This window comes from Bos taurus, chromosome X, assembly GCF_002263795.3.
Source record: "Bos taurus isolate L1 Dominette 01449 registration number 42190680 breed Hereford chromosome X, ARS-UCD2.0, whole genome shotgun sequence".
NCBI classification, from domain to species: Eukaryota; Metazoa; Chordata; class Mammalia; order Artiodactyla; family Bovidae; genus Bos; species Bos taurus.
In genome coordinates this window covers 105,728,130-105,872,308 of record NC_037357.1, presented here as the reverse complement: position 1 = coordinate 105,872,308, position 144,179 = coordinate 105,728,130, and the positions used below count along the sequence as shown (strand labels likewise).

General features: G+C 42.1%; 1 protein-coding gene across 1 annotated transcript; it reads left to right on the top strand.

Moving 5' to 3' along the window:
• The first annotated feature begins 24,522 nt into the window (after positions 1-24,522).
• Positions 24,523-137,518, top strand: LANCL3 (LanC like family member 3). The gene is made up of 5 exons (NM_001206408.1): positions 24,523-25,413; positions 121,279-121,402; positions 122,032-122,229; positions 130,904-131,111; positions 136,913-137,518. Exons 1-5 carry the CDS (start codon positions 24,841-24,843, stop codon positions 137,070-137,072), a joined length of 1,263 nt encoding a protein of 420 aa, NP_001193337.1. The 5' UTR covers positions 24,523-24,840; the 3' UTR covers positions 137,073-137,518.
• The last annotated feature ends 6,661 nt before the right edge of the window (positions 137,519-144,179 follow it).

Sequence of the window (144,179 nt, the reverse complement as noted above, 5' to 3'; positions counted from 1 at the left end):
CTAGAGTTGGACACAACTGAGCGACTTCACTTTCACTTTTCACTTTCCTGCATTGGAGAAGGAAATGGCAACCCACTCTAGTGTTCTTGCCTGGAGAATCCCAAGGATGGAGGAGCCTGGTGGGCTTCCGTCTATGAGGTTGCACAGAGTCGGACACGACTGAAGCGACTTAGCAGCAACAGCAGCAGCAACACCTTAAATAAAGAGACCCTCCTGTGTGTGGCCTGTGATTATAATCTGCAGTGAGGCTGTAGCTCCTGCTACTCTGTGTGCTCCTTCAGGGGAGGGAGCAGATGTCCTTGAACTCCTAAGGCTCCCAGACCCTCCAAAAATATGCATGTAATGAATCAATAATTAAAAGAAAGAACCATTCTCCTCAGGGAGATTTGCCAAGTACCTGGTGAGGTTCTATTCAGGCAGGAAAGAAAACCACTAGAAAGCATCCAGTTTTGAAAATGATAGGGTTATGAGATGTATTTTTCATGAGGTATTTATTGTTTAAGGCGAAAAAAATTAAGATTGCATTCCTTAAGTCTTGAACTATAGTCTCTTATTTCATGTGCAGGGTTTCCAAGAAAAATTTTACATTATGAAAATTGGATTTTATCTGCTCTTTGTCCAGTAATTAATTCATTGCCTCATTGATTCAACAGGAAGTCATTTTAAATATCTACTCCAAGGCGTTATATATTTTAACTGCCTACAGAAGGGTGCAGAGAAAGAGACGGTTGGATGGCATCACCAACTCGATGGACATGAGTTTGAGTAAGCTCTGGGAGTTAGTGATGGAGAGGGAAGCCTGGCATGCTGCAGTCCATGGGGTCACAAAGAGTCAGACACAACTGAGCAACTGAATTGAACTGAGAAGGGTGCAACAATTAGAATGTATCACCTCTTAGCAGGATTAAGTAGAAATAGTATCATCATATCATAAGTGTTATGATCAGAGATGATGTATAGTTTACTATCAGGCAAAACGGGCCACACTTGCTATAGAAGGCATAATGATCCCTTTTTATGGGTTTGTGTGTGTCCCTGCCTCAACTTTGGTGGGCTTTCAACAGCCAGGCCAATACCTGCAGCTCTTCTTCTGGAAGGAGACTTCCCTGAGGCTACTGGCACTGCTTGGTACTCACTGTGGATATGGAAGTATGAAACACATCAGGCGGGGATGACTGAAGTGTAACTTAAACTCCAGAGTTCCCTCATGAAAATACATTAAAGCTACACTTCATGAAATGTGGCCTAAAATGGAACTTGGCTTTCTCCCTTTTCTCTTTCTGCTCCTTCTACTCCCAGTATTAGAGCCTTCCCCCAGCTCCCCTACTTCATCCACCACTTTATCATGGTCAGGTCAGATCAGATCAGATCATGGTAATGTGTCCTTAATAAATCACTTGCATGCAAAGCCTCCTCTCAGGGTCTGCCTCTGAGATTCATGACCTAAGGCAGTTTTTAACACTGTATTTCTATATAAACACATACACACAGAGCTTTAGTTGGGCACTCTTTAGCATGTATTTTATTCTGCCTTTATCAATTAGTAATTTATATTATTTATATACCTGTACTTCTCTCTGTCCTAAAGGAAATCAACCCTGAATATTCACTGGAAGGATTGTTGCTGAAGTTCTAATACTTTGGCCACCTGATGCGAAGACCCAACTCACTGGAAAACACCCTAAGGCTGGGAAAGATTGAAGGCCAAAGGAGAAGGGGGCGGCAGAGGATAAGATGGTTAGATAGCATACTGATTCAATGGACATGAGTTTGAGCAAACTCCGAGAGATATTAGAAGACAGAGGAGCCTGGTGTGCTGCAGTCCAAGGGTTCACAGAATCTGACATGACTTGGCAACTGAACAACAACAAACTTTCTCTGGGTTCTTGAGAATGTGAAAGCTTTATTCCCTCTGTGTCCCCTTATCTCTTCCCTCCTTACCACCCACAACACCCCACAGACCACCCATACAGAATATGTGCTCAATAATGTTGTGTTTTTTCAAACCTGAGAGGATACACATACACTTTATAGACGTGTACATTAATTAAAAAGAGTCAAAGAACTTAAACCATATGTTATTAAAAGACCATTTTTCTAGGCAGGCAGAACATATTTTTAAAAGTCTTATGACTTGAAAATAGCCAAGTGAGGGACTTTCCCTGGTGGCCCAGTGGATAAGAATCTACCTGCCAATGCAGGGGACATGGGTTTGATCCCTGGTCCAGGAAGACCCCACATGCCCTGGAGCAATTAAGCCTGTGCACCTCAACTACTGAGCCTGTGCTCTAGAGCCTAGATGCTGCAACTACTGAGCCACACACCTAGAGCCCGTGCTCCACAACAAGAGAAGCCACCACAATGAGAAGGCCACGCACCACCACTAAGAGTAGCCCCCACTTGCCACAACTAGAGAGTCCACGCACAGCAGCAAGGACCCAGCACGGCCAAAAATAAATAAATATGTAAATAAGCAAGTGACGTTTTCCTTAAAATAAATTCATCAAAAGGGTTTTTAAGTAAGAAATGGTGAAAATATAATAATAATTACACCACGGCTACTGCTGCTGCTAAGTCTCTTCAGTCGTGTCTGACTCTGTGCGACCCCATAGACGGAAGCCCACCAGGCTCTGCCGTCCCTGGGATTCTCCAGGCAAGAACACTGGAGTGGGTTGCCATTTCCTTCTCCAGTGCATGAAAGTGAAAGGTGAAAGTGAAGTCGCTCAGTTGTGTCTGACTCTTAGCGACCCCATGGACTGCAGCCTACCAGGCTCCTCCCTCCATGGGATTTTCCAGGCAAGAATACTGGAGTGGATCTTCCTGACCCAGGAACTGAACCCAGGTCTCCTGCATTGCAGGCAGATTCTTAACCATCAGAGCCACCAGAGAGGCCCATTAGGGTGTTAACGCTTAAGGCTGTCTCCACTGTCTAATGCTGGCTATTTTGTCAGTATAAGAGGAAGAAATTAACAAGGAATCCAACATATGCAGAAGAGACAGGGAGAGAAGAAGAGAGGTTTAACTATCTCCCTGTTTTGTGAACCAATAAATTGCTGAATTGATTGTCCAAACTTGTTTGATTTGGGTTTCTGTCACTTGCAACCAAAAGAATTCTAGTAAGTATAACCAGGATTGTAAAGCCTCTCCCTTGTTTAAAAAATATATATTTAGTTATTTGGTTACACCAGATCTAAGGGAGAGGGATGGGGAGGGAGGGAGAGAAAGAAAGGAGATATATTAACATCATTATTTTAGCACTTGATTCCAGCCAAGGCAGGATATTTTGGTTATGAGCCTGTAAGTTCCCTTTTGGCAAAACCCAGGTAGAGAAATTGAGTTGAATTCTGCCTAATTTAGGCATCTAAAGGATCTAATGTAGTTGCATAGGGTATTTGCTGAGCAACAAAGATTTCAGAAAGACAAAGGCAAGACAGTGCAACTAACCAAATAGGAGGAGGAGTAGTATGAAGATCTAGGGGAAGCATTAAGAAGACAGAGTTTAAGCCATTAAGTGTGCAAAAATAAGATACAGTCTTCTTTAAAAAACTATTTTCTCAGCAAGAAGATATAGGAAACTATAGGAGTATTTGTTGGGTCATAACAGAGGATAGAAGCAAAGTCAAAATGATTGCTCTTCTGTTTCTATTGCTTTTCCACTGAGGGAAATTATTTTCAAATTGAAAGTGTCGGAACAAGGAAGATCAGGAGAAAACAGAACCCAGGAACACTTACAGAGATTGGAGGTTATTTCAGTCTGAAAACAACTTTGGCTGATTTGAACACAAAAGTGATTTAGTTACAGGAAATTGGGTAGCTCATAGCAACTCTGAGAGAAGTGGAGAGCTAAGCTCAGAGATTATTAAAGCAGGGACAGTGACCTAAATGACCCAGCAGAACAGCCTATTGAGAAATCAGCTACCACCATCTCTGGGCAGTGGATACTATAGTTTGTGCCATAGCTACCACAGTGTCAGACATTACACACTGCCACTAGAATTCTGTCTCTGCTGCCCTGGGAACTCTATCTTGACACAACCATACTTTCCACCCAAGATGAATCGCCACAGCTATGGATTTTATGCAAAGTTGGCTCCAGCCCAAAGTCTGAATGGAATGACAAGTGTATCTGAGTACCAAAACAGACTTATGTACTTACGTCCTAGCTACAGGGAGGCTGGGAAAAATCAGTGTGGTATTTCCCTATTCTCTAAGAGGAGGTAGACTCTGCTTCTCACTAAAACTTACAAAGTGTGAACTCCTCAATTTTTTCATATATACTTATTGATGTGTTAACATCCTTTCTATATGTAGCTTTTTCAGAGTCTTTACCATGAAAGGGCGTTGTAGTTTGTAAAATGCTTTTTGTGCATATATTGAGATAATAATGTGATTTATATCCTTAACTCTGTTAATATGCTGTATCACATTTATGAATTTGGGTATGTTCCATCCCAGGGATTAAATCCCACCTGATCATAGTGTGCGATCCTTTTAATGTGCTGTTGAATTCAGTTTGCTAGTACTTCTTTGAGAATTTTTTTTAATCTATGCTTATCAGGGATATCAATCTGTAGTTTTCTTGAAGTATTTTCTTCTACCTTTGTTATCAGGGTAATACTGGTCTCATAAAGAGAGTTTGGAAGTCTTCCCTCTGGTTCAATTGTTTTGGAAGAGTTGAAAAGGATTGGCATTATTTATTCTTTAAATTGTTTGGCAGAATTCATTCATGAAGCCACCTGATCCTGGGCTTTTATTTATTGGGAAGTTTTTGATTATGGATTTAATATTCTTACTAGTTGCACTAAGAATTTTTTTCAGATTTATTTCTTTATAATTCAGCTTTTGGTAAATTATGTTTCTAGGAATTTATCCATTGCTTCTAGGTTATCCAATTTCTTAGTGTATACTTGCTATTAGTCTCATAAACCATTATTTTACTGTGGCATTGTTGTAATGTCTCCTCTTTAATTTCTGATTTCAAGTCCTCTGTTTCTTAGTCTAGCTAAAGTTTTGTTAATTTTGTTGTTCTCTTCAAAAAACAAAATCTTACTTTTGTGGTTTTTAGTTCCTGTTCTCCATTCCATTTATTTTCACTTTAATCTTTATAATATCCTCCCTTTTGTTATTTTTGGGTTTAATTTTGTAACTGAGGACTCCATGGGGCCTTCCTGGGAAAGAACACCCCCCGACCATGTTCTCTGCCTGCCTCTTGTTTGTAGAAGAACTTTAGCCCCCTAAGTCTTCCCCAAATGCCAACAAATTTAATCAGAGAAGAAAATACAGTAACACAGGAAAACAAGAGAAAATAATATTTTAGCCATTAAACAAAGTCAAGGACCTTTAGCTCCTCCTCAAGAGCTCAGGTAATATTCTGAGCCAAATCCTTTGAGCTGTTTTGAAGTTACTGAAATCCCCAAGAGGTGGAAGAAGGAGCATAAGCATAGAGACTTCAGACCAGTTGGAACCAGAAGGCTTATGATGTTGACTCCTTATTACTTCATCACCAACCAATCAAAAGACTGTCCATGAACTGATTACACACTCTGCAACCTTCCCTCTCTCGCTTTTAAAACCTTTCCCTGAAATACTTTGGGGAGTTCAAGTCTTTTAAGCATGACTTGCCCTTACTCCTTGCTTGGTGCCCTACAGTAAATGCTGTGCTTTTCTTTACCATAACCTGGTGTAAGTATATTGGCTTTACTGTGGGCAGGCAAACTAATATTTGTTATTTGTAGATTTTTTGATGATAGCCACTCTGATAGGTATGAGGTGATATATGATTGTGGTTTTGATTTGCATTTCTCTAAATAGTGATCTTGGGCATCTTTTCATGTGCCTGTCAACCACCTGTATGTTCATGAATACTTTTCCTGAAATCCTTGAGCATCTTTATGGTAGTTATTTTGAATTCTTTGCCAGGTAATTCACATACTCCTGTTTCTTTATTGTCAGTTTCTTGAGATTTATTTTATTGCTTTGACTGGGCCATTCTTCCTTGCTTCTTTGTGTTCCTTGTAACTTTGTGTTGGTATCTCCACAGTTGAAAAAGGAGTCAACTCTTCCAGTCTTTATGGACCATCTGAATACAGGGAAATACCTTTACCAATAAACCCAGTTAAAGATTCTGGGGGCCTCTCAAACCTTTTCTGTGGATGTGTCTTCTCTGAACTTGTGCATGTAAATTGTTAATTAGAGGGACTTGCTGGGTTTTTTCCCAGTGGTTTGTAATCTCTTGCTCCCTCTGTTGTCTGTCTCCTGTACTGCAGGCCCTCTGAAGCAGCAGCATGCTGCTGCTGCTGCTGCTAAGTCGCTTCAGTCGTGTCCGACCCTGTGCGACCCCATAGACAGCAGCCCACCAGGCTCCCCCGTCCCTGGGATTCTCCAGGCAAGAACACTGGAGTGGGTTGCCATTTCCTTCTCCAATGCATGAAAGTGAAAAAATAAAGTGAAGTCGCTCAGTTGTGTCCGACTCTTTGTGACCCCACGGACTGTAGCCTACCAGGTTCCTCCATCCAAGGGATTTTCCAGGCAAGAATACTGGAGTGGGTTGCCATTTCCTTCTTCAGGAGATCTTCCCGATCCAGGGATTGAACCCGGGTCTCCTGCATTGTAGGCAGAGCCACCAGGGAAGTCAAACTACCACACAATTGCCGTCATCTCACATGCTAGCAAAGTAATGCTCAAGATTCTCCAAGCTAGGCTTCAACAGTACGTGAACTGAGAACTTCCAGATGTTCAAGCTGGATTTAGAAAAGGCAGAAAAACCAGAGATGAAATTGCCAACATCTGTTGCATCATAGAAAAAGCAAAAGAGTTCCAGAAAAACATCTATTTCTGCTTTATTGACTATGCCAAAGCCTTTGACTGTGTGGATCACAAAAAACTGTGAAAAATTCTGAAAGAGATGAGAATAAGACCACCTCATCTGCCTCCTGAGAAATCTGTATGCAAGTCAAGCAGCAACAGTTAGAACCGGACATGGAATAACAGACTAGTTCCAAATTGGGAAAGGAGTACGTCAAGGCTATATACTGTCACCCTGTTTATTTAACTTATATGCGGAGTACATCATGTGAAATGTCATGCTGGATGAAGCACAAGCTGGAATCAAGACTGCTGGGAGAAATATCAATAACCTCAGATATGCAGATGACACCACCCTTACGGCCGAAAGCAAAGAAGAACTAAACAGCCTCTTGATGAAAGTGAAAGAGTAGAGTGAAAAATCTGGCTTAAAACTCAACATTCAAAAAAACAAAGATCATGGCATTCTGTCCCATCACTGCATGACAAATAAATGGGGAAACAATGGAAACGGTGACAGACTTTATTTTCTTGAGCTCCAAAATCACTGAAGATGGTGACTGCAGCCATGCAATTAAATGATGCTTGCTCCTTGGAAGAAAAGCTATAACCAACTTAGACAGCATTATTAAAAAGCAGAGACATTACTTTGCCAACAAAGGTCCATCTAGTCAAAGCTGTGGTTTTTCCAGTAGTCATGTATGGATGTGAGAGCTGGACCATAAAGAAAGCTGAGCATCAGAGAATCGATGCTTTCAAACTGTGGTGTCGGAGAAGACTCTTGAGAGTCTCTTGGACAGCAAAGAGATCCAACCAGTCCATCCTAAAGGAGATCAGTCCTGAATATTCATTGGAAGGACTGATGCTGAAGCTGAAACTCCAATACTTTGGCCACCTGATGCGAATAACTGACTCATTCGAAAAGACCCCGATGCTGGGAATGATTGAAGGCAGGAGGAGAAGGGGATGGCAGAGTATGAGATGGTTGGATGGCATCACTGACTCAATGGACATGAGTTTGAACAAGCTCTAGGAGTTGGTGATGGACAGGGAAGCCTGGCATGCTGCAATCCATGAGGTCGCAAAGAGTTGGACACAACTGAGCAACTGAAGTGAACTGATCCCCAGGCAAAAGAAATAAAAATGAAAATAAACAAAAGGGGCCTAATAAAACTCGCAAGCTTTTGCACAGCAAAGATAACCATCAACAAAATGAAAAGACAATCTACAGAATGGGAGAAAATATTTACAAATAATGTGACCAACAAGGGCTTAATTTCCAAAATATACAAACAGCTCTTACAACTTGACAAACCCAATTAAAAAATAGGCAGAAGACCTAAATAGATATTTCTCCAAAAAAGAAATACAGATGGCCAATAGGTCCATGAAAAGATGCTCAACATTGTTAATTATTTGAAAAATGCCAATCAAAACTACAATGAAATTTCACATCACACCAATCAGAAGGGCCATCATTAAGTAGTCTACAAATAAATGCTGGAGAGGGTGTGGAGAAAAGGGAACACTCCTACACTGTTGATGGCAATGTAAGTTGGTGTGGTTACTGTGGAAAACAGTATGAATGTTTCTCAGAAACTAAAAATGGAATTACCATATGATCCATCAATCCTACTCTTGGGCAAAGAGTAGGATTGCTGGATCCTACATCCAGACACAACTGTAATTCAAAAGATACATGCACCGCTATGTTCACAGCAGCGGTCTTCACAATAGCCAAGTCATGGAAACAATCTAAATGTCCATCAATATATACAATGGAATACTATTCAGCCACAAACAAGGAATAATGCCATTTGCAGCAACATGGATATAACTAGAGATTATCATACTAAGTGAAATCAGTCAGAAAGAGAAAGACAAACACCATAAATCACTTATATGTGGGATCTAAAATATGACACAAATGAATCTATCTATGAAACAGAATCAGGGACATAGATATTAGGCTGCTGGTTGCAAAGAGGGAGGGGGTGTGAGAGGGTTGGATTGGGAGTTTGGGATTAGTAGATGCAAATTGGTACATATAGAATGGATAAATAACAAGGTCTTACTATAGAGCAAAGGGAACTATATTCAATATCCTGTGATAAACCGTAAGGGAAATAAATATGAAAAAGAATGTGTGCGTGTGTGTGTGTATATATATATAACTGCATCACTTTGCTGTACAATAGTAATTAATGCAACATTGTAATTCAACCATAGTTCAATAAAAAATAAAGAAACGATTAAAATGCATAAACTTATAGTTCCCAGTAAAGCAAGTCCTCCTCTTTTATTTATTTCTATTTTACCCATAGGAAAACAATGACTTTCATGCTGTTTTGGTTAATTAGAAAGACCAGAACAGACATCCAGATGTTAACCCCTTAGCTAGTCTCTTTTACACATCTTTCTTTGGTCTGGATATGAAGTCTGCATCAGAAACCCACGTCAGCTTGTATTAAATAAATGGTCTCATTTTATTTATATTTAACCATTTGGTAAATGAAATAAAGCCATTAGGAGAGATAATAGACCTCAGATTTTAAAATAAATGTTAGGATGAGATAAATATCTCTGCTTTTCCATGACATTTATCTGGCAGCAGGAACCTATTAGACTGTCATGATGTTCTATTCCTTTGACTTATTGCCAGGCTCCCTTTTATAGAAGGCCAATCTTTCAGATGCTTTTATACTCATCATTTATACGTACTTACCTATTTATCTTTTCTGCATTCACTAGTATTCTATATCTGAGTTCCATTTTTGTATGTCTAATATGAAACTCAAAGTCCAAATGCACAAAGTTCTTGACAGGAAAAAAGGCTTAATGTCCCCATCTGAATAAAAACCAACTTTACTGAAGATTCAGTTATGTGGAGGTTCTAACTGTGAATTTCAAGTGATCACATGTGAGCCACTTACCTGCACGTTCAATAGAAAGATAATATTGATGATTTTATAGACATCTTAATTGAAAAAAAAAAAAAAAAAAAAAACAGGACTTCCCTGGTGGATGACTGGCAAAGAATTGGCCTGCAAATGCAAGAGACACAGGTTTGATCCCTGATCCAGGAAGATCCCACATGCCTCAGAGTAGCTAGGCCTGTGTGCCACAACTATAGAGAATGTGGTCTACTGCCCAAGAGCAGCAACTATGGAAGCCTGCACACACTATAGCCCATGCTCCACAACAAGAGAAGCCACTGCAATGAGAAGCTGTGCACAGCAATGAGAGAGTAGCCCTGCTTGCCACAACTAGAGAAACCCCACACAGAGCAACATCCAGCAAAAAATGAATAGATCTATAGAAAATTTATATAACTAAATTTAATTTAAAGCTTACATAAATAAAATTTATATAAATACATTTAATATAACCTCTGAGCCACCAGGGAAGCCCATAATACATTTATAGATAAAAGAAAGAAAAGACTGAATATACTGATTTCTTAAGTTTGTCTTGTACAACTTCCAGCCACTAATAAAACTAGATTTCTCTATCAATCTTTCCAGAAGCAGCTCAAATAACCAACACGCCAAAGATATCTTGCAGGTTTTCTCTTCAAAATTGTGAGACAGTGATAGAGGATAGAGAAATTATGGAAAGCTTCCATTGTGTTTAAGAAACTGAAAACCAGAGTCAAATATCCACCTCATGTAGTACATGCCTATGCTGTCTTTGCAGACATGCTCACCTGTATGGCTTTATGTCGCATGCTTTTACTTTCCTGCCTACTCTTACCACTGTAGAACCAGAAAAACCTAGAAAAAGATTGCTTTTATTCTGTATCATGCATTAACAACAAATTTTGTCAACTTGAATCTTTATTATCGGTGATCACATTAAAGCTGAAAAACACAGCATGATTTCTCTTTTCACCTTAGAAGTTGAATTTGTCACACTAAAAAAAGAAAATTATTTAGGCTTGTAAATGGAACACATTTGATTTAGGAATCATTGAGAAAGAATAAGCAAACCCTCTCCCCTGCCCCATCCATGACTCCTCTGTAAGGAGAACCAGTTTAGAAAAAGAGAAAGGGAAGGTGGTAAGCAGGCAATGGGAATTCATTGCTTGAAACAACTACATGCAGAAAAATGATGATTTTAGACAAAGGCTAACATTTATTCAGTGTTAGACAACAAGTTATACCCTTTATAATTATCACCCTAAACATTCTGTGAGAAAGATTCTATTATCATTACCAACTTACAGATGAGAAAATTGACGTTCAGAGAGGTTAAATAACTTCCCCAAGGCCACACGGTTAGATCTGGTGAAGAATTTGACATTAGGTCTCAATTAAACACCTCCACTAAATCACTGCTCGAGAGCTGTTCTCAGTCAATTCTTGTTCTCAATGATTCCCTCAAACATGCCTCCACAACTGTTTCAAACATTTTCCTTGCTCCTCTCCCTGTATACCCAGCTTTTCTAAACAATCATGGCAAAGTACTTCAAATGATCAAAAACACAAATCAGTCCGGCCATCTTTCTTTTGCAAATGACAGTCACCACCTTGAGCAAAAGCAGAAAAGTACTGAGCCTTATAACTGAAGAGTTCTTCAGCAAAGGCCATGTGCAGGCATGCCAACAATGTTATCAGGTCACACTTTTCATCTGTTACTCAGTTCTGCTTTCCACTGTATGGCCTGATCCTCAGCTTGCCTTCTCCTTGCCATCACAGGATGGCCACCAGAAACTGTATGTTTAATCCTTTCAGTTTAGCAACCCCAGCTTTCCCAATGTTTCTAGCCAAGAAAGCTCAGAATTACTTCTCCTAGGGCAGGCCTGGGATATATGCTTCCCCTTGGGAACATGGAAATGGTTTAGCTCCTCTCAGATCACATGTTATGGTAATGGGGGATGGTTGTCTTTTAAAGGAAACTCAAGATGTTATTGATAGGATGTAATGGAAGCTGGGTTAGCAAGCACAACAGACCTCATTCTGAAGTCTAGCCACACGCCTCATTCTGTATCATCACTATATCGCATTTTCAAAGCTGACCTCCATCAGCCTCCTTTAGCCAGTCTTCCTGAAATTTGAGTGCATTTTCAGGACTTGAGTACTGAAATTTTGTACACACACACACTCCCATAATGACTATAGAGTCATACGTGGCAGCTTCAAAACTGTATTAGCCACTCTCCTTTGCCTCCTACTCCATACCTATTCTACTGCCTGTATCCTTTGGCTTGGTGTACAGCATCCCCACTGGCCCGACTGTCCAGAGCAGAAAACAGCCATAATCTTTGACTCTTATCCTATATTACTCCCATTTCTAGTCTTAATCAAACCCTGTAAATCCCATCTGCTTAATATCTCGAGTCCTTCTAAGTCTGTCCATCTTTCCTGCTATAGACCTAGATCAGATTTCCTCACTTCTTGATTATTTTACTTATCATCCCAATACATCTTACTCCTTTCAAGCGTATTTTCCAGTTTTCCAGAAAAATAAGCTTTCTAAATCACAGATATGATTCCATCTCTCTCCTCTTTAAAACTATTCAGTAACTTCCTATTTTATGACTGCCAGAGGTCTCAGTTTCCTCATTGTTAAGCAACGGATTACATTAATTATCTCTTGGATTCTTCCAGCACCATAATTCTTTTCATCTCTGCTAACCTAAAGCAGTTATCTTTCTTTGGCCATCTGGTAATGGGTTTTTCTGCCTTGTGGATTATGGGCTAAGATCCAGGTTCTTTCTGCATATCACTCCTTATTGTACCTCATAGGAACACAGGGTCAAGCTATCTTCAGAAGTAATCTCACACTGAGAACAGTTGGAAAAGTGTGAGCATTGACATTTCAAAGTCATAATCAATTATCAATTATTTGAGACATATCTGATCCTTTAACTATGTCTTGCTGCCGCTGCTGCTGCTAAGTCGCTTCAGTCGTGTCCAACTCTGTGTGACCCCATAGACAGCAGCCCACCAGGCTCCCCCATCCCTGGGATTCTCCAGGCAAGAACACTGGAGTGGGTTGCCATTTCCTTCTCCAATGCATGAAAGTGAAAAGTGAAAGGGAAGTCACTCAGTCATGTCCGACTCTTCACGACCCCATGGACTGCAGCCTACCAGGCTCCTCCATCCATGGGATTTTCCAGGCAAGAGTACTGGAGTGGGGTGCCATCGCCTTCTCATTCATGCAAATATCTAGAGAGTGACCGTATTAGAGAATAAACTGTATTTTTGATATTGAAACTTCTTCCAACAATGAGAACTATAGATGTAGAAGTAGAAATATTGCTTTACCATAAGATGAAAAGCAGGAGTATTAGTGCATTATTCATTACTACATTATTATTTGACAGCTGTTGAGCTATAGTACCATAGAGATCCTTAACCACTCCTTTCCTCTTAATATCCTGAATACTGGAGAAAACCTTGGAAATGACTACATGTAGGAAACTGTTATAATATTCAAGCTAAAGGATTTACTCTAACCAAATGAACACTTCCATCTGCACTTGTTGACTTAAGGTAATGACACAGATTCATCAATTTAAAATAGAGGCAAATATTTACTGTACACCTGGGACCAACACAACACTGTAAATCAACTATACTCCCATATAAAATAAAAATAAACAAAATAGAGGCATATCGGTTTTAGCACTGTCATACAACAATGATTTACTATAGTACATTCAAATCCTATATCCATACACACACATTATAGTACCCATAGAAAAATAGTAAATATATCTTTCTCACATCCAATACAGTAGGGTGTGCATTATTATCTGCTCTTGGTCAATGTGACTGATCAAACTGGGCTGCCCCTCCTTCAGATGGAGTGAAGGGCACCAGTTCATTTACTTACTGCACCCGGTGTCTGATTCTGCCATGATTATGTTTGGCTTATAATGGCTAAAAAAAGCTTCACATTGATAATACTGGAAGTAGAGATTAATACTGGAGGTATAGAAAGAGAGACAAGAATCAAATCGTATGTCAAAAATGCACATTTTTATGGCTGCCTGTGCAGAGGAGCACAACCAGGAAACTGGTCATCAAAGCACACAGCAAAGATCAGCCATCAGTTAGGGACTGGTGGAAGTTTTCAATATTCTGAAGGGTATTACAGACATCAATAAATATCTGTTAAGCAAATACTGTGTGTCACACCATTAATCCAGATGCTGGGGATAAAACAGGCAACAAGAGAGACAAAAATTCCTGTCCTCATGGGGATTACATTCTAGTGCAGGCAGACAGAAAAGAAAAGAAAGTATATAGTTTCTAGACACTAATGATTGGGGGAAGGGTTGTAACTTAAAATAACAAGTCAGGGAGAGACCTATTCATTGAGAGAGATGTGAAGGGGCAAATCCATGAGCATTTCATTTGAAGAGTATACCAGGAAGGGGAAACTTCAAAGGAAACTTTCTAAGTTAAGGCTATAACTAATATGTTTGAGGAACATCAAGGCAGCCAGTGTAGCTGGAACTGAAGGAGCAAGAAAAGGAAAAAGAGGAGAAGTCAGGGAAATGATGTGGGTGAGATGCCTGTGAGCCTTTTAGGCCGTCCAATGCACAATTTTACTTTCAAGGACCTTGTGAAACACTGACATCATCAGTTAGATGATATGGCCTACATCGTTCTAGCTGCTATTTTGAGAACAGCCTATAGAGGACAGAAAGAGTAGAAGCAGGAGAAATTTCCAATAAGGTTTCTGAGCTTAAAAAAAAAAAAAAAAAAAAACAGAGATGTGGTATCTGGTTTCAACTTGTGGAGGCAGCCTTGAGGTCCCAACTGAGCTGTCCTAGGCGGCTACTGTTGGTGCATTATGGGAGAACGGAGAACCAGTAAGGCAGCCACATCATGCTGCTTGGCTCTTGGAGGCCAGAAGATGCATATCTGAACAAACCACTTGACCTGATGGTGGAGACAAGATCGCAGAGTAGAAGGATGTGAGCTCAGTCTGTCTCATGGAAACATCATCAAAATCACTAACTGCTGAACAACCATCAATTAAAAAGAAATGCTGAAACCTACCAAAAAAAGACATCCTCCAAAGACAAAGAAGAAACCACAATGAGAAGGTAGGAGGGGTGCAGCTGTGATAAAATCATGTGGAAACTAAACAATATGCTAAGAAACCACCAATGGATCACTGAAGAAATAAAAAACATCTAGAGACAAATGAAAAGGAAAGCATGACAATCTAAATACTAAGGGTTGCAGTAAAAGCACTTCTAAGAGGCAAGTTTATATAGCAACATGATCTGATCTGAATCTTACCTCAGGAAATAAGAAAAATATAAAATAAACAACCTAACCTTACACTTGAGGCAACTAGAAAAAGAACAAACAAAATCCAAAGTTAGAAGAGATCATAAAGATTAGAGCAGAAATACATGAAAGAGAGACATAGAAAAAAGAAAAGCTCAGTGAAACTGAAAGCCTTTTCTGCATCTTTGAAAAGATAAACAAAATGGATAAACCTTAGCCAGATTCATTAAGGGAAAAAAGGAAAAGGGCTCAAATCAATAAATTTAGAAATGAAAATGGAGAAGTTATGATGGATACGAGAGAAATACAATGGATCATAAGATGCTACAAGCAACCATATGCCAATAAAATGGACAACCTAGAAGAAATGAACAAATTCTTAAAAAGGTACAATCTCCCAAGACTGAACCAAGAAGAAATAAAAAATATGAACATACCAATCACAAGTACTGAAATTGAAACCATGGTTTAAAAACTTCCAATGAATCAAAGAATTTGAAAAAGAATGGATACACATGTATGTATAACTGAATCACTTTCTGTACACTTGAAATTAATACAATATTGTTAATCAACTATACACAGATATAAAATCTGTCTTTCCTATAACCAAAATAAATAAATACATATATAGATATTAAAAAAAAAAAAACTTCCAATGAACCAAAGTCCAAGACCAGATGGCTTCACAGGCAAATTCTATCAAACATTTAGAAAAGAGTGAATACATATCCTTCTGAAACTATTCCAAAAAATTGAAGAGGAAGGAACACTCCCAAACTCATTCTATAAGGCCACCATCACCCTGATATCAAAACCAGACAAATATACAAATATACAACTGAAAAAAAAGTACAGGCTGATGAACGTAGACTCTGCTGCTGCTGCTGCTAAGTCGCTTCAGTTGTGTCCGACTCTGCGACCCCTTAGACGGCAGCCCACCAGGCTCCCCCGTCCCTGGGATTTTCCAGGCAAGAACAATGGAGTGGGTTGCCATTTCCTTCTCCAATGCATGAAAGTGAAAAGTGAAAGTGAAGTCGCTCAGTCGTGTCCGACTCTTAGCAACCCCATGGACTGCAGCCTACCAGGCTCCTCCGTCCACGGGATTATCCAGGCAAGAGTACTGGAGTGGGGTGCCACTGCCTTCTCCAACGTAGACTCAAAAATCCTCAACAAAAGACTAGCAAACTGGATTTCCCTGATGGTCCAGTGGTTAAGAATTCTCCTGCCAGTACAGAGGACACAAGTTTGATCCCTGCTATGGGAAGATTCCACATGCTAGGGGGCAACTAAGCTCATGTGCCACAACTACCAGAGCCCACACACCACAATTACTGAGCCTGCATGTGCCCTAGAGCCTGTGCTCTGCAGCAAGAGAAGCCACTGCAATGAGAAGCCCACGTACCACAATGAACAGTAGCCCCTGCTCACTGCAACTAGAGAAAGCCTGCAGGCAGCAACTAAGACCCAGTACAGCCAAAAACAAATAAAATTTAAAAGCAAAAGCAAAAAAAAAGACTAGCAAACCAAATCCAACAATACATTAAAGGGATCATACACCACGAACAAGTGGGATTTATCCCAGAGATGCAAGGATTTTTTAATATATGCAAATCAATCAGTGATATACCACATTAACAAACTGAAGAATAAAAACCATATGATCATCTAAATAGATGCATAAAGAGCTTTTGACAAAATTCAACCCTCATTTATGATAAAAACTCTCCAGAAAATCAGCATAGAGGGAATACACCTCAACATAATACAGGCCTACAGCTAACATCATACTCAACAATGAAAATCTGAAAACAATTCTTCTAAAATCATGAGCAGGCCAAGAATGTCCACTCTTGCCACTTCTATTCAACATAGTTTTGGAAGTCCTAGCCATGGCAATCAGAGAAGAAATAAGGGGAATCCAAAATGTAAAATAGGTAAAACTGTCACTGTAGATTGCAAGGATACTATACATTGAAAATCCTAAAGATGCTACTAGAAAACTATTAGAGCTCGTCAATGAATTCAGTAAAGTTGAAGGATACAAAGTTAATACACAGAAAGCTGCTGCATTTCTATATACTAACGAGAGATCAGAAGGAGAAATTAAAGCAACAATCTCATTTACCATTGCATCAAATAGAATAAAATACCTAGGAATAAACCTAACCAGGGAGGCAAAAGACCTCTACTCTGAAAATAAGATGCTGATGAAAGAAATTGAAGATGACACAAACAGATGAAAAGATATACCACATTCTTGGATTGCAAGAATCAGTCTTGTCAAAATGAATATACTCATAAGACAATCTACAGAGTCAATGCAATCTTTATCAAATTACCAATGACATTTTTCACAGGACTGGAACAAAAAGTTTACCATCTGTATGGGAACACAAAAGACCCCTAATAGCCAAAGCAATCTTGAGAAAGAAAAACGGAGCTGGAGAAATCAGGCTCTATGACTTCTGTCTATACTACAAAGTTACACTCATCAAAACAGTATGGTACTGGCAGAAAAAAGAAATATAGAACAATAGAACAGAATAGAAAGCCCAGAAATAAACCCATGCAACTTTGGTCAGTTAATCTATGACAAAAGAGGCAAGGCTATACAATGGAGAAAAGACAATCTCTTCAATAAATGGTGTTAGGAAAATGGTACAGCTACATGTAAAAAATGAAATTAGAACATTTTTTCATACCATATTCAAAAATAAACTCAAAATGTATTAAAGACCTAAATGTAAGACCAGATACTATAAAACTCTGAGGAAAACATAGGCAGAACACTGACATAAATTGCATCAACATTTTTCAATCTCCTAGAGCAACATACATTAAAACAAAACAAAAAACAAATGGCATCTAATTAAACTCAAAAGCTTTTGCACAGCAAAGGAAACTGTAAACACAATGAAAAGACAACCCACAGAATGGGAAAAAATATTTGCCAGTGATGTGACTGACAGGGGATTCATGTTCAAAATTTACAAACAGCTCATGCAGCTCAACATAAACACACACACACACACACACAAACAACCCAATCAAAAAATGGGCAGAAGACCTAAATACACATTTCTCCAAAGACATAAAGATAGCCAAAAAGCACATGAAAAGATGCTCAACATCACTGATTATCAGAGAAATGCAAATCAAAACTATAGTGAGATATTATCTCACACCAATCAGAATGGCCATCATCAAAAAGTCTGTGAACAAATTCTGGAGAGGGTGTGGAGAAAGGGGGACCCTCCTACACTGTTGGCAGGAATGTAAATTGGTTAAGCCACTGTGAAGAAGAGCATGGAGGTTCCTTAAAAAACTATAAGCAGAGCTACCATATGATCCAGCAATCTCACTCCTGGGCATATATCCAGGAAAAAACATGATTTGAAAGGATACAGTAACTCCTATGTTAACTATAGTGTAGTTTATAATAGCCAACACATAAAAGCAATCTAAATGTCCACTGACAGATGAATGGATAAAGAAGATGTTGTATGTATTTGCCATAGAATATTACTCAGCCATAAAAATGAATGAAATAATGCCATTTGCAGCAACATGGATGGACCTGGAGATTACCATATATGGCTTCCCAGGTGGCGTGGGAGTCATAAGAGACATGGGTTTGATCCCTGGGTTGGGAAGATCCCCTGGAGAAGAGCATGGCAACCCATTCCAGTATTCTTGCTTAGAGAATCCCATGGACAGATAAGCCTGGCGAGCAACAGTCCATGGGGTCTCAAAGAGTCAGACATGACTGAAGCAACTTGGTGAGCATACATGCGCGCGCACTCTCTCTCTCTCTCTCTCTCTCTCTATATATATATATATATATCTGAATCACTTTGCTGTACACCTGAAACCAATACATTGTAAATCATATTCAAATACAGTGCAAAATTTTTTTAAAAAATCAGAGATGCATCTCCAAAGAAAATGTGCTATAAGAACTGGACATTGCACTGATTCAATTATCAAAACCATTTCCAGGATGCACACTTTGAGCAAAACTTTGGAAAACTCTGAAAGTATTTTTCAGATGGTTTATCCCATAAAATGTACTAAACTTATGTGTTGAGGCTTGACAGTTATACAATGACTGTTTTTATTTTCATGGTCACCCTTAGAAAGCAAGGATTTGTATTAGAGGAACCCTTTAACATTTTTCCTGATAGCTTTGCATAATTTTTACGTGAGTTCCTTGATAAACCCACTAAAACTATTTTCTGTCCATAGTTTTGCATAATCTGCCTACTAAGGAAATACTGAGGAAGAGCTCAGAACTGAGCAATTCAGCAAGATCACAGAAACCACGTGTAGGGAGCTGCCTGTCAGCAAATGCTACTAGAGATTCTATAAGTATCAGGAAAAATCTTGCAGGTAAGGGTGAAATAAATGGCTTTGGCTGGTTTGTATAGGCTGCATATTTCTTGCAGAGTCATTGATACTTCTAAAGAGTTCAAGTAGAATAATTATTTTGGAATACTGTCTTTTCTGAGTGCCTAGGATTCTGATGGAGCTGTGGTCATCTGAAGGCTCAACTAGGCTGTATATCCAAGGTGGTTCATTCACATAACTGTCAGTTGATGCGCTCAGTTGGGGTGTTGATCCAAGCACCTACAAATGGCCTCTCCATGTTGTCTTGCACTTACTTACAAAATGGCAGCTTCACTTAGATTCTTACAAGGCGGCTCAATGCTCCAAATAGGAGCGTGCCAGCATGTAACATGGAAGCTGAATCTTTTTTATTACCTAGCCTAGTATGGCATGCTGTGTCATTTTGATCACATTCCATTGGTTACAAGTAAATCATAAGCCCACTCAGATTCAAGAGGAGGGGTACATACCTTACCTCCTGATGAGAAGAGTGTCAAGGTCATGTTGCAGGGAAGCATGTGGCAGAGCAGATATTGCTGGGGCCATATTTGGAAAATATAACCTGCTACACAGGGCTAGTTATTAAAAATAGCATGTGTGAAGTCACTGAATTCAAGGTAAAGTATAGAGGTCACCAGACTTGGTGGAGAAACAAAGTATGGAGGCAGAAACTGCAAAATGTTTACATTCACACATTCACAAGAACAGAAGGATCCAGGAAAACAGTGGGAGTTTAATCAAGTCAAGATTCAATACAGGCTTCACTCTGCCTGCTACACCCCAGCTGACTTTGTCAGTGGTGCTCTTATGGCAATTCATTCATCCTTTCACAAACTTCTGGTGAGTGCCTACTACATGTGCCAGGGAGTAGTCCAGGTTCTTTGCACAGATGAGTAAGCAAATATAGCAACAAGCCGTACCCTTGTGGATGGTGTATTCTAATGGATGCATATTAATAAAAAATAAACAACACTATTTGCAAATTAACTAAATCACCATTAGAGGCAAAACTGCACATGGTCTAACTAGCTAACTCTGCCCTAAAGAATATTCTAGGCTAAGTTTTGCCAGGTAATTGTCCAACAGCCACAAGTGGTGAGGTCTTTGGGAAAGAGGTTTACAGGTAAAAGGGTTCATCTGTCCTGTGAGTTTAAGAGGGCTACTGGATACCACCCATCTCTTGCTTCTCCCAAACTGTTAGGGGAAGCACACTGACTGAAACCACCCACTCTGGCCAGGCACCATAGAAACCATTTGCATGCATTATTTTATGACAGGAGGTCCTGGTAAGGAACACGGAACTAATAAGCCACCATCAACTGGGAGAGTTCAGGAAAGGTCAAAAAGTGACACCACATGTCCAACCACCTCCCAGAATCCTTCTCGCTGGTATCCCTCTGGGCTAAACAAGGTGTGCACCACCAAGAAGGACTCTGAGTCAGAATGACTGGCTAAAGATAACCCGGAAACTAATCCCATCGCCATAAAACCTGAGACTGGGAGCCACATGCCAGAGGAGTTCTCCTTGTTTCCCTTACCCTACTGCTCTCTGCCCGGGCGACTCTTCCCAGTAGTCTCTTGCTTTGTCAGCACATGTGTCTCCTCGAACAATTCATATCCGAGTGTAAGACAAGAGCCCACTTTTGGGCCCTGGAAGGGGTTCTCCCTTCCTGCATTAAAACCAGACTGTTTCTCAATCATCTGATGACCTTTGTTCTACTTGGGGGTATCACTGTCCAAAAGAAACTCCTTGGAACCCTAATACTTCACCCTACCCTGTACACATGTACTCATGTAGCTGTGGAGTTCCATAAAGACACCATGTATTTCCTGGTGTGATTTTCCAGTTGAATAAGGCAGACAACAATGTGTCAGCTCTGAGACCAGCCCTACAGAAGTCCTGCCTGTTCCCCCTCGAATCTTGTTTCTCTGCCATCACAAGGCAGGCATGCTGGGGCTGAAGCACTGAGGATGAGAGACATGGACCAGAGCCTAGTCGACCCAGTCTCCCCAAGCAACAGTCAGCCCACTCCCAGAACCTCGCCACGATCCCAGGCCCATGAGCAATCCACTTATTGTCCTATGCCACAAGATTTTGTGGTTGCTTGAAATGCAGCATTTGGGGGCAAGGCAGGGCACAAGGGTGGCAGGGGGACACAACTGGTAAAAAAGCAGAGCTCCTTCTCTTGGATACCTGCTTCCAGTATTATTTTGAAAGCAATCAGCCCATGTCCCTGTCATTGCTCTTGGCACTACCTTGGTGCTGGGCAGTGTGGAAGGATAATCAGTCAGAATTAACAGAGTTGCCTGGAGATTCATGACAAGGGTGAGGGGGGGATAAAGTGGAATATGGCTTCCTTTCTGCCTATGAAGGTTTCCATTTGATGTTGTTACCGAGTCCAAGCTTGCTCTGCTTGTCACATGATACACCAATGAATCCAAGAGACGAGGTGTTGGGGTGAGGAAGAGACTTTAATTGGGGAGTCGGCAGCCCGAGAAGATGGCAGGCAAGTGCCTCAAAATAACCATCTTATGGGGTCTGGATGTCAGGTTCTTTTATAGGTCAGAGGTGAGGGAAAGTGAGGAAGCAAAGTAAAAAGGCCATTAATCTGGCAAACACCTCCTAGCATGGCAAGTTTCAGGCAGGGGATGTGTTAATTTCTTTCTTACTGCCATCCACAGGTGGACAGGGTTCTGAACAAAGGCACTTTAAGAGTCAGGCAAAGGGGCAGGATCCTCTGAGGCAAACCATTCTGTATGATTATAATAACAAAAGCAACTAAAAGCAAGTCAAAGGAACAGTTCCAACATGGAGTCAGAATTGGCTTCCTCCCTGCAACAATGTCACAGAAGGCAATGGCACCCCACTCCAGTACTCTTGCCTGGAAAATCCCATAGACAGAGGAGCCTGGTGGGCTGCAGTCCATGGGGTCGCTAAGAGTCTGACAGGACTGAGCAACTTCACTTTCACTTATCGGAGAAGGAAATGGCAACCCACTCCAGTGTTCTTGCCTGGAGAATCCCAGGGACGGGGAAGCCTGGTGGGCTGGTGTCTATGGGGTCGCATAGAGTCGGACACGACTGAAGCAACTTAGCAGCTACAACAATGTCTCTGCACCTAAAGGGGTAGAAATCACTCCTAAGGCCTACTACAGCTGATGGAGGAGGAAGAAGCCAGAACAAATCAAACATTCCAGTTGCTCCTTTGACACCCTTAGCTCAACAATGAACTCCCTGCCTACAAGTGGACTTAGCTTTTTATTATTATAATGAAAAATGAACCTGTTCTGGCACTCACAGGAGAATGGAGGCCATACCATCCATTCTTTGGATGTCAGTCCTGGCAATCATCATGGCCAACTGAACTCCCTCCCCAGAGCATATCAAGCAAGGACAGAGCAGCAGGCTATTTAATCTCTGCTTCCAAAATCACTGTGACTATTAACACTTTTGAGGAAAAAAATTACCTCCAAGCAAAACTGGCCTTTCAAGTCAGTGAAGCAGTTGCTCTCCCCAGAGTGTCAGAAACTTTTCCATGAGTCACTTATTCTTTCGTGGCTTGCTCGGTCCCTATAAAAATGCAAATACCCCTGGAAAAGATGACCTCTTTGGCCTTCACTGGCCAACACTTTGGGAAAGGAAGAGTCATTTCAAAACAGCTGAGCAAAAGAAAGGCAATTCATTTGTGTCATTGTTCACTTTCTGTGTTTGCCACTGGACTGTAACCTCCCCAACATCTAGGACCATGTCTATTTTGTTTATCCATCTATTTTCAGGGTTTGAGACCCACAGGAGACACTGAAAATGTTGCAGAAACGACTTCTCAAGAAACCAAGCACCACACTCGGAGAGTTGGAGCTCAGGTTTATTACGCCAGTGGGCTCAGAGGAGTTAACACTCCAAGCTCTGAGCCCCGAACAAAGGGGTTACAGAGTTTTTATAGACCTACCATAGTGGGCAACACTAGCTGCTAACAGGCTGGTTTAAACTAAGGGGTTTCCCGCAACTGGGAACAGTAGTCAAGATGGGGAGGGGGATCCCTGACCTTTACACGGACAAGCATGATTAAGCAGGTTTGTAGGGGCTGGGCAATTGCAAAGAGCAGGACAAGGGTGAGTGAGATAAACCCCAGTTCCTAGTATTATAAGTCCCCACTTTCTGACACTACATGACCTACGTGATCCAGACTTTGCAAGGAGCAAGCTGAGTTAGACAGAAGGAGCAGGAGGTTATGTAAAATTTTAACTTTTCCTCTTCAAACATGCCTGAGGTGGGACGAGTTGGGGGTAGGGCGACAGAAGGAAAAAAACATGGGAAAGAAAGAAAAGAGTGAAGGAAATAACTAAGGACACACAGAAAATGGTTCAAAATGCCGAATTAAAATTCTCAGCAGCATTTACCCTTAACTTCACTGGTTAATGACCTCAGGTCATTTATGGGGTCCACAAGGTGCCTGAATAGGTTTGGGGGGCTGGTCTCTAGAAGACAGAATCTCCATTCCTTACCTTATCCTGGTGTGGTTCTCTGAACTTCTACTCCTGGGGATTCCGAAAAAAACAACCCGACAGCCAAGGCTGAGGAAAAGTTTCCCTATGGGGCACTTCATTGTTTTACTGCATTCAAATCCCTCAGCCTTTGGGATGAAACACTCAGAAGACTGAGAACGCCAAAGTGACCGAGACGAAAACACAACTTTCAGGAGGGCGCTTAGCTTTTTTTCCCAGAAGCCTCTACAAGTTCGGCGGCTTCTCAACCTTTTCTGTGCATGCGAATCACCTGGGGCTCTTGCTAAATATGCTGACTGTGATTCATTAGGTCGGAGGCGAAGTAGGAGCCTCTGCATTTTTAACGCGCTCCAGGTGATGCTGATCTGCTGACCCTCGGAGTACACGAGGGACTCGAGGTCTTCACCTCCCGGCCAGGTGTGCATATGCCCAGCCTCGGCTTTCCGGCTCGCTGTCCCGCGCGTCCCTGGCCTTCCGCCGAGAGGGGAGGAGTCGGGGGCGGAGCGGGAGGAGTGGCGCGGCCCCCGCGTGGGTCCTGCCGGAGATCACCTCGGCCCCTTGGCGAGGAAGCCAAGCTGCGGCGGCGCAGGAGGGGGCGGGTTCGGCGAGGGCGCGGCCTCTGGGAGGGGGGCGCACGACGCACATCCCCCGCGCTCGCCCGGGCCACTAGGGAGCCTCGCGGCAGTCCGGTGCCCCACTTGGCAATCCGCTCCGCGCTGCTTCCTCGCGCCCGCCTCCTCTTGTCACCTCCCGTCTCAGCCTCCTCGCTCCATCCCGGCTGTATCCACCGCCATCCGAGTGCCTCAAAGAGCGAGAGGTGGTGCGCGGGACCGCAAGGCGCGTCCTCCAGCGGACCCCGGCTCGGCCTTGGTGGGGGCACGGGCGGTAGCATGGACACCAAACGCTGCTTTGCCAATCGCTTCGATGACTACCAGGGCAGCCTGCTGGCGGGCCAGTGCGAGGAGGCGGTGGCGCCCTTGGTCACCGCCACCATCGAGCGCATCCTCCAGGAGCTGCCCCCGCTCGGGGGCGGCCCGGAGGGCCGGGGGGCGGCAGCCGCGGCCAGCAGCTGCCAGTGGGGACTGTACGGCGGCGTGGCCGGGGTGGCCTACATGCTCTACCACGTCTCTCAGAGCCCGCTCTTCGCCGGGGCTCGGGAGCGCTACCTGCGCTTGGCCAAGCGCCTCATCGACGCGTGCGCCCGCGCTGAGGAGTGGGGCGAGCCGGACGCCGACACCCGCGCCGCCTTCCTGCTCGGGGGCGCGGGCGTGTACGCCGTGGCCACGCTAGTGTACCACGCCCTGGGCCGGCCCGACTACGTGCAGCCGCTGGGCAAGTTCCGGGCTCTGTGCGCCGTCTGCGCGCCCGTCTCCTTCCTCGAGTGCGGCTCCGACGAGCTATTCGTGGGCCGCGCGGGCTACTTGTGCGCCGCACTCGTTCTCAAGCAGAAACTCGCCCAGGAGGTAAGAGGCCACCCCGGCCGCAAGGGGGCGCGTGCCACCCTACCACCCGGCTCCCGGCTCCGGGAGCGGCGCCCGGGCTGTTCTCCATCTCTCTTTGTTACTCTTTTGACTCTGGTTTCTTGAGGCTCTTGAGGTTTATCCCCTGCTTTTGTCCGTCTCCCCCCGCCCCACCCTCCCCCCACTGCTTTCAGTCTCTCAGTTGGGATTATGCGCCTTTGCTCTTTGTTCGTGTTTTACTGAGACATGGCATCTCCCCAAATGCCTCTTTGCCCAGGTGTTGTCTGGAGGTCCTTTCAAGTGAGATTTTTTAATATCCCAAATGAAAGAGATTTCCCTTCCTTTAAACCCTCCTGTCAAAAGCTGAAGTACCCTCGCATGTCAGAGTACTAGAAACTCATAGAAGTTTGGGAATGGGCTGATCTATGCTAGTACTGTTTCCATCATTAAGGTGAAGGTAAATTGTTTCTGCGACCCCCGGGTCTGTATGTGCTTCCTGTGTTGCTTTCTATTCAGTAAATTGCACGGGTCTTATAAAATGCATCTCTGAGGGGAGTGTCCTCTTTTAAATACATAAATGTAGACAGAATTCTACACTATTGTAATCGAAAGTGCCCCCCCCCCCCATTTTAAAATGAATCGTTAGGATTGTCAAGACGACAGCATACTTGACAGGGCAGGTTTTCTTAATGAATAGCTTTCCAGGGGCTCCTTGAAGTGAATCGGATTTCACAACTATATGTGTTTGCTTTTTTTTGTTGTTGTTTATTTATTTTTTTTTTTTCCTGGATTCACTTTGAATACAGCGCGTGGATATTAGAAGAGAGAGTGCCAGTTTCTGTGGTGTAGGGAAAAAAAAAAAAAGTCCTCCAAAGGATCATAGTAACTAGAACTGAAAGAGAAGCACTTCATTCATAATCCACTGGAGCCAAATACTGTTTAGGGAGGAAGTGACACATTTAACTTGGCTCCATTTGGGTGAGAGAAGCGTTTGAAGACAAATTAAAGGTACACAGTGTTTTTAAAGTGTAATTAACTTAGATAACCTCTACATAGGCAGTCTTGATTTTTTTTTTTTAATTTATAGCAGATGAGGTTAATTCAAGTGAGAAAGATTACCAAAGACTGTGCACTGTGCTAGCAGGGAAGCAAAGGGTTGTGTGACAAAGTTGTCTTGAAATAGTTCACTCTGCTTTGGAGTCACTGTTACCAGCTAGCAGTTTCCCAAGGGCCTTTCCAGTTGTAGAAAACCTCTGAGAAGGCCACCAGGCTATTTACATATCATTTGCATTATATTTGCATCTGCTCCTCAGACCTTGCAGTCTGGTAGCAGGCGATTTTCAGGTTTGTGGGGATTTCTCCCCCTAGTTGTTTTCCTTACACATGGTGCTTTCCCTTTCTATGCTTTTCTCCAGAATGGAATGGCAGAGTGGGAGAACTATCAGGTCATGCGCAGGTGGCAACCGATCAGAAGGACTCCTTGCCTGAAGACTGGTGGCCCAGGGCCAGTCTGCAGTGCTGATGCACAAAGACATTTCTTAAGACCTCTCTTGTGCCCTGCTGCCAAACTGGATCTATCTTTTTATACTAATCAAGTTGAGGTGCTCTAGCCCCTGCTCCCAGGAGACAGAACAAATTCGAAGGCTGTTTTTTTTTTTTTTTTTTTTTTTAAAGCAAAGAAAAGCTCTTAACCTGAGTAAATCAGCTAGTCTCAGTGGCAGCCTCAGCTGTGGTCATCCAAAAAGTTCAGGCATGAAAGGACAGATGCTAAGCATGCCAGGATTGAAGCCCTTTGAGGGGAAAATACAAGTCTTCTGCACCATCCCCACCCCCATGTCCTAGCCTGCATATGGCTTTGCCCTCGGTAGATGATCCATAAACCTTGATTAAATTGAATTGCAAACTTCTGTCATTTCTCTATGAATAATCTGTCATTCTGCCCTGGGTTTCTTTCTCTCCAATGTCATTTATATTCACTTTCCTCTTGGCAGTGCCCTCGGTTATCACCCTGGTCTAACTCCTCCCCACCCTACTTGACACATCTCTGCTACCTAATAAATAGTTGAATGAGTGAATCACCCTGTACTGGGATTAGTACTCTCAGCTAGTTTCTCTCACTCCAGCCATTCCATGTACCTCTGAGAAACCAGGCTGCTTATAAACACTTTTCATTATGTCACTACCCTGCTCAACGTCCTGCAATGGCTCCCTATTTCCTTTTCTCCAGTGGCTGCTCATCTCACAGTGAAAGCCAAGATCCTTAAAATGGCTGACAAAGCGCCATGTGATCTGACCCCAGCTTACCTACTCTACTTTTTGCTCACTCTGCTTCAACCACACGGGCCTTCTTGCTGTTTCAGGCATTTATTGTCTCAGGGTGTTTGTACTCGCTCTTCCCTCTGCTTGGAATACTCTCCCCCTATCTCTTTTTATAGTTAGCTCTCTGACCTTGTCTGGGTTATCTCCTAAATGAGTCCTTCCCTATCCACCCGATTTAAGACTGCCACCTGTCCCCTGACTTAGGCCCTTTTCTTGCTTCATTTAACTTATTTTCTTTACGTCTTCTTAACTTAGAATGTAGCTCCATAAAAAAGGGTTTCCATTTCATTGATGGACTTAAGCATTAAGATTGTACCTGGTACATATGTGGGTTCTCAACTTTCCTTGTTTTGGTTGTGGTGGAAATATTTTCGATGCTTTGCTTCATCTCTCAGTTCTAATAGCATCCCATTTACCAGTATTTTCCTTTATGGTGGTGCCTTTGATATTATGTTTAAAATAATCCTTTCCTGTTTCCGTAAGAGCTTAAAAAATCCTTTCCTACTGCCAAGGTATCAGTAAGTATTTGTTGAATGTGTGAATGAACACTACTTTCTTACAAATTTGACCTCAAAGCAAGCTTAACCACTAGACCAGTGTTTGTTAAACTTTAACATTATAGGCATCACCTACAGATCATGTTAATAAAATGCAGATTTTCTTTCAGCAGACCTGATATTAGGCTTGAGACTCTGAATTTCTGTCAAGGTGCTGCTGACAGTCCAGGGATCATGCTCTGAATAGCAAGGCAGTAATACATTACTACATGGATTTTGGCATTATACCAGCCCCGTCTATTAAGATGTTATTTTGTGAGGCTTGTATATTTATTTATAAAGTTGTAGTTTAGAATACTGATTACTGTATCCTACCATACTTTTGTTTTAACAACCTGCAAGAGGAATTTCTGTCAGGGCTTTGAAACAGGAAGAGTTGTGCTCCTCCTGGAAATGAATTGAATCTTTTTAAATCTCCAGGATGAGTTGTATAACTGATCATGTTGCTCACTTTATGTTGACTCCTAGGAAGCATATGGTCAGAACTATGGTCCACATAGCTTGTGTACAATACTGTATCACCTGTATTCTTATATACTAAAATTTACATTCTGTTTATCTGTATTTTTTTTCTTCCTTCATTTACCCTTTTCTGAACTTTCTTCCTTACATCTGATTTTATTGTTTGTATTTGTTTAGAAGATTCAGAGATGGAAAAAAGTGTGTGTATGTAGACAGACATAGAGACAGAACCATTCTCTCCAGGTAATATATTTTTTATTAATTTGGCCTTCCTGGAAATACTCCAGGGAAATAGCTTAGAGCAGGGGTCCCCAACCTCCAGGATCTAATGCCTGATGATCTGAGGTAGAGCTGATGTGATGATAATAAAAATATTAAGTGCACAGTGAATGTAATGTGCTTGAATCCTCCTGAAGCCATCCCCACCCCCCATCCATGGGAAAATTGTCTTCCAGGAAACTGGTCCCTGGTGCCAGAAAGGTTGGGGACTGCTGCCTTAGAGGGTTTGGTAGGCAGATATCCTTAAGAAATGGAGCACTGAAGTCTTAAGAAATCACACTGTAAACACTTGCATTGGTTTGTTCTGCTTTCCAGATTGGTGGAAATGTAGCAGGGAAAAGGAAGTGAGAATGGTGGTGGGGTAAAGGGGAGGCCTGGGGAACCACAGTTAAAATAATAACTTTTGCTCCTTGGTGACCTTGGACAAATAATTTTAACACCTTGGAGCCTAAATTTCCTCACTTGTAAAATGGACAAATGACAGCTTCCTCCTTCGCTTATTCTGTCATTCACTCACTCAGTGAATGTCAGGTTTCTCTGTATGCCCGGAACCTTGCTAGATGCCAGGGTTGAGCAGTGAACAAAAATCAATACAGTTATGTTGTCAGAAGTGCTCTCAGAAGGAAGTAAACAGGAAGTGCTGGCGGGGTGGGAGCGGGCAGGGTGCTGCCTGGCATACATTAGCGGGGAAGGATTCTCGGTGGAGGTGACGTCCTGGCTCATCACTGAAGCATGAGAATGAAGCAGCTGCCTTAAAAGCAGGCATTCCAGGCTGAGGGGATGGCAAGGACAAAGCCCCCAAGGCAGGAAACTGCTTGGAGATTTCCAAGAAAAGGAAGGTGGTGGCCCGGATGAAGAAGAGTGAGCAAAGGCTAGAGAGCTAGAGGCCAGGGAGGAGCTGTGAGCAGGGGAAAGGCAGGTCTGGCCGGGTAAAGTTAGGAGTTGGGCATTTGTTTCAGTTGGAAATAGGGCAATGTCTTCATCTGATTCACCTTATAAAACAATGATACAGATTGGTATTCTGTATAGACAGTGGATTGAACAGTATTAAGAAAGGTCACAGGAGGACTTTTTAGAGGGAATCTAAAAACCCCTTTCGTGCCAAGGACTCCTTTGTAAATCTGGTAAAACCTCCAGTACTTCTTTCGAGAAGAACGTTTTAAGATGCAGAAAATAAAACACGCAGGATTACAAAGGAAGCCAATTATCTTAACATTCAGTTACCAAAACATTTTCAAAACGTGTGATGCACTAGCATATGTGCTGCTTGATTAACACATTCAACGCGGTTTTGCAGTGGGACCTAAGGAGTATGGTACTTCTGCAGCAGTGATGAGGGGCAGTGATATTTCGAGATGTCTTCAACAACTGCAGTGTGACATGATCGTATCTGTGATTTCTATAGGTGGCAAAGTCACGAGTACTCCTGGTGTTTCGTGGTCTGCGTTTGTAATAAAAGGAAATGCCAAGCTGTTTAAATAAGGTTGGAGAAAATAGAGATGTGATTTTCTTTTCTTGGCCAAAGGGGACTGGTCTGGAGGTGGCTGCGATGACTCACCCAAGATAAAGTGCCTAGTGTAGTGCTTGGCACAGGGTAGCTGCTTAATGAAATCCATGTTATGCCCCTACTAACAAAAAATCAAAAGTGATTCTGAGCATCACATAGACAATTATGCCCAAGGAATCTATCTTCCTGCCATGATTAAAGGAAAAAGCCTTTTGCTAGATTGTTCACTGGGTCCTTAACTCATTCCTAAGCATGTGGTTGGCAGCTAAATGGGGATGCCCTTAGCTGGATATAATAGAATGTCTGATAGAAAGTGATTTATAAATAACGGGAACACTTATGACCTCACTTGACAAGGATTGTAGAGCTAGGTCATTCCAGGATTGGTTAAGTAACTCAGGAAAATCATCAGAACCCAAGCCCTCTCCAACCTTTTTCTCTGCTGTTCTGGGTGTGTGAGCTGTGCATGCTAAGCTGATTTAATCATGTCCAACTCTCTTCGACCCTAAGGACAGGCTCCTCTGTCCATGGGATTCTCCAGGCAAGAATACTGGAGTGGGTTGTCATGCCCTCTTCCAGGGGATCTTCGTGACCCAGGGATCGAACTGGTGGCTCCTGCGCCTCCTGCATTGCAGGCGCATTCTGTACCACTGAGCCACCAGGGAAGCCTTGGTGAGCTGTAGCACTCTTCAGGATTGCAAGATGGCTACTGCCTTTCCAAGCATTGTGTTCTCATATAACTGAGGCTGGGTTTTTTTTTTTTTTTTTTTCCTTGAATTTTTTTCTTATCATATGGAACAGTCTGTCCTTAAAGAATTTCCATTCTGCCTCATTGCCCAGCACTTGGTCAGCAACCCAGCTCTGACCACTCCTGGTTTCTGGGGAGGCCAGAACGGCTCGTATTCTTTATTTCCAGCCTCTTATCAGCGGATGCAGATTCTTTCAAGAAAGGAAGAGGGAATGGCTGTTGGGTGGTTACCAAAGTGTCTGCCTTTTGGCTCACTTACCAAGGTCTGTCTCATGACTTCCCACTTCCTTGACTTGTCAACAATATTACACCTCCTCCAGATCCTGTTTTGATTTTGTTTGGATAAATACCCAGAAGTGGGAATGATGGATCATATGCTAGTTCTCTTTTTTACTTTTTTGAGGAATATCCATACTGCTGTCGGTAGTTGTTATACCAATTTAGGTTACTACCAACAGTGTACAGGGTTCTCTTTTCTCTGCATCCTTGCTAACACTTTTTGATGATAGCCATTCTGAGAGATGGAGAAGGCAGTGGCACCCCACTCCAGTACTCTTGCCTGGAAAATCCCATGGACGGAGGAGCCTGGTAGGCTGCAGACCATGGGGTCTCGAAGAATCAGACACGACTGAGTGACTTCACTTTCACTTTTCACTTTCATGCATTGGAGAAGGAAATGGCAACCCACTCCAGTGTTCTTGCCTGGAGAATCCCAGGGACGGGGGAGCCTGGTGGGCCGCTGTCTATGGGGTCGCACAGAGTCGGACACGATTGAAGCGACTTAGCAGCAGCAGCAGCAGCATTCTGAGAGATGTGAGAATATACCTCATTGTGCTTTTGATTTGCATTTCTCTAATGGTTAGTGATACAGAATACCTTTTCATCCAACTGTTGGCTGTTTGTATTTCATCTTCAGAGAGATGTCTATGCAGTTCCTCTGCCCATTTTTTTTTTTTGGCATTTTTTTTTTAAATTCTTAAATTTAATAATTTTAAAACATGTGTTCCCCATCCTGAACCCTCCTCCCTCCTCCCTCCCCATACCATCCCTCTGGGTCGTCCCAGTGCACCAGCCCCAAGCATCCAGCATCGTGCATTGAACCTGGACTGGCATCTCGTTTCATACATGACATTTCACATGTTTCAATGCCATTCTCCCAAATCTTCCCACCCTCTCCCTCTCCCACAGAGTCCATAAGCCTGTTCTATACATCAGTGTCTCTTTTGCTGTCTCGTATACAGGGTTATCGTTACCTCTGCCCATTTTTAAAAATGAGTTGTTTGCTTTATATTTGTATGAGTTCTTTATATATTTTGAATTTTAACCTCTTATCAAAATGTGGTTTACAGGTATTTTCTCCTACAGTGTAGGTTGCTTGTTCTTTTTGTTAATTGTTTCCTTTGGCTGTGCAGAAGCATTTTAGTTTGATGTAGTTCCACTTATTTTTTGCTTGTGTTGCTTGTGCTACTGGTGTTATATCTAGAAAATCATTGCCAAGACCAATGTAAAGGAACTTTTCCCCTATGCTTTCTTCTAGGAGTTTTACATTTTCAGATCTTGTGTTTGTCTTTAATCCATTTCAAGCTCATTTTTGTGAGTTGTGTAAGATGGGGTCCAGTTTCATTTTTCTGCATGTAGTTATCCAGTTTTCTCAATACTGCTTATTATTGAGAATATTCTTTCCCCATTAAGTATTCTTGGCTCTCATATCAGATTTTAGTTGACCATATATGTGGGACTATATTTATGGGCTCTTGATTCTGTTCCATTGAACTGTTTTTATGTCAGTACCATACTGTTTTGATAATATAACTTTGTAATACAGTTTGAAATCAGGAAGTATGGTACCTCTAGCTCTGATCTCTTTCTCAAGATTTATTTGGCTCTTTGGGATCTTTTTTGGTTCTGTATGAATTTTAGGACTCTGTTTTTCTTTCTGTGAAAAATGACATTACAAATTTCAGAGCAATTGCATTGAATCCATAGATAGCTTTGAGTAGTGGTGGTGGTTAGTCACTAAGTCGTGTCCAACTCTTGCCATCCCATGCACTGTAGCCTGCCAGGCTCCTCTGTCCATGGGATTTCCCAAGCAAGAATACTGGAGTGGGTTGCCATTTCCTTCTCCAGGGGATCTTCAGGTATCCAACCCTGGCCTCTTGCACTGCAGGTGGTCTCTTGCATTGCAGGCAGATTCTTACTGACTGAGCCACCAGGAAAGCCCAGTATGATTACTACAGTCATGTTATGGTAAAGGATCAATTGTGTCTGATTCTTTGAGACCCATGGACTGTAGCCCACCAGGCTCCTCTGTTCATGGAATTCTCCAGGCAAGAACACTGGAGTGGGTTGCCATTCCTTCCTTCAGGGGATCTTCCCAACCCAGGGATCAAACCCAGGTCTCCTGCATTGCAGGCAGATTCTGTGGCTCAGATGGTAAAGCGTCTGTCTGCAGTGCAAGAGACCCAGGTTCAATTCCTGGGTTGGGAAGATCCCCTGGAGAAGGAAATGGCAGCCCACTCCAGTATTCTTGCCTGGAAAATCCCATGGACTGCAGAGCCTGGTAGGCTACCGTTCATGGGGTTATAAAGAGTCAGACACGACTGAGCGACTTCACGATTCTCTACCATCTGAGCCACCAAGGAAGCCCTTAGTAGTACGAACATCTTAATAATATCAGTCCTTCTGATCCATGAACACAGAATGTCTTTCCACTTATTTATCTTTAATTTCTTTCATCAAAGTCTTACAGTTTTCAGTGTACAAAATTTTCACCTCCTTTGTTAAACTTACTCTTCAAGTATTTTATTTTTGATATTATAGTGGGATTTCTTTATTTTTCAGATAGTTTGTTGTTTTTTTAGCATATAGAATCATAACTGATTTTTGTATGTTGATGCTATAACTGCAACTTTACTGAATTACTAGTTCCATCAATTTTTTGGTAGAGTCTTGAGAATTTTCTGTATGTAAGATTATATCAGCAAAGTTTTACTTCTTCCTTTCTGATCTGGACATCTTTTATTTCTTTGTATTGCCTGATTGCTTTGGCTAAAACTTCAGTAGTATGTTGAATAAGAGTGAGAGTGGGCAGCCTTATCTTGTTCCTGATCTTGGAGTAAAAGTTTTCAACCTTTTACCACTGAGTATGATGTTAGCTGTGGGCTTGTCATATATGGCATTTATTACGTTGAGGTATATCCCTTTTATACCCAATTTGTTCACTTTTTATCATGAAAGGATGTTGAATTTTGTCAAATTCTTTGTCTGCATCTATTGAGACAGTAATGATTTTTATCTTTCATTATATTAATGTGAGGGATTCCCTGGTAACTCAGATGGTAAAGAATCTTCCTGCAGTGAAGGAGACCCGGTTTCGAACTCTGGGTCAGAAAGATCCCCTGGAGAAGGGAATGGCAACCCACTCTAGTATTCTTGCTGGAGAATTCCCTGGACAGAAGAACCTGGAAGGCAATAGTCCATGGGGTCTCAAAGAGTTGGACAAGACTGACCAACTAACACTTCCACTTCCATATTAATGTGATGTATCACATTTTTAAAGGAAAACATTTTTTTTTATTCCTTCCATCACTTATTGAACAGACTATGTGGCATGCAGTGTCCTTTGTACTATGTATACATTTTTATTTTCATTTTTTCAACTGTACTGAGGTATAATTGACAAAATTGTAAGATATTTAAAGTGTGCATTGTGGTGGTTTGATGTATGTATACTTTGTAAAAGAATTCTCACCATATAGTTAATTAACACATCCATTGCCTCACATATTTGCATATGTTGAACCATCCTTATATCCCAAGGATTAAGTCCTTGGGTATGATCCCATTAATGTGCTCTTGAATTCAGTTTGCTAGTATTTTGTTAAAATTTTACATTTATGTTCATCAGGAATATTGGCCTATAGTATTCTTTTCTTGTGGTGTCCTTTTCTGACTTTTTAGTATGAGAGTAATTCTGGCCTCATAAAATGAAGTTGGAAGTGGCCCCTCCTCTTCTTTTGGAAGAGTTTGGGAAGGATTGACACTAATTTTTCTTTCAATGTTTGGTAGTATTCTCTAGTGAAACCATCTGGTCCTGGACTTTCCTTTGTTGGGAGATGTTTTATTAGTGATTCAGCATCCTTACTCATTATTGGTTTGTTTAGATTTCTGTTTCATCATAATTAACTCTTGGTAAGTTGCATGTTTTTAGGAATTTATCAATTTCTTCTGGTTTTCCAACTTGTTGGCATATAATTACTTGTTCACAGTAGTCTCTTATGATATTTTGTATTTCTGTGGTATCATTTTTAATGTCCCCTCTTTAGTTTCTGATTTTGAATTTTCTTTTTGTCTTAGTCTAGCTAAAGTTGGTGTTTTGTCATTTCAGAGAACCAATTCTTAATTTCATTGATTCTTTTCTCCTGTTTTCCTGTTCTCCATTTCATTTACTTTGGCTCTAATGTTTGTTTATAATTTCCTTTCTTCTGCCAACTTTAGGCTTAGGTTCCCCCTGCCCTGGACCCCAGTTCCTGAAGGTATAAATGTTAGATTGTTTTGAGAGTTTCTTTTCCCCAAGTTTTTCTTTAAAATTATTACTGTCATACAGGGTAAACACAAACAGTAAGAGGATCCAGGAAGATATAGAGGCATATTTCAAAGATACTGTGGATTCGGTTCCAGACCACTAGAATAAAGTGAATATCTCAATAAAGCAACCCACATGAATATTTTGATTTCCCAGTGCAGATAAGTTACATTTACACTTATACTTTAGTCTGTTAAGTGTGTAATCATTATGTCTAAAAAAACAAAGTGCACACCTTAATTAAAAAATACTTTATTGCTAAAAAATGCTAACCCTCTCAGCTTACCATTAGTCATGGTGCTAACATCAAAGATCACTGATACAGACCATCATAACAAATATAATAATAATGAAAAAGTCTGAAATGTTGGGAGAATTACCAAAATGTGACTCAAAGACAGAGTGAACAAATGCTGCTGGAAAAATGACTCTGATTTGCTCGACAGAGTGTTGCCACAAACCTTCAATTTGTAAAATAATAAATAAAAATAAAAATGGAATGTCTACAAAACACAATAAAGCAGAGAGCATAAAACAAGGTATGCTTGTTTTAAAAGTCCTCTTTGAACATAAAACATTTTCTTTTTAAGAAATATTCTGGTTATGTAAACTACCTGTATTTTTGCCCATTTATGTCATACTTGTGTGTGTGTATGTGTGTGTGCATATAAATGTGACACACCTTGTTTTCATATGTGCCTTCCCTATGCTATGCTATGCTAAGTCGCTTCAGTTGTGTCCAACTCTGTGCGACCCCATAGATGGCAGCCCCCCAGGCTCCGTCGTCCTTGGGATTCTCCAGGCAAGAATACTGGAGTGGGTTGCCATTTCCTTCTCCACTGCATGAAAGAGAAAAGTGAAAGTGAAGTCGCTCAGTCGTGTCCGACTCTTAGCGACCCCATGGACTACAGCCTACCAGGCTCCTCCGTCCATGGGATTTTCCAGGCAAGAGTACTGGAGTGGGGTGCCATTGCCTTCTCCACTGGTAGATGGTAAAGAATCTGCCTGCAATGCATGAGACCCCAGTTCGATTCCTGGGTCAGGAAGTTCCCCTGGAGAAGGGATAGGCTACCCACTCCAGTATTCTTGTGCTTCCCTGGTGGCTCAGACAGTAAAGAATCCTCATGCAATGCAGGAGACCTGGGTCCAATCCCTGGGTTGGGAAGATCCCCTGGAGAAGGGCATGGCAACCCACTCCAGTATTCTTGCCTGGAGAATCCCTATGGACAGAGGAGCCTGGTGGGCTATAGTACCTGTAGTCTCAAAAAGTTGGACACAACAGAGCGACTAAGCACAGCACAGCATAGAGAGGTCTCATTCTTTATACTGGTTTGATTTAATGGCTATACCACAATTTAACCATTATAGACATTCAATTTTTTTCCTTTTTTGCTGTCAGAATTAATGCTGTCAAGTATACACAGTAATACATATAATGTACATATATACGTATATGACATTTACATGTAATATATACATATATGTGTCTGTATCTTTGCCTTCTGTTACAAGTATATATGTAGGATAAATTTTTAAAACCCAATTGCTGAGTCAAAGTTTATAGCTGTTTTTCACTTGATGGAGATTATCAAGCTGCTATCCAGAAAGGTTACATCAATTTCCATTCCCTCCAGGAGCATTCGGGGGTGCCTGCATTCCCACATTATTGTCAATACTTGGTTTCATCAGACTTTTTAACATACGACAGACTGACAGGTTAAAAAAAAAATGAAGATGGAGATTTCTCGGATAGAAAATGTGTCCCCTTATCTTTTCATTCAATACTCACTGAACAAAATGCATATACAGGATTTTACCCAGTCTAAATCTGAGTGGTCCCTGGTTTGTAAGCAGCAGTGTGTTGTGCATTGCGCAAGTAAACCCGGAAGTTTGGCTTGAAATGACAGCAGGTTGGGGAAGCTAGATTTTTGTAAGCTGAGTCCAGTTCATAATTGCTTGATTATAGACATATCAGGAAATGGGGCACTTCCATGGGCTGTAGCTTAGATCCTTTGTTACTCTTGATCCGGAACCCTGTGATGGCTAAAAGGACATAAGAACTAGCACTACTTGATCACTTAGTGTCCACCCTGTCATGAACCCTTTCCATATATTATGTCATTTAGTACCAATACTTAAGACTAGGCACCATATCATCCTCCTCCTCCCCAGTGAGGGAACTGAGGCACAGAGAGGCTGTGGGACTTGTTCCAGGTTCCACCGCTAGTCAGCGGCAGAGGTGGGGTTCCATTCAACACAGGCTGGTCGCCAAATCTGTGCTTTCAATGAGCACTCTTCACACTTCAATGTGCACTCAGATCTCCTGGCGATCCTGTTAAAAATCAGGTTTTGATTCAGCAGATCTGGGGTGAGGCCCAAGATACTGTATCTCAACAAGCTCCCAGATGCTGCTGCTGCTGGTTCATTGAGCAGATTTGAGTAAAAACCTTGAAATCATTAATTTTTTGTCAATTTTATGGGATTGCCTGTCGACAGATTTCACTGATCCCTGCCCTGCCCCCCGCCCACCACCCGCCACTTCATGATGTTCATCAGTTGGCCTTTTTACTGAAAGTGACTTCTTCCACAAATGCCAGAATATCAGCTCTCCAATTCATAGGTGCTGCTGAAGGACTTTTTGCAGGTTTAAGAACTCTGTTAACATCTATGAGTGAATGTGTGGATTTCCTTTTTTTCTGATAAATGTAATTTTACACTCTATATACAAATATGTTTTCTTTTTTTAGAATTCCTTTAAAGGCCCAAATAGACCATGTTCCAGCATTTTTAAATTATTTCATAATAAGAGACACTTTATCATTCCCACATCAGATTGAAAACATGATGCTCTGATCATTTTTCAGGGCATGAATGGAACCACTCCTGTTTTAGAATCATTCAGTTAAATTTACCAATCTGACATAAAGGAGTGTTGCCCCAACTCTAAATTAAATGGAAGATGCTTAGACATTTCATGGGGTTTTTTTTTCTGATATAATGATTTAACACTCAGAATAAACTTGATTTCCTTAGAGATAACTTATCCTTTTTAATTAGTCCACTAATATACATTCCACTAAAAACTAAACTTATTACTTGTAATTATTTGGAGAGCATGGTTCATAATTTTCTTATTACTGAATAAATTGGGGAAATGTGGATAATAAAAGTTCCTTTAAATGTTCTGAATTATTTGTTTTGCTAGTGACCTGACCTCCCAGTGTTCCATGAGAAGGTGGTTTTAATGGAACTGCACTGTATTTATGACTTCTGAATGTGAAAATGACAGATTGTATTAATTTCTTATTAATTTGGCTAATTTCCTTTTCACTGGTTAATGAAAGATGTTTGTCTCTTGACTGGCTCCTACACAATGCACAGATTTCCTCTGTGTAGCAGAGGAAGAGCGTCCTTTAATATCCCCATGTGGAGATGGTCTCTTGGTAAACTGGCCAGCAGTCCATGATGTGTCCAAATTTTACTGATTACTCTCTGACCTACATTCACTAATTAAGTACAGTGCCTTGGATGTTGGTTTGAGTCACAGAAAAACATGTTTTTCTCATGCATTATTTACATATATCAAAGTACCTCTTATCTTTTCCTAGTTATTTTCTGTATGGATTTAGTTACTAAGGAAACTTACCAAGTTAACAGCCTTATTATTCCTGGGGTGCTAGCCACTTGAACAAATGGAATTTTCAAGAAGTCATTTGATCCATTCTTTCTTTTAGAAAGCTGAACAAAGAAGTGTTTTGTGTAAGGTCACATTTCCTTTTCTGAACAGCTTTACCCATTCAACAACCCAAACAAATGAACGCCTTTGACACATTGAAGTGTGAGTGTTGCTACCTGGGCCATAAAGAAGCTGGTTCTCAGATGAGAGGCAGTCATAAAAGCTTCATGGCTGAGAACATCATCTAAATGAGAGGTGGCAAAACAAATATTGGTCATAGCATTATGTGCAGCTAGCTGTTACTGTGCCCATCTGCTGGTTCCATTGCTTTGCATGGAATGGATTCCTTATGCTCAGTGGTATATTGAAATCTGGTGTCCATGGCAACCAAAGCATCACCAATCCAAAGCAAGCACTGTGGGGACCAGCTGAATCTCCACTCCTACAATGACTTTAGAAGGGAGCCACATCCCTAACAGACTTTACAACTATCTAAGGCTGAAGAGTTCCAGTGATCCACCAGAAAGGAAGTATTGTTCTCGTGCACATTTCAGTAACATAATTTTGCTATTTAAAATGTTTCTTCTTTCTTTGTGAGGCAAAGAGAATTGCATGAGTTATCACCCATTGCAGCTATTGAAATAGTTTAGCATCTCAATGAAGGCATTAAAAGATGATGGTTAAGAACAGGGCTTTCAGAGTCCCATAGCCCTGGTGTTGAATCGTGGCTCCATCCTGGTTGACCTTAGCCATAATTACTTTATCATCTTTAAAGTTTGATTTCCTCATCTGCAAAAGGTAAGGTGAGCACCCCCTTCTTAGGTGTGGTAGGAAGATCCACTGAGAATATGTGTGTAACACACTTAGCAGAGGGGTCTGCTAGGCACATAGTAAAGACTCTGTGTAAGTCAGTCCTTGTTTTATTAGTATTTTGAATATTGTCATTAATGTGAAGTGAGATCCTCTGTGGACTAAATGATACAGGTGTGTTTTAGGGGGAAGTTTAGCCCATGTAATATTCCCTGTGATGGTATTCAGAGCTGCTATGCCCCTGATCACAACAGCAAAGCTTTGAGATCTTCAGAGAGGCCATAAAGTGCTGGACAGAAATATTCTTTTCTCTGCCACATGGGAGATTAAGCTGAGCTGCTCAGAGAGATTATGTGTCAAAGTAAATTGAGTGGCTGGTCATCACCCCTGGAACCCGAACCTGTTCAAGTTGCCCTCTGCACTTTGGTTCCTCCAGGAAGAGGGTGTTCTTTTCTCTTTTTGCTAAGTTCAAGCTCTTTGAAGACTTAATCTAGGAAGTGGTTTTCCTGTGTCTGATTTGTGCTTCTCAGAGTAAATCACCTAATTGGCTTTATCAGCAGAGATTTGCTATGCAGGTTATGTTGGAATGTTTGTTTTTTTGCTCTCTTCCCCCCAGAATCTGAGGGGGAGATTCAAGGAGCTCTTTCCTGCTCTTAAATCCTCATCTGTGCTTCTAAAGATCATTTGCTTATATGGCACTAATTCAGAATTTCAGGCAAATTTCAGTAGTTGCCTCTCTGGTGAAGTGACAGTTTCAAATGAGTTTTCCTCAGCAAATGTTCCAGATCATGTACAGTCAGTAGCTTGTCTCAGCAAAGGATTAATACAATTAAGGATTCTTCCAAGTGTTTCTTCAGCTTCTGGGCCCAGAAATTATGTTTTTTCTTGCATTAGTGAACTTTTCTATTTGCATTTCAAGGCTGTGTCATACGTATAGACTCACTGTCAGTTTTACAAACTTAAATCTACTCTTTAGCTTCTATTCATATTCATTTATGACATGATCTTGACATTTACAACTACACTACTCTAATAGTAATGGAGTAGCAAATGGCAACCCACTCCAGTATTCTTGCCTGGACAACCCCATGAACAGAGGAGCCTGACAGGCTACAGTCCATGGGGTCACAAAGAGTCAGGTATGACTGAGTAACTGAACACATACTCTAATAGTAAAGGCATCATTATGATTTCTTCTTATCCCTAATAACTGAGTTGTTGTGTATACCCATTTAGTCATTTCAGTCGCTCAGTCATGTCTGACTCTTTGCAACCCCATAGACTGAAGCATGCCAGGCTTCCCTGTCCATCACTGACTCCCGGAACTTACTCAGACTCATGTCCATTGATTTGGTGATGCCATCCAACCATCTTATCCTCTGTCGTCCCCTTCTTCTGCCTTCAATCTTTCCCAACATCAGAGTCTTTTCCAATGAGTCAGTTCATCGCATCAGGGGCCCAAAGTATTGGAGTTTCAGCTTCAGCATCAGTCCTTCCAATGAATATTCAGGACTGATTTCCTTTAGGATTGACTGATTTGATCTCCTTGCAGCCCAGGGGACTCTCAAGAGTCTTCTCCAACACCACAGTTCAAAAGCATCAATTCTTCAGCACTCAGCTTTCTTTATAGTCTAACTCTCACATTCATACATGACTACAGGAAAAACCATAGCTTTGACTAGACGGACCTTTGTCAGCAAAGTAATGTCTCTGCTTTTTAATACGTTGTCTAGGTTGGTCATAACTTTTCTTGCAAGGAGCAAGCGTCTTTTAATTTCATGGCTGCAGTCACCATCTGCAGTGATTTTGGAACCCAAGAAAATAAAGTATAGCCATTAGTTCTGCCTAAAATCTCCAATACCCCAACAGCTGTCTCTAGGTCTGTGGCCTTTGTCTCCATGGGGGTCCATAATATCTTTCCCAGATCTGTGGACATAGGTCAGTGTTTCTCACACTTGAAAGTTTATGAGAATTCCTTGGAGGACTTGTTCCAGCCCCAAAGTTTCTGATTCATTGGATCTGGAGTCAGACTTGAGACTTTGCACTATGAACAAGTTTCCACTGATGCTGCTGCTTGTCTGGAGACTACATTTTTAGAACCACTGCCTTATACTATACCCTTAACCTTGGCCAGACATCTCTGAAATGTGGGAACTGAGTGAAGGCTGTACAGTGGTAGTACCACAAACTTACCACCACCAGAAAATAACTCAAAAGATAGGACTGACTATGACAGGTACTGTGATAAACATATTATATCCATTTCAGGGGAGAATACTGGAACTTAGGTTCAGGAACTTGCCTGGCATACACAGCTGGGCAAGTAGTTGAACCCACATCTTCCTGATTACAGAGCTGCTTCTGGAGATTTAAGTCAGATAAGACTTCTGCATGTTTTTCTACTGAGGTATTCATGGCCAAGAGGAGAGCGAGTTGTACCCCAAGACACCTGGAATGATAGTTTGAACTTGACTCTCTGAACTTCAAGGTGTTTTTGAAGTTTAACTTAAGAGTGAATAAAAATGGTGGTACAGGAAAGTGCTCTGCATGGATTCTGAAGTTCCAGAAGCCAGTTAGTCTCAGCTCAACTTTGTCAGTTGCAACTTTGATAGGTCTTTTCGCAGACCTGAGCAACTCGGTGATACTCTTAGGCTAGGCTCTCCAGTGAGGTGTGGATATACTTCATTCAGGAAGGACTCTCAGAGAAACCAGTATAGGAGTAGGGCAAACAGTGAAGAGTGGGAAGCCAAGCAAAGGTGTGATTTTTAGGCTGAGTTACAGCTTCCATCTCATTCTTTAAAGAACCCCAGAGGGGAGATAGCATCTCATAGTTTGTCCTGACTTGAGTCAAGCACTCCCACCAGCATTTCACTACTAGATGGAGGTGTAATCTTCCTGGTACTTCCAGACTTCTGGAATTGTGGGGCAAATGTGAAAAACAGAACTTTCTAGATTTAAGGGACCCCCTCCCCAGCAATGTTAGATAGAAAAAGAATAAAGAAAAGATTCTAAAGGCTTCTAAGAAGAAAAATAAAACTGCTTCCTTAAAAGGATTTGCATTGGACTTTCAGTAGCAACTTAAGCTACCCAACAGTGGAGCAAGGCCTCCTAAGTTCACAGAGAAAATTATCAACTAGAATTCTGTAGCAGCTAAAATTATCAATCAACTGTGAGAATAGAAAAAAAATCTTTGCAAGTTCTCAAAAAAAAAAAAAAACACACTTTTTTTTTTTTCTTTCAAAAGTGTAAGGCATAGGTAATTTTGCTTCACAGAATGTATTTAAAGAACTTACAGACCAGACGTTCCAAATGAAGCAACCACTGTCTGGAACACTGCAGGAGCTGGTAAAACATTTTTGAGGGAGGTCCATGGTGTTGGTGGAATGAACCAAGAAATAGGGAAGTATGAGATTTCAAAACCTGGAGCTCCAGTGCAGATGAGATCAGAAAACTTCAAGAGTGATGGTAAAGGACAGCCCAGAGTGAAGCTGGGTATCAAATCTTGAAGGAAGCCTAAGTACTGAAGCAGAGCTATAGCCAGGATGATGCTAAGAGAAAAATAATAAAATAGAATGGGTGAATTACCTGATATGCTTGGCTGTACCTAGAGGAGTTATGCAAGTTTGTCGGAAAGTTAAGGTGTGAATTTGGTATAGACAAAATAGAAAACCAAACAATATAGAAAGAAAAGGAAGTTATCTTGCAGGGGGAAGTAGAGGGAGAAAGGAAATACTAATCATTGAACATGGTTTTGCTTAATGAATATTGATTTAACCTGATACTGTTTTGGTAAAAAAAAATGATACAATTATCTTGGGTGTTTGGGAAAGGAAACATATGTGTGGAGAGATTATAAGAGAGCTAAGTCTTCATCTTCCATGTTAGGAGATGAATAGATAACACCTTTAATGGAAAAGTCAAGAAATAGCTGTAAAAGTGTGTCATCTAATATTAAGATGAATAGCTTAAAAAAAGGCAAAAAAATATTTTCAGCTTTTTCTGTGGATGAGGAGGGGTGGGACCGGAGCTTGATGTTATTTTAAGGAACTCCACTTTTTAAGTTATATACATGTATTGGGTTGACCAGAAAGCTCATTTGGGTTTTCCCGTAATGTGTTATGGAAATGCCTGAACAAATTTTTTGACCAACCTAATATTTCTTTGAGAAATATAAATACCAAGAACATAAGAGCTATTTTTCTTAATCTCACCTGTGCTTTTTAGCTGTGATTTCACCATATTCTCTTCTTCATAGTCTTATTCCTGCTTAGTGATTAACAAATGTTCTTAGAGAACATCTATGGAATATTACCTAATGATAGAAATAATGTCATTTATAGATAAATTTTGTCAGCATATTTCCTCATCAAAAGTGTGGCTTGATACATTCCTTATATTCTAATAAGTAATACTAAATTAGGATTTAATGACATTAGTTTGGCCGAATAGCTCTGTGTCATTTAAAATCTTCATATGGTGTAATTTAAATAGTTGTGCCTTTAAAAATATTCAGTAAAATAATGAATATCAGAGCTATATTTATTAAACTTCTACCCAGAAAGGAGGGGAGATTCCAGTTAAAATAATTAAAAGTAAAAAGATAGATGGTTAGAATACAGTGAAGATTGGTGGAATCACATATATAAAGCAGAATAAGAATATAGTTTTGTTTGTTTTTCATGACAGTGGCTCTAAGATGCTCCAAGATTCTATAATGCTTCCAAGTCATTGCAACCAGTGGTAACTAATAATTATATAGAACATTAAGTAGACTAACTACTTGTTACATAAGCTGTCTCGTTTAATTATCACAATCTCTCTTCAAGTTAGATACTATTACTAATACTACATTTTCAGAACAGAAAATAGAAAACATTGCAGAGAGGTTGAGTAACTTCCCCAAGGATGTAGGGTTGAGAAGTAGGATAATGATAACATTTATTGCCCAAGCAGGATACTTTCGGTGGGAACCAGCCAGTTAAGATTCTAAGACAAGAGAGAGAAACCAAGACTTACCTGTGGGATTTATGATCCCCAGTTGATAAGGGATTGAATCTTGTCCAGAACTCAGGTTTTTCTGCAAATTTGTGCTCTTTCTGCTACCTTGGGCTAGTGGTACCCTTTGTTGTTCAGTTGCTCAGTTGTATCTGACTCTGCAACCCCATGGACTGTGGCACACCAGGCTTCCCTGTCCTTCACCATCTCCTGGAGTTTGCTCAAACTCATGTCCATAGTCGGTGATGCCATCCAACCAGCTCATTCTTTTTCACCCCTTTCTCCTCCTGCCCTCAATCTTTCACAGCATTAGGGTCTTTTCAATGAGTCAGCTCTTTGCATCAGGTGAAAGTGAAAAGTGAAGTATTAGGTGCTCAGTCATGTCTGACTCTTTGCGATCCCATGGATTGTAGCCTGCCAGGCTCCTCTGTCCTTGAAATTCTCCAGGCAAGAACTCTGGAATGGGTTGCCATTTCCTTCTCCAGGGCATCTTCCCAACTGAGGGATTGAACCTGGGTCTCCTGCATTGCAGGCAAATTTTTTTTTATGGCCAAAGTGTTGGAGCTTTAGCTTCAGCATCAGTCCTTCCAATGAATGTTCAATCCTTTAGGATTGACGGGCTTTGATCTCTTGGCTGTACAAGGGTGGTACCCTTCCTGTTAAATGAAATTCCCCATTCCCTAAATATACCAATAAATGTTAACTGATGAGTGGCAAATAGTTGTTTCTGTTCATTGAGAGAACCCTCGAGGCAGTGGGTAGACTGTCTGCATATCCATTCTGGAGTTTCAGGACCGAATCTGTTGCTGATTCCCACCCAAGATGCCACTCAGTAGCCCGAAAACTCAAAGAGAGGAAGTGTCTGGAAGGCATTCAGACACAGTTGACAAGTTCCCAAATAGAATATGATAGAGAATTGGAGACAAGCATGGACAATTAAGCATGAGGATGGAAGTGGATGGCCAACTGTGAGAAGGATCCTTAGCAGGAAGTGCCTAATACCACCTTTGTTCCCTGAGTTTCTTTTGTTACTTTTCTCACAAGCCTTTTTTCTCAAGGGATCCCTTTCCTCAGCACTTCTGGCTGCCCTTTTGGGTGTACTGTTCACTGCACATTTCATGTTTGTTTCCATCCTACACATTTCCCAGAGAGCCTTGCTTGCAGCAAGACTGCAGCAGCTCTAAGCTCTTCATCTCCACTCCCTTTTCACTAATACTGATCTGAATAATAGGCAGACCTGGCAAACAGAAGATTCCTAATACATATTTACAGAAGAGAGGAAGGGATGCACATGAACTGTTTTTAATTTCACAAAACTAAATAATCCCCTTTATTGGAGTCTCAAGAAGGGACAGCCCATGTTTTAAAAGGAGCTCCTATCAAAATGTGTTTTAGCTTTTCTGGGTCTGACAGCAGAGCTACTTAGGATCTTGGGATGAAATATTTGGTCGACAGGTTACTTGGTTGGTCATGAATTCTGTCACATTTTCATTCACCATCAGCCTCATGACAGCCAGTGGATGGTAAAATTCTACCACTTTTATGTTACAAAGTGAAAAATGTGCCCAGCTGATGACAGGTCAAAATGATCTGCTTGTGCATTTCTGTGCTGACACACAGAACTCTCTCATTGTTAACATTTAAGAGACCCTTTAGGAAACTCTATGTTTGGACTTGTATAGTTTCAGACATCTGAAATGATTTTTGTTTTTAAAGTAATCTGTTACTTTTATATTCATGCAGCTGATAAAGTCTTGTGTATGTTTCTCAATCTTTATCTCCATCTGTTGAAAACTTATATTCACTTTTGATAAATTAAACACTGACAGATATAGATAATCAGTTGTTAAGAATTCCTTTTTTGTTTGGAAGGAATTACGCTGTCCTACAAATAAGAACTTAATGTAGAAAACCGCTCCTTTAATTACATATTAAAATACTATTCCTCAAAAAACTGTTAAATATTTATGAATAAAAATATGTAGAGGAATAGAAGAATCAAAGCCAGTTTACAGTAAGTATGCTTTTACTACAGCTAAGAAATGAGTACCTCATCACGTCCTTCCTAGAGTGAATAAACAGATACCTGAAGAGATAATTAAATCAGAAATTAGAAGGAAGATGTACCCTCAGAATTTGTTTACAGCGTACAATGATTTAATATTTCTTTTCATTTTAGATAGCATGAGCTCTTAATTAGGTGGTACACAGTATGGGACAGCTGTTTCTGACTCATACTATTGAATATTGACCAACATATAAACAACTCCCTATCAGTTTTTTTAGCAGTCAGAGGAAAGCCCCCAGTTCTTGGTGCAGGTAACTTATTAGAGATTCTAACTAAAACTACTATGTAAATGGCTTTTGACATTTAGCTTTCAAGCTTGAGGCATTTTTTTCATCAGGCAAGCTGTGTTCTACAAACCATTCAATATGACGGTAATCCAAGTCTATGCCCCAACCAGTAATGCTGAAGAAGCTGAAGTTGAACGGTTCTGTGAAGACCTACAAGACCTTTTAGAACTAAAACCCAAAAAAAGATGCCCTTTTAATTATAGGGGACTGGAATGCAAAAGTAGGAGGTCAAGAAACACCTGGAGTAACGGGCAAATTTGGCCTTGGAGTACAGAATGAAGCAGGGCAAAGGCTAATAGAGCTTTGCAGAGAATGCATTGGTCATAGCAAACACCCTCTTCCAACAACACAAGAGAGGACTCTACACATGGACATCACCAGATGGTCAGTACTGAAATCAGACTGATTATATTCTTTGCAACCAAAGATGGAAAAGCAGTATACAGTCAGCAAAAACAAGACCAGGAGCTGACTGTGGCTCAGATCATGAACTCCTTATTGCCAAATTCAGACTTAAATTGAAGAAAGTAGGGGAAACCACTAGACCATTCAGGTATGACCTAAATCAAATCCCTTACGATTATACAGTGGAAGTGACAAATAGATTCAAGGGATTAGATCTGATAGACACAGTGCCTGATGAACTATGGAGGGAAGTTCATGACATTGTACAGGAGACAGGGATCAAGATCATCCCCATGGAAAAGAAATGCAAAAAAGCAAAATGGGTGTCTGAGGAGGCCTGACAAATAGCTATGAAAAGAAGAAAACCAAAAAGCAAAGGAGAAAAGGAAATATATACCCATTTGAATGCAGAGTTCCACAGAATATCAAGGAGAGATAAGAAAGCCTTCTTCAGTGATCAATGCAAAGAAATAGAGGAAAATAATAGAATGGGAAAGAGTAGACATCTCTTCAAGAAAATCAGAGATACCAAGGGGATATTTCATGCAAAGATGGGCTCAATAAAGGACAGAAGTGGTATGGACCTAACAAAAGCAGAAGACATTAAGAAGAGGTGGCAAAAATACACAGGAGACCAATACAAAAAAGATCTTCATGACCCAGATAATCATGATGGTATGATCACTCACCTAGAGCCAGACATCCTGGAATATGAAGTCAAGTGGGCCTTAGGAATCATCACTACAAACAAAGCTAGTGGAGGTGATCGAGTTCCAGTTGAGCTGTTTCAAATCCTAAAAGATGATGCTGTGAAAGTGCTGCACTCAATATGCCAGCAAATTTGGAAAACTCAGCAGTGGCCACAGGACTGGAAAAGGTCAGTTATCATTCCAATGCCAAAGAAAGGCAATGCCAAAGAATGCTCAAACTACCACATAATTGCACTCATCTCACACGCTAGTAAAGTAATCCTCAAAATTCTCCAAGCCAGGCTTCAACAGTATGTGAACCATGAACTTTCAGATGATCAAGCTGGTTTTAGAAAAGGCAGAGGAACCAGAGATCAAATTGGCAACATCTATTAGATTATTGAAAAAGCAAGAGAATTCCATAAAAACATCTATTTCTGCTTTATTGACTATGCCAAAGCCTTTGACTGTGTGGATCACCACAAACTGGAAAATTCTTCAAGAGATGTTAATGCCAGACCACCTGACCTGGCTCTTGAGAAATCTGTGTGCAAGTCAGGAAGCAACAGTTAGAACTTGACATGGAACAACAGACTGGTTCCAAATAGGAAAAGGAGTACGTCAAGGCTGTATATTGTCATCCTGCTTATTTAACTTATATGCAGAGTGCATCATGAGAAACACTGGGCTGGAAGAAGCACAAGCTGGAATCAAGATTGCCGGGAGAAATCTCAATTACCTCAGATATGTAGATGACACCACCCTAATGGCAGAAAGAGAAGAACTAAAGAGCCTCTTGATGAAAGTGAAAGAGAAGAGTGAAAAATTTGGCTTAAAGCTTCCTATTCAGAAAACTAAGATCATGGCATCTGGTCCTGTCACTTCATGGCAAATAGATGGGGAAACAATGGAAACCATGAGAGACTTTATTTTTGGGGGGCTCCAAAATCACTATGGATGGTGACTGCAGAAATTAAAGATACTTACTCCTTGAAAGGAAAGTTATGACCAACCTAGACAGCATATTGAAAAGCAGAGACATTACTTTGCCAACAGAGGTCCGTCTAGTCAAGGCTATGGTTTTTCCAGTAGTCATGTATGGATGTGAGACGGAGTATAAAGAAGGCTGAGTGCCAAAGAATTGATGCTTTTGAACTGTGGTATTGGAGAAGACTTTTGAGAGTTCCTTGGACTGCAAAGAGATCCAACCAGTCCATCCTAAAGGAAATCAGTCCTGAATGTTCATTGGAAGGACTGATGTTGAAGCTGAAACTCCAATACTTTGGCCACCTGATGCGAAGAGCTGACTCATTTGAAAAGACCCTGCTGGCTAGGAAAGTTTGAAGGTGGGAGGAGAAGGGGACAACAGAGGATGAGATGGTTGGATGGCATCACCGACTCAATGGAGATGAGTTTGAGTAAACTCCGAGAGTTGGTGATGGACAGGGAGGCCTGGGGTGCTGCAGTCTATGGGATTGCAGAGTCGGACATGACTAAGTGATTGAACTGAACTGAAATTTAGCTTCCAGCGGAATCACCTTGGAAACCTTATTAAAACATGGGTCATTGTGCTTTACGTGGGTCTGGGGTAGAGTGAGAGAATTTGCACTTCTAAAAAGTTCCCAGATGATGCTGATGCTGCCATTCTAGGGACCACAATTCCAGAACCATTGCTCTAGACCACCATATTGCTGGAAGCAGAAAACTTGTCACCAAGGATTTTCAGCTTGGTCTGTAGGATGAAAAATCCTGATGGTCTTTTGGAAAGTTCCTGCTTCCAGTGATAACTTTTAAGATTTGTCTCTCTCTCTCTCCCTCTTTTTTTTCTTTTTTGTATCCAAAACGTGTTTTTTTTTTTTTTTTTTTTGTATCCAAAACGTGTTTATTGGGATAGTTCCGCATTCTTCTTGATACAGAGTACTTTTAGTGCTGCTTCTGTCTGAAGGAGTATCCTTTGTAGCCTTGCTTTTCCTCCTGTAGGCTGGCAGAGGACAGCAGAGCAGCCAACACACAAAACTGCTGTTTGTGCATGGCTGGGCATTTCACATCCATGAAACAGGAATTGGGGCTCTGCAACAGGCTCTTCTTATGTTTCCTGTTCTCTTTTGGAGAGGGATACAGGAGATCCTTTGGGAGAGGCATGTTCTCATGGGGAGGTTGTCATTGCCGGAAAGCTTTTTTTCATTTCTTTTTTTTTTTTTTTTGGATGGGGACCAGTTTTGAAGCCTTTATTGAATTAGTTACAGTATTGCTTCTGCTCTTTTATGTTGGGCCCTAAGGTATGTGGGATCTTAGCTTCCCCATCAGGAATCAAACCTGCACCCACTGCATTGAAAGGTGAATTCTTAACTGCTGGTTTTCCAGGGAAGTCCCACTTTTTTTTTTTTTTTTTTTTGAAGATTGTATTTGTTTAGAGAAGTTTTAGTTTCACTGGAAAATTGAGAGGAAAATACAGATTTCTGCACATACTCCCTGCCCTCACATGCATAGCCTCCCGCATTATCAACATTCCTCACTTGAATGGTGCATTTGTTACAACTGATGAAACAACATTGCCACATCATAATCACCCAAAGTCCGTAGTTTACATTTTGGTCACTCTTAGTTCACAATATCTTTCATGATTTCACTTTGTAAGTCGTATTCTGTTATTTCTGCAGTATCTCATTGATATTCAGTGTGGGAGGGAATTACACTTTTGTTTTAAGTGAATTCTGTGTAACTTGTCTAAACTTCATTTGTTTAATCTCCATTCCGTGGTGCACTGTTCAGAACATCACTGGCTTTCAGGGCTGTCACATTCAGTGTAGATGGCAAGATACTGATATATGTAATCATGTTTGATATTCACCCTCTCCTTACAAGAGCAAATGGACATTTTCTTTTTTAAGTAAATTGGTGCTATGATTAGGTGTAAATAAGCTCCCAGTTCTTTGGATAATGCCATTGACAATCCATTGACAGCATTCTTGGGTCTGATCAAATAGCACCAATGCCCAGAATAACCCTTTCCAGTGATATAAACCAGACCACACACCAGACTTCTGAGTTATTTGTGTTGCCTTGTTGAGGTGACAGAGGGAAGCATCTTTATGAAAAATCGCTATCGTATATCCATTGTGTAGTCACAGCAACAACTCTTGTTATCACTGTCATCTTGAAGAATATATATTAACCTCAGAGACCTTGATAAATGACCCTTTAGGGGGAAATTAATATCTTTAGGCGAGTCAAATATATTAATCATTGGTGCCACGGACAGAGTTAAATTTCCTTCTTGCTGCTGTGGCAAATACTGTAAATCCTTGCAAGGTCCACAGGCAACATTTATGGCCTTCTAAATACTGAGCAATGCCTGCCATTCACTGGAATGGGAGTAAGTAACATCTCCTGACCTCAGGTGTTCTAACATGTTAGGAAAATTGTCAAAATCAGTGCTTCTCAAGTTGTAATGTACCTGAATCACCTGGAGAACCTATTGAAGATCTGGGGCTTTCCCTGGTGGTCCTGCAGTTAAGAATCCACCTGCCAGTGCAGGGGACGTGGTTCAATCCCTGGTCGAGGAAGATCCCACTGAGCCCATGATCCACAACAAGAGAAGCCCACGCACCCACAGTGAAGATTAGCCCACACTCGCTGCCACTAGAGAAAGCCTGCATGCAGCAGCAAAGACCCAGCACGGCCAAAAATAATATGTGGGATGAGACCTAAGATTCTGCATTTCTTAGAAATTGTAGATGGTGCCAGTGTTCCACTGAGTGGTCCTTTGCTCAACACTTTTGAACCACCTGCTTTCATAGAGCATTCCTTTCTTATAGCCTAGCAAGTCCGGTCGGAGAAGGCAATGGCAACCCACTCCAGTACTCTTGCCTGGAAAATCCCATGGTTAGAGGAGCCTGGTAGGCTCCAGTCCATGGGGTCACTAAGAGTCAGACACGACTGAGTGACTTCACTTTCACTCTTCACTTTCATGCATTGGAGAAGGTAATGGCAACCCACTCCAGTGTTCTTGCCTGGAGAATCCCAGGGATGGGGGAGCCTGGTGGGCTGCATAGAGTCGGACGTGACTGAAGTGACTTAGCAGCAGCAGCAGCAAGTCCAGTACTGGTATAGCTCTTCACCCAGAAGCTCAGTCTGGTCACCTAAACACATTTCCCTCTTCTTGATGTTCTTTTAGTAAAAACATTTCTGCTTACTCTGTGGACAAGATTCATATCGGCAACTATTGCTTTTATGTCTGTGTCCTTTAAGAACTTTTTACCTTGGTGTTAGAAAGGTCAACTTCATTTTCATCAGAAAATGCTGTTGGGGGAATTCCTTGATTTTCCAGTGGTTAGGAGCACAGATTTCATCTCTGGTCAAGGAACTAAGATCCTGCAAGCCTCACAGTGCTGCCAAAAAAAAAAAAAAATTGCTGTTGGGGGAAGAGTTGTCATGAATGTCCGATTAAAGGTAATTCCATAACACTGTGTTGTTGTTTAGTTGTTAAGGTGTGTCCAACTCTTCTGTGGCAACCCCATGGACTTTAGCCCACCAGGCTCTTCTGTCCATGGGATTTCCCAGGCAAGAGTAGTAGAGTGGGTTGCCATTCCCCTCTCCAGGGGATCTTCCCGACCCAGGGATCAAACTCAGGTCTCCTGCATTTCAGGCAGATTCTTTACCACTGAGCCACCAGGGAGGCCGCATAGGATTGTATGAGAGAGGCAAACCCCAAGTTCCAAGGAGAGACTTATGATGCAAACTCTGTGCTATGCCATTTAATGATGTTCTCAGAAGACCATAGCTTTCCTTTGTAAACTTCAGCTTGTGATCAGTGATCACTGGTGCATGACGCCAAGTACAGCTTTAATAAAATGGTTTCATTGCTGGCTTTGGTCTTGGGCGAAACAGGAGTGATGAAAGATACTGTTAGAGCCTGTATGGAGCCATCACTCAAATGGTTCTATTCCCAAGGAACAGACAAATTACCGTAACCTAACAGAGATTATTTTAAACAATGAAATCTGCTCAGATCTGAGGGTGGAAGCTGGATTCCTTTCCTGGCTTAATATATCTGTTACCAGTGCTGTTAGCTGTAGCTGATTGAAAACCTGACTATGGTGGTTTCAACAGATTGTTGTTGTTGTTCTGTCATTCAGTCATGTCCAACTCTTTGTGATGCCATAGACTGCAGCATGCCAGTCTTCCCTGACCTTCGCCGTCTCCCAGAGTTTGCTCAAACACATGTCCATTGAGTCGGTGATGGCGTCCAGCCATCGCATCCTCTGTCACCCGCTTCTCTTCCTGCCTTCAATCTTTCCCAGCCTCAGGGTCTTTTCCAGTGAGTCGGCGTTGATTTCCTTTAGGATTGACTAGTTGGATCTCCTTGCAGTCCAAGGGACTCTCAGGAGTCTTCTCCAACACCACAGTTTGAAAGCATCATTTCTTCAGTGCTCAGCCTTCTTTATGGTCCAACTCTCACATCTGTACATGACTACTAGAAAAACCGTAGATTTGACTATATGGACCTTTGTTGGCAAAATGATGTCTGTGCTTTTTAATACACTGTATTCTAACATAACATATTCTAACATATAGCCATCTAACATCAGATGGCTGCTGGTATTGGTACAGTGAGTTGGTGATGTCAGGGACTTTCCCAGGTCATGGTTACAGAATCCGTGGGTAAGGTCCAGATACCATGTTTACATTCAAGATAGGAAGCAGAGAAAAGGCTGTGCTGAGTATGTCTCCACTGATCAGGGAAGCAAAAGCTGTCCAAGACATTTCCAAATTTCTCCTTGTATCTGTTGACCAGGACTGTTGTATGGCCACACATGGGAGACTAGGAAAGCTTGCCTTTATCTAGGCCACCTTGAAAACTGCTGGGGTTCTGAAGGGAGAAATGGATATTGGGTAGGCAACTAACTAAATTTCCCTGCCTCAATTATTCAACTTTGCTCTTTTTTTTCCCCCTGCAGAATCCAATATTCAGTACTAGGAAAGAGAGCGAGTGTCTGCTGCCAGTAGGGGATGGGTTTGGCAGAGGGAAGAAGCAAAGGTCAGCCTTTCAATGTCCAAACTCCATTTCCCCCCAGTGAGATAAGTATACAGATTGGGTTTTGAAGGCACAAACTGCACCTAAAATCAAAAGGAAAGGTAAACGGACATCACACTGTGCACGCAGAGTAGTTTGGAAATGCAACAACGGAATTTCCAAAGTCATAAATATGGTGGTACCCCTTATCCTGCAATGTCATTAGACAGTTCAAGTGTTAAACAGCTTGTGTTGTCAGCTTAGTGAATCCCTAATGATTTTGAAAGAAGACCTTGTAGTATTAATTATCATTAGTCTGCCTCTCTGGATACCCAGATTCTTGATAAGGAGCAGTTGATAAGGTCTTTTGATAAAGAATGAAGCAACATGGAACGTGAACATCTTGGGGGTATTACATTCCTTTTAAAAATGCCCTTTAGACATTGATTCTTAAATAATGAGGGTCTTTCCAATGTTATTACTATATACTTCCTGTTGATTTTTAGATGACGTTTTGCATCAATTAGAGTTAATTAGACCTGCATTAGATTAGGGTTTTGCCCACTGTGGAGCTGGGTAACTGCTTTTTGCTGCTGCTTCTTCATTTAACCTTATTAAAATAATTTAGTTGCTAGGAGTTCATTCTTCTTTTAAAGAGGAAAGAAAATACAGTTTGGTAGGTGACAGAATGATGTATTTCTCTTTCTTGATTAAAAACTGTGTGTGTATGGCCAAGATCAGGCTTTTCAGCTTGGCTTTGTAACATTTTGAAGGTGATTGCTTTGTTTAATCCTCTGACTCTGCTTTATGCCTCTGAATTAGCTCGTACATTTTTATCTGTAACCTGGTCACTGGATGAAAGGGAATGATGATTTCTCCGTTGTGCAGATTTCAGAATTTGGAGGGAAAAAGTGTGATAAAAGACAACTTTGCATTTTGTTTCATATGCGTAAAAGATATAGAAGTGTTTCATGGATTCCCATAGAAAGTCTGGCAGAAGATGGAGGTTGGGAAGAGAGATGGATGGGCTTCTTTCGCTGTGTCTTAAAACAGGAGATTAGTTCTTCCAGAGAATTTCCCTTCGCCCTTTCCAAAATGAATGCAGAATAGCTTGTGTCAGGGTCTAAAGGCCGGTTGGGGTCCTGGTGGGATTGTGTGGCAGAGATGAGACAAAGTAGAGTTTTAGGATTTTTCACAAGAACCTCCTGGTAGATGGCCTGAACTCACTCACCCTTGGAGAAGTGAACATCACAGTGCTGGGCACTCACTTCACATGGGTGCCTCTAACCTTATTGACAGACTTGTAAGCATGACTCTCTCTTTTGTGTTGGCCTAGAATTTGGAACCTGCTTCCATCGTAGCATTTGACACTTTGTGTCCTGAGCTCTGACGGGGCTGAGAAGATTTCTTTCTTTCTTTTTTGTTAAGATTTTCTTTTTTTGATGTGGACCATTTTTGAAGTCTTTATTGAATTTGTTACAATATTGCTTCTGTTTTCTGTTTTGGATTTTTGGCCCTGAGGCACGTGGGATCCTAGCTCCCTGACCAGGGATCGAACCCACACTCCCTGCAGTGGAGGGAAAGTTTTAACCACTGGACCCCCAGAGAAGTCCCTGAGAGCTCTTTGAGGGCAGACAAAGACCTCAGACTCCAGAGGACAAGGAGTGTGTTCTGTCTTGCTTTTCACAGTACATGGTACCAAGTAAATGGATGCAAGATTGAAGCAGCCCACTGCAGTGTTTCAATGTGAGTTTGTCTCTCATTTCATGATCCTCATTTTCATGGGGACATTAGGTCTGCTTTCACTGTACTTCTTTGGTGTCTAGAGAGTTCTTGGTATGGATTTAAAAGGCACTTGAGGGGGGCGGTCCTAAGAGTGGAGGAATAGGATGGGAGACCACTTTCTCCCCCATAAATTCATCAAAAGAACATTTGAACGCTGAATAAATTCCACAGAACAACTTCTGAATGCCGGCAGAGGATATCAGGCACCCAGAAAAGCAGCCCATTGTCTTCTAAAGGAGGTAGGAAAAATATAAAAGATAAAAAGAGAGACAGAAGAGATAGGGATGGAGATCTGTCCCAGGAAGGGAGTCTTAAAAAAGAGAGAAGTTTCCAAACACCAGGAAACACTCTCACTGGCAAGTCTGTGGTGAGCCTTGGAACCACAGAGGGCAACATAACTGGGAGAAAAAATAAATAAATAATTAAAACCCACAGATTACGTGCCCAACGATAACTCCCAGTAGAGAAGCAGCACAGACACCCGCAGACGCCCGCATCCGCCACTAGCAAGCAGGGGCTGAACAGTGAGGCACAGGCTGCATTGCTTACAGTAAGGACTGGGCCTGAATGCCCTGAGGGCAATCTGAGGGAACTAACTTGAGATAGCAAACCAGACTGTGGGATAGTTACCCTGCGAAAAGCCCTAACCTAAGACACCTCCAGGCCCACTCACAGAACAAAGGACTGAGCAGAGCTAGCCGGCTGCGGACTGGCACATCCCCCTCTGGAGACAGGCAGGCGAGGGCAGCCAGAGCCAGAAGGGGGCGGCTGTGATTATCTACCAAACTGCAAGCAGCCTTCGTTGCTAACCAAGACTTCTTGGGATTCTGGACGGTTGACATCCACCTGAGAAGGTGCACTGGTTGTACACCCAGAAAACTGAGTGGCAGGAAAGCAGGAGGCGATAAGTCGCAGCAACTGTGCTCACCAAACAACTGGTCACCTGAGCTGCTCAGACCTGGGAAGGGCTCAAAACGCTGGCCCAACCGAGTCTGTGCCTCTGAGGAGTACCTGAGTACCTGAACCTGAGCGGCTTAGACCTGGGAAGTGCATGCAGCCCAGGGTCAGCCTCAGACAGTTCCCAGTAGAGCAACCTAGAGCCTAAGCAGTGTAGACAGGGAAAGCATACATGCCGTGAGTGGGGGCAAACCCAGTGTGGCTGAGACACTGCGAGCTCTCCCCACAGATGCCAGTGTTATTTGTTTGCAGCGTCTCTCCCTCCCCACGGCACAACTGAGCAAGTGAGCCTAAAAAAGTGTCCACCACCGCCTCCTTGTGTCAGGGTGGAAATCAGACACTGAAGAGACCAGCAAACAGCAGAATCTAAAACAGGGAACTACTTTGGAAGTGACAGATGGAGAAGTCTTGAGGCTACTGTAAGAATAAGACTGAAAACCAGAGGCAGAAGGCTTAAGTCCAAATCATGAGAACACCAGAAAACTCCTGACTCCAGGGAACATTAATCGATAGGAGCTCATCAAACGCCTCCATACCTACACTGAAACCAAGCACCACCCAAGGGCCAACAAGTTCCAGAGCAAGACATACCACGCAAATTCTCCAGCAACACAGGAACATAGCCCTGAGCTTCAATATACAGGCTGCCCAAAGTCACTCCAAACCCATTGACATCTCATAACTCATTACTGGACACTTCATTGTACTCCAGAAAGAAGAAATCCAGCTCCACCCACCAGAACACCGAAACAAGGTTCCCTAACCAGGAAACCTTGACAAGCCACCCGTCCAACCATACCCACAGCCAGGAAACTCCACAATAAAGAGAACTCCAAAAACTGCCAGAATATGGAAAGGCCACCCCAACACAAGATGAAGAGGCAGAGAAATACCCAGCAGGTAAAAGAACAGGGTAAATGCCCACCAAAGCAAACAAAAGAGGAAGAGATAGGGAATCTACCTGATAAATAATTCCAAATGATGATAGTGAAAATGATCCAAAATACTGAAAACAAAATGGAGTTACAGATAAATAGCCTGGAGACAAGGATTGAGAAGATGCGAGAAAGGTTTAACAAGGACCTAGAAGAAATAAAAAAGAGTCAATATATAATGAATAGTGCAATAAGTGAGGTCAAAAACACTCTGCAGGGAACCAACAGTAGAAAACGGAGGCAGAAGATAGGATAAGTGAGGTAGAAGAATGGTAGAAATAAATGAAACAGAGAGGAAAAAAGAAAAACGAATTAAAAGAAATCAGGACAATCTCAGAGACCTCTGGGACAATGTTAAATGCCCCAACATTCGAATCATAGGAATCCCAGAAGAAGAAGACAAAAAGAAAGACCATGAGAAAATACTTGAGGAGATAATAGTTGAAAACTTCCCTAAAATGGGGAAGGAAATAATCACCCAAGTCCAAGAAACCCAGAGAGTCCCAAACAGGATAAACCCAAGGCAAAACACCCCAAGACACATATTAATCAAATTAATAAAGATCAAACACAAACAACAAATATTAAAAAGCAGCAAGGGAAAAACAGCAAATAACACACAAGAGGATTCCCATAAGGATAACAGTTGATCTTTCAATAGAAACTCTTCAGGCCAGGAGGGAATGGCAGGACATACTTAAAGTGATGAAAGAAAATAACCTACAGCCCAGATTACTGTACCCAGAAAGGATCTCATTGAAATATGAGGGAGAAATCAAAAGCTTTACAGACAAGCAAAAGCTGAGAGAATTCACCACCACCAAACCAGCTCTCCAACAAATGCTAAAGGATCTTCTCTAGACAGGAAACACAGAAAGGGTGTATAAACTCGAACCCAAAACAATAAAGTAAATGGCAATGGGATCATCAGATCAGATCAGATCAGTCAGTCAGTCGTGTCCGACTCTTTGCAACCCCATAAATTGCAGCACACCAGGCCTCCTTATCCATCACCAACTCCCAGAGTTCACTCAGACTCACGTCCATCGAGTCAGTGATGCCATCCAGCCATCTCATCCTCTGTCGTCCCCTTCTCCTCCTGCCCCCAATCCCTCCCAGCATCAGAGTCTTTTCCAATGAGTCAACTCTTCGCGTGAGGTGGCCAAAGTACTGGAGTTTCAGCTTTAGCATCATTCCTTCCAAAGAAATCCCAGGGCTGATCTCCTTCAGAATGGACTGGTTGGATCTCCTTGCAGTCCAAGGGACTCTCAAGAGTCTTCTCCAACACCACAGTTCAAAAGCATCAATTCTTCGGTGCTATACTTATCAATAATTACCTTAAATGTAAATGGGTTGAATGCCCCAACCAAAAGACAAAGACTGGCTGAATGGAAATGGAAACAAGAACCCTATATATGTTGTCTACAAGAGACCCACCTTGAAACAAGGGACACATACAGACTGAAAATGAAGGGCTGGAAAAAGATATTCCACGCAAATAGAGACCAAAAGAAAGCAGGAGTAGCAATACTCATATCAGATAAAATAGACTTTAAAACAAAGGCTCTGAAAAGAGACAAAGAAGGACACTACATAATGATCAAAAGATCAATCCAAGAAGAAGATATAACAATTATAAATATATATTTACCCAACATAGGAGCACCATAATATGTAAGACAAATGATAACAAGTATGAAAGGGGAAATTAACAATAACACAATAATAGTGGGAGACTTTAATACCCCACTCACACCTATGGATAGATCAACTAAACAGAAAATTAACAAGGAAACACAAACTTTAAATGATACAATAGGCCAGTTAGATCTAATTGATATCTATAGGACATTTCACCCCAACACAATGAATTTCACCTTTTCCCCAAGCGAACACGGAACCTTCTCCAGGATAGATCACATTCTGGGCCATAAATCTAGCCTTGGTAAATTCAAAAAAATTGAAATCATTCCAAGCATCTTTTCTGACCACAATGCAGATTAGATCTCTTACAGGAGAAAAACTATTAAAAATTCCAACATATGGAGGCTGAACAACACGCTGCTGAATAACCAACAAATCACAGAAGAAATCAAAAAAGAAATCAAAGTATGCATAGAAATGAATGAAAACAAAAACACAACAACCCAAATCCTGTGGGACACTGTAAAAGCAGTGCTAAGGGGAAAGTTCATAGCAATACAGGCATAACTCAAGAAACAAGAAAAAAGTCAAATAAATAACCTAACTCTACACCTAAAGCAACTAGAAAAGGAAGAAATGAAGAACCCCAGGCTTAGTAGAAAGAAAGAAATCTTAAAAATTAGGGCAGAAATAAATGCAAAAGAAACAAAAGAGACCATAGCAAAAATCAACAAAGCCAAAAGCTGGTTCTTTGAGAGGATAAATAAAATTGACAAACCATTAGCCAGACTCATCAAGAAACAAAGGGAGAAAAATTAAATCAATAAAATTAGAAATGAAATGGAGAGATCACAACAGACAACACAGAAATACAAAGGATCATAAGAGACAACTATCAGCGATTATATGCCAATAAAATGGACAACGTGGAAGAAATGGACAAATTCTTAGAAAAGTACAACTTTCCAAAACTGAACCAGGAAGAAATAGAAAATCATAAAAGACCCATCACAAGCACAGAAATTGAAACTGTAATCAGAAAGCTTCCAGCAAACAAAAGCCCAGGTCCAGACGGCTTCGCAGCTGAATTCTACCAAAAATTTAGAGAAGAGCTAACACCTATCCTGCTCAAACTCTTCCAGAAAATTGCAGAGGAAGGTAAACTTCCAAACTCATTCTATGAGGCCACCATCACCCTAATACCAAAACCTGACAAAGATGCCACAAAAAAAGAAAACTACAGACCAATATCACTGATGAACATAGATGCAAAAATGCTTAACAAAATTCTAGCAATCAGAATCCAACAACACATTAAAAAGATCATACATCATGACCAAGTGGGCTTTATCCCAGGGATTCAAGGATTCTTCAATATCTGCAAATGAATCAATGTAATACGCCATTAACAAATTGAAAAATAAAAGCCATATGATTATCTCAATAGATGCAGAGAAAGCCTCTGAAAAAATTCAACATCCATTTATGATAAAAACCCTCCAGAAAGCAGGAATAGAAGGAACATACCTCAACATAATAAAAGCTATATATGACAAACCCACAGCAAACATTATCCTCAATGGTGAAAAATTGAAAGCACTTCCCCTAAAGTCAGGAACAAGACAAGAGTGCCCACTCTCACCACTACTATTCAACATAGTTTTGGAAGTTTTGGCTACAGCAATCAGAGCAGAAAAAGAAAAGAAATCCAAATTGGAAAAGAAGAAATAAAACTCTCACTGTTTGCAGATGACATGATCCTCTACATAGAAAACCCTAAAGACCACCAGAAAATTACTAGACCTAATCAATGAATATAGTAAAGCTGCAGGATATAAAATCAACGCACAGAAATCCCTTGCATTCCTATACATGAATAATGAGAAAATAGAGAAATTAAGGAAACAATTCCATTCACCATTGCAACAAGAAGAAAAAAATACTTAGGGATATATCTACCTAAAGAAACAAAAGACCTATATATAGAAAACTATAAAACACTGGTGAAAGAAATCAAAGAGGACACTAATAGATGGAGAAATATACTGTGTTCATGGATCGGAAGAATCAATATAGTGAAAATGAGTATACTACCCAAAGTAATCTATAGATTCAATGCAATCCCTATCAAGCTACCACAGAGCTAGAACAAATAATTTCACAATTTGTATGGAAATCCAAAAAAACTCAAATAGCCAAAGCAATCTTGAGAAAGAAGAATGGAACTGTAGGAATCAATCTGCCTGACTTCAGGCTCTACTACAAAGCCAAAGTCATCAAGACAGTATGGTACTGGCACAAAGACAGAAAAATATAGATCAATGGAACAAAATAGAAAGCCCAGAGATAAATCCACGTATCTATGGACACCTTCGGAGAAAGCAATGGCACCCTACTCCAGTACTCTTGCCTGGAAAATCCCATGGACGGAGGAGCCTAGTGGGCTACAGTCCATGGGGTCGCAAAGAGTCAGACATGACTGAGAGACTTCACTTTCTCTTTTCACTGTCATGCATTGGAGAAGAAAATGGCAACCCACTCCAGTGTTCTTGCCTGGAGAATCCCAGGGACGGGGGAGCCTGGTGGGCTGCCATCTATGGGGTCGCACAGAGTCGGACATGACTGACGCGACTTAGCAGCAGCAGCATGGACACCTTATCTTTGACAAAGGAGGCAAGAATATACAATGGAGAAAAGACAATCTGTTTAACAAGTGGTGCTGGGAAAACTGGTCAACCACTTGTAAAAGAATGAAACTGGAACACTTTCTAACACCATACACAAAAATAAACTCAAAATGGATTAAAGATCTAAACGTAAGACCAGAAACTATAAAACTCCTAGAGGAAAACATAGGCAAAACACTCTCCGACATACATCACAGCAGGATCCTCTGTGACCCACCTCCCAGGATATTGGAAATAAAAGCAAAAATAAACAAATGGGACCTAATTAAACTTAAAAGCTTCTGCACAAAAAAGGAAACTATAAGAAAGGTGAAAAGACAACCTTCAGAATGGGAGAAAATAATAGCAAATGAAACAACTGACAAAGAATTAGTCTCAAAAATATACAAGCGACTCCTGCAGCTCAATTCCAGAAAAATAAATGACCCAATTAAAAAATGGGCCAAAGACCTAAACAGACATTTCTCCAAAGAAGACATACAGATGGCTAACAAACACATGAAAAGATGCTCAACATCACTCATTATCAGAGAAATGCAAATCAAAACCACAATAAGGTACCATTTCATGCCAGCCAGAATGGCTGCTATCCAAAGTCTACAAGCAATAAATGCTGGAGAGGGTGTGGAGAAAAGGGAACCCTCTTACACTGTTGGTGGGAATGCAAACTAGTACAGCCACTATGGAGAACAGTGTGGAGATTCCTTAAAAAACTGGAAATAGAACGGCCATACCACCCAACAATCCCACTGCTGGGCATACACACCGAGGAAACTAGAATTGAAAGAGACACATGTACCCCAACATTCATCACAGCACTGTTTATAATAGCCAGGACATGGAAGCAACCTAGATGTCCATCAGCAGATGAATGGATAAGAAAGCTGTGGTACATATACACAATGGAGTATTACTCAGCCATTAAAAAGAATACATTTGAATCAGTTCCAAGGAGGTGGATTAAACTGCAGCCTATTATCCTGAGTGAAGTAAGACAGAAAGAAAAACACCAATACAGTATAATAATGCATATATATGGAATTTAGAAAGATGGTAATGATAACCCTGTATGCGAGACAGCAAAAGAGACACAGATGTATAGAACAGACTTTTGGACTCTGTGGGAGAGGGCGAGGGTGGGATGATTTCGAAGAATGGCATTTAAACATGTATAATATCATATAAGAAATGATTCGCCAGTCCAGGTTCAATGCATGAGACAGGATGCTCACGGCTGGTGCAGTGGGATGACCCAGAGGGATGGTATGGGGAGGGAGGTGAGAGCGGGGTTCAGGATGGGGAACACATGTACACCTGTGGCGGATTCATGTCAATGTATAGCAAAACCAATACAATATTGTAAAGTAATTAGCCTCCAATTAAAATAAATAAATTTATATTAAAAAATAAAAGGCACTTGAAATATCTTGACTTTTTCTTTTCAGGGCACAATGATTACAGGGGATACCTGGTGTAGCTGTCAAGCCAAAAAACAAAAAATGTGGGGAGTCGAGGAGAGTGAAAAAAGCATGGAGGTTGATGGGCATGGATACATTCAGGTTTTCAATTAACTCGCCATGTTGCTGCCTAAGAAGCATACAATAAAATGGGCAGCTCTGTCATTCTTGGGAGATGAGACTATTCTCTCAGCTCTACAAAATGAGACTGTGGTGATATTGAAATGCTGCCAGTCTCCCCACTGGGCAGACTGCCTGCATTTCACCCAGGCCCGGAGTTCTTTCTCAGCTGCTCTGAAATCTGCCCTTCCTGCTGTTCCCTTTCCGCCAAAGGCCAGCCTCCCTGAGCTGAGAGAATCTGCCCTTTGTTGTACTTGAGGGGAGACTGTTTCCAGCGTTTCAATTGCTCTTCTCCTGGGGAGCCAGAGAGAGAGGGAGAGGGAGAAGCCGTGTGACAATTGTTTGACTCTCAAGCCAAAATGCAAGAGTTCTCTGAAGCTATCCCATCTTTGAAGTGAGCAGTCTCCCTCCGAGTCCTTCTGGCTTTGAAGTGGTCATCAGCCCTGCGTTTGTCCTGAGAGAGCCCCTGAGAGACACTGCAGTGATTTCAACTTTGGAGCCCCTGTCAGGAGGCACCTGTACAGCTTTGGCTGAGACACTCAAGCTTGGGCACGCATCTCGGTCACCTCTGGCTGCCAAACAACATTAAACCCTCCTGGCTTCTGTTTGGGTTGTGATTATCACTCCTGACTCCCATCTAGTGGCTCGGCTGGTCAGGGCCAGTCTTGGCTGATCATGGCTGGGATTGCCAGTGTGTCGGCGCTGAGAGGGAAGGTCGACTGGAACTGGCTGGTCTGGGTGGCCTTGCTCATATATCTTTCCATTGGCCAGCTATTGGCTGGGGCCATTGGGATGACTGAACTCCAAGACTGGGGACAGAGGCACACAAGGCCTCTGGAGGCTTTGATTCGGAATCACTGAATCACCACTTTCACACATGTTGACTGAAGCAAAGTCATGTAGACGTTCCAGTGTCAAAGGGTAGCTAGCTGAATTTCACGTCTTGATGAGAGGAACTACAAAGTAAAACTAAAAGTGCCTGGATGCACAGGGGGAAAGACTTTGTGGCTGGCCTTGCAGTCCATGGCAGCCTATGATGTCAGGGGCAGCGTGAAGTTGTGTGTCAGGTGTGGGTGTATATTCTCAGGGTTTAGGCTTTGGGGAGATTTGGGGGGATGGGTGTGCTGGAGAGGCGGTAGAGCAGATGCTGAGGAGCTTTATACATCCCTTTGGCCTTCAGCATCTTTCATTAGGTCTGCCATAAATAGGCCACAAGAGCTTCCTTCACCTCACAAGTATCATAGATCCTTTATCTTCCTGCCCTTCCAATAAAGCCGATGTGTGTGCTCAGTACCTCAATCATGTCTGACTCTGTGACCCCAGGGACTGTAGCCCATCAGTCTCCTCTTTGCATGGGATTCTCCAGGCAAGAATACTGGAGTGGGTTGCCATGCCCTCCTCCAGGGGATCTTCCCAACCCAGAGATTGAACCTGGGTCTCTTGCATCTCCTGCATTGGCAGGCAGGTTCTTTACCACTGAGCCACCTGGGAAGCCTTAATAAAGCCAATACTAGGTATTAAATTAGAGAAGGCAATGGCACCCCACTCCAGTACTCTTGCCTGGAAAATCCCATGGATGGAGGAGCCTGGTAGGCTGCAGTCCATGGGGTCGGGAAGAGTCGGACACGACTGAGTGACTTCACTTTCACTTTTCACTTTCACGCATTGGAGAAGGAAATGGCAACCCACTCCAGTGTTCTTGCCTGGAGAATCCCAGGGACAGGGGAGCCTGGTGGGCTACCATCTATGGGGTTGCCATAGAGTCAGACATGACTGAAGCAACTTAGCAGCAGCAGCAGCAGCATTCATATGAAAAGTCAAAAATAAATAGTGTTTATTTAACTAAATTATTAAGTGATTACAGTTGATCCTTGAACAACTGGGAGGTTGGGGGCAGTGAGCCTCTGTGTAGCCAAAACTCTGCATAGAACTTTACAGTCAGCCCTCAATATCCACAGTTTCGCATCTGTGGGATCAAAGAAGCTCGGATTATGTAGTACTAAAGCAAATATTTATTGGAAAACAATATCAGACCTGCACAATCCAAACCCATGTTGTCCAAGTGTCAATCCAATATGATTACTTTTGCCATAGTTTTTGCCTTAAGGTTGAAATACAGTTACTCAACACCTGAGATTTTCCCCCTCATACCAACATGAAAGTCCATGGGGCACATATTTTTGTTTATTTACCCTACCCTAGTCATATAGGCTCCCTCTGCCCAGCACATATACAAAATTCCAGACTCCCAGGAGGAAAGCCAGTGTTCAGAATCAACTATATTGTTCACACAAACAGTTGAGGCGCACCCTTACTAGTCCTGGGCTTGGTTGTCCAGAAATCCAAGTTCTCAAATGCCAGCCAAGGCCAGCCTTGCCAACAGGCCTATCTAAGGATGGCAGTCTCTGGCCTGTTATGCTACCCTTTTTCTCCACACCACGCAAGAATCTAAGCTCCTTGAGGGCCAAGATCTTTGTGTTGTGATGTGCCTCCTAGAACAGTGTGTGACACACAAGTGCCGAACAAATATTTATTGAATGAAGAGAGGGAATGCCGGCCCTCAGGTGGACTTTTCCCTATGACAGAAATAACGCCCAAAGGAAGAACAGTCTCTTGATTTCCCCCACCTAGACTTTCCCTGAAGCAGCAGGCCTGTATACAACTCCCATCCAGGCAGCCCCTTGTCCAGGGAACCTGAAACAAGCCTGGCTTCCACACCCTCTCAAGGCCATCTGGACACAGGAGCAGTGTGTCCAGAGTAACCTAGTTAGTTGCTTGGTGAGGCTACAGGTCTCTCTCTTTTAAAAAAAAAAAAAAAATAATACAATAAAGTATACTGTATTGTTACATGCAGGAATCACTGACTTTTCCTTTTTTTTTTTAATATATTTTTTTAGCCAGGGCGTCCACATCTCTTGATCCTGATTTTCCTCTTCAGCCTGTTTGTTTTTCACCTTCCCTCAGTGCTTGGGGTTGAACTGAATCCTGGCCTAGGTGCAGACCATTTGATTTGACCTGCATCTGATTGTGATCTTTATACCAGCAATGTCTTTGTTTCTTCTTCTAATGTTTATTTTTAAAGGCAAAAAGACCATTTGAAAGGACTTTCCCCTTACATAGTATATATTTCCTCCTCTGTTTTCAGATCCAAAACCATTTTTCACTGTGACTGTGTAAGCTCTTTACCTGTGATCAGTGACTCCTCAGGGTAAAAATCTCATTTTTTCATTCTCTGTTCCTTCAGTAATAGAAAGATTAAGCTAATTTCAAAACTACTTATGTCAGGATTTCATTCCATCTGGAAAGTCTTATCTATTTCATCAAAGGCTTGTTTGTCACATTCTGAATTTTGACAAATGGATGCAATGAATCATTGGTTGAAATTCAACAGAGTGCCCAGCCCCGTATTCTCTGTCTTGGCTTAAGATTGGTCTCAGCTCAAAAATACTCAGTTGAATTTATCAGCAGGGGAAAAAAATAAAAGGTTTTAAAAATGCATATCATAGTACCATCTGAGAATATAAATCTTATGTAACATTTGTCATCAAAATTAAGTTTTAATATTATTTCAAGAATATGTTGATCCATCATTTCGACCCATAGAATATGCTAAGTTGGCATATTAATATTAATTCTAACTAATGCTGAGTCACTTTTGTACAGGGAGAATATTCTTCTGAATGAAAAGAATTATGAATCTATTCTTAGGGCAAATAAAAAATGATTGCCCATCAAGATTCCCAGACTGATGAGATGAATTAATATTTCTGGCTGAGAAATGATAAATTCTGAGGGAGAAAACTGTCAGGGAGCATTCACCAGCAACTTTAATAAATGACTTGGTCTTGACAGAAATGTTTTAAATACAGCTTCTAGATGTTTAAAGTATTTAGTCATGTTGACAAGAGTGGGTTTGCCTTTCCTAACTTTAAAAAAGAAAGAAAGAAAGAAAACTGATATGTTAGAAAAAAGAGAATCACCTGGCAGGATATCAGAGTCCTCGGCTAGTGTTCTTGAGGGCAGTGGCTTTTTACTTTCTGGAGCTTGTAGGAACCGAAAAGAATTTCTGAACTGTGTTCTTCATTGTATAGATGAGAAAACTGAGGTCCAGAGAGGTGCAGCAACTTGACAGAGGCCACACAGTAAACTGAAGCAGAGCACAGAACAGAACTCAGGTTCTTTCACTTTCAGGTTGCTGTGCCTTTCTCATCCAATTAATTATATGATCGGAGGCAGGGCCCCCAACCTCTATATCAGATCAACAGCAGCATTAGGTTAGAAATAAAGTGCACACTAGAGCCTGTTATACAGAGTGAAGTAAGTCAGAAAGAGAAAAACAAATATCATTAGTTTTTCCTATATATGCACTATATATATATTCCTATATATGCACTATAGGAATCTAGAAAAATAATACTGATGAACCTATTTACAGAGAAGAAATAGATTTGAAGATGTAGAGAGCGAACTTGTGGACATGGCAGGGGGAGGAGAGGCTGGGAGAAATTGAGAGAGTAGCATTGACATATATCCACTATCATGTGTCAAATAGATAGCTAGTGGGAAGCTGCTGTATACCACAGGGAGCCCAGCCTGGTTGCTCTTTGATGACCTACTAGGGTGGAATTGGGGAGGAGGGAGGATCAAGAGGGAGGGGATAGATATAGATATATATATATATATATATATATATATATATATATATATATATATATGACTGATTTGAGTTGATGTACAGCAGAGACTACCACAACATTGTAAAGCAATTATCCTCCAATTTAAAGAAGAGAAAGTGCACAATAAATGTAATGCACTTGAATTATCCCAAAACCATCCCCTCCCCTGATCTGTGGAAAAATTGTCTTCCACAAAATCAGTCCCTGGTGCCAAAAAGGTTAGGGACCACTTGACTAAGGCAGTGGTTCTCAAAATCTGGGAGGCTCAGAATTGCCTGGAGAGCTTGTTCATACACAGCTTTCTGGACCCTACTTCAGAGATTGTTTCTATAGGTGTGGTGTCAGGACAGGGAATTTGCATTTCTCTCAAGTTCTCAGGTGATGCTCTTGGTTCTTGTCCAGGGACCACACTTGGAAAACCCCTGAGCTAAGGGTTGGAGGAGATAGTCAGGAAGCTAAGAATAAATGTGCACTTTTCTGCAGGGGAAAGGAAATAATTGACTGATTTTAGCTATTCTTGAGTATCTTTGTACTCAGAGAATAGAAGATCTGTTAGTAATTGTACTTTTCCTCTTGTACTTGTAATTATTGTTAAATAAGGTTTCTACTATTAGCCCCAGTACCTGGTAAATTTCTTTCCTGAGTCAGAATTGTGACCCACTGAGGGCCTGGATAATGGGTAAAGGGGACCACAGCAAATCATTGCTAAGGAAAAGAAAATCCCTAAGAGGTATTTTTAAAATACAGAACAATGGCTGATTGTAAAACCTCTTCAGAATCAAAATCACTACCAGGAAATCATCAGATTGCCTTTATTCATTTTGAACATTTCCATTAAAGTGGGGGAAAAAAAGAGAGCCAGAAACGGTGACTGCAGACAGACAGAAAAGTTGGTTAATTGAGTTGACAAAGAGAATTGAACTTAAAGCAGGAATTGTATCCCTCCAAATACTGTTTTTTCTGGACCAGTTAACAAACTGCTTGCCAGAAATGTGCTTTATGTTTTCCATGGTGCCACAGCATGGGAAGACCACCTGATATAAAGATGATATGTAAAAATCACAGAGTCTTTTCATTAACATAAAGTTTATTTCTTCTTTTTACCTTTTCATCAGTAATCATTAACTAAATTGAAATGGATGCTATGTAATATATTAAGACAAAATCACAATCAGTGGTTGCAAACTTCCTTCCCTCCTCTTTTCAGAAATCTACCTGATTAAAAGAAACCCATGTTTACCTGCTCAGAATCCCTCTAAATTGTTCCTTTCACCTTCCTAGAGTAGGAAAAACTTATTCCTTGCTGGCCAAAAACTAAACCATGGTTTGGGGAGAAGGGGAGAGAAAAGAGAGAGTGGAGGAAAAGGATCAAGATGGATTCTGTGCCCAGTTTGACTCTTTGCGACCCTATGGACTATAGCCCTGTCTTCTCTGTCCTGAGATTCTCCAGGCAAGAATACTGGAGTGGGTTGCCATTTCCTTCTCCAGGGGATCTTCCCGACCCAGGGATCAAACCCGCATGTCCTGTGTCTCCTTCATTGCAGACACAGCCTCCAGGGAAGCCCAGATCAAGACTTGAAAAATCTTTTGTGTGTAAAAGTTTCCGAAGCAGCTGTGAGGGACAAAGGAATTGGAGATCGGGGAAGGGGTTGAGGAAGTGTTGCATGGGTTATGAAGGGATCTCTATTACATTGTTTTGAACATCAAAAAGAGCTGCTTTTTTGATGGTCTGTAACTCCTAAAAGAGATAGTGCTCCAAGATTGGACCACATGGGTCCTTGGATTTATTAAGTTTACTCAAAGTGCCTACAATTCAATCTCTGCTCTAATAACATTTGTTTGCAAGAGGGAATCAAGGGAATCCATGGAAAATTAGGTTTCCAAGGAAACCAGCTTGGATGGGATAAGAGGAAGATTAGGCCTTTCTGTCAATTAACAAATATTTACAGTCACATGAAGTCTCTTGCTGTTGGTGAGAAGGGAAGCATTCCCTACTGCTCCAGTGAAAGTGCTAGAAGAGATGGAGATACAGGGGAGAACTTGAGACGGCAGGCCCCCAAAAGGGAAAAATATACTGTGGCTTTAAAAAAAAAAAAAGATTCTGATAAAAACTCTCCATCAGTTATCCATCACTGCATTATAAACAGCCTCAAAACTCAGTAGTTCAAAATAAGTCTTTTATTTTGCTCAAAAATCTGCAATTTGGGGGACTTCCCTGGTGATCTAGTGGCTAAGACTCAATGCTCACGATGCAGGAGGCCCAGGTTCGATCCCTGGTCAGGGAACTAGATCCCATGTGCCACAATTAGGACTTGGTACAGCCAAATACATAAAATAAATATTAAAAAATCTGCAAATTAGATAAGGTTCAGCAGGGAGGGTTTGTTTTTTCTTCTTTTGTCCACTAGGAAGGCTCACTTTGGGGCTAGTGAAACCATTTTCAAGATGGGTGGAGAGTTGGTGCTGGTTCTCTACTGGGAGCTCACCTGGGGTCGGGAGCCTTGGTTTCTTGCCCCATTGGCCTTTCTCTGGACTGCTTGGGCTTCCTTGCATGAAAAGGGAAAGTGTCAGTTGCTCAGTCGTGTCTGACTCTTTGTAATCCTATGGACTATAGCTTGCCAGGCTCCTCTGTCCATGGGATTCTCTGGGCAAGAATACTAGAGTGGGTTGCCATGCCCTCCTCCAGGGGATCTTCCCAACCCAGGGATCGAAGCCGCATCTCTTCTATCTCCTGCATTGGCAGGCGAGTTCTTTACCACTAGCACTACCTGGGAAGCTCCAGTGCTATACAGTAGGTCCTTATTAGTTATCAATTTTATATTGGGTTAACCAAAAAGTTCGTTTGGGTGTTTTCATACAATGGTGTGGAAAAACCTGAATGAACATTTTGGCCAACCCAATATAGAGTGGTGTGTCTGTGTCAATCCCAGTTTCCCAGTTTATCCCTTTCACCCTTTCCCCCTGGTAACCACAAGTTTGTTTTATATATCCGAGACATCCTCTCATTTAAAACGAGGATTGGGCCTGTGGTCCCCTTCCCATGTGGGAAATGGAAGAGGTTCTTCAAAGGCCAGGGTCACAGTCATAGTATTAATAAACATAGCTAGAAGATACAGGAATTGAAGGAGAAGACTGATACAGGCCAGGGTTCTTAAAGTGATGCTCCTCCACCACCCACATATCTGGCCTGCTTGATGAGAATATAGGCTGAGTGGCGATAGACCGGGGTGCTGCTTCAGAGCTTTGGGTCCAGCGGCTTGAGTTTGAATCCTGTAACTTCTCACTAGTTGTGTGACCCCGGGCAAATTACCTGAGACTTCTGTTCCTCTTTCACCTCATCTATAAAGGGTGTCACCAAATAGTTTTGTTGTTTAGATGGGAGAGACCCTGGAATGCATCTAGAACAACACCTGGCAATTACTTAGTGCTCAGTGATGCTTGTTGTAGTTTTTATTATTGTGCTTGTCCATATCCCTTCATGAATCATAATCTCCAAAGAGAGAGCCTGGAAACCTTCATTTCTAATCAGCCCCCTCCTGTGTGATTCATATACGTCCCCAAGTGTGAACACCACCGCTCAGGCCAAGAGAGCAATCAGGTGATGTCAAGGCAAGATGGACTAGCCCAGGAGCATCTCACTTCCCAGCAATTTGGGGAAATGAGGATTTTCCTGTAAGTCAGTCCTCCAGATGGCTGACACTTTTCTCTTGTTTTAAACACCCAGTCATCAAAGTTAAAACTTGATCAATTATTCATTCTAAAGTCTAAAGTCTATTATATGCTTGCACAGAGAATTCTAGAAAATAGTGGTGGTATTAGCAGTATTTGGGAAGGTGATTCAGTGTCATCAAGACAGTCACAGATAGTAAATATTTATAGACTCCCTTGTTGTGTCCCCTTATTGTGGTGGGCACTGAAAGTACAATGACAAACACGACGCAAACCCTGCCTTCAAGAGGCTTACCGGCTAGTGAAGGAAAGGCCAGGAGATGGCGCTGATGCAGTAAGAGAGGTGACAGAACAGAAGGCTGTTTTGAGCTTTGTCACAGGGATGTCCTAAAGGCTACAGAAGTGTGGGAGGGTGGCCCTCATGCTGGGCCCTCTGAGTGCTTGGGCTGCTTGTTTGATGGCTGCTGCATCCTGCCTGGCTGTCAGTTGACACTCCTCACTCCTGTCAATTTGTCTGCCTTCAAATGACATTCCTGTCCTCATCAAATGCACTGCTTCTAATCTGCTGTGGGCTGGAAACTGGATACCCTGAACTTGCTGGAACACTGCCCTCTCAGAAAGGCCTTCTCTGACCTTGCCATCTAAAATAGTGCTCCACTCCCACCACCCTCCCTGCCCCCACACATGGTCTGCAACCTCTTACCCAGCTTGACTTTCTCCCGTAGCATGTATCACCTCCTGATGTTACCTGTCTGCATTTATATCTGATGGTTTGCCTTCTTCACTAGGTTATAAGTGCCAAGAGGACACTTAGTCCACCTCTGTGTCCAGTACCTGGTACCTGACCTGACTCAGAATAGGTTTTGAATAAATATTGAGTGTGTGCATGCTCAGTCATGTTCGACTCTTTGCAACCCCATGGACTGTAGCCCGCCAGGCTCTTCTGCCCATGGAATTCTCCAGGCAACAATACTGGAGTGGGTTGCCATGCCCTTCTCCAGGGGATCTTCCCAATCCAGGGATCGAACCAGGGTCTCCTGCATTGGCTGGCAGATTCTTTACCACTGCTCTACCTGGGAAGCCTAAATATTGAGTGAGTGAACAATAGTAATAGATAAATTTCATTTTCTTTTTTTGTCAATGTTTTACTTGTACTCGGTGGCTCAGCAGTAAAGAATCTGTCTGCCCAGCACAGGAGACATAGGTTTGATCCCAGTCAGGAAGATCCCCTGGAGAAGGGAATGATGGCAACCCACTCTAGTATTCTTGCCTGTGAATTCCATGGAGAGAGGAGCCTGGCGGGCTATAACCTATGGGGTCACAAAGAGTCTGACATGACTTAGCAGTTAAACAACAACAAATAACTTGCACTCAGTAAAATGCACCCATCTTATGTGTTCAGCTTAACCAACACAGGCACGTGTGTGCACACATTGTAACTCTACCTAGAGCAGGATACAGAGCCTTGCTGGCAGCCACCCAGCAGGTCCCTCAGAACCCTCCCAGCCCATACCTCCTCCAGAAGGTACTCATTCTTCTGACTTCTACCATCATTAATTAGTTCTGCTCATTCTTGAATTTCATAAGTGTAATCATGTAGTGTTTTTTCTTCTGTGTCAACCTTTTCAACACTGTGCCTATGAGGTTCATCCATGCTGTTGAATGGAATGGCACTTCATGCTTTATTTCATTGCTTGTAATGTTCAGGCTGAATTTGCTGTAATAAATGTCACCCCTTTTACTCACATGTGGATTGTTTCCAGGTCTGGCTGATAAGGAAAATGAGTTTCGAGAATGGTCATGCAAGGCTCTATGAGTTAAAGGGCATGAATGTCATGGCAACTTTTTTGGACGGTTTACTTGTTACCCATTTTCTTAGTCCTCCATTTCTGGAACCCTCCCCCTCTTCATACTCCTTCAGGGTTCTGATTTATGCTTGGACTTGTGTGGTCTGCCTGGAACTCAGTCAAATTTAAAAACCCTTAGTTGGCCTGCTGGAGCAAAGCCACATTCCTGGTGTTTCATTCCCAAGACACAGAAGCAAAACGCTATTAGCTATTCCCTCATAGTGACCATCCCTTCTCTTCCTCTGTTGTCCTTGATTCTTGTTCACTTTATGCTAATTCCCTCCACTGACTGAGGACACCTTTGGGCTGCATGTATGTCATAATAGGTGTTATCAACCATTGCTGCACATTATGACCACTTGGGGAACGTTAAATAGCATCATGCCTGAGCTACACTCCAGAGCAATTAAATCAGATTCTCTGGGGTGGTGTCTGGGTATCAGTGTTTTGGAAATACTTTTCAGATGATTCTAAGAGACAGCTAAGTTTGAGAACCATTACAGGACACATCTTGGGGCTTCTGAGGTAGCTCAGTGGTACAGAATCTACCAGCCAATGCAGGAGATATGGGTTCCATCCCTGGCTTGAGAAGATCCCCTGGAGGAGGAAATGGCTACACACTCCAGTATTCTTGCCTGGGAAATTCCGTAGACAGAGGAGCCTGGCAGGCTACAGTTCATGGGGTTGCAAAGAGTCCGACATGCCTGAGCAACTGAGCACACACACACACACACACACACACACACGGGAAACATCCTAGGAGATGGTGCAGATATGTAGAATCAGCTCAGCCCCTTTCCCCACATGAGGCAGAATCAACTTGTTCCCACAGGACTTACTAGCTAGGGCTCTTTCACATGCTGTCAGCTTTATAAATTGCAGGGAGAAATTTTTATGGGAATGGCTTAAAATGAGGAAGTCAAGGAATATGGCTTTTTTTCCCACCATATTAGTAACTCCATGGTGTCTGGAGCAGTATTAATTCAAGTTTGACTCATGTATTACAATTGAGATCCATCATTTAAACTCCAGGCTGTAGCAGAGAGCAGAGATGCCTTGACTACCATTGGATGGGCACTTCTGAAAGACAGTTCCTTTTTTTTTTAATTTGCTTTATTGAAGTATAGTTGATTTAAAATATTGTGTTAATTTCTGCTCTACAGTGAAGTGATTCAATTATACATAGATATTCATTCTTACTCATATTCTTTTCCATTTTGGTTTATCACAGGATATTGAATATAGTTCCCTGTGCTATATAGTAGGACCTTGTTGTTTATCCATTGTATATATAGTAGTTTGCATCTGCTAACCCCAAATTCCCAGTCCTTCCCTTCCCCATCCCTTCCCCCTTGGCAACCACAAGTCTGTTCTCTATGTCTGTGAGCCTGTTTCTGCTTTGTAGGGAAGTTCATTTGTATCATATCTTAGATTTCCACATGTAAGTAATATCATACGGTATTTGTCTGAAAGACTGTTACTTGTGATATGTTTAAGTGGGTACTACATATAAATAGAATTAGTACCACCACTTCAGAAGTGTCATGAGGTCAGGGTCAATTTTTTAATCATCTGTTTCCTGCCAGTGGTCTTTCCTGGTGGCTCACAGGTTAAAGCGTCTGCCTCCAATGCAGGAGACCCAGGTTCGATCCCTGGGTCGGGAAGATCCCCTGGAGAAGGAAATGGTAGCCCACTCCAGTATTCTTGCCTGGAGAATCCCATGGATGGAGAAGTCTGGTAGGCTACAGTCCACGGGGTCGCAAAGAGTTGGACACGACTGAGCGACTTCACCTTCACCTTCCTGCCAGTAGCCAACAGTGTTTTGTCCAGTACAGCTAACAATTGTTATTTATTGTACTCGGTGTTTAAAACTTAATTAGTCATCAGCTATCACAACAGCCCTAATGAACACTTAGGCACTGTCCCCTTTTCTAAGCTCTTTACATGCATTCATTCATCTACTCTTCTCAACAGCCCTAGGAGTGGAGTTATTATCATCTCCATTTTATGGACAAGAAACTGAGGCACAGATTGGTTCAGTTCCTTACCAAGGGCTCACAGCTGATAACCAATAGAGCTAGGATTCAAGCACTTTGGGTTCAGAGACTGTTTCCTTATCATCTACCCAGTGCTTCTCAAATTTTAACATGCATAGGAATCACCTCGGAATCTTATAAAAAATGCAGGTTCTGGCTCACTAGATCTGGGGTAAGGCCCAAGATTCTGCATTTCCCACTCCAGTGTTCTTGCCTGGAGAATCCCAGGGACAGGGAAGCCTGGTGGGCTGCCGTCTATGGGGTCACACAGAGTCGGACACGACTGAAGCGACTTAGCAGCAGCAGCAGCAACAAGCTCTCAGGTGGTGTCAGTGTGATAGGCACTGCATTCATGATCTGCATTTTGAGTAGCAAGGACATGCCCTGTGAGATTATTTCTTTTCCTGTCCCCATTTTCAGGTGAGCATTCTGAGGCTTGGGGCTTCCCGAGTGGCTCAGTGGTAAAGAATCCACCTATCAATGCAGGAGACGAGAGTTCGATCCCTGGGTCGGGAAGATCCCCTGGAGAAGGAAATGGCAACCCACTCCAGTATTCTTGCCTGGAGCATCCCACGGACAGAGGAGCCTAGAGGGCTACAGTCCATGGGGTCGCAGAGTTGCACACGACTGAGCGACTAGATAACAACAAACAATTCAGAGGCTCAGAGAGGAGACCAGTTTCACCAGCTTCTTGCAGAAAATATACAGTGAAGCTATGATTAGAATTCCTGCAATGAGGGTCTCAAAGGTGATGGTTTAATCACTATGCTTGGGTGCTTGGTGTATGGCTGTTGAGTGCATGAGTAAACTGCCACCAAATGCTGGGTCTGACAGGTCACCACTGTGTAGCCGGAGGTTGGAAAGTAATGAATAGAACCTAGGTAATCACATGTCTTTCATCTGTGCTTTTTACAGCTAGGAAATGAATCTAGTATCAGTTTTTATCTTCATATTTTCTTCTCATGGCCTAGACAGGTCCTTCCACCATTGCTGTTGATGAATCATAAAGGAAGCAGCTCAGTGAGCGTTCGTGAGGGATACCTTGCCATGTGTCTGTTTGCCGTCACCTTTACTTTGGAAGAAGCGACACAGACCTGGCATCCTGGTGACATGAATGCTGGTTCTTAAACTGACAGCAGAATTAAGAGATGCAGAAGCAATGCGCATTCAGAAATAATGCCACTAGTTAAGCTTTTGACGTCAGCAAAGAGATCGTTTTCTACTCTTTGGAGGAAAGAAAATATTTCCACAAATAGCCTTGACGCCCCCACCCCTGCCCCCGCCCCAGGCTCAGTGCAATTGTGTGGTGGATGAGATTCAAGCTCTCATCTGCCCACTCTGTCCTGATACCAGAGATTTACTCCCTGAGGGACTTACTGAGAACAAGGCCATGAGAACAAAATCAGAATGTTCATGTTCATGTTCCTTGCAACAATTCAACAATTATAGGTTCCAGGAAGAAATCTCTAAGCACTCCCACCCCTCTGGACACTGTTTTCCAGCTAGATAGTGCATCCAGTGAGCCTTGTGTATCCACAGCCTCCATGTCTGCTTTTAAGGAGAGCTGACAGTAAGGGACTTGATCATCCTTGGATTTTGGTAGCCGTGGGAGGTCCTAGAGTCGATTCCCCATGAATATTGAGGGATATCTGTATGTGTGACAGAGAGGCTTTGCTTGGAATAAAATTTATTTACTTATTAGATTATTTTAAGAGGTACTTCTTGCCTCAGAGAACTGAAGGGGTCAGACTGTGTAATGGAAAATATGTGACTCATAAAAATATATGACTTCATGCAACAGAAATCAGGGGTGAAATCCTGGCACCTCCACATTGTCATGGGGTCCAATGTTAAAGAAAACACTCTTAGCTGTATTTTATTGATTAGAATTCTGAAGCTGTGATTCTTTCTGCAGAAATGTCAGTTAAGGTACTAGCTTGTCTCATATTTATCACTGCTGGGAGTGAGAAACCAGACCTGAAGATGAACAGCTGTATTCACTTCACTCCATCACTCATTCATTCCATTCAGTTTCTCAATAGAAGTTGTGGAGTCCCACTGTGTTAGGTGCTCTGGAGGTCTCATGGAGCTTAAAACAAGGTGCCTATCCTCAGGAGGTTCACAAAACTACTAAGAATGCAATACGAAGGTTAACAATAAGAACTAATGTGTGACAAGTATAATACAAAAGGTACACAGTGCCACAGAGCAGTATTTCCTCAAAAAGCAGACCTGGGTTGTGCTTCAGCATCATCTGGGAGCTTATTTGAGATGCAGATTATTGCCCCCACCCCCAGGCCCACTGAATCATAAGCTCTGTGGTTGGGGCCCAGGGATCTGCATTTTAAACAAGATCCTAAGGTGATTTGTAAGCACATTAAAGTTTCAGAAGCACTTTTAAAAGATCACTTGTATCAGAGGAAGAACACACTAAGGTCTTGTCCTCAAGGGCTGGTGACGCGAAAGGAAAGATGAGATTTGAATATGAATAATCAAGTGGGATAAAGAACATGAACAGATATGACTGTGGGAGCAAAGAAGGAGGGGAGGTGCAGAGCTTGCTGGGAGGGGTGTGGCAGGGAGGGAAATCTCTGTATGCTGGAGAGGGTCTTGTGTGCTGAGTCATTCAGTTGTGTCCAACTTTGTGATCCCATGGACTGCAGCCCGTCAGGCTCCTCTGTCCATGGGGATTCTCCAGGCAAGAATGCTGGAGTGGGTTGCCATGCCCTCCTCCAGGGGATCTTCCCAACCCAGGGATTGAACCCAGGTCTACCACATTGCAGGCAGATATTTTACCGACTGAGCCACCAGGGAAGCTGGAGAGGACCTTGGAGGATAGGAAATGTATCAGTTAGGCAGGCCCGTGGCTATGAGTAACAAAACCTGATGGAGAGTGCGTAGGGTAAGGGAGTTAGAGAAGGCAAGGTTCAGAAAAACGAGACCGGCACTTTACAGGAACAGATCACCTTTAATGAGGCAAGAAGCGGCAGCAGTCAGATTAGTGAGCTGCTGCCCTAACCCAAGAAAAAAGTATATATAGGCATATGTGTATAGGCATATATTGTCTTAAGGGGGCCTGTTCTTCTCCAAGGTTGTTGGAAATAGTTATCTCTTAAACGGCTGGGGCAAGGAATTCTGGAGATTGGCCAGAGGCTGGACTGGCTGGAGCTGGGCGTAATCAACCTTAGTGTCCTTTTTTTTTTTTCTTCCAGTGAGAGAGTTCTTTGTTCTTTGTTTTGCGTAGACGGTGGGGAGGACTAGGAGCAGAGTTTTAACTCCAGGCTATTTTGAGCCATGTAACGTTCCTTCATTCCAGACCCTAAGGAATATATACAAAAAGAGAGAGGTGGGCGCTGTTAATGTTCAGGGCTTCTTCGTGCTGATAAGTGAGGATCAGGGGTTTGTGGTCTGGGAGGAAGGAAGCCTAAGGCCCGTAGTGTTGATTTTTTATTCCACGCATCAGGGTTTCAAGCAAAAGAACAGTCTTGACTTGGTCTTGAGAGATGGCCCGAATCCATTCTTGGAGAAACCTTTGAAAGAGATTGAAGAGACAGGGTCCAAATAAGAGGAATAAAATAAGTACCAGTGGTCCCAAGAAAGGGAGCAACCAAGGGAGGGCCTGTTGGAACAGGTTTTGGGGAGTGTAAAGGTTTTGTAACTCTTTTCTTCAGCGTTCAATTTTGTCTCTAAGTTCTTTGACTCTGCCCTGGACTATGCCTATTTCATTAACAAAATAGCAGCAGTCCTTGCCTAGGAAAAGGCAGGTCCCTCCCTTTTTTTGTGGTGAGAATATCCAGGGCTTGCGTATTTTGTAGGGCCACAGAAGCTAATGAGTTAATTTGTCTTTGGACGGAAATGAATATCCTTATTAAGTTCTTGGGACAGCTTGTCGTAGTAAAAATGGGCCGAGGTCGAGATGCCCCCAATCCCAGTGCCTAGGGCTGCTGCTATGCTGGTCCCAATCAGGAGGGGGGCTATGACAGCTCATCTTTTCCTGTGGGAAAGTTCCCCAGGGGTAGACTATTTGTTCTCGGCGTCAGGAAGACCAAGATGCAAAGTCCAGGGGGGTCAAGGGGGAGACATGAATATGCATAGGTCCCGCAGAGAATGAAGATTTCCAGGTTGGTGCAATTATTTGTGCTGTTCCAGAGAACCCAAGTGGAACAGAAGGAGGGAGCGGAGTTTGTAAGACCAGTGTAGTTGGGACTAGAGTAGTTGATACAGGTTAGGTTTGAAGAGGCTGAGAGTAGGACATTGTCAGAGACTGGCCCAATGAGTTGTGTAGTTTTTTGTTGGGAAGGGGAGGTATAGTTGCCCTGTGAAAACCAGGTTGAGGGTAAAGGAATTGCTATGTGGTGAGGGAGACAGTGACATGCATATCCAACACTGGGATGTGTGTTGTGTGTACTGGAAGAATTGGAAGGAAGAGTTGAGAAGGCAGGCAAGGTGTTGGTTGCCAGAGGGAGGTTTTAGGAGGGGCTGTAATTGGGAAAGGAGGTCTAGGCGTTTATAAGGCTCAGGGGTCACCTGTAACCAGGAAATGATGTTCTTTATAACTTGTTCTTGTTTCTTTTCCCAATTTTGATTTAGAACCCTGCCCCATTTGAGTACCTCCAGTGGATAATGGCAGAGAAGGCAATGGCACCCCACTCCAGTGCTCTTGCCTGGAAAATCCCATGGATGGAAGAGTGTGGTGGGCTGCAGTCCATGGGGTCACTAAGAGTCGGACATGACTGAGCGACTTCACTTTCACTTTTCATTTTTATATTGGAGAAGGAGATGGCAACCCACTCCAGTGTTCTTGCCTGGAGAAACCCAGGGACAGGGGAGCCTGGTGGGCTGCCGTCTATGGGGTCACACAGAGTTGGACACGACTGAAGTGACTTAGCAGCAGCAGCAGCGGTGGGTAATGGGATAGAAACATATGTTTCTTCCATTTGACTTATGGCAGGTGCTCACGAAACTCCCTCTCTTTTGTACTTTTAACAGTGAGTAGGGATTTGGACTTCCCTCCCACCACCTGCCGCCCTGAGGTTCATGGTGCATGGTCTTGTAGCCGTATTATGTAACATGAGGAATGAACATAGGGATAAATGTCTGAGCAGGGACAGAGACTAGCCAGAAGGCTGGGGAGTGCAGCAAGGATAAGGAACAGGGGAGTCATGGGTCTGTTAGTTAGGCAGTGTGGAGGAAATAGCACCTAGGAGTAGAACACAGCTAACAATGCAGGCGATACCGATGAAGAGACAAAGGATAGGTGGCCAGTCCTGAGGGAAGACAGTTATTAGGCCTATAGCAAGGACTAAGATTAAGAGTGCAGTTATCGTTAGAGAGACAGGGAGAGGCCAGTCAGGGCGAGGGGTGGAAGGCCCCAAGTTGGTGGTTGCTTGAATCTGAGGAGGAACAGTGTTCATTAGGATGAAGAATGATGTAGAGAATGAAAGTAAAGAAATCAATTTCATCTGGAGTCAGGTTGTAGAAGGTTCCCTGAAGCCACAGTTGAGACACCAGCGTGGTCAGGTCTTCGAAGGAGGTTCCTGTCGGAGCGCTGGTCCAGAGGTCTTGTAATAGTTGGGTCAGGAACAGTTGTAGCTTGAAGAGTGTCCAGGTCATTCCGTGTCTTCTTGGATGGTTGACAGAGGTTGTCGCCGGGTGAATTTCAAGGAGGTAGGCCCTGTGAGGGAGACCTGATAGGGGTCAGTTAAGGAGAGCAGCACAGGATCGGAGGTGACCCATGTTAGGTGAGAGAGGTGTACCCAGGAGGTGACCTTCTCGAGTTTAGCTGCAGTCAGGGTAAGGAGAATAATTTTGAATGGTCCCTGCCATTTTGGGGTTAGGTCACCCTGGGGATTATCAGACAGGTAGACCATGTCCCCAATTTGTAAAGGGGGCAGAGGGCTTGGGGGTCAGGGGCAGGCAAATTGTGGTTGATATATTTCCAGAGGGCACTGCGGACTTCCACCAGCAGAGGGGAGTGTAGGAAGCTCGGTATGGGAGGCGCTTCCGGGGGGAGTCCAGGAGGGAGCACGGGCCTTCCGTACATCATCTCAAAGGGGCTCAGCCCTAGGGGCTTTCTGGGCAAAGCCCACACTTTGAGGAGAACAGTCAGCAAAAGTTTAGTCCAATCCAGATGTACCTCAAGGGTTAGGTTGGTAAGAGTTTCTTTGATTATTCTATTCATCCTTTCTACCTTTCCTGAGGACTGGGGATGATATGGAATGTGAAATTTCCAGGGTGAATTGAACAAGTTGTTGGGTGACCTTGGATGTAAATTCCAGGCCATCATCAGACTGTAGGGATGAAGGCAGGCCAAACCTGGGAATAATTTCTGTGAGGAGGATTTGGGCCACGGTGTGGGCTCTTTTGTTTGTAGTGGGAAATGCTTCTACCCATCCCAAAAAGGTGTCCACAAGGACCAGGAGGTATCTGACTCTCCGAACTGGGAGCATATGAGTAAAGTCTATCTGCCAATCCTGTGCTGGGAGGCTGCCTTGCATTTGATGGGTTGAAAAGGAGGTAGGTTTAAGGTTGCAATTGGGATTAGTAGGTTGACATGTTTGACAGGAGTGGGTGAAAGTGAAGTCACTCAGTCGTGTCCAACTCTTTGTGACCCCATAGACTATAGCCTACCAGGCTCCTCTGTCCATGGGATTCTCCAGGCAAGAGTACTGGAGTGGATTGCCATTTCCTTCTCCAGGGGATCTTCCCAACCCAGGGCTCAAACCCGGGCTCTCCTGTATTGCAGACCATCTGAGCCACCAGGGAAGTCTCTAAATATTGTTGGTCAGCAGTGGATATGGGGAAGTGGTTATGGAGGAACTGTTGGAGTGTCTTGGATGAGGGATGAAAGAGTGAGTGTAGATAAGAGAGGATTTCTCTGGGGTTGGGAGGGTCGGATGGAGTCAGAGCTAAGATGACAGGGGACTGGAGGGAGGGATGGGACAGGGCTATCTCCTTTGCCTTCTGGTCTGCAGCATTGTTGTAGGCTGATATGAGACTTCCCTTTGGATGTCCCCTACAGTGGAGGATGGCAACTTTGTTTGGTAAGAGTGCTGCCTCTAGAAGTTTGTGGATCAGGTCTGAATTAATAATGGGGATCCCTTTGGGGTTAGGAAACCTCTTTCTCTCCATATTAGGGTGTTTGAGTGAAGTATGTTATAGGCATATTTGGAGTCTGTGTGGATGTTAACTCCTAGATTTTTAGCCACAGTTAAAGCTCTGGTGAGAGCTATCAGTTCTGTCTGTTAGGAGGTGGTGTGAAGTGGCAGAGGTAAAGCTTCAATTGTCTGGGTCCTGTGATTGTAGCAAAGGTCCCCCTGGATGATGGCATATCCTGCCACGAAGGGTGGATATTTTTGAGAGCTGCCATCAATGAACCAGTGTGGAGTGTCTGGATCTAGGATAGGCTGATCTGTTAAATATTAAAAGGGGTTTTGGGTAAGATCTACTGTTAGGCTGCAGCTATGTAGGAGAGGGTCTGTTGTAGAGGATGTGGGTAATAAGCTGGCAGGGTTAAGGGGAGAGCAGAGGGAAAATGAGAGCCGAGGGTTGAGGAGAAAGGCATGTAGGACCTGTACCTTGGAAGGGGGAAGAGAGAGGAAAGCCCGAGGTGATGGTAAGTCTCAGAAGGTGTGTGGAGAACAGACTGTTAAAGGGGCATGCCTAGAGAGTTTATTTGCTTTGGGTACGAGGGCTGCGATAGCAGCCATGGCCTGTATGCAGGGAGGCCACCCCTTGGTCAACATGTCAAGCTGTTTTGACAGATAGGCTTTGGGAGCCCAGGTGTCTCGGGCCCACTGACATAGAAGTCCCAGGGCCTGTCCTTGGTTGGAATGGACAAAGAGAAAGAATGGTCTGGTGTGATCTGGCAGGTGGAGAGTTGGCACTCGGAGGAGGCTCCGGGTGAGCTGGTGAATAGGACTGGCCAGTGAGGAGGAGTTAAAGAGGGGCTCATCCAGACATCCTTTAGTAGCCTCATAGAGCAGCTTTGCAATGAGGGAGACATTAGGGATCCAGATACGGAAAAAGTTGAGGAGGCCGAGGATAGGCAGGAGTTCCCTTTTTGTTTTTGGAAGTGGACAGTTAATTAAGGCCTGGATTATATCTGGGGGAATAGTTCTTTGTTGATGGGATATGGGGAGCCCCAGGTAGGTGACGTTTGTCTGGGCTATTTGGGCCTTGGATCGGGACACCCAATAACCCCAGGATCCCAGGACCCCAAGGAGTCTGGCAGCATGTTGGAGACAGAGTTTTTGGGTTTGGGCTACAAAGGAGGAGGTCATCTACATATTGGAGGAGATGACTTGGGGCTAGGTCGAGTGTCTGTAGGTCCTTTTGTTAAAAAAAAAAAGGACCAAAAAAGTGGGGACTGTCTCTGAACCCCTGGGGGAGAACTGTCCATGTTAGTTATTGGGAAACATGAGTCTTGGGGTCTTGCCAGGTGAAGGCAAAAAGGGGTTGGGAGAGGGGGTGGAGGGGGATGGTGAAAAAGGCATCTTTGAGATCTAATACTGTGAAGTGGGTTGCAGTCAGGGGTATGGCAGACAGAAGGGTGTAAGGGTTAGGGACTACTGAGAATGTTGGCGTGATAGCCTCATTGATTTTTTGCCGATCCTGGACCAGTCTCCAAGAGTTTGGTCCCTTGCTTACTGCCAGAATAGGGGTGTTGTGTGGTGAATGGGTAGGAATTAGGATAGAGGCTTGAAGAAGACAGTTTATGATAGACTAAGTCCCTTGTGGGCCTTCGGGGTGAGAGAGTACTGTTGTTGGGTGATTATAGTCGAGGGGTCTTTTAGAGTAATGTGCACTGGGGGATGATGTTTGGCTATGGATGGGTGGGTGATCAGTGTCCCAGACTTGGGGGTCTAAGGTGGGTAGATCCAAGGGAAGGTCAGGGGTGAGGGAGAGGGACGGTCCAGGTGCCATCTGCATGCAGAATATAGAGACTGTATCAAGGGGGGATATGGTAATAAAGACCCCCAATTTGGATAACAGATCTCTCCCTAGGAGTGCCATTGGGCACTTAGGCATTATGAGGAATGAGTGTATGACAGTCGATTTTTCAAATTGACAGAGTAATGGAGGGCTGATTTTTGGCCTTAAGGGAACTCCAGAGACCCCCTTGATTGTGAGTTCTGAGTCTTGAGTTGGGCCAGAGTAGGAAGTTAAGAGAGAGAAAGCGGCTCCAGTGTCTGCTATAAAGGAGGTCTTTTTCCCGGCCACTACCCCGTCTACCCTAAGTCCTGAGCTCATGTCTGGGACACGGGCCGGGGGGCTGGAACCCAGGCCCGTCATTGGAACAACTCTCGTAGGGTTGGGCTGAGGTTCTGGGGAGAAGTGGGGATCTCCCCAGGGGCACCAGGGCATCCCTGTGGACATTTCACTCTCCAGGTCTGGTAGGTGGGGACTTCCCCAAGGGTGTCAGGGCGTCCCTGGGGACAGTCCATCTTCCAGTGTCCCCATTGACCACAGGTTGGGCATGCTTTTGTGGGGGGCCGCGGGTTTGGGCATGCCTTTGTCCAGTGTCCTGACTGGTTGCATCGGAAGCAGGGTCCGGGGGAGGGTGGGTCTTAAGTCCCAGTCTGGGATGACTTGGGCTGGGCTGATCTCTTCCCTTAATTGCTACTGCCAAAAAGGTATATTTAGCTTTTCTCTCATGGTCTTTTTCTCTCTTAGCCTCCTCCTGTCTGTTATTGAACACCTTGAAGGCTACTTCTAGAAGGTCTCTTTGAGGGGGTCTCAGGGCCCTTCTCTAGTTGTCTAATGTCAGGGGCAGACTGGCTGATGAATTGAACATGAAGGTAGAGCAACTCAGCTGGGGTGGTGATATCTAGGTTGGTATACTTCTGGACTGCCTCTATTAGGTGTGTCAAGAATAAGGCTGGATTTTCGTCTGCCCCTTGGGTGATTTCCCTGACTTTATCATAATTGACATGGATATGAGTATTTTTCTGCATTCCTTCTAGAAGTCAGGTAATCATATGATAGAGTCTCCTGATACCTGGGTCACCGGGCTGGTTTAAGTCCAGTGGGGATCTAATTGAGGCACAGCCTCATCAGCAACTGGGCTATCCTGGTCTTGGTTATGTAAGTGATCAGCATGGGTTTTTGCCGCTTGCCAGATATGGTCTTTTTCATCCGGGGTGAGAGTGGCATTTAGGATATAATATACGTCACTCCATGTGAGGTTATAGGCCTGGGAGAGTCTCAGGAATTCTTTTCTGTATCTGGTAGGATTTCCAGAAAATGATCCTAACTTTTCTTCTATCTGGCTCATGTCTGACAATGAAAATGGCACATGGACTCGGGTGGGGCCCTCTGGTCCTGCCACCTCTCTCAGGGGAAACATGTTGGGTAGTGACTGTGTGGCAGGAGAGGAGGGAAGCGGGGAGGGGGAGTCGGGGAGATAGGGTAGCAGTGTTGAGGGGGAGTCAGGAGAGGTTTCGGGGTTAGTAAGTGAGTTGGATGAGGGGGAAGGAGAGGGTTGGCAGGGTGGCAGATAGGCAGGGGGCCCGTCCGCAGGGTCGAACTCCGGGGGTGCAGAAGGTCGTGACCAGCGGTTAGTTGAAGAAAAGCCCTTTTGCTTGGGAGGCAAGGTGCATAGAAGGACCTCATGGGTGGAGCAGGCCTTGCATAGGGAGGGCCCAAAAGGCTTGGGCATATGGGACCTCCGACCATTTGCCATTCCATTTGAGGAGGTTAGTGAGATCTTATAAAATATTGAAATCAAAAGTCACAAACTCAGGCCAATGGTTTTGGTTATCCAGTTTGTATTGAGGCCAAATTTGAGTGCAAAGTGATTTGAGTTTATAAACCTCGAGATTGGTCAAGAGTAGAGGTTTGAGGTTTCATTTTATGCAGGCCAAGGGAGAGTCCCATGGGACAGATTGGCTTGACCCCATAGCAAATGGCTCTGACTGTCCAGTGGAGAGAAAAGGTCATCACCTAATCTTTTGACCGGGCAAAGAGAGAGAGAATCTGAAGGAGGGAGAGGTATCCCCCAAGTACCTCCCCAGAGGGCCTATTAGCTGGAGGGTTCCCTGGGAACCCAGAAAGGACGATAGTCTGTGGTGCCCTAGAATACCGTCCAAGCTTACCTGGGCTACTGGGTCAGGCGAGAATTCGTGGTGGATGGAGGGAGGTCGAATGGCAAAAGGCCTCTGTCCTGGAGTTGGTTGGTCTCGCGGAAAAGAAAATGTAGAGAAAGAGGAAGAGAGAGAGACCAATATTCCTCTGGTTACGTGGAAAACCAATAAAGCCCTTACACAGGACTTGTACCGCTCACAAAGGTACAGGGCGTCCTCTTGAGGAGGTCTTGAAAGCCCAGGTGGGAAGTGAGCTCGTCGGCAGGCTTCCACACTCAGAAGAGCTGGCTGTGGAGAACGAGAAGGAATCTCAACCCTCCCGGGTTTCGGCACCAAAAAATGTAGGGTAAGGGAGTTAGAGAAGGCGAGGTTCAGAAAAAGAACAAGACGGACACTTCACAGGAACAGATAACCTTTAATGAGGCGAAAAGGGACAGCAGTCAGATCAGTGAAAGTGAAAGTGAAGTCACTCAGTCGTGTCAAACTCTTTGTGACCCCACGGACTGTAGCCTCCCAGGCTTCTCCATCCATGGGATTTTCTAGGCAAGACTACTGGAGTGGGTTGCCATTTCCTTTTCCAGGGGATCTTCCCGACCCAGGGATGGAACCTGGTCTCCCACATTGTAGGCAGATGCTTTTACCGTCTGAGCCACCGAGCTGCTGCCCTAACCCAAGAAAAGAGTAAGTATATATGTGGAAATCTACTGTCTTAAGGGGGTCTATTCTTCTCCAAGGTTGTTCGGAGCAGTTATCTCTTAAATGGCTGGGGCAAGGAATTCTGGAGATCGGCCAGAGGCTGGACTGGCTGGGAGCTAGGCATAATCAACCTTAATGTCCATTTTTCTTGCCTTCGGGTGAGAGAGTTCTTTGTTTTGCATAGAATGGTGGGGAGGACCCAGAGGGGAATTTTAACTCCAGGCTATTTTGAGCCCTGTAACTTTCCTTCAAAGTGGTTTAAAGGAAGAGGACTGGTTCTTTCTTACACAAGAAGTAGCCTGGCGGTAGATGGCCTCCGGCGCTGATTCAGATATCTGAGCATGTCAGCCCTCTTCTTTCTCCCCTCACAATCACAAGATGGCTGTGGTAGCTCTGAGAATCGCATCCTCTGCTGACTGTATTCAAATGCAAGATGCTGAGGGGTAGGGGACAAAGAATTCTCCTGCTTTCTTATCAAGGAGGCAGCTATTTCCTAGAGACCTCCTAGCAAACTCCCCCCTCACCCCTTGAACTGAGCCTGGGACATATGACCACCGGGGGTTGCTCTACCATCCATGGCTTCTAGGAATCCTAGCCTAATATTTAAGTAGAACTGGGATTCTTATAAGCAGAGAATATGTTTTGGGGGTTCTTTTTTAAGGTTTTTTTGTTTGTTTGTTTGACGTGGACCATTTTTAAAGTCTTTATTGACTTTGTTACAGTATTGCTTCTGTTTTATATTTTGGTTTCTTGGCCAGGAGGCAGGTAGGATTTTGGCTTCCTAACCAGGGATCAAACCCATGCCCCCTGCAGTGGAAGGCAAAAGCTTAACCACTGGACCATCAGGGCAGTCCCTAGGGAATAACTGTTTTTAAGTGGCAGAGCTTTGGAGTACTCCACCAACACTGTAAGGCTCAGGAGGACTTCAGTGGGTGGAGTCAGGAATAAGGGTGTTCCCTGGAGAGGGAGAGGTGTTAACAAAATCCTAGGGCAGGTGGGAGGTGGGGGGGGTGGGGATGGGTAGAGGGTGTGTAAAGAATGGTTACACCCTATAAGTTTGACTGAAGCATAGGGTCTTACAAAAGGATTTCCAGACATTTATCTTTACTCTGTGGAAACTCAATTCACAGAAGAAAGGACAGCATCACTGCTTTGGTCAGAAGTAGCCTGGAAAATGCCATGGATGGAGGAGCCTGGTAGGCTGCAGTCCATGGGGTTGCTGCGAGTCAGACACGACTGAGTGTCTTCACTTTCACTTTTCACTTTCATGCATTGGAGAAGGAAATGGCAACCCCCTCCAGTGTTCTTGCCTGGAGAATCCCAGGGACGGGGGAGCCTGGTGGGCTGCCGTCTATGGGGTCGCACAGAGTCGGACACGACTGAAGCGACTTAGCAGCAGCAGCAGCAGGATGGGAGGCCTGGAGCTGGCCTACTTGGCGTCTGCCTTACCCTAGCTGAAAGAGGGCTGCTGCTTCTATGTTTTTTCCCCAGTTTTGTTAGGGTATAATTGACACACACAGTGTTTCCTATGTCCAGCATAATGATTTGAGGGCTTTCCAGTGGCTCAATGGTAAAGAACCCATCTGCCAATGCACAAGACCTGGATTCGATCCCTGGGTCGGGAAGATCCCCTGGAGAAGGAAATGACAGCCCACTCCAGTATTCTTGCCTGAGAAATCCCATGGACAGAGGAGCCTGGTGGGCTGCATACATGGGGTTGCAAAGAGTCAGGCATGACTTAGAGACTAAACAGCAACAGCATAATCATTTGACTTACATGTATGGTGAAATGATTACCACCATATGTATAGTTACTAACATCCATCACCTCACGTAGTTAAAAAAATTTTTGTTTCCTTGTCATGAGAAATTTTGGGATTCACCTCTCTTAGAAGCTTTCAGATATACCATACAGTAGAGTTAACTATAGTCATCATGCTGTAACAAAAGGGTTTCTTTAAGACCAGACTGAAAAACAATGCCCCAGGCCCTGCTCCTTTGACCCCTGCCACACCCAAGGTTCCCTGGGGCCGTCTCTTTGAAGGAGGCTGTGAGGCACAATTAGCAATGCCCCCCATCTGGCCTCAAACAGGAACTTCACAGGTATATAGGGAAAAGAGATTGGGTTTGTTTGGGTTTTTCCATAGCATCTTAAGAAAACTCCAAGTGAACTTTTTGGCCAGCCCAATATAGTGATCCAGCCTGGGTCCGTGTGCTGTGTTTTCTTGGCAGTGGGCTTTGAAAATGCCACGTGGGGCCCCGCACCTCTTAATCCTATTCCTGACCCTGTATCACTAAAACAGGAGTGAGGGAGAGCCTCATGAGAAGTGGTCTGCATCCTCACACCCTGCCCGTTCCACCCTGTACTAGATGCCCAGCTCTGTTGTCACAAAATACTATGAACTTGATGGCTTAAACAACTGAAATGTATTGTCTCCCCATTCTGGAGGTCAGATATCCAAGACCAAGGTGGGGGCAGGAGTGGTTCCTTCTGAGGGTGAGTAGAGTCTGTCCCAGGCCTCTGCTTTAGCGTTTGGTGCTTCGCTGGCAGTCGTTGGCATCCCTTGGCTTGTAGATCTCTGCCTTCATCATCATGTGGTGTGTTCCTTCTATGCCTTCACATTGTCTTCCCTGTGTGCATGTCCATCTGTGTGCGAATTTCCACTTTTTAAAGAAAAAAATGTATCAGACCATAGTTGATTTACAATGTTGTGTTACTTTCCTGCATGCAGCATAGTAATTTATTTATATTCATCCTTTTCAAATTCTTTTCCCATATAGGTTATTACAGAATACTGAGTACAGTTCCCTGTGCTATATAGTAGGTCCTTGTTGGTTATCTATTTTATATATAGCAGTGTGTGTATATTAATCCCCAACTTCTAATTAACCCCCCCATTCCCCCTTTGGTAACCATAAGTTTGTTTTCTAACTCTGTGAGTCTGCTTCAGTTCTGTAAATAAGTTTGTTTATATCATTTTTTAAAAACATATTCCATATATGAATGATATCATATGATATTTGTCTTTGACTTACTTTATTACTATCATCTCTAGGTATGTCTATGTCCCTGCAAATGGCATTATTTCATTCTTTTTATGGCTGAGTAGTATTCCATTGTATATATGGACCACAGCTTCTTTATCCCTTCACCTTTCAGTGGACATGTACATTGTTTCCATGTCTTGGCTTTTGTGACTAGTGCTACAGTAACAAGTTTCCACTTTTTATAAAAACACAGTCAAATGAGATTCAGGCCCACCATAATGACCTCAGCTTAATCATCAATTTCTAAAGTAACATCCATAGATACTGGAGGTTAGGACCTCAACCTCTCTTCTTTGGAACAATGTCACTTAGTCCATAACACATCCCACATTGCAAACCTCCACTTCCCTTTCTCTGGGGCCTACTCCTCCCACTCTTGATCCCAGTGGCCAGTCTAGTCACCTAACTCTTATACCAGTGAAATTTGGCAGAGGAAGATGGGTGACTTCAAGGAATATTTTACCCTCACTGTTCTGCTTGAAGGGATAATTGTGTAGAATGTGAGAAGAAACTCTGGACTAAATTATATACCTATGTTCAATCTTGTGCATGGGATCCTAAGTTTGAATAGAAAAGAATGAAATCAAAAGACTGAATAATAATTATTATAATTTTACCACTATTATCATTTATATAACATTTTCACACAGAGTCTCATCTGGAAGCACAGTCCTTTTTTTTTTGCCAGTAATGAAGATCCTTTGTTCCCATCCCCTTTAACCTCATAATAAATTCTCCTTGAGGATGTTTTCTGGCAGGATTGTCTGCAGAAAACCCTGTATTTAAAGATGTAACCGGATCTTCCTAAATTTAGCAGAGCTGAAACCCAAGTAAGGGAAGATGGAGAGAGATAGTAAATGAGACACTGAAGAAATATAAAATGGAATTTATAGAAAAATCTCTCTCTTTTTGTTGGTCAGGGCACTGACAAAAGTGGGGTCAAAATTTGGTTAAGTGCCAATTCTTTTTAGATTATATGGTTCTAATTTGGCAATGTGCTTTCTTTTTAAAGTTGGAAACTTGCTCACGAAACACTAGTTACCAGTGACAAAATCTGCCCTTGATCGGGGAAGCAAAAAGGTGAAGTTACAACACTGGCTGTGGTCTCTCAACTTTCTTACATTCAGCCATGTTGTCAGATGTTAAGATGGTTTCCTCTTATGCAGTGGAAATTTCCTATTGCCCCATTTTCCCTGGAAATGTAAAACAGCTGCACAGAACCTCCATTCCACTCTCCCTGCATGTGGGATTCAATGTTAAAGAACCGCCAAGGATCCAAATGATTGTACTGGAGACAAGATCTCATTTGTCAGTTTTCGACAGTTGCTATCAAGGCTCCGAAGGTCTTGAGGAATATAGCTGAACCCCTCAGTTTTGGCCCTAGTCTCATGGTTAGTTCTACAGTCTTGGCCCCATTTGCAAATGCCCTGTGGCACTGGGGCTCAAAATGGCCATAGGAATGCTGGGATCTCTTTTGGATGTGGGGCCAACAGAGATTAAGAACTGCATGCGCTGGGAAGAGTTTGTGTTTGGGTGGTACCCAAATCAGGCTATACTGGACTTAAGTCCCTGGAATTTCTCTGCAACTGGCCCCAGCAGTTGACCAGACTCTGGAGCTGGTCCCTATTTCCCCAGACCTGAGAGAAAGTCTTAATACAGGATTTCATTGTTTCTATTATTGGATCAGTCTGCCTTTGGATATCTCAGTAACAAACACCTTTGTCCTTTTCAGCCCATTATTTGGCTCCTGAGGCAGTGTCTGTAACTCCAGCGGGTACTACAGTATTTGTGTAACCCTGCCCCTTTTGTCCAGTTATACATACTTCGAGGTCACACACTATGTCCTTTATTAGCTTGACACAGCGTTTACCGAGCATGTGAGATACTGTTGCTTAACATCTAAAATTCAAGGTGTTTGGTTGATTCTGAAGATGAATTATGTTGTCTTTCTCTAACTGTAGGCATTCAGTTCCAGAAAACCCAGAGGTTAAAGGAAATCCTGGTTCAAGGTCATCTTTACGTAAGAAGTAAGGGTGGTGGATCAACAGCAACCCATTACAGATATTTTCGCATTAAAAGCAGCATTGTAAATAGAATACCAATAACATCTTATCACCTTTAATTAACATTTGGTAATTTTTCCCCTATTTTCCTCAGCTTGCATGAGAATTTGCTTTCTCTCCAATTGTAATAAAATTGTGTGCTTTGTTGCAGAAAATATTCATGTATGAAAAGCCACTTTTGGCCTGTGTCTCATCCCATGTCCAGCATTTCAGTCCTTCTGATTTTAGGACTAGTGGTCCACCTTAGGGAACCACTGTATCCTAGGGTTGGAGAGGCACTTGGAAGCTTGAGATGGAATAAGCCATGTTGGGATGGCTCAGCTCCTGCCTGAACTCCCCTTCACTGGCAGGAATCCCCTCAGACCCACCTCCACAGCCCAAGGCAGAGCACCTGCCATCAGCTTCTCTCACACACGTCTCTCCAATGCGAGTTTTCGGTTCTGAGGTCTAGGTTGGTCTCATCTTCCTTTGTCTTTCTGAGGACATCATTGCAAGAGCCCCTACTGCTCTTCACTATTTTACCTCCTAATTCTCATCTTCTTCTTTATTCTCAGACCACCTCCCCCACACAGGATAGACCTCTCATATGGCATCTCACCAGTTCTTAGGGTAGTGAAAAGGTATCAGAATTGTATGTACATGAGAGGGAAACTCAAGTTGGAGAAACCTGTGTACTCATCACAGAGAGATTCCAGTGTTTCCATGTCCATACTTTAACCATTTTATTGGGTGGGCCAAAAGGTTCTTTTGGGTTTTTCAGTACAATGTTACAGAAAAGCACAAAATAATTTTTTGGCCAACCTAATACAAGCCATAGTTTATAGACCTTGTCTGTCCTTAGATCTCTTCCCTTCTCCAGAATGGGTTTCCCCATTGCCTCCCTGGTATTCCTCAGAGTCATGATATTATTGCTGCTGCTGTTGCTAAGTTGCTTCAGTCATGTCTGACTCTGTGCGACACCATAGATGGCAGCCCACCAGGCTCCTCCATCCCTGGGATTCTCCAGGCAAGAATACTGGAGTGGGTTGCTATTTCCTTCTCCAATCCATGCATGCATGCTAAGTCGCTTCAGTCGTGTCCGACTCTGTGTGACCCCATGGACGGCAGCCCACCAGGCTCCTCTGTCCACAGGATTCTCCAGGCAAGAATACTGGAGTGGGTTGCCATTTCCTTCTCCAATATGATATTATTGGAGGTAGTGTAAAAAGCTTTGTCAAATATTTCCTTCACAAACTCTAACCCACTCTTGGAGATTCATACTACACTGAGGAATTCTACATTGGAGGAATAAAACCCACTTTTTTTAAACTTAACACTTCTCAAATATTTAACCACAAGGACCAGGACTGTGCCCCTCGCCCTCCCTCCGCCCCCACCCCGTAGATCATCTGTTATCATTGAGTAGGACAGAATTTTGCAAACACTAGGGTAACACGAGTTGCAGATTTCTACATGGTTTCCAAGCCTGCTGCAAACTTGACTGAGCTTCGTTCATCAGCCCGAACATCCTGTCTCGTCTTCACAACATGATGTCTATGCCACCAGGGGCCATTTTCACCAGTTGCTGGTAATCCACCTCTAGGCCTTTGCTCATGCCTTTTACCTACCTGAATGTCCTTGCCCTTAGGCACAACCTATGTTCCAAATCCCCTGTGAAGCCTTCTCCAGCTTCTCCAACTGCCAACACCGCTTTTGCCAATATACTTTGTCTCCGGTCCTACACCAGTTAAAGCCTGATTCTGACCCTACCACAAACCTGTACATTCTCATTAGGCATGATCATAACATGTCCAACTGCACAGTTTTTCCTTTGCTTCTTTTGAGAATATAAAAAAAAATAACACCTCTTCATTGACTGATGGATAGCCAGATACCATAGAAGTAGCACCTTTTTATCTCCACTTTTGGGGGCATTGAGTGTGGTTTTGTTAACCATGTAGAGTTCAGTTCTTCCTGAGAACATAGCTACCCTGCCTTTACCCCTGTGAAAGTCCAGCACACTTATTTGTACTTTTATTTTAAGGAAGGAGAGAATGAATGTTATGGGGTTCCCCTCCCCCCAATTTAACAGAAGTGATGGCTTAGAAATTTCATAATGGCTCAGTGCCTAAGAAACATTTTGATTCTCCTGGACCAGTCATGCCATTGTGGCAACTTACGGGTGCTGGCCCTTCCTCCTCTCTGCAGCAGAAGATGAGCCGTGAAGATAATGCAGACATTATCTTTCCTGTGTCCTCAGAGTTATGTAAATAACCCTACCTTCCTTACTGACGGAAAAACTGTCATTAGTTTGCTTTTTCAGGTCACTCTGTGTCTATTGAATGAAATTCAATAGTCCTTGGAAATTCAACCTTCTGCAGTCTAATCACTAGATCATTGTTTTTAAAAAACCAAAGGTTATCATTTTAAATGCATTGATTTTTTTTTTTTTTTCTGGAGGAATAGAAAGGCAGTTAGGTTTTGTTTTTGTTTTTCCTTTACACCTTTAGGGGCTGTTCAATTTTTGTTTTTATTAACTGGATTTTCATTTTTAAAAGTATGGCATGTGCTTGGTAAACACACACACATCCAAGTGTACAAAGTGTATTCGTTGGGCCCTCTGTATCCCCAGGTTTCGAATCCACAGCTTTGCAGATCTGTTAGTTGAATCGTATGTGTGTGTGTGTGCACTCACACGCATGTGCATCTACACACACTGTGCTTAGTCACTAAGTCGTGTCTGATTCTTTTGCAACGCTATGGACTGTAGCCCGCCAGGCTCCTCTGTCCATGGGATTCTCCAGACAATGATGTCCTCAGAAAGACAAAGGAAGATGAGACCAACTTAGAGTGGGTTGCCATTTTCTCCTAGGATCGTCCCTACCCAGGGATCAAACCTCTGTCTCCTGTGTCTCCTGCACTGGCAGGTGGATTCTTTACCACTATACCACCTGGGAAGCCCATTGGTTGAATCAGGGGATGGGAAACCCACAGTTACAGATGGCTGACTGTATTTATTGTACTACACACTCTTATATAAGGATCTTGAGCATTCAAGGATTTTGGTGTCTGAGAGGGTCCTGGAACCAATTCCCTGCAGATACTGAGGGACAGCTACATAAAACAAGAAGTAAGTCTTCCTCTCACCTTAGATTCCCAATCTCCAGCTATCTCCATAGGTGAACAATATTACCTATTCCTTGTATATCTTCCAAGGGATATTTTTACATCTCCACCACACACATGTGTTTGTCAGTGGAACGTGCTACAAACACTGTTATATACTATTTTTTAAATACAACCAGATGTGTTGGAGAATTTCCATATCAGCACATATAGATCTACTTTATACCTTTCATTACTGAGTATTTCATTGTGTGGGTGGTACCACACTTCATTTAACTAGTACTCTCATAACAGCCATTGCTTCTAGTCTTTTGCCATTGTTTATAATGCTGTAGTGCATATATGTACATATATCTTTGTACACTTGGGAACAAATGTTTGTTGAAATTGATAAGACAGTTTTTGATCAGTGTTGAGAAATTCCTTTCCAAGAGGCAGCAGCTATTTAGCTCCCTGCTTAATAGTATATGAGCTTTTTTCCACAAAAGTTTTGTGTGCTACAAATTTTACTTACCCATTTCTACCCCTCTGCTAGATTAAACATGGTATCTAATTTTAAATTGCTTCTCTCTAATTATGTGTGATGATGATCTTTGCATACGTTTTTGCATATCATTATATGCAGATTCCTTGCTCATGTCCTTTTCTTTTTTCCTGTAAATTGTTTCTCTGATTGTTTTGTGAAATTTTAAATGTTAATATCATCCATCATGTCTTACCAACATATGTAACATCATTTCTAACATGTTTTCTTCTACAAATTTTATGATTACTTTTAAAATATTGTTTAAATATTTTATCCATGGGAAAATTATTTTATTATACTAAATAAATTTAAGTTCCATGGGAATAGAGGCCAAGTTTTTAATTAGCTGTTGCATACCTAATACTGACACATTTTTAAAATACCAATTGTGGCCAGAATATAATGGGTAGCACATTTCTGGCATTTTCTTTGCTCTTTTAAACAACTTTCTCTCAAAAGATTCTCTGAGCTGAAGTTTGGGAGGGATAAGCCATACCACACTACATATTTTACTGAAATATCAGCAGTTGGGCAGTAGTGGTGGAGGTGATGGTTAAGGAATCAACCTCCACCCTGGCCTCCATTGCTTCCTCCTCATGATGGGCCTTGGGTAGCCCCCAAAAGTGCATCATCCCACATTCAGAACCTTTCCAACTCTCCCATGTGAGTTTTGGTCATCTTTCAACTGCCTCTGAGTAGGAGAAAACCCATAGAACTGTATACCAGTCAAACTGAGGGCAGTGGGGAGAGGGCGGTGTTTTAGAAGATTCTTTGGAATGCTCTTTGACTAAGGTAGCTACATGAAGTGCCATGTGCAGACATCCCTGAGTGGTTATCTAAAACTGGTAGCCATATGGATCTGCTGCTGCTGCTGCTGCTAAGTCACTTCAGTCGTGTCCGACTCTGTGCGACCCCAGAGACGGCAGCCCATTAGGCTCCGCCATCCCTAGGATTCTCCAGGCAAGAACACTGGAGTGGGTTGCCATTTCCTTCTCCAATGCATGAAAATGAAAAGTGAAAGTGAAGTCGCTCAGTCGTGCCTGACTCTTAGCGACCATGGGATTTTCCAGGCAAGAGTACTGGAGTGGGGTGCCATTGCCTTCTCCGATATGCATCTGAGTGAGCTTCAAAACACTGTTACCATTTTAAAATTTCTTACAAACACCCCTAAATCTCAGTGGCTTACAACAACAAATATTTATGTTCCCTCACTCCTGGGGAAGCTCTGTGTGGGTTCAGCTTGGCTCCATGTGTGTCCTCATTCTCCTTGGGCCATCATTTACCTGGAGGGTGTTCTTCTCATGGCAAGTGCCAAAGAAGGGGCCAAATCATGTTACCATATTGAGCTCACTGTGGTCAAGTTGAAGGGACTTCAAAGTAGGTTCTGCCTACCTCTGACAGAACACAGTATAGGGAACTGGTAAAGATAATGGACATTGGAGCCTGACGATACTGGGACAGCAGACACTGTTGAGTGTCTGCTCAAAAACATTTATCTCCTCTTCTATGCTGATGGACACTAGTCCCCATAATAGGGACTTATAATGCCAGATACTTTTCTAGCCTCTCTTGCAGCTATAGGTAGCCATGTTACACAGTTTTGGCCAGTCAGACATTAGGAGAACCCTGCTGGATGCCCCTGGGAATTATTTTCCTGTTTGAATCATCCACTTAATTCCTCATCTCCCTGGTATTCTCATCTTCTAGTTGGGGCTAGATATATTCCACAGAGTTTCTGTATTAGTCAGATTTACTTTGTAAGAGATAATCCCACATCTAGGTAACTTACAATAAATAATATATATTGATTTTTTTCTTGCTAATGGTCTGCAGGTTTTCTGGAGGGGGTAGGGTGGCTCTGCTTTAGGCCATGGGTAGGATTTAGCCCCATTTCATGTGTTTCAGAACATGACAAACTATGCAAGCATATTTAAAGCACCTGCTTATGTCATTAGCACTTCTTTGACCAAACTAGTTCACATGGCCAAGACCATCAATAAATAAGGCAGCAAAATATGCCCTCCCCACCATGGGAAGTACTGCAGTTACATGGCAAAGGTGTGGATGTATAATCCTATATGAGTAGAATGAAAATTTAGAATAAGAACCCAACCTCCTGCACTTCCTAGCTGTGTGAGCATTAACAAATCACTAGCTTCTTAAAACAGAGAAGGTAATGGCGCCCCACTCCAGTATTCTTGCCTGGAAAATCCCATGGACGAAGGAGCCTGGTAGGCTGCAGTCCCTGGGTCACAAAGAGTCGGACACATCTGAGCGACTTCCCTTTCACTTTTCACTTTCATGCATTGGAGAAGGAAATGGCAACCCACTCCAGTGTTCTTGCCTGGAGAATCCCAGGGAAGGGGGAGCCTGGTGGGCTGCCGTCTCTGGGGTCACACAGAGTCGGACATGACTGAAGCGACTTAGCAGCAGCAGCAGCTTATTAAAACCTGTTTCTTCATTTTCAAGATAGCACTGAGCTCTTTTCTCTGGATGCATTTGAAGGTTAAACATAAACCATGAAGCATAGGTGGACCTTAAGGAAAGTTAGCCCTCCATCCCCACAACCGAATTCTGTTTACTAAATGAGTTCCTCCCCAAAGTCAGGTATGGCTCATGATTTAATGTTGGCTTCCCCCTGGGATTGATGAGTGGCTAACAGGGAGGCGGCACTATTCACTAAGCACACATTTCCTGAACACTTGACCATTTCAAGGTCATTGTCATGCTTTCATGCTTCAATAGACTGTCACTGTGTTTTTCTTTTTTTGGCAAATGATCCTTAATTCACTCTGACAAGAGCGAAGGAACATTGGTATTTAGGGTTGCTTTTTGGCTGTTTCATAGGCTCCCTCTGCTGGAGTAAAATGTCCTGTTTGGTCCTCAAGATTTGAACATCCTTTCCCTTTAATTGAAAGCAAATGTAATCAACAATTTGCTGCATGGTTAGACTGGCTTTTCACATAGTGTTTCTCCTGCCATGTCCTCAATTTACCTTCCACAGAGCTGTAATACCCAACTGACATTCTTGCCTTTTCAAAACAGAGCCTTACAAGAGACTGACTTTAAAGAATTTGCCAGACTTGTGAATTGTTAATAATAACCAGGTTCTTGTTTCCTGTGAGTAATGCCCTTGCTACTTCCATTCTAACCTTCTCAGTTTGAGAACATCTGGGAGTATTATGGGAAGGCTGTGACAAGCCTATTTAGAGGTGCTTGCTGAAAGGAAATTAGCCTGAGTCACCAGGTCTGTTATGTTATGGATGTGGTGGTGTAGTCCCTAAGTCGTGTCCAACTATTGCGACCCTAAGGATTGTGGTCTGCCAGGCTCTTCTGTCCATAGGATTCTCCTGGCAAGAATACTGGAGTGGGTTGCCATTTCCTTCTCCAGGGGATCTTCCTGACCCAGGGATTGAACCTGGGTCTCCTGCATTGCAGGCAGATTCTTTACCAACTGAACTATGAGGCAAGCCCTCATATTATTGTTATGATGAAGGTAGACTATAATTGTGTGTAGAAAAAGTGAGGATTGCTGTAAAGTCAACACTTCCGCTGCCAGGGGGAGCCACCCCTTTTCAGGACACACAGTTTTTCAGGACCATCAACATGAGACTTCACGTGAATTCATTTTTTATAAGGCCATTGTTCACTTGTGTTGTTGTTGTTTAGTTTGCCAAGTTGTGTCCGATTCTTAGCGACCCTATGGACTGTAGCCCACAAGGTTCCTCTGTCCATGGGATTCTCCAGGCAAGAATACTGGAATAGGTATTTGCTTTCCATTTCCTTCTTCAGGTGATCTTCCTGACCCAGGGATCAAACCAGCATCTCCCACTTTGGCAGTCGAATTTTTTACCACTAAGCCACCTGGGAAGCTCCATTGTTCACTACTTCCCATTTATGGAGTTCCACTTTATTTCTGGCTTTGCAATGTGCCAGATGTGTCATCTTTTCCTTTTTCACCTCTCTATCTTTTAGGAGTCACTTTTGGGATTTAAATGACTTAGGAGAGTATTCAGTGAATTCTGAATCAATAGGCTCATAGGAGCTCCTGGGCGATGGTATTTAGAGGAGAGGGGAATGTCACAGTAATGGCAACTCCAAGGTACCTGTGGAAGTGTTAGCACCTCCATTTCTGCCACAGCACAAAACCGTGTTCTCTGACAGTTCTAGAACTCCAAGTGCTGCTTGAACCAGCACCACTGGCATCACCTGTGGATTCATTAGAAATGCAAAACTTCAGTCCTCACTCCAGACTCGGCACATTGACAAGATCCACAGGCATCCAGATACATATTAAAATGTGAGAAGCATTGGTCTGGGGTAATGGGAAGTCTCAGTGTAATGCCACGCCTGAGGTATGTGAGAGAGTACGGGCACCTCAGGAGCTGCCAAAGCCAGAAACACCTTACTCTTGCCTGCCTCTGAGGTCTGTGACTAACACCCCCGGAGCTGGTGGGCTGGCTCCACCCATCAGCTTTATAAAGCCAGGCAGTGAACCCGTAACCCTGCCCTGCAATCAGTATTTACGATCCTTTTTGACTGGCGCTTTGACCTCAGTGGGCTCTGACTTCCGGGACCTACCTGTCTGCTCTCCACCCACTCAGCTGACTCATTGACTCTCAGAGTCTATTTAATAGCTGTTCTGCTTTGGCCCAAACTCCTAAGTTCTGGTGCTTTCCAACTGGGATATAGCCAGGCCTTAAGTGATGACACCTTACTGTGGAGATGATGTTAAAAGAACCTGGGGGATCTTCAGCAACTCAAGCTGTAAATTAGTCATAACTTTAAAAAGTCTAGATGATAGAAATTCAAGTTGAAGTAGCTTAACTTTAAAAGGCGGAAGATGGGCACCTGTATGGGTCAAATATGACATCACTTCTGGGAGCTTTCTACCCAAATGCATAACTATAATCTGATTGTGAGGAACATGGTACGTATCCAAACGGAGGGGCATCCTATGAAATAAATTGTCCATATTTTTCCAAAATGTCAAAGACAAAGAAAGGCTGAGAATCTGTTACAGACTAATGAAGTCTAAAGGGCATGACAACTAAGTCCAATGTGTGATTTTGAATTGGATCCTGTAACAGAAAACACGCATATATGTATTTATGTATGTATATATATATGTGTGTGTGAGTATGTATATATACATATAGTTGTTGTTTAGGCATTCAGTCGTATCCAAATCTTTTTGTGACCCCATGACTATAGCCCGCCAGGCTCCTCTGTCCATGGAATTTTCCAGGGAATAATACTGGATTGGGTTGCCATTTCCTTCGCCAGGAGATCTTCCCAACTCAGAGATCAAACCCACATCTCCTGCATTGGCAGGCAGATTCTTTACTGCTAAGCCACCAGGGAAGTCCAGATAGAAAGATGGATAGATAGATAGAAATATATAGATATATCTTTCAGGGGCATTATTGGGATTATTGGGGAATTGTAAATATAGACTATAGATTACATAATAATACTGCATCAATATTAAATTTCCCGATTTTTTATAATTACACTGTAGTTAGGTAAGAGAATGTCCTTGTTTATAAGAAATATACACTGAAGTATTTTAAGGTGAGGGCTTCCCTGGTGGCTCAGTGGTAAAGAATCTACCCGCCAATTCAGGAAACATGGGTTCGATCCCTGGGTAGGGAAGAGTCAGACATGAATTAGCAACTAAACAACAACAATTTTTGGGTAAAGGAGCATCATATCTGCAACTTACTCTAAAATTCCCCCTTTGAAAATAAGCAACGGTAAAGCAAATGTTAAGAAAAGATGACTATGGGTAAATGGTATATGGGAAATTTTGTACCACTCTTATAATCCTTTGGAATTCTATACTAATCATTTACAAAAATAAAAAATTGAAAGTGGGTTACATTAACAGAATACTGGGGGGGAAAAAAAACAGAATACTGGGGAACTTTACAGAATTAAGTGAACAAATGTCAGACTAGGGTAGTCTGGGGATCTTGGGAACTTGAAGACTTGAAACCACCAGAGCAAACTCTGACCTCAGTAAACTTCTTTAACAAAGTGAATTTAAAGCAAGAAAGGGCTTTTAAGGTTCTTTAATATCTCCATTTCATGGGTGAAAAAACTGAGATCCACACAGTAGAAGTAATTTGCCCAGGGAATCACAGATAATTATTTCAGTTTCCATCTGTAGACTTTTAGGATTCTTCCTCATATTGGTTTATAATTTAATCCCCAGCATTTATTCTTTTCCTTCCACTTTGAAGTTAGGATATGAGTTGAAGTAAGAACAAGATTAACATATGTAAGTATTCAAAAATAACAAGAACCTAGGTTTTATGAACAACTGTCTAAACAAGATCTCCCCCCATTAACAGGGTTCTCCCCCACTTTTGTCATTAAATGTATATATGATAACTACATATTTAAATATAAAAAGCAGTGCCATTGTCTTTGAAGATGATTTTATTTGTATGTTAAAATCAGCTAGAAGATTAGAATTTCTTCGCTTACCATGGCTTACCACATGGGTAGGTACACTTTGTCTTTCTCCATGGCCTTTTTCTCACCTCATAGAATACATCATCTCTCAGTTAAAAGGTAATGCTAATCTACATTTGTTTCTTGTAAATGTCCCTCATGATTTGAAGAGACTGATTTAGAAAGCACAATATCAATATTGTGCATGTAGGGATGCCTGGGAGCCATCTAGTCCCACCCCTGCCTTTGAAAGGTGAGCCTGCCTATGGTTGGCTATTCCCTCTCCCCTCAACTCCTACACCTGCTTCTACTACGGAACAGATTTTAAAAGGGAATAGGATCTATTTGCATATATTGAAATACCTTTGAGATCACTTCTGAAATAGCAGTATAATTAGAGAAAGCAGAGCTCTTTTGATCATGCTTCCTAAAATCCTGTATTGTCTTTTGGTACCAAAAAGGCATTTGTATAGCACTTGGACCATTAGACTGGGAGTTGATAAACCTGCCCTGACCAGTTTCCTCCCTGACAGCTTTTGAGAGAGAATGCAAACCCTAGCTGAAGGATCCTAGGTGGTGCAGTGCAAAATTGAGTGGCTTAGTGTGTGACGAGAGGCAATGGATTTTTTTTTAAAAGGAATTAAGAGTGCTTTCCATCACCCGTGTTTGGACATGGTCGTGAATGACTAACATAAATTTTTCAGAAAAGGTGGATTCCTATGGTTCTGTCTGGTGGCAAACACTGCTACCTCCCAAATACTCATTTTCCACGTTGTCTTTACTAACAGAAGCCTAATCTTGTTTGGCATAGCGATGTTCTCAGATAATTATTTGGTTTTCCAACCTCTCTGTCAGGGTAGCTATGTCAAACAGTACTAGCTAATGACATGTCAATAGAAGTCTGCTTGGAGTTTGGGGAAGCATTTTGCTTTCCTGAGAAAACGGGCGTGACTGGTGCTGCCCTTCCCCATTTCTTCCTGCCTTGAATGTAAACATGACACCTGGAGTTACAGCAGCCAATTTTGTGCCCATGGGCCAACATGAGGGAAGGAAGAGAGAATTGTGACATCCTGGCTCTGACATCACAAGTAAACAATATCAGCCAGCAGCCAGCTACTTCTAGACTATTTTTTTAATGCAAAAAAAAAAAAAAATAACCTTTTATTGGATTAAGCCACTGGGTTGTCAAGTTTTCTAATAATTTGTGAGTGTAGTAGACTTTGGGAAAAGTCTGCTTAGCTCAAAATAATCCTAGTTCTTTATGAAACACCATCCCACTCCCTACCTGGGTGGGTTTTTGCACCCATATTGATGCATTCAGGGTAAATGCACCTGACCAAGGGTGAGCCAATCAGATTTTCTCTCAGGAATTCAACATTAGGTTTCAGTGGTTCTAGGTGATCCACAAGTATGACTGAAACTGAGGTACATTATAAACCTTGGAAGCTGTTGTGTATTATGGTGTGGTGGAGGTGACCTTCAGCCATACAGAAGTCAAGAAAATGGGTCTGTAGAAGATGACAGAGGCAGAGACCTGTATCACCAAAAGAGACAACACTGCCTGGGGTCTGGCAGCTTTCTGGATTCAAGTGTGAGTCCTTTTTCATGCTTGGCTGCTCCCAGATCTCTGGTTTCCTTCCAGAAAACTGGGCAGCCCTATGATTGTCAAGGTTGCCTACACAAGGGCATCTGGTCAGAAGGGCAAGGGACGTGAAACCCAGCCTCTGTGTTTTGGTCACAAAGCCTTGGCCTGGCACTGCATCAGCCCAGAGGTGATGTGCTACTTTATGCAATTCGTCTGCCCAGAAGGGAGCCTGCTTTTCTTTTTTTCCTTAAATTTCACACAAGACTAAGAAAGGCCCTTCTTCATGCCCTTCTTCACCAACCTAGCGCTGTTGGTATCTTCCATGCAAAGGACCTTGATGCTCAGACAAAATGTGTTAACGAACAGCTAGACTGTTTGTTCTATCATTCGATAAGTAAACTGTTCAATACCTTGATTTATTTTGCTTTGTAAAAGTTGAAGTATAGTTTACATATAGAAAAATGTATAAATCTTAAGTGCATAGTTCAGTGATTTCACTGTCAAATATACATTACCCAGCTTAAGGAAAAGAATGTTTCCATCATCCCCAAAAGTTCCTTTATCCCAGTTAGTACCACTTGCCCTGCCCCCCTCGCCGACACACACACAAAAGATTCTGGAGGTAACCACTCTTTTGACCTCTATCACCATAGTTTGATTTTGCCTATTCCTGAATTTCAAATAAATGGAATCATCTAGTGTACTCTTACATGCCTGGCTCCTTTAGTTCAGTATGTTTGTGAGCTCCATCCCTGTTATAGGTATCAGTAATTTGTTATCTTTATTGTTGAGTAGTATTCCATTGTGTGAGTATTTCAAATTTGTTCATTCTAACTATGGATGATTAGGATATTTCCAGGCCTTATTAATAAAGCTTATGAATAGGAATTAAGGTGCTGTGGACATCCTAACTAGTGGCCCTAGATACTTCTTTCCCTTGGAAACTGATGTACTATAGTAGAAGTCCAAATTCTCCACTTCTCACAGTAAATCTGTATATCTCACATGCATCTATCACCTGGATCAATTTTGTCTGGAGTTCTTTCATCATGTACTTGGGATACTTTATTTTGTAAGTGCCTCTTCATTACTATTTTAGGTTGGTGCAAAAGTAATTGTAGTTTTTGCATTGTTGAAATTTGCCTTTGATATTAGAATATATTCTTAAATGTGGTTATGTTATCCATCACTTTAATGTGCATTTCTTGCTGTATGTTTTTTTGCTAATGACTTATTACTTGCTATTTATTTCATACTTAGACTATAGAATTGATGTTAGACAAAAAGCAAATTTGAGCAATTTTCTTATTCAAGTTCAAAATGGGTCATAAAGCAGCGGAGACAGCTTGCAGTATCAACAACGCATTTGACCCAGGAACTGCTAACTAACGTACAGTGCAGTGGTGGTTCAAGGAGTTTTATAAAGGAGAAGAGAACCTTGAAGATGAGGAGTGCAGTGACCAGCCATCGGAAAGTGACAATGACCAACTGTTAGCAATCATCGAAGCTGATCCTCTTACAACTACATGAGAAGATGCTGAAGAACTCAACATGAACCATTCTACAGTCATGTGGCCTTTGAAGCAAATTGGAAAGGTGAAAAGGCTCTCGATAAGTGGGTGCCTCATGAGCTGACCGCAAATCAAGAAAATCATTGTTTTGAAGTGTCATCTTCTCTTATTCTGGGCAATAATAACAAACCATTTCTTGATCAGATTGGATGTGCAACAAAAAGTGGATTTTATATGAAAACCAGTGATGACCAGCTCAGTGGTTGGACCGAGAATAAGCTCCAAAGCACTTCCCAAAGCCAAACTTGTACCAAAAAAAAGTCATGGTCACTGTTTGGTGATCTGCTGCCAGTCTGATCCACTACAGCTCTCTGAATCCTGGCGAAACCATTACATCTGAGAAGTAGGCTCAGCAAATCAGTGAGATGCAGCAAAAATTGCAATGCCTGCAGTCGGAATTGGTCAACATAATGGGTCCAGTTCTTCTCCACAACATCATGCGACCACATGTCCTACAACCAGTGCTTCAAAAGTTGAACGAATTAGGCTATGAGGTTTTGCCTCATCCGCCATATTCACCTGACCTCTCACTAACTACCTACCACTTCTTCAAGCATCTTGACAACTTTCTGCAGGGAAAACGCTTCCACAACCAGCAAGACGCAGAAAATGCTTTCCAAAAGTTTGTTGAATCCTGAAGCATGGATTTTTATGCTTTGGGAATAAACAAACTTCTTTCTCATTGGCAAAAATGTGTTGATTGTAATGGTTCGAATTTTGATTAATAAAGATGTGTTTGAGCCTATTTCAGTTCAGTTCAGTTCAGTCGCTCAGTCGTGTCCGACTCTTTGTGACCCCATGAATCGCAGCATGCCAGGCCTCCCTGTCCATCACCAAATCCCAGAGTTCACCCAAACTCATGTCCATTGAGTCAGTGATGCCATCCAGCCATCTCATCCTCTGCCGTCCCCTTCTCCTCGTGCCCCCAGTCCCTCCCAACGTCAGGGTCTTTTCCAGTGAGTCAACTCTTCGCATGAGGTGGCCAAAGTATTGGAGTTTCAGCCTCAGCATCAGTCCTTCCAATGAATACCCAGGACTGGTCTCCTTTAGAATGGACTGGTTGGATCTCCTTGCAGTACAAGGGACTCGCAAGAGTCTTCTCCAGCACCACAGTTCAAAAGCATCAATTCTTCGGCGCTCAGCTTTCTTCACAGTCCAACTCTCACATCCATACATGACCACTGGAAAAACCATAGCCTTGACTAGATGGACCTTGGTTGGCAAAGTAATATCTCTGCTTTTTAATATGCCATCTAGGTTGGTCATAACTTTCCTTCCAAGGAGTAAGCATCTTTTAATTTCATGGCTGCAGTCACCATCTGCAGTGATTTTGGAGCCCAGAAAAATAAAGTCTGCCACTGTTTTCACTGTTTCCCCATCTATTTGCCATGAAGTGATGCAACTGGATGCCATGATCTTAATTTTCTGAACGTTGAGCTTTAAGCCAACCTTTTCACTCTCCTCTTTCACTTTCATCAGGAGATTCTTTAGTTCTTCACTTTCTGCCGTAAGGGTGGTGTCATCTGCATATCTGAGGTTATTGATATTTCTCCCAACAATCTTGATTCCAGCTTGTGCTTCCTCCAGCCCAGCATTCCTCATGATGTACTCTGCATATAAGTTAAATAAGCAGGGTGACAATATACAGCCTTGACGAACTCCTTTTCCTATTTGGAACCAGTCTGTTGTTCCATGTCCAGTTCTAACTGTTGCTTCCTGACCTGCATACAGGTTTCTCGAGAGGCAGGTCAGGTGGTTTGGTATTCCCATCTCCTTCAGAATTTTCCACAGTTTATTGTGATCCACACAGTCAAAGGCTTTGGCATAGTCAATAAAGCAGAAATAGATTTTTTTTTGGAACTCTCTTGCTTTTTCGATGATCCAGCAGATGTTGGCAATTTGATCTCTGGTTCCTGTGCCTTTTCTAAAACCAGCTTGAACATCTGGAAGTTCACGGTTCACATATTGCTGAAGCATAGCTTGGAGAATTTTGAGCATTACTTTACTAGCATGTGAGATGAGTGCAATTGTGAGCCTAGTTACAATGATTTAAAATTCACTATCTGAAACCACAATTACATTTGCACCAGCCTAGTAATTCTATATTTATTATATCTTCATGCTTCACATATTAAACATTGAGCTGCTCTTTCAGTATCCTGGAGATGCATGCTTTTGTGTGTGTGTGTGCATGCTCAGTTGTGTCCAACTCTTTGCGACCCCATGGACTGTAGCCCACCAGGCTCCTCTGTACATGAGATTTTTCAGGCAAGAATACTGGAGTGGGTTGCCATTTCCATCTCCAGGGCATCTTCCCGACCCAGGAATTGAACCCATGTCTCTTGCTTCTCCTGCATTGGCAGAATAATTGGTAAATGGTCAGTAATATTTTGTGTTACAACCAATGAAAGATATTTACAGAGACATACCTGGCATTAAGCTTATAATTAAGAGTCTACTTTGTGACCAGGAGTAAAAACAGCCCAGCTTATGTGAACCAGATAAGATTAAGCCGAGTTCCTTGTTCTAACCACCTGTGATATTTGCAATACTAAATCATGCTGGATTTGCAATGCAAAGCCCTGTAAAGAAGTGTCTGTGCCCCAGCATCCTGAGTGGACCTTTTTTTTTAAAAAAAAAAAAAGAAAGATAAGTGTTCAGTTCTACCTCCTTTACAGTCTTAGTATAGAGCGGGGCCTCTGTTTTTAAACATTTCATGGGAATTATCTGCTACAGCAACTGGCCAGCTGGCCATTTCTCTCCTGTGTCCATACTTACACTTTTGGTGATTACCCTCCATTGGACATTGGAACCTATGAATGGATTTCATCTCCTGTTAAAATGTTCCCCAGGCAACCTGAGATGAGGCACACAATTTACTTAACATTGATTTCTTTCTGAAGACAGCCCCATTAAAATAATAACAAATGATGGAGAGTGGCTGCACAAGACATATTGGGGGTAATAAAATATAGAGCATAGTATGCATGTATTCAAAGTGAAATGTCATCTCCACAATGGCAGGGATTTTTCTCTCTTTTGTTGACAGATGTTCTCCAAGTGTAGGGCTCCATAAATATTTACAGGATAAATGGTTTGTATGACAAAGACCTTACTAACTTACAAGGTTATAAATCCTGCTTTGCTTAGTACTGGTTATACATCCTGGTGGTTCACTATCCCCAAGCCTTTGTAAGGACCAGGATGGAGCCCCTGGCTGTGTTCATTGCACAGCAACCACATGGAATTTGCAGATGCTGAAATCTAAGGAGGTGGCTCTGGGGAGTGTACTTAACAGAGTAAAGGTGTTGATCTAATATTTGACTCTCCTCTCGTCTTCAGCCTCAGAACCAGGCCCTCCTGAGATTCATTCTTCCTCCTCCTCCTTCCCCTGGCCCTAAAATGAAAATTGAAAGCAGCCACAGAGATGCTTGTGTTCATCCTGGCTTCCTGGCCCCTAAAGAGGTGGGAGGGCTGGCATCTCCCTCCAGCATACTTGCATGCCCAAGTCACCCCAGATCTCCTTTTTAAATTTTTTTAAATTGAAAAAAAAAATAAATTGAAGAATAACTGCATTACAGTATTGTGTTGGCTTCTGCCAAACATCAACACAAATCAGCCATAGGTACACCCATGTCCCCTCCCTCTCCCTCCCACCTTCCTCCCCATCCCACCCCTCTAGGTTTTTCCAGACCCCCAGATTGAGTTCCCTGAGTCATACAGCAAATTCCCATTGGCTATCTATTTTACTTATGGTAATTTAAGTTTCCATGTTACTCTCTCCATACATCTCACCCAAATCTCCCTTTTTAATGTGCTGTTTATGTAGAAAGGGATTCTTTTGGAATCTTAGCATATAGCTTTCCTAAAGATCCCTGGCTAAAACTGTTTCTGAAAAGATACCAGAAAACAAGAAACCAGAATCATTTTCCCTTCAAAGTATCTGAAAGCACAGTGTGTCACCATGATGGAACCACTTCAAACACGATCATGCAGAGAATTCCTTCCAGTGCCTCAATGATACATGGGAAAGAAGGAAAGTTAGATGCATATTTATAAACCGTCAGGAACCAGATTGGCCCCAGGAACTTATTTGGTCAACTACCTCATTTTTTAAATTAAAAAATTTTTTTTAATTGTTGGCTATGCTGAGTCTGCATTGCTATGCAAGCTCTTCTCTAGTTGCAGCGAGCCAGGGGTACTCTCTAGTTGCAGTGCATGGCCTTTTCATTTCGGTGGCTTCTCTTGTTGTGGATCACAGACTCTAGGCACTCTGGCTTCAGTGGTTGTGGACCCCGGGCTCTAGAGCACACTGGTTTACCTGCTTCATGGTATGTGGAGTCTCTGGAGCAGGAATCGAACCCGTGTCTCCTGAACTGGCAGGTGGACTCTTTACCTCTGAGCCACCAGGGCAGCCCCAGCTACCTCATTTTACCAATGAAGACTGTGCAAGCAGAGAGGTTGTATCACTCACTCAGGGCCATATAACCACAAAACCAAAAATTCCAAATTTCCCCACCATGGTCATCCAATCCACCCCACCACCCCAATACCTTTAGGTTTTATTTTGCATGCAGAGAAGGTACCATTTATGGCCTTAGCTTCCTTTAGACCCTAGGAACACATTTATTAAAAATGTATTTTAAGGTATTGGGGGAAAAAGAAGACTAAAACATTTAAACTGTTTTAAAGCATCTCTGCCTTCTCTCCCCGACTCTGACCTTCAAGGCACCTGTCATTCCCACAGGCCCATGGAAAATAAATCCTTTCAGCTTATTCTGTCCAAAATATCTAGGCAAAAGAGTTATTAAGCCTTAAAATGTCACAAATGGTTCAGATACTGTTCTTCTAGGACCATTTTCATGAATAGCTCTCTCTCAAGTGACAGGACAGATAGTACATAATACAGTTACTTAAGTTGAGGTGACAGTGGTTCCTGGTATAGAAGGTGATTGCTTCACAGAACTTGTTTCTGAGGCTCCCACAAGTCTCCTCACTGTCTCCCCACATCAACTTTGAGGGTTTGAGGATCTACTGTCCTGGGGCAGCTTCAAGAGTGTCCCCTGTCCCTGACCTGGAGCAAGATAAGTGCAAGGAGTCGGGAGGTCACACAGGGCAGTGGCAGCAAGGTGACAGTGTGTTTGCTAGGCTTTGTCTTTGGGCTCTAGGATAGCACTTAACAAGAAAAATCAATCACAACCTTGTGAGTACTGCCAGCACTAAAAACTGCATTTGAATTTGTCCACTCAGGCAGTCAGTTTCACTATAAAGAGCTCTGGAGCTAGAGGTTTCCATGGAAACAGAGGAGTATGTGGGCAAAAATTGCTTTACAGGGAAATGAATGTTAGCAGTGCCGTTAGATTGGCACTTTATGGCTGCCTAGTTGATGTGAGTTTGTAAGTAATCCAATGAACAGTGACTTTAAGAAAGGAAATACTTTTTCTCTCATAACAAAAGACTTATGGAGATAGGTGGTCCTGGTTGTGGTACAGATGCCCAGTGATGTCCAAAACCCCCAGGATCTTTCTCATCTATTGTTCTTTGAATGTTGGCATGTCATCCACAAGCTTATTGCCTCAGGATACAAAATGGCTGCTATAGCTCCAGGCCTCACATAAACATTCAAGGCGCCAAAAAGAGGAAAGGCAAGAAAAGCCAAGTGTGTCCATTTTACTTCCATTTATGCTGAAATCAAGAGCTTTGCAGGAAGCTCCCACCTCAGCAGATTTCCCCATTGATCAAAATGAAGTCACATAGCCAACTCTAGCTTCACGGACTGCTGAGAACTGGATATCTGGCAAGGGACAGTGGGGACAACTGACACGATTGACTAAGGCTGATATTCACTGTGACCTAGAGCTAGATACGATTGTAAGCTTAACAAAATCGGAATTTGCTAATGGGAACTGCTTTTTTTTTTTTTTTTTTTGCTTTTATAAAAATTTAAAGTATAGTTAACTTACAGTGTTGTGTTAATTTCTGCTGTACAGAAAGTGACTCCATTTTATATACACACACACACACACACACACACACACATTCTTTTTCAAATTCTTTTCCATTCTGGTCTATCACAGGATATTGAGTATAGTTCTCTGTGCTATACAGTAGAATCTTGCTATTTATCCATTCTATATATACCAGTTTACATCTGCTAACCCCAAATGGGAACTGCTTTTTAAAAATAGGTCTCACTGTCACCTGAGGGGGTAGAAGGGGCAAATCATTGTGAGCCTATTTTTGTAGAAAGGGCAGCTCAGGCTCTGAGACATTTCATCTCTTGGAGGAAACAGAACAAAATCATCTAGTGACACTTACTGCAGATTGGGTTACCAGGTACTTATAATAATTCTTTCAAACCGGCAGTCAGTTTGCAGGAATGGGGTAAAACCTGTTTTGCTTTTCTCGTTCCCAGTGTTTTCCTGGCTTGGGTGTCTCAACATGAGAAGGGAAAAGAAACAAGTTTGAAACGGTGTCTAGGACCAAATGTTTGTACGTGAAATTCCCTGCTGAATCCCTTTGATGATTGGAAGATAATCATTAACTAGAGTAACCTGCCTCCGGTTCCTCATCGCCCAGCATAATAATGGTCATAGAGCATCAGGAAAACTAGATGCAAGGGACTTGCTCCTTCTGCACCAGCACACGTGCCCTATTTGGAGACTAATTAAGTTAAATAACAAACCTGGCCACATTGGCTAAGAGAGCTCCCCACTGGGGTTTGCAGATTTTGGAGGGACTTTTCCTCCACATGGCAAAATGGAAGAGAATTTACCATTGTTATCGCTTCTCTTTCCTGGGTTCTGGTCTTTGAAATTACAGCTGCAGTGTTCTTGCCTCTGGGGCACACTCTTGCTTCCTCGAACATTCTTTGGGAACTTTCTACAGTTCCATCTAAGTTCTCACCCTTTTCAAGAGAAATCCTCTACTGCAGTCAGCCTCCCTGCTCCCATAACCCCTTCCTGCTTCAGGTGTGGTCTAGGTGAGGTCAGCAACCTCGCCTGGGAGCTTGTTAGAACTATAGAGTCCTGGTCCCATCCCGGACTCACGGAATCAGAATCTGCATTTTAACAAGAGCACCAGGTAATCTGTGTGCACACTGCAATTTGAGAAGCCTGGCCATAATACACAGGCTTTTCTCCATCCCACCACTTAAAATACCTTCTCTCCGTCCCCCCATCTCCTTTCATTTATTCACTTCCTAACTGTCCTTCAAAGCTTAGCTCATATCCCTTTCTCTCTGTGAAGCCCTCAATATTCTCTCCCTCCACCTTATCCCTATAGATCATGACTTTGAGAATTTAAACAAATGCAAAATATTTCACTATTTAAATGATTCAGGTGTTAAGTCTATTTATTGAGATTATATCTTGTCTTGGGACTTCCCTGGTGGGCCAGTGGTTAAGATTTCGGCTTCCATTGCAGGGGGTGCTGGCTCAATCCCTAATCAAGGAGCCAAGATCTCACATGCCTCACAATCAAAAAACCAAAACATAAACAGAAGCAATACTGCAACAAGTTCAATAAAGACTTTAAACAATGGTCCACATCAAAAAAAGAAAGAAAAATATATGTTCTCTCAAAGTGCCCAGCACAGGCCAAGCACATAATGTAAATTGTCTGATTCGTCAGTATCTGTTTCCTGTTTGAAAGCCTTCCCTTAGTTGTGCATGCTCAGTTGCTGAGTCATGTCCAACTCTGTGCGACCCCATAGACTGTAGCCCACCAAGCTCCTCTGTCCATGGAATTCTCCAGGCAAAAACACTGGAGTGAGTTGCCATTTCCTTCTCCAAGGGTCTTCCTGAATCAGGGATCAAACCCATGTCTCCTGCATTGGCAGGCAGATTCTTTACCACTGCACCACGAGGAAAGCCTGCCTCCCTTAGCTGTACCTTATCTCTTTACGCTTCTTCTGCATCAAAGAAACTCCTATAAGTTTTTGTCTTCTCAACACCTTACATACATCTCCACCCACTCCAGAGATTTCCTGCAGGCCTGGCTCTTATCTGTAACTTAGTGGCTTTCAACTGAATCAAAGCCTGAAAGAGGCCTCTAACCATTTGTTTGTATTTTGACTTTGTACCAAAAAAAAATCCCTAACTTCTAAATTTGGACAGGGAATTTTGTTAGAAAAATTTACTTTTTTGGATATGGGATGTTTTTCTGCTCCACCATGGTACCCACAGGAAACTTGGGATTGCTTCTGTCTCTCTTGTGGACATGCTATGTAGCAGTATCTCTGTTACTGGCCCCAGACCCTGAGACAAGAGCCACATCTCTGAGTCTGCCATCTCCCCAAATTCCAGGTGGGAGGGGGGCACGCATCCTAACTACCTATAATTTTCCAAACCTTTTCAGGAGATTATAGGATCTTTCGTAATGCCTATTGCAAGGGAGTAGAGCTAGGACAACAGGAACTCCACACTGACTTTCAACTTCCTGGTTTCTATTCCATGTCACCTCTGCCCGCCTTGAACAGCTTTAGCTCCATCCTGACTCTATATAGCCTTCAAGTCTGTTGTTTATCTTATCAGCTTTAAGTACTAAAATACCCAGGATCTTAATAACTCAAAAGCCATTTTTCCTCAGAGCTATTATCTCCATGGGTATCATAAAAAGAAGGAAGAGGGAGACTTCCCTGGCGGTCCAGTAGTTAAGACTCCACACTTCCAGTGCAGGGGATGTGGGTTCAGTCCCTTGCCAGGGAGCTAAGATGCCACATGCTGAGCAGTGCAGCAAAAAAAAAAAAAAAAAATTTAAAGAATGAATATATGTATATGTATAATCAAATCACTTTGCTGTATACTTGAAACTAACATGACATTGTAAATCAACTCTACTCCAATAATTTTTTTTAAAACCTAAAAAAAAGTCATTTTTGTGTTCATTGATCATCAAATGGCTTTTTTCTTTCTCAAAGCAGAAATTTGTGCTACCACCAGAATGGTGGGGCAAATGAGTGGGTGAAATACATTGCTGAAGGAAATCACCACGTGTCAGCTAACCTGACATTAACTGCATTAGATTCTTGCTCTGTTACATGTGTGTTTGGCATGATATTGGAGTGACCTTTTGCATTCCATCTGGCTGGACAGTCACCTACTCAGGGCATTTTGGACGGTTACTTGCTCATGCTGGCCGTGGTTGATAGTAAGCTAGCAAAGACCTCCACTTCAGAGGGCCTGTGAGCAGGACACTTCACTCTGAAAAGGGGTCTGTGGTGAGGCAGGCTTTCTGTGGCTTAGCCCATTTTGTTTATTTCCTTAAGAAAGATCATGTATCCTCAGTAGGGAGGTGGTTGCATCAGAGCTCGACCTTTAGGTTGGGGCCAAGCAACATAGCATGAGCTTTATTGTGCTCTCATCTCTTCATGCTCACAGCCCAGCCCCATAGGACTCTTTCACAACAGACACCTCTGTTCAAGGACCAGCGAAGGCAATCAGCTAAACTAATCAAACTATTTACACCAAACCACCAGAGACTTGCTTTGCATGTTTGACATATCTTAATTTATTTCAATTCAGTGTAAAAAATTTATTTAAAGAACCAAATCCAAATACCATATGCTGTCACTTATATGTAGAATCTAAAATGTGTCACAAATGAATGTGTCTTTGAAACAGAGATTCACGGACATAGACAACAGACTTGTGGTTGCCAAGGCAGGGCTGGGTTGCGGGAGGGTGGACTGGGAGTGTGGGATTAGCAAATGCAAACGACCACATACAGAATGGATAATCAGCAAAGTCCTACTGTGGTAGCACAGGGAACTATGTTCAATATCCTGTGATTACTGTAATGGAAAAGAATATAAAAAGAATGTATATATGTATATAACTGAGTCCCTTTGCTATACAGCAGAAATTAACACAACACTGGAAATCAACTATAGTAAAAAAAAATAATAATAATAATAATTAGAAAAGAGAACCAAATCCATCCAAAACATCAGTACGTAAATAACCTTATTATATGCTACAAATACAGGAGAGGGAATTTGGGTGTGTTCTGATAAAGGCCTAATGGGCAGGGAGCCCCTCTCTGCCACCCGCAGTCACTCCTTTCTCCCCAGTGGAAATGCTGTTTCCTCATTCCTAAGGCTTCAGCAGGTTTCAGAAGCTGGGAGGCCGTCTTCTTCGCGGTATGTGTGCTAATGTATTACTCTGAGCTGGGAATGGGACCTGAAGGGATATTGGAGAGGGCAGACCTATGAGAGAACATGAAGCAGCCACTGTCCACCCCCACCCCTCCACCATGTCATCTCCTTCCTTCCTAATGTACTGTGCACTGGGGGGAAGGACAGTGAGACCAGGACCCTCTTCCTCGATGGTCTCCTCTGCACACTTTTCACGAGCACTCTTCACTTTTTATTTGCTGATCAATAAAGCCAAGGGTAGGTCTTGCCTGTTCCCAGCGATAAAGAACTGCACGCATAACTAACTGGTCTTTATCCAGCCCAACAAGCGCCGTTTCTCTTTGTTTTTCACAGTGTTTCTGAGAGATAAGAGGAAACCGCCCAGACATGATGCATGACCGGGGAGGTTTTGCAATATTTTATAAACTCATTCTCTATTGGGAGCTGTGGATTAGGGGTGGAAAGGAAAAGAGAGGGCACCACATAGAACCAAAGTTGATTTTTTTTTTCCTAGGTTAAAAACAAGCAGGTGGATGGGACTTCCCTTGGTGGTCCAGTGTGGTTAGGACACCACACTTTCACTGCAGGGGGCAAAGGTTCAATCCCTGGTCAGAGAACTAAGATCTCCTATGCGGCACTGTGTGGTCAAAAAATAGAGGAAAAAAAAGAAAAACAAGCAGGTGGAGGAAAAGGAGACATGAATATATGTTCAACGGAGGAAAAAGTAATCCAGTTTTCAGTTATCGGCACAGAAGTCAAATAGGGAAAACTTTGGTCATTCAAATGAGCACATACCCTGAAACTCCGTGGCCTTTTCCTGTCACAAAAATTGTCTCTGTTGTATGGATTCAAGACCAGAAGAGGCAAACAGGACCTTAGTTCAGGTGAAGAGCCAAATATACTCCCAGGGAATTATGGATGGTACCAGAATAGACTCCTTTTAAGTTCATGCCTTTTGAGGCTCTTGGCAAGTTTCTGAGAGTGAGCCAGGATGGTGGGGTTGATATGAGACTGATAATGCAAGATATTAGGTAGAGTCAGACCAAATGTGAGATCAGTTGATGCCAATAAAGGCACAGAGAAAGATGTTTTTAGTGGCAAATTGAAATTTTGGTAGCAATTTGATAGATGCAGAGTGGAAAATATAAGAGAAATGGGCTATTCAGCTAAGGAAAGACCTGGGGCTAAGCCTTGAAATGATGGTGGGAAGGTGTCAGAAGATAGGTCTTTGGGAATGTTAGGAAGGAGTAAACCCAAGAGGCAAAAATAGGTACCTAATAAAAAGAGAAATTTAAGTTGAAACTCATGGCATACCTGTAATTGTTTCTGAGCAACCAAATGGAAAATGGGGACCCAAAGTCTTAATGAAGCTGATGTGTTACATGCTCTGCACTACAGCTTCTTTCCACGCCTGCCTGGGCTCATGAACTTTTCTTTTTTAATTAAAGAAAAAATTTAAGTTGTTTTACAATGTTTCAGATGTACAGCAAAGTGATTCAGTTATATTTTATATATATATATATGTATTCCTTTTTTCAGATTATTTTCTCTTATAGGTTATTAAAAAATACTGAAGATAGTTCCTTGTGCTATACAGTAGATCCTTGTTGGTTATCTATTTTATATATAGTAATATATATCTGTTAATCCCAAATTCCTAATTCATCTGCCCCCCCTTTCCCCTTTGGTAACAATAAGTTTGTTTACTCTGTCAGTGAGTCTATTTCTGTTTTGTAAACAAGTTCATTTATGTCATTTTTTAGATTGTGCATATAAATTATATCATATGATATTTGTTTTTCTCTGTCTGACTTTCTTCACTTAGTATGATAATCTCTAGGTCCATCCATGTTGCTGCAAATGACATTGCTTCATTTTTTTATGGCTGAGAAATATTTCATTATATATATAAACCACATCTTTATACATTCCTCTGCCAATAAACATTTAGGTTGCTTCCTTGTCTTGGCTGTCGTGAACAGTGCTGCTGTGAACATTGGGGTGCATGTATCTTTTCAAATTAGAGTTTTCTCCAGACGTATATGGTATTTCTATTTTGAGTTTCTGAAGGAACCTCCACGCTGTTCTCCATAGTGGCTATACCAATTTATATTCCACCAACTGTCTAAGAGGGTTGGTTCCATTTTCTCCACACCCTCTCCAGCATTTATTATTTGCAGACTTTTTGATGATGGTCATTCTGACGTGAGGTGGGCTTGTGAACTTTGATTGCTCTATTATAGACTTTTGTCTAAAAAAAATGTTTCCCAGGCTTTCTAGAGTTCCCCCACAATACCTAATAGAGGGCCTCACTGGACTAGTAGCTCAGTAATGGTAATTGGCAAATTAATGAACAACTTCCTTTTTATGTAATTATTTTTCCAAATTAAATGCTAGATTTGAAGAGGCCAAATCTTGGATTATAGTTTGCCCTTCTGTGCGTGCATGGATGCTAAGTTGCTTCAGTCATGTCTGACTCTTTGCAACCCTATGGACCATAGTCCACCAGGATCCTCTGTCCTGGGGATTCTCTAGGCAAAAATACTGGAGTGGGTTGCCATTTCCTTCTCCAGGGATCTCCCCAACCCTGGAATCTAACCTGTGTCTCTTAGTCTCCTGCATTGGCAGGTGGGTTCTTTACCACTAGCGCCACCTGGGAAGCCCTTCTAATGTTGGGTAAATCAGCCCCTTCTAATGTTGGGTAAATCATGATTTAAGAAATCATTAGTTATTTCTAAAGGATTGGGTGAGTCAGATGGCAGATACCACATAGGAAAATTTGATGTGTGAGTCTTTAGAGAAAAAACAAAACCCAATAGACTTGATTCCAGATTCATTCATTCAGGCCAAGGCTGAACTGTAGGTGGTTTTTCTTTTTTTTTTGGTTACTCTGACTAGTACTTTTCTTACATAGGTTTGCCTTTTTGGAAGGTTGGCTTCATGAGAGTAAAGGTCTTGTCATCCTGTTTACTGTTATGTCTCCAGCATCTGGGACAGGCTTTCCTGCCATGTGATACTAAGGGCTTAGGAAATAATTTGGAAGGAAGGGGAAACAGCTGGGGGGTGGGCGGGGTGGAGTAAAGGAAAGAGGAGAGGGAGGACTCTGCTTTTCATGCCAGTACACCTGGCTCTTACTCACTCATCAGTTACCAAAGGCCCCCTCAGGCTCAGCATTAGGAACCAAGGATACCAAAAAGATGAGATGTCAGGGTCTTTGCATCTGATCATCCACTAGAGAGAAAGAGAGAAAGAACACAGTGGGTGCTGTGCCAAGAGTAACGGGGACATGAGAGGGTGCTAAATGGAGTATCCAGTCAGCCCTGAGGCTGAGTGGGTGGCAGAGAACATTGCATACCTGAGCGGAACCCTAATAATTGCAGTGATGCTTTGTAGGCTTGAGAACATTTTAATCTCTATAGCCCTCCAACTTACAGTGGGGAAATTGAATAAAATATGGGAGACGGCATGTCATGCATTGCCTTTTGGCCATTCTCTATTCAGTCATTTTGTTTTTGATGTGGGATCTTCATTCCCCAACCAGGGCTGGAACCCCTGCCCCTTGCAGTGGAAGCAGGGAGTCTTAACCGCTGGACCAAAGGGAAGTGCCCAGAGTCATTTTGATAGTGAAAGTTCTTTTGTATTGGTCCTTACTGGACCTTGGTTTCCTTCTGCTCTGCTGTGCTGTGCTCAGACGCGTCTCACTTTTTGCAACCCTATGGACTATAGCCCACCAGGCTCCTCTGTCCATGGGAATCTCCAGGCAAGAATACTTGAACGAGTTGCCATTTCCTCCTCCAGGAGATCTTCCCCACGCAGGGATAGAACCCATGTATCTTGTGTCTCCTGCCTTGGCAGGCACCTAGGAAGCCCTTCAGAGACTGCAAAAGCAGGCTCTGTTGAGTCTGTCGTGTAGCAGTTGTCATAGAATTGTGGCTTTATAAGCACAATCAAAATGACACAAACTGAAGGCCCATTGTCTGAGCCAGACCCATGCCATATATCAGGAGTAACAGCTTTGTTAAGCATGGTCACTTAGGACCAGTCTTTGTTCTTTTCTGAGCAACTGCTTGTTCTTGTGACAAGGATTAATGACATAACAGCTGTAAGGTGGTCTTTGCCTTTTACAAAAGCCTATAGCAGTAAAGATTTGTGTTTGCCATCAGAACAGCAAATTTTCTGAAGAGGGGAGATAAACTTGACAGCAGAGAGAGAATCAGTGGTTTAAAAAAAAAAAAAAGGTGTGGTGGGCTGAGCTTATTTACAAAGAAGAAGAGGAGTGTGGGGGGTTTATGCTGATGGACTATTTAAGCAAGAAAATGTGGTGTCAGAGGAATAATGAAGATCATGACTTTACTTCTGCTTCTTGATTTCCTTACTCAGGTGCTGACCCCAGCCCAGATCAAATCAATTTGTCAGGCCATCCTGGACTCTGGGAAACAGTATGCCATGAAAAAGAGGAAGCCATTCCCGCTGATGTATTCTTACTATGGAACCGAATACTTGGGTGAGTGAAGGTTTTGGCCAAGGCCTGGAGGAGGAAGGCAGTCTCTAATAGCCGCTTTTACATAGGTCATCACTATCACTGGGAACCTTTTAAAAAGCCATTTGAAAATAAATATTGATGGATACTTCAAAGCATAATTTCATATTTATTTTCAGAATCTACCTGTCAGAAAGGTAACTGTTTTAACAAGTGTGTGTATGTGTGTGTGAGAGAGAGTCAGTCAGTCATGTCTGACTCTATGCAACCCACCCCATGGACTGTAGTCCACCAGACTCCTCTGTCCATGGGATTTCCCAGGCAAGAATACTAGAGTGGGTAGCCCTTCCCTTCTCCAGGGGATCTTCCTGACCCAGGGATCAAAGCCAGGTCTCCTGCATTGGCAGGCGGATTCTTTACCACTGATCCACCAGGGAATTTCACTCAAGACTAAAATACTTTATTCTTGATTGTGAATTCATTGGCCTATTTTTGCTGAAAGTTGAACAGCTTATACAATCACTGCCAGTAGTACCTGTGCACAGGGAAACAGGATTCAGCCACTGACATCTTCAAGTTTTTAATATTAATGGATTAACTTCAAACTGGTCCTCTTCCCAATTGAATTAACAATGCTTCTCTTGTCTGTATAGGAGCAGCTCATGGCCTATCGTCCATCCTCCAGATGCTTCTTTCTTACCATGAGCACCTCAAGCCCTCGGACCAGGAGCTGGTGTGGCAGAGCGTGGACTTCCTTATGGAGCAGGAACAGAACTGCAACTGGCCCCCTGAGCTCGGCGAGGCCATCGAGAGGGAGAATGAGCTGGTGCACTGGTGCCATGGAGCCCCAGGTCTCACTCCCATTCTTATCTGAAAACATTGCCTTTCAGCGGGCTTAGCCAAACACACATGCCTTTTCTGAGAAGTGAGGGTATTTCTCACCTTACACCATTACCACAGGAGGTGAAAAGGTCAAGAGGAAACTTTTCAAAGGCAGAAAAGTCTCCATCAGTTAAAGATCTCTAGAAATGATCCTGTGTTTAAAATATAAATGATCAGTATCTATTTGCATACAAATTAAACTAGTGTTCTCCAATAAAATATAATATGAGCCACAAATGAAATAACTGTTTAGTAGCCCTAGTAAAACCACAGAAACAGGTGAAATTAATTATCATAATAGATATACCCCAAGGGGCTTCCCTGGTAGCTCAGACAGTAAAGAATCTGCCTGCAATGCAAGAGACTGGAGTTCGATCCCTGGGTCAGGAAGATCCCCTGGAGTAGGAAACGGCAACACATTCCTATATTTCTTGCCTGGGAAATTCCATGGCCAGAGAAGCCTGGCAGGCTATAGTCCATGGGGTCGCAAAGAGTTGAACACGACTGAGTGACTAACACTTTCAGTACACCCCAAATGTTATTTCAACATGCAGCCAATTTAAAAATCTAGTAGGATTTCACAGTTTTGAAATATTGTCTTTGAAATCCCGTGTATATGTTAGACTTACAACCCATCCTGATTCAGACTAGCCATGTTGCAGGTGCTCAGGGGTTTCATGGGACAGTGCAGGTCTGGAACCTCACAGTTCAAAACGTGGTCCCTGGACCAGTGGTATGGGCCACCTGGACACTTGTTGGATATCGAGAATCTCAGGCCCCACCCCAGCCCCAGGGATTCCCAATCCACATTTCAACAAGGTCCCTAGTCGATTTGTATGCACAATAAGGTTTAAGATGGACTGTTCTGTAATTCGTCTTCAAATGACAGTTTCCATTATCACCTAATGAAAAGTCTAGAGAAATGAGAAGCCATTTGGGGTGAACTCTCTGGAATTGAGCCTAGAAACTTATCAGACCCCATCTTTTCACTTTCTTTCTTTCTTTTTAACCCCATTATACCACTAATTAGGCCTTAGAGAAGATGCAATTCAAAATAAATTAAATTCAGAGAAAACAATTAATTTTGGTCTATTGGCCAGAGGAGAGACTTAAAATACTGAAATAATGCACATTTTTGATTAGCAGTGTATTTAATTTTCAAGGCTATGCTTCAATGCCATGAGTGAATACAGCTTTAAAATATATTTAATTTGTCTTTAGTTTGTTACCTGATTTTTATTACTTCCTTTCCCCTCCTTACCTATGTAATGTTCTTTAATCCAAGTGGAATTTCATTTTTTATTTCCATACAGTCTGAGATGACAAATAATAGAAGTCTTAGTCCATTGGCTAGATTTTCTCTGCCTGCCACTTTTACTTAAGGGAGGACTTCAAAGGCTCCTGTGTGTGCTTGTACCACCACCAGGGCATTGTACATTATGTCCAGGCTAATTCCCACCAGTGATCATTTGAGTCCATTTTTTTTTCTGGCTTTGAACTTTTTCTTGAAGAAAAACAGCACTTATTTACCATTCTGGAAATGATATTTCTTCATGTTATGCTCAACACTCTCATTTCCTATTCCCTTTGATCATTAGCAATGGTGGCCATTGGATATCCTTCAAGCACCCCAGGATCCTTGAATTTTGGAAATGTCCCAAATTAAATACAGCCTATTTTAAAAGGATCCAATGTATAGTAAAAGCCCTGTAAAGAGTGGGCAGATTGTCTGCTAAAATAAGTGGCTGGGTCACTTAATTGATATAGGGGTCTTGAAAGATAGTTACTCCATTCTTACTGTACATCCCATCTGTCTTTGTAAATCATGGACCATAACAGTACAGCATAGGATTCATTACCCTGAGGACTTTATTCTCATATATCATTCATGTTCAGTGTCTTGGTAAGATTAAATGTAGGTTGCAAAGCAAAAGCATTCAACCCACGTATTCACCAGACTGCCAAAAATAAGCCAGTTCACAAATGAATAAACAACCAAATGGAGCCCATTATGTCTGCTACCACTTCCATTCTCAAGGGTATCGGTCTTCCTTTTAAGAGATGTGGTAAAAATAGCACCAAGAGGGATTACGAATCTGGTAAGTGCAGGTTAAAAATCAAGATTCCTCTGAAGTTGGCAACAGTAAGCTCTCCAAAAATTCTAAAGCAGGAGATGACCTAGAAAAATAATTCTCACTTGTATGAGGAAAGCATTTTATTTGAGAGTAGATTTATGAACAGTACAGATGGTTTGGGGCAGCAGGCTGATTCTGTGATTAAAAACCTGCCAGATATAGTCCACAATGTGGAATTTCTTCAATGATATCTTATCTCCCACTATAATTGTTTCCTGTTGAATTTCCTTCAACCCACCTCTACAGGTGACAGCCTTAGTTATCATTTATGCAGTGTGAATATACTTCTGGGCTCTTAAGTTAATAACTCTGGATTCCAATTGTAGCTCCAACACTAACCAGTTAAGTAACCTTGAGAAAACCACTTTGTTTCTTTTGTGCTTTTTTGTTTCTTCATCTGTGAAAGGAGTAGGTGGAGATGGAGTAGGAAAACTTTTTTTTTTTTTTTAAATCACGACAGAAACCTTTTATCCTGTGGTCCCTTGCCGTTCCTGAGGGATATGGCCCCAACAATTTGCAGACACTCACATTTATAAATACCTAGTGAAACGTCGAGTTTTTCTCACTAGATGCAGGCAGATTCACCTGACCCCTTCCTCACCTTAGTGATTCTGAAATACAAGATGAAAACTATTTACAAAATCATTAAAACAAATGCCATGGCTAAAATAAAGTCTGGATGGCATTATGTTACATCATTATTGTGGTCACACTGACAGTTCATTTCCTTTACTCTGGGTGAAACACAGCTGTAGCTTTTTTTTTTTTTTTTAATCATTTCATGAGGGCTCCTGGATAGGTGACTTTTTTCTTTGTTGTTTGTTTTTTTATTGAAGTATAGTGAATTACAAGGGTGACTTTGAATAGATAACAGCAGGGATTTGTACATGCGGGTGTCTTTGACCACTAAGCTTTGTAGTGTACACTGTACAGTGCCTGCTTCAGTGCAATCACAGATCCCAGAATGGACCTGTGTGCTGATTCTACAGGATGTTGAAATAATATGTACCAAGTCTGACTATTATGAGGCTCTGCTAGATCACATGTTTTCAAAGATTCAGTCTCCCAAACCATATTTCTTAAGTAATAATTCCTTTTCCTAGTTGTATTAATACTTGGCAAAGACATATATCATTGCTGCCTGGCAGTTTCATGTCAGTGGACAATAATCAGTGTTTCCATGATGACATGACAGTGTTCCCAGCAAAAGCAAAGAAAGCCAACATCCTTTCCTTTTAGATTAAGCCACCTGATTGTGGACTTCTCTAGGTTATGTAAGAAGACAATAGGTTTAGGAGTTTTTCAAGGTCCCTTCCATGTACCATTCTTTGATCTGAGCTGCAGGAAGAGGCCCTTTCTCTCTGACCAGAACCCCAGGATCAATATCCATTAAGCTGCCAGGGGCTAGTGGCCTGGTTTAGCAATGGGACCATCTCAGCCCATCTTCCTTCCACATATCTCATCTCCACTTCAGCATCCGCCTGCACTGGGGTGAGAAATGAGACATTACAGGGTCAGCAGGCATTTGTGGAGGCCTTGACATGGGTCAAACACCATGACATAGATTGGAGAACAAAAATGAACATGACAGAGTACCTGCCCTTAGTTAGCTGGCACAATATGAGGGGCGGCAGACATGAGAACAGGTAATTTTAACAGATTTACCGATACAGAAAACAAACTAGTGGGTACCAATGGGGTACCAGAGGGCTTCCCTGGTGGCTCAGTGGTAAAGAATCTGCCTGCCAATGGAGGAAACATGGGTTCGATCCCTGGGTTGGGAAGATCCCCTGGAGAAGGAAATGGCAACCCACTCCAGTATTCTTGCCTGGAGAATCCCATTGACAGAGGAGCCTGGCAGACTACAGTCTATGGGGTTACAAAGAGTTGGACACAACTGAGCGACTGAACATGAGCACAGTGGGTACCAGAGGGTGGGCAGAAGGGAAGAGGGGCAAGATAGGGCTAGGGGATTAGGAGATACAAACCACCATGTATAAAATTGCTAAGCAACAACGATATGTTGTATGTTGTTCAGTTGCTAAGTTGTGTCTTACTCTTTGCGACCCCATGGACTGTAGCCTGCCAGGCTCCTCTGTCCATGGGATTCTCTAGGCAAGAATACTGGAGTGCATTGCTATTCCCTTCTCCAGGGGATCTTCGTGACTCAGGGATCCAACCGGGTCTCCTGCATTGCAGGCAGACTCTTTACCATCTGAGCCACCAGGGAAGCCCATATGTTGTACAGCACAGGGAATTACAATTTTCTTATAATAACTTTTAATGGAGTTTAGTCTGTAAATGGAGAAGGCAATGGCAACCTACTCCAGTGTTCTTGCCTGGAGAATCCCAGGGACAGGGGAGCCTGGTGGGCTGCCATCTGTGGGGTCCCACAGAGTCGGACACGACTGAAGCGACTTAGCAGCAACAGCAGCAGTCTGTAAAAATACCAAATCTCTATCCTGTACACCCGAAATGAATATAATATTATAAATCAACTATACTTCAATTTAAAAGAAAGTTATTATGTTTAAAAACAAGTAATTTAAATATGATAACTGTATAAGTGCTCAGAGTTGTAGGACTGATGGGAGCTCAGAGGAGGCATCTCTTAGGGTCCTTCTCCAGATTCCAGGAAGGCTTCCTGAAGGAGGTGATGCCTGGGATAAATTGGCCAGACCAAGAAAGGTGAGAAGTTTATTCCAAGAAAAGTCAGAGGCATGGAGCCAACATGGTGAAGGAAGGGAACCGTGGGGGTGATTTGGTTTTACTGAAATGAAAAGCTCCACAGAGGGAGAAGGGGAGGAGTGGCCAGGGGACAGAGTAGAAGCTGGGTGGCCAAGGGCTCTCTGTCTCACCTAGACAGGAGCTTCACCTGGATTCTGGAGGTGGGGAGCTAAGAACCACAAATTACACTGCAGAGTTGGTCCACCTTAAAGCAGAGGGAGCTGACCTATATGTCTGTTATTGGCCAAAATTGCTTGGGGGTGGGGGTGCATTGCATAGCCTCCCATTTGACTGAGGGCATATCCTCCAAGAAGAGGGAAACTGTGAGTTTTGTCAGCAGCCAACTCACAGCAGCTGGGAGATGGGGCACCTGCTGGTAAAGAAAAGGGATCTGATAAAGCACCAAGGGCTTCCGGTTCACCCTCAGTACCCGTGTTAGATGGTGTCACATTCCTCGTGGGTCTTTCCTCCCTTCACATGTGGGTTAGGAGCCTTCCTGTGTGCTTCCACAATGCCTTGCTTTCCCCTCACATGGCCTAATGAATGCACCCAGTTAGGTTGTAAAGACTATGAAAGGAGGGGCTTTTAAAAATCTCAGTACCTACTACTGTCCTGGAATATAGTAGATAATTAATATCTAAGCAGCCACCAAGCCTGTGAGCTGTCTCTTTCATTAGCCTCTTTGTCATCTTTCTGCCGACACGCTCAGCTCATAGCTACCCTATTGCCGTTCTTCAGGTCTTGGTTGACTGCACAGTGGGGCATTTTGTCTATAACAGTAATCGTCATTAAAAAGATAAACGAAAATATTCACAACAAAACACTCCCACTGGTTCCCTACCACCCACAAATACATTCCAAGGTGCCCAATTGGACTTGTAAAATCATCCCAAATGTGAATGCAATCTACCCTTCCTTTATCCTGTTGCTTAGAACACTCTGCCCCACTGGTCTCCATGTGACTTGTTTATCGTGGCTTAGAATCTTTGCCCTTGCTGATTTGAATCCTAGAATGCTCTCTCCCCTTCTCCTCCAGCCTGCAGTTTCCTATGTATCCTACATAGTTCTGGAGAAAGCCTGACTTCTAGCAAAGCTTCCCTTGACAGTCTCCCTCAGGGAATTTAGACTTTTCTGATCCCTCTAGTATGATTTTCAGTGCCATTCATTTTATGTTCCAACATCATCGTAAACTGCATGTCTTATGTATCTGTCACAAGTACATATTATTTTCTCCCTTTCTAGATAGTGCCTTCCTGAAGGGCAGGCATTGTGTTGAGTTATCATTTATTTTATATTACCCAGGGCCAGAACTGGCTACATAATTTGGAGGACCCAATACAAAATAAACACGCAGACCCCTTTTTGAAAAAGGATTAAGAAATTCAAGATGGCAACATCAGAGCCTTCAGTACAGTGTGGGGCCCTCCTGGAGGTCCTTTGTGAGGCTGTACAGGTCACCCGCCCATGAAGCGTTGGCCCTGCCTCGTGCTGTAAATACAGCAGATCATCAATGCACACTTTCAAATGAATGGATACAGTGAATGAATGAATGCGTAATTAACTAAGTGAAATTCTTTTAAAAATCATTCTTTGTGAAAATGACACTTTCTTCCTAAAGCTGAAGGAGGATAGTGCTATAGGTGACCATTGTCAGTGGTTGTCTAGAAAGCACTGGCTGAGGAGAGCCCGTTGTTGGATGTTCATCAGATCAGATCAGATCAGTCGCTCAGTTGTGTCCGACTCTTTGCGACCCCATGAATCGCAGCACGCCAGGTCTCCCTGTCCATCACCAACTCCCGGAGTTCACTGAGACTCACGTCCATCGAGTCAGTGATGCCATCCAGCCATCTCATCCTCTGTCGTCCCCTTCTCCTCCTGCCCCCAATCCCTCCCAGCATCAGAGTCTTTTCCAATGAGTCAACTCTTCGCATGAGGTGGCCAAAGTACTGGAGTTTCAGCTTTAGCATCATTCCTTCCAAAGAAATCCCAAGGCTGATCTCCTTCAGAATGGACTGGTTGGATCTCCTTGCAGTCCAAGGGACTCTCAAGAGTCTTCTCCAACACCACACTTCAAAAGCATCAGTTCTTCGGCGCTCAGCCTTCTTCACAGTCCAACTCTCACATCCATACATGACCACAGGAAAAACCATAGCCTTGACTAGACGAACCTTTGTTGGCAAAGTAATGTCTCTGCTTTTGAAATTGCTATCTAGGTTGGTCATAACTTTCCTTCCAAGGAGTAAGCGTCTTTTAATTTCATGGCTGCAGTCACCATCTGTAGTGATTTTGGAGCCCAGAAAAATAAAGTCTGACACTGTTTCCACTGTTTCCCCATCTATTTGCCATGAAGTGATGGGACCGGATGCCATGATCTTAGTTTTCTGAATGTTGAGCTTTAAGCCAACTTTTTCACTCTCCACTTTCACTTTCATCAAGAGGCTTTTTAGTTCCTCTTCACGTTCATCATAGAGTGTTAAAGAATACCTTTTTTTTCCCCTTTTTTGCGACATGGTGAAGCATGTGGGATGTTGGTTCCCCAACCAGGGATCAAACCCATGCCCCCTGCATTGGAAGCATGGAGTCTTAAGCATGGTCTTCCAGGGAAGTCCCCAAAGATACATATTTAAAAGAGAATAAAATCATGACTCTCAGACAAATATAAAATAAACATGTCAACAATTTTATTTAACTCATAAATTAATGAGGGAACCAGAGAAAAGTGTTATAACTGGCTCAAAGGAATCTCCAAAGAGCAGATGTATCTCTAGGCCAGTAAGAAGGCTGACATGAGTTTGCTTAATACATGCAAAAACTAGCTGCTTCCACAAAGACTGAGGGAAGTCAACTCAACATCTATCAGACAGAATGTGAAGTTTCTAGAGACAGGTATTATTTACATTATTGTCAGTTTTCTACAAGGTAATTTCTGTCTCTACACAGTTGTAAAATAGGCCAGTCACAGACGAAGGCAGAGATAACCCTGATGGATGAGCTAGTCCAAATATCTACTAAATTCCAGTCTGTCCCTCTCTGGCGAGGCAAGAGAGAGTAATCTTGGGCTACTAATCTCCTCTCCCAATATGAGCACCTGGAATGTGGGGGAAATGGTTTCTATTAATAGCTATCACTTCTCTTGTTTCCGTTCCTGCCTGTGTAATGGAGATTGCCTTGGTTGAGCAGTGTTGAAGGAACAATCTTTCTTTGGAACAGTCAAGATGGCAGGGCCTCACTTCACAGCTGAAGCCAGAGTCTTGGCCAAGTCACTTGGAATCATTGTTGTTTTTGGAAGGACTCCCAGTTTGTCTCTTAAGAAAAGGTGTATAGTTTTAAATACTTTTAACATGACAAATTCTGAACGTCCGTGGGGGGATGGGCAAACTGTATAAACATTTAGCCTTTCCAAAATAGCAAGACATGGGTAATGCTTACCAGCGTATTTGTCATCAAATATTAACCCATTTGCAAATTATGGATTTTATCTGACTAGATGCTTGTTGCTCTTTCTTTCAGTACTGATAATCACCATACAATTCAAACAATTTAAATCTCACAGGTACAATAAGACTCCCTTGGGGAAGATTCTATAGCCTTGCTACTTAAAATGTGGCCCCTGGAAGGGTCATTGTTAGAAATGTAGTACCCTGGCCCCACCTTAGACCTACTTGATTAGAATGGATATTTTACCAGTACCCTGATGTGTGGGCCTCTTCCAGTTTGAGAAGTTTCACTCTATAGTATTAAGCCTTGAAAATCACCTCTAATATCTGTGATGTTTTTACAGGAATTGCCTATCTGTTTGCCAAAGCTTATCTGGTTTCCAAGAAACCACAGTACCTGGACACATGTATCCGGTGTGGGGAACTCACATGGCAGAAGGGCTTGCTAAAGAAGGGCCCAGGGATCTGCCACGGGGTGGCTGGCAGTGCCTATGTCTTCCTGCTGCTCTACCGGCTCACCGGAAACTCTAAATACATCTACCGAGCCCAAAGGTCAGCCTTTCTTTGCATGTTTTTTTGTTTTTCTAAATATTAATCCAGTTAATGTTCAGAACAAGTAATAGTCACATAGTTTTAAAAGTGTAAACACAGATACTTCCATGGTGCATTTTAGCAATTTAGTTCACTTCCCAGGAGATGGTTACCAGTATCTTAGTTACCTTCTCAGAGCTATACATATCTGTATGTGTGTGTGTGTGTGTGTGTGTGTGTGTGTGTGTGTGTATATATATATATGAGCAGATAAGTGTATATGTAAAATTTTGTCCCTCTTTTTGATACAAATGGTAGCATTTTGCTATCATAGTGATCACCCTCAATCAGTAAATAAAGGACTTTTCATCTTTGTTATTGTGTAGTATTACATCTGCCTGGAGAATCCCAGGGACAGGGGCGGGCCTTGTGGGCTGCCATCTCTGGGGTCGCACAGAGTCGGACACGACTGAAGCGACTTAGCAGCAGCAGCAGCAGCAGCAGTATTACATCTTATGAATAAGCCATATGGAGGGCAGTTTGGATTCTTTCCAGTGTTTTGCATTACTTAAAATGCTATGATAAATAATCTTGTACATATATCATGCTGTTCACCTATGGGTATGAAAGTGTGTTAGTTGCTCAGTCGTGTCTGACTCTTTGCAACCCCATGTACTGCAGCCTGCCAGGCTCCTCTGTCCGTGGGATTTTCCAGGCAAGAATACTGGAGTGGGTTGCCATTCCCTTCTCCAGGGGATCTTCCCGACCCAGGGATCAAACCTGGGTCTCCTACATTGCAGGCAGATTCTTTACCATCCTAGCCACCATATCAGTAAGGTAAATCCCTAGAAGTGGAATTACTGGGCCAAGGGGTATGTCTATTTGTGATTTTTTTATTGTGGTAAGAACACTTAATATGAGCTCTATTCTCTTAGCATATTTTTAAATGTACCATATTGTTAGCTACAGGCACAGTATTATACAACAGATCTCTGAAACTTACTCAACTTCAATAACAGAAACTTTCTACCCACTGAGCAAAAACTCCCCATTTCCCCTCCTACACCCTGACCCTTGGCAACCTTCATTCTATTCTCTACTTCTACGAGTTTAACTGTTATAGATTTCTCATGTGTTATCGTGGAGTATTTGTCTTTTTGTGCCTGACTTATTTCACTTAGCATAATGTCCTCATTTATCATTTAGAACAGTGCCTGTCACAGAGTATCTGCAGTGTATGTATTCAATGTTATCATCACTAAAAATTTGAGTTATATCATTCCAGACATTTCTCTATGCATAAATGTATGTTCTTATATCTATGTATATATATTTTAATAAAAACCTACAATTATGTATGTGTAACTGTACTATACATAACTGTTTGCAGTTTATAATTTTAAATAAACAATTGTTAAGGGACACCCTTTATTTCAGTTTATGTAGATCTAGCTCAATTTTTTAATGACTATATAGTTATTTATTATAGTTGTACCATGATTAATTTAACCAATCTTTAAGTAATGGACACTTAGTGTATGTGCAGTCTTTACTAAAACAAACAAAATTTTCCCAAATATCCAATACATATCTTTTGGTACACTTGTCAGAAAAATTTTTAAATTGAAGTCATTAAATCCAGAAGTATTTTTAAATTGTCTTTGTCTTTGCACATTTTTTTTTCTGTTATGATGCTTATTTTGAGTACTGTAACTCTTTGTCAGTGTATGCTATAAATATTTTTCTACTTTGCCATTTTTCTTTCAGCTTAGTTCATGGTCTTTTGTCAGACCAAAATTTTTATGTATCTCTCTTGAAAAAGTTGTCAAATTTTTTAAATTTCCAGATTTTGTGTTATACTTAAAGAAACCTTTCCCACTCTAAGATTAAAAAATAATGTTAATTTACATGGACCTTTAGTACTTTGGGGCTTCCCTGGTGGCTCAGATGGTAAAGAGGCTGCCTGCAATACAGGAGATCTGGGTGTAATTCCTGGGTTAGGAAGATCCCTTGGAAAAGGGAACGGCTACCCACTCCAGTATTCTTGCCTGGAGAATTCCTTGGACAGAGAAGCCTGGCAGGCTACAGTCCATGGGGTTGCAAAGAGTTAGACACGACTGAGCTTTTAGTACTTTCATTATTTTATTTTAATTTTTAAAATAAATTTATACCCCTTTGTCCATTTCTCCCACCAATTTAAAAGTTACTTTAACTTTTAAATCTTTGATTAGCTTAGAGCTTACTTTTTAAAATAGTGTCAAAAAAAAAATAAAAAATAAAATAGTGTCAGATGGGTGTCTATCTTTGTGTTTTTTAAAAATCTTTTTTGTGTGTTTTTTAATAAAAAAACGAAATTTCCCCATAATGTCTGTTGACTCCAATGATTTGAAATTCCAAATTTATCACAAACTGAATTTATATAAATGTATGAGTTTGTTTCTGGACCTTATTTCGTTATTCATTTATTTCTAGTTTTTCTTAGCTGTACTCTCTCTTTTATTCTTCCAATTGTATTTTAGAATCAGTTTTTCAGAAGTTAAAAAAGCCTGTGGACATTTGATTGGGATTTCAATGAAAGATTCTGCCTACAATGCAGAAGACCTGGGTTCGATCCCTGGGTTGGGAAAATCCCCTGGAGAAGGGAATGGCAACCCACTCCAATATTCTTGCCTGGAGAATTCCATGGACAGACGAGCCTGGTGGGCTATAGTCCATGGAGTTTCAAAGAGTTGGACATGACTGAGCAACTAACACACACAAACTCTTATAAAAGCATCTAGTTAATATGGATTTTTTTTTGAATCTTTGATGTAAAGATCAAAAAGTACAGTTCCATGGTATTTAAAATTTCCCATGTCTGTGATTACATGCCCTTTCGCATTTCTAATGCTTTTGTTTTTCCCCAGTGGTGGTTGAGTCTCTAAGTCATGTCAGATTCTTGCGACCCCATGGACTGTAGCCTGCCTGGCTCCGCTGTCCATGGGGATTCTCCAGGCAAGAATACTGGAGTAGGTTGCCCTTCCCTTCTCCAGGGAATCTTCCCAACCCAGGAATCCCAACCGGTGGTCTCCTTCATTATAGGCAGATTCTTGACCAACTGAGCTACTAGGGAAGCCCTGTTTTTCCCCAGACGCACCAGCATTTTGTCTATGTGGTTTATCCTTTAAAGAAACTGGCTTTTGGTTTTTATTAATTCTTTTTGTTTTCCTCTTTTGCTTCCTAATTAATTGTTTTCTGCCTTTATTTTTTATTTTCCAATGTTCATTCCCTTTACTTTGTTATTCTCTACAGTTTTTAAAAAGTGCTTAATTAGAATACCTTCCAACTTTATAACAACAGCTCAGATCAATGACTTTTCCTCTGAGTTCTATTTTAGTCATAATCAATAGGTTTTGATATGTAATGCTATGTATCTGTAATTCTTTTTAGTTCCATAATTACCATTCTGACTTTTATTTTTACAGAATTTCTTAGAAAAATGAATTGGTTAGTTTGAATTTTGCACCATTGGGTATATTTTGGAAACAATCATTTTCACTTTAATATGATAACATGCAGTATAGGTCAGAGTGCAGTGAAACTGCAACTCTCACACATTGCTGACTTTTGTAAATTGCTGTATATCATTTAGAAGTTATTTTGAAAAGCACAAAAATATTTATCATGTTATTTTTAGGTTAAAAAATATAGGATATTAAATATTATACAAAGTATGATTTCAGTAGTATAATAAATAAATCAAACCCTGGCGGGGAAAGGTCAGATGAGGAAGCAAAATTAACTGTGCATTTCTCTTAAAATATAGTGGAATGGTTGTCTATCTTACAAATATTCTGCTATACTATGTTTTTTGAAAAAATGCATATTTACCATGTATTGAATGCTTGCTCTTTGCCCAGATCCCTAATATATGGTGTCTTTAATCTATACAGATAATCTTATGCAACTGTGCAACTTCATCATTTTAAAATCAGATTAAGAAGTTTGCTAAAGTTCATCTAACTTGAAATTATCAGAGTTAGGTATTGCAACCCCAAAGCCCTTCCTCTTTCTACCACACCAGGGCTTTGTGTGTGTGTGTGTGTGTGTGTGTGTCTGTGTGTTTGTGTATGTGTGTTAGTCACTCAGTCATGTCTGACTCTTTGTGACCCCGTGTACTATAGCTTGCCGGGTTCCTCTGTCCGTGGAATTCTCCAGGCAAGAGTACTGAAGTGAGCTGCCATTCCTTTCTCCAGGAGATCTTCCCAACCCAGGGGTTGAACCCAGGTCTCCCACATTGCAGGCAGATTCTTTACAATCTGAGCCACCAGGGAAGCCCCAGGACTTTGTAATCTAGGGTTTGTGAATTTACTTGAGAAAAGTATTACATTTTACACTGAAAGGTAGCATTTCCTTCAGTTCTGAGTCTGCAGTAGACATGACTCTGTCACCAGTAGAAGTCATAGATATTCTCATGTTATTCCTATTGTTGCAGAAACTGTGAAATGTATTTTGCTCCAATCACTAGTTAGAAATGTCAGCAGTTATTAGATCCACTACTGGATCTTGTTATTTAATGTTCTAATTAAGAATCCGTTTATCATTGTATCACAAATTTGGTTTAAAAAATTCTGCTAACTTATAATTAATTTCCTTGGAAATCCTGTGTATTTTACTTTATGTATATGGAGACTTTTTTTTTCTGATAATGAATCCAGATTGCCAAATGATACAGAACACTAAAAGGTAGCTATACCAGGAAGTTTCAGTGTGTTAATTATAAATTTTGAGTTAACTCTTAAGATGCATCATTATTCTACTGTTTTTAACTTCTATTAAAAATTGTTGCATATTCAGGAAAACAGTTGAGAGAAAAATTAGCCCAAACAAAATCGCCATATGTTTCCTGCTCATTTATTTTAAGCTACTGTCAATAATTCCAAGAGCCTGAAAAAGATCAGATAAGTAATTACTCTTCATAGGACCCCCTATGTAGTAGCAATAATCTAAATTTATGGCAGAATCAGCTGTCAGGCCTTTTCAACCTGTGAGCTCTAGCCTCTGAACGAGTGATTATTTTTGTTGTTGGTGGGAATCAGTAGAGCAAGTCTGTAAAGAGGTGACAGCACTTTAAAACCTGTAAACTGCTAAAAATGGTACTCATTAGAAATGGTTTGAATAGGCTTTGTGACAAATACAGGTAAAAGAAAAAAAGATCTCTCATTGAGAAGTTAGAGATCAGTGATTTGTTTTTAAGGCAGATATCCTAAAAATAATCTATCTTGTAGCTGAGTTTGCTGTTTGATGTCATGATTATAAAATGTTGCTTGCCTTTTCCCATTCATCTTATTCTTTTGTTTGCCCAAAGCAGAGATCGTATAATATCTTGCCCATTTATTTTCATAGTCTCTGCTCTCTGTCACATATAAATGAAACCTAGCTCAGAAATAATATGCCTGCAGAAACACAGCATATTTACTTTTTTAAAGGCACAGGCATATATCAGCTTGCTTCTACTCAAGATAAATAAAAGTATGGCTACTTATCTGTCTTTTTTACTTTCAATTATTGGATGGCAGAAGGAATGAAATCCTCAGAAAGTGCTTTGCTTTGCAAATGCCGAAAATAGTCAAGTTTGCTTGCCAACCTAGGCTATGAACATATACAATGGCATAATGGTGTCTCCATTTCTTAACAGAGAAGAAGGCCTTCTTAAAATCTTATATACATCTGTAAAGAGAATGCTGCTAAAACTTGAACTTATCAGAGAAGAGGATGAAGCAACCCAGGGTCAATAATATGGAGACACTCATATGAAAACTGTTCATATCTTCTTCTTTTAGGTTTGCTGAATTTTTATTTACGGAGGAATTCAAGGCTGGTTCCCGGGTCCTTGAAAGTATATACAGCTTGTATGAAGGCTTCTCTGGGACCGTGTGCTTTCTGATCGATCTGCTGCAGCCCAACCAGGCTGAGTTCCCTCTCTTCAGCGTCTTTGTTTAGAAGGCTCCATGTCCCATCATGGCCCTGCAGAAGGTTCCCAAGATTTCCTGAGCCTACTACCTGAGGCAGTTTCCACATAAGCCACATTCAATGGTATCACAACCATGAGCCTTAACATTGCTGCCAGAAGGAAGGAAGGGAGCAGGCAGGTGAAGAAGGCAACATGATTCCAGGTTGAAGGGAGAACAGCATGAGAACGTGCAAACATAAAGACACCACAACTCTTCTAAAACCCCTAGAGATGGAACAGTTCAGGGAATGGATGTGACACCAAAGATCAGAGGAAAAAGGGAAGGAAAAATCATCTGTCTCACTTAAACCAACATTGAGATGTGGATTATGGCAATGAAATGCCAAAAATATTTTTGCAATTGGAAAGAGAATTTGACCACTTGTGGGTGCCCTCCACCCCTAAATTCAGAAATAAAGACCATCAGAAAACTAAAGTCATTGCCCAGCTGAAAACTGCTAGGAAGGATGGGTCAGGTTGCCAAAGGACAAAAAGGGAAACTCTTGGTTGTCCTTTGCCTTTACTTACTGAAATTCATGATTTTTAATTAATGGAGAAATTTGCCTATGAATCTATTTTTATCATTACCCTGGGCACTTTAAAGAAATCATACCATAACTTAGCTTCAACCCCCAAATTCCAAGTTCCCTTAGGTCTTAGAGCATATCTTTTCCTGGTTCCTTCTTCTTTCCGAAAGCTCAATTAGAATAACAAAATTCACAGGCTAGCAAATACCATAGCAGGTGTTGCTGTCAAGTGTTTTTCTCAATTTGAAGCATAAGCTATGTACTGTCTATTGTTAGTAATTTTTTAAATGCCTATGTAATCTCAATGAAGCTATTAGCGGAACTGTAAAATATACTTGTGGCAAAAATCTCTCATCTCAAAGATGAGGGTAAACACCAAGGAGGTGGGTCGTTTCTGCCTTGGGTGGAATACTGTGTCCCCTGGGACACACACTGGCCTAGAAAGGGACCAGTGATTGTGAAAAGAGCATTGCTCAATTTTATACTATGCGTGAATTCCCCAGCTGATCATCATATTCTCCAAGACACAGGCTCCACTAGAATTTGTCTACAATATCCATTGAGTCAAGCTGTCATATTAAATTCAGCCCTGCTGTAAACACATAGAAGCTGTAAAACTATTTCAAATAAGTAGTGGTTTCCAGAACACTGTGGGAACATCTGTCACTTCAATACTCAGAACACGAGTCTATCCGTTTCCTAGAATTTGGTCACTCGCAATTTCCTATATCAGAATGAGGAGGAAATTGAATGCATTGTAAGATTTCACAGTTATTTAAATAATCATTAAGTATTTGGATATACGTGATAAATGTAGAATATATATGTATCAATAGGCACTTTGGTTTACAGGGGGATAGATGTATATATACATCCGGAGAAGGAAATGGCAACCCACTCCAGTATTCTTGCCTGGGAAATTCCATGGACAGAGGAGCCTGGCGGGCTCCAGTCTATAGGGTCTCAAAGAGTCAGACATGATTGAGTGACTGAACAACGACAATACATCTGTCCCCATGTAAATTTAAGCACTTACTTTGTTCAGTACTTCCAACTTCTTGATTTATAGATGAACTTTGGGAGGAGTTGGGGAATATTCTGTTGCCTAAAAATGTGTGTGTGCACGTGCACATGCACACACTTGTTTCTGGAAAGAAGATCTCTAGCATTTACAAGATTCTCAAAGAATCTGGGACTGAAGAACGGTAAGAGCTGTCTTTGTATATTTTATGACTTTGTTATGTGTGTGTTCATCAGAGCAAGCTAAGACAAAGTGATTTTGAAAAGCACATACCTTTTCAGCTCATTGTTTCCTTTTCCCATCCTCATATGTAAGTATATAAAACTGCCCTCAGTTGTTCATCTTTGAAGATACTCAGATTGGGGCAGTACCACATAAATAGCAGCTTGCAGGTGACCCCCAAAGTTGGGTTCTAGATGTTCTTTCAAGAATTGAATGGTCAAGGACCTCTGAGAAAGCCTTAAGACAAAATGCCTTCTACACAGTAGTCTCCTTTTGAAGTGATAGTGGTACCTGCTTTTCACCATTTGGATGTAAATTCATTTCATTTGACCCCTATAGGCTAACAATAATAAGCATGCAATATACAGGGCTTTAGTAATGCGTGCTTTTTTTCATCATCTAGCAACCCTTGGAGGTGATTTACATAACTGATTCAAAGTCTCACAGTTAGAAAGGGGCAGAATAAGAATTTGGATTCAGGGTTTCACTTCCCATGTGTATTTATTCCATATTCTAGACTTGAACCTGGGGATACAGTGGTGAACAAAATACCCTAGAAGTTAGCTTCTGTTTCTGTTTGCTGATCCTTCCACCCTTCATCCTTAAGACCTAAAACCTGAGGTCTAAGAAGTGGTAATCTAGCTCGACATGCCAGTTTCATTTCTAGGAACTTCAGAAAAACTGGACACATTTCTGCTCACCCACCCTTTGGAGGTCCAGTAGGGTAACTGTGTTGTCGTTGTGAAAAGGCAACATTTTTGTGTATCAAATCCAAGAAGAGGCCATGTTTGTGTCTTTATGAGTTGATGCCTCAGTAAATTAGAGACAAAGATAAACTTATTTAGCACTTAAACTTGTGGAAAGTTTTCATTTTCCTGAGAAAGTAGAATTAAGGGTTTGGGAAGGTCCTCTTCTATCTTGTTTTCCCAAGGAGGAAAGATACACTTTAGTGTTGCTGTAGAAAAGTGTGGCATGTCACTTCTTATTTAACTAACCAATGTGTTCCCGTCTATGTAGTAACAGTCTTTTTTGAATAATGCTAAAGTGTGTCACCTCTTGAAGGCTACAGGGGTATTTTCACCACCACTAGCATTACTTTAATATTATTTACTATATGTGGGCATTAATAATTATAAATCTTGAAGGTAACTGTGGAAATATTTAAGGATAGATTAAAAGAATCTTGCAACAATGGGAGAGACTGCCTTATACTGGGTTGGCCAAAAAGTTCGTTTGGGTTTTTTAACTTTTTGGCCAACCCAATACTTGGCAAACAGGAAGCATCAGAAAATATTTCAACTCTCTGTGTTTTGTTTCATTAACACAATTATGTACCTTCTCTTTCACACCTCCCCAATGTATTTTTATTTTGCCTAATCACATTTTAGTCATCAGATTTTACTTTTTCTTTCCATTTGTAACTTGGTAACGGAGAGCAGAGGTTTGACAGCATATATTCCACCGTGCTTTAGGTAATTGACTATGCTATTAAGATAATAGTATTTACTTTCTGATAACTCAAGAAATAGTCATTTTTTTAGCCCATCCTACATTTGAACTTTTCCTTGGCAATTTGGATCTTTAACTTTCTTTTGACACATTTAAGATTTTAATCAAGATTGTGCTCAAATTGTTCAACTTCTGTAGAGAGCAAATCTCAAAAATTTTAGTGCAACAAATTTGTTTGTGATTTATTACCATTTAAGGGAACAATGATTAAAAGAAAAAAAAAACATTAGTAATGCAAAGAGCCCTATTTTGGAAATTTCAAACTCTTGCTCCATGGGCCACTATAATCATCACCATCATCCTTTCCACCTCACAGGGTGGTCAATGATAAAATGGATATGAGTTTTATGGGCTTCCCCAGTAGTTCAGCGGTAAAGAATCTGCCTGCAATGCAGAAGACGCAGATTTGATCCCTGGGTTGAGAAGATACCCTGGAGGAGGACACGACAACCCATTCTAGCATTCTTGCCAGGAGAATCCCATGGACCGAGGAACCTGGTGGTCTACAGTTCATGGGGTCAGAAAGAGTTGGACATGACTGAAGTGACTGAGCACGCACGCAAGAGAGTTTTATAATAGGCAGGTCCTTTATATGTTTAAAATGGAAGCTATATTTTAAGTACCTACTAAGAGCATAGAAAATCATGCTCAATTATGACTTCAAGTGAGCACTTCGGCCAAATGGAATCTCCTTGTGATGCAGTGCTCAGAGTCTGGATCACTTGCTGGGTAAAAGCAAAGTATGTTTTTTATATTCTAGAACCAGTCCTGTCAATAGCATTTGTGCCTCAGAAAGTTCTGATTCACTGGGCTGAGTACATAGGAATAGGCTGGTTCAGAGGGAGCTCCTTTTAAGGCAAATATTTATTTTGCTCTCTGGAAACAAAGGATTACAGTGCCAGTAACTCAAGAAAAGGAGCTACCGGTTAGGTCTGCAGAGCAAACATGAACTGGGGGTAAGGTAATTTGGAGTTGAGTCTGGTTTGCACTTTAATTCAGGCCTCAGTATTGCATGACATAGAGCGATAGAAATATACTCTCATGGCATAGAAGGCCTTCCTTTAGGGGCCTGGGTTATTTATTCAGTGCTATCCTAAATCAAGAGCAAAATGACTAAGCCTCATATTCACCAAGGCTGGGTGGTTATGGCATAAACTTGGCAAGGAAAGCCAATGAGAAGGCAGGCAAAGATTGGGTGGGAGAAAGCTTAGCATCTCAGTGTGAGTTGTGGAGGCATGTTTAGTGCTGCTAAAAACCAGTCATCTTACTCATGGGTTTTATTGCTTCCTGGGACCTCTAATCCCATACCACCCCGATCCAGCAACTTCTTGTCCTCCTTCTCTTTAAATAGTACATTCTGATGTGTTGGGTTTTTTTTTTTTTTTCTGCGTCTGCTTAATCATGTGATGTCCTTTCGCCTGAGAGGGCAGCTTTTTCCTTATCTCTTCCATCCATGTCAGTTGGTAGCTAAGAGCTCCAGGCCCAGGAAGGCTGGAGTCCCCTCTGGATGGAAGGACTGACCTCAAGGTCAGCAGCAGAAGGAGTTGGGCCCATTCTGCAGTCTGAGATAGCCCACCCCAGGTAGAGCTGTTTATGGGAGGAGAAGGGTGACTGCGTTTATCCTGCCTCTCCTCCATAAAGAAACCTGGTCATTTTATTTGTACTGCTCTGGGAAAAAACAACAACAAAGTTCATGCTACATTAAACATCTGGGCCTCCCACATGATCATAAATCTCATACTAGGGATGCCCTCTCTCTCCTTGTTTCTTTAATTACAAGTGTTGATGAACTGATACCTGATGGACGATGCCTTTGGGGTGGAAGATATACTTGTTTTTCTTTAAAGTCCTGAACCTTGTCGTTTGCACATGGACTTCTCCACAAATGCCAAAGTCCCTTATCTGCAGAACTTCCTGCACCTTTGGCCTTTGTGTGTACCTATTACCCCTCTGAACTGAATTTGAAAAAAAAATCCTTTAAAATGAAAACTAAATCATCCATGTTTTTATTCTTTGTGGGGAGGGGTGGTGGTGGTGAATAGCACAGTTTAAAAAGCAGATGGCCCTTTCTTTTCTTGCCTTTCTTCTCCATGTAGAATATTCAGGAAGGAGAGAGAGAAAGGGAGAAAAGATACACGAGGCTTGACTGTCACACTCTTTAAAAACACAGTTTTCAAGGACTTCCTTGTGTGTTTCCTGTTTGGCTTTTCTTAGTCTGTGTAGAAAATAGTTTGTGTGTGTGTCTGTCTGTGTTGTGTGTGTGTATGTAAGAGAGCGAGAGACTGACGGAGAATGAAAATCACATATGAAATAAAACCCAACATTTAGCTCTAAGGTGTATCTGAGTGAACAGATATATGCAAGCATAAACTGACTAATGAGTGGCTCTTCATTGTGTGTTAACTGCTCTCTAATCAATTAGCCCATAATTAACGAGGGCCCTAGTTATATTTGAGTGTCTATCTTGAGCACCACTTTCATACAACTTCTGCTGCCCAGTTAAAGGCGTTAGTAGCCATCTCGTAGATGAGAACAGATGTGAGTTTCACAAACAGAGCCACAAGTGTGAGCCACATATGTAGTTTTAAAATTTTCTAGTAGCTCCATTAAAAATGCAAAAGAAAGGGTGAAATTAATTTTAATGGTGTAGTTGATTCAACTCAGCCTACCCAAAATATTATCATTTCAACATGTAATCAATATAGTTATTAATGAGATACTTAACATTTGGGGGTATTAACTTTTAAAAACGTAGTGTGTGTTGGACACTTACTGTACACCTCAAATCAGACTGGCCACATTTCAAGTGCTCAAGAACCACATGTGGGTTGGCTGTTGCATTGGACAGTAGGGTTAGCATCCCACTGCTGTCCCTCAGGATTGAGAAGGTCCTCCTAGAGCGCATGTGTGTTTTTGTTGTTATAAGAGAAAATGGAAACCAAACACTACATGTTACTTGAGTATTGCAGTGTTTCCCCGTGTGCAGGACACTAGGACCAAGAGCTGCCCTGTAAAAAAATAGATTCGGTGATGAAATAAGTTAGGGAAGTTCTATTCTTTTATCCCCTTTTTGGAGATTACCATGGTACGCTAACATGTCTGAAAAAACTCTTCTGGATAAAGAAACTGGTGTGCAGCTGTTGAGTTCTGTGTTTATAAGGTTCCACCTCTGGATGGTGGTGGTTACCCAGCTACCACTATAAAAACATGGTTAGTCTGGCATCATACGTTTATGGTATGCTTATAGTATTTATTTTTCTGCAGAGGTGTTTTAACACCCCTCCCCCTCCCCACATCACATTAAAGATACCAGAACAATGTCCCTGAGTATTAATCCCTACTAATTATCTTGCCCTCACAAAGATGTAAGGTCATTCTTTAGTATACTTCTGGGAAAAAAGAATTCTGGAAATTGCCACAAGGTCTTTGCATGAGAAAAACTTTGTGTCTTCCCTTCCTTCTCCATTCTCTTTGGAGCCTATCTCTACTTATTCTTTGTATTCAGAATCACCCAAGAGCTAAGATATGTCTTCTTGTTCTAGAACCACCTCCTAATGTGAAACCAGCATATGGCTGTAATGTCTTGCACGTGGACACAGATCTTCAGAAAGTACCCCAATACATACCTTCCCCTCATTCTTTCAGAAATGATGAGCTCTACCAAGATGAAGGGAGAAACATCAGAATGTGTATATGTGTAAACATAGAATACAGTTTCATAAGTAGAGTAATACTGTTTCTGCTAATACTTTCTTTAAAAATATTTTGTGTGTGGTGTTCATTTACTTGCTTTAGTGTGTGCTGTTATCGTAAAGTGT

What these genes read in the sequence shown, in the direction of transcription:
- LANCL3 (NM_001206408.1), top strand. Translation starts at nt 24,841, where the DNA reads ATGGACACCAAACGCTGCTTTGCCAATCGCTTCGATGACTACCAGGGC. An exon ending in AGCAGAAACTCGCCCAGGAG is followed by an intron (nt 25,414 to 121,278) that starts GTAAGAGGCCAC and finishes TTCCTTACTCAG; the next exon opens with GTGCTGACCCCAGCCCAGAT. An exon ending in TACATCTACCGAGCCCAAAG is followed by an intron (nt 131,112 to 136,912) that starts GTCAGCCTTTCT and finishes TTCTTCTTTTAG; the next exon opens with GTTTGCTGAATTTTTATTTA.